This window comes from Sturnus vulgaris, chromosome 4 (assembly GCF_052056855.1).
Source record: "Sturnus vulgaris isolate bStuVul1 chromosome 4, bStuVul1.hap1, whole genome shotgun sequence".
Lineage (NCBI taxonomy): Eukaryota > Metazoa > Chordata > Aves > Passeriformes > Sturnidae > Sturnus > Sturnus vulgaris.
The window spans coordinates 14,816,999-14,961,177 of NC_142246.1; the positions used below are offsets into that span (position 1 = coordinate 14,816,999).

The window sequence follows — 144,179 nt, forward strand, 5'->3', positions numbered from 1 at the left end:
TATAGCTTTCTCATACAGATTGAGGGTCAGATATTAGGTTCTCTCTCCAAGCCTTCAGGCTGAGCAAAACCCATTCCCTTGGCCTTTTCTCACAGGAGGGTGCTCCATTCCTGACCATCTTGATAGCTCTCCATTAGATTCGCTCCAGTCTATTTTTGGATCCTAACTATGTGTGTCAAATACCCATCCTTGCATACACAGGTTCTCCAAATGCTTCATTTTGCTTTTTTTGGATGCTTCCACTATCAAAGTAGCAAGTACTTGTGATGCTTCTATGGAAACATAAACATGAGGATTCTGAGGCAGGTGGACATCTCATACTGCACTAAATTATCAGCAGAAGTAGCAGGCCCAGGTATCAGTAGTCTCCCTGTCTGCAGGAATCCAGACAAATTTTTTTATCTGCTGTTCCTCTGTCAGGAAAATAAAGACAAATTCCACCTCCACTTGGAGGGATTTCCTGAAGTACTTACATATACAGGACTAACTAGTTCATCTAAAAGGAATGAAACAGCAGGTTTCATTCATTCATGAGGTACCCAAAGATTGCCCTAAACTCACCACAAACAGTTCTTAAGTCATCCTTTCATTAATGAATAGTACTTTCATACTCGGAAGGAAACTGAAATGTCACGGCTGTACATTTCTGGTGCTAAACACAATTAAATGATAATGCAGCCAATACAGTCACAGCGCTGTTAACTGAAGCGAGGTATTTCAGTTAACATCCAATTTTTAAACATTTTGAAAGCAAGACGATTATATTTTACTGACTTGCTGAGGGTGCATAGCATTGCCTAATGAAATGCAATCCATGGTGTGCATCACCTTCACCTCTTTCCAAAATGTGGTGCTTAACCATGGTCCTGAGTATGTTACAAAAAGCACTTCGTTAAAGGGGGGCCTTTAGTGCAAGGCTTTGATTTCTGCTCTTCACAGTGAAACTTCAGGTGGTCATTCCAGGCAGCACAGTACAGGGAGCCCTTTGCAGCAGAGCCCTGCTCTATTGAAATGAGACGCAAGCTCCCTGGGAAACAGCGTGCTGGTGTGTGTGACATTTGTCCTCTGCTGAGCAGAATTTGTGATGGCCACAAATTTTAGACTGTATCAAGAGTTCTACAAAGCGACAGACAACTCTGCTGCCTCCTGAGCTCACAGTGTAGACAAAGAGAAGACAGCATAAAGGGGGAAATGTTCTTTTGATGAACTGATTAAACCTCCTCTTTTCTCCCACTAACAGTACGGTGGGTGACCGATTGTCCCAGACTTCTCCCAGTGCAAGTCACTGTCTCATTTTTGAGGACATTACTGTCGTGGATACTACTGCAAAATACTCACTCTGCAGAGTGGATTTTGCATCATATGTAAACAGGAGTTTTAAAATATTTAAAAGCACACCTCAAGAAAACTTTCAACCTTCCTCCCTTAACATTGCAAACAGTTCCCTAATGCCACTTTGATGCACTGTGCACGTTTGCAAATCAGACAATTATATTAATTTCTATGACAGAATTAGGTGAGTAGGTGTACCACTACATTTTTTACTCACAGCACAAGAGCCTGGCAATGGTAATTGAGACTACAAGTGAAAATTAACCACATTGGATTCATAGCAGAAAAAAATACAGCTTACACATTTTATCCACATTCAAATTGTATTTCTGCCTTGTACACACAACCTTTTGCTCTGATCCTGTGGTCATGACTTGCTATTCTTTTCCCCATGTATCAAGAGGTCAGGATAAAGAAAGTTATGTCGAGTGTTTTGGTACAAGGCATAAACTTTAATGACTGGACAATCAGAATCTGGAATTGTGCAGTGAGAATTACAAATCTGTGAGTAAAGCTGGAGAAGTACTTCAGTGAACAATACCTTACAGAAACTTTGCAAGACAAACACAGAGCACTATTAAATTCTACAGTATTAACTATTTCCAGTTACATTCCTGCTGTGAAACTCACCTGGGAATAAAAGGGATAATTGTTTAAAAATAATCAACAGGCCATTAGGTCTTGTTTTGTGTTCTGAGATTTAGGCAACTGCCCAAGTTGCCAAATAAGTTACTTTTCAGAGTATCTCCTGAAACCAAACATGAAGAGTATCGCTAACAGGTCCTGGTAACACTGAACTCAGCAGATGCATCACTGCTGAACATTTTTCATCTGCTATGTTCAGAAATGTATTATTACATTACTCTCTTATTTCTACAATTTATTTTTCCTGCTGGCTGAAACTCATTATTGTAATATAAACCTCATAACATTGAAAATATTAATATTCATGCAAACTTGTTCACAGTGGGAAAGCAATGACTCAGACCTGTAATTTCTCTTACACATTCTACCAACAATCTCTTAACAAGTGTCAAATACTGTGACTTTATACAAACAGCACCAGTTAAAATTTCAAGAAAGTACACCAAGTACTTTTTCAAAAATCTCATTTTTATTGTTTGCACTAACTATATCATCAACAGCTTTCATCTCTAACAAACTGAAGCAAGTCAGTACACACAATAACCTATGCAAGGTCAAGCAGATCCTTGCTTACATCAATGCAGTACACCTTGGTGTGTAACAAGACTAGGGACAGTAAGTTCATCCTAACACTTTAAGCACAGTCACTCTAGTTTTGTGAATTTTTCAGAGCTGTTAAAAAGTTTCATTTTTTTCTTTAAAAAGGCAGCAGCTAAAAGATTTATAGAAATTACTGATTTTTAACCAAATTTCTTATGTCTAAATTATTGCAATGCAGCAAGGACCCTTCTTCAGCTGTAATATCACTGCTCTGCAAAACAAAACAAAACAAAACAAACAAACAAACAAACAAAAAAACCAAAAAAAAAAAAAAAAAGAGAGAGAAAAAGAATTAGCCACTTTGCTCTTTTAGGCATAAATTATCATTAGCAGCCTAAACGCTTGCCAGCTCACACTATATTTATTCCCATTTCTTTCAAGTTTGCCAGGTCCACTCACCAGATCCTGGATTTCTCTCTGGGCTGGAACAAAAGTGGATATCAAACCAATCATTTCTGCAATAAGGGGCTTTGCCTTTTTAAATACTAACTAAAAACCTGAGACTTACCAAACACGTGCCTGTATGTGATCCCCTACAGTAACAGACAGGCAAACCAAGACAGTCCACTTAGGTTTACTCATTTCCTGCAAGGGGTTTATGAACTCATTTTTTAGATTAAAATATTTCATTATTAATCAGCAGTTTTGATGAATAAGCTTTATTCCCTCACTCTCTGAATGTAGTTTGTTCAAACTGATGCATTTGGCTGGATCTGATGCATTTGTTATTTATCTTACTCTCCTGCCATAAATCCAGAAGTCAGTACAAGAGGAAAGGACTAACAAAGCAAAAATTAGCCCAATTCAAACAGTTACAACTGAAATACCATAGGATTAACAACAGATAGGGTAAACATCTCAATACATACTGAAGACCTCACAGAAGGCTGTACAGGAGTCCTGAAGCAATACACATCTCTGGGAATTTAAGCTGCCCAGCCTCTCAAAAGCCACAAAACAGGCCTTGTAAAGTTAGATTTTAGCAAGCGAGCTTAGCACCTCCCTGTCCACATCCCTGAGACCCCCAAAATAAAAAGTACAGTAGAATTACTCTTAGGTATATTCTACTGTGCTTCCAGATTAGTTTTACCTGAAGCAAATCCTTAACCCCTAAGGATGCCAATGATGTAGGAGCAGACACCATGCAGAGATTCCCAGCAATGTTCCCGTGCCAGTTTCATTGCTTCTGTTTCGTTTTCAGACCCTTGACCACGTCGGGCTGGGCCAGAGTTTTGCCCCACTTCTCTCATAGGAATGGAAGCTTTCTGGACTGATTTTTTCTGGTTTGCTAGATCTTCTGGCTCCACACCAGCAGCTATTTTCCTCATGAGAGCTTCTGGGGGAGCCTTTTGGCACATGGTGGTCTTCAATACTTCCATGGATTCGCAAGCGTGAGGGATCTTTCTAAGTTCTGCAGCAATCTGATTCCAGTAAATCTTTGGGTTATTTCTAAAAGCACGACAGACTGATGGCTTGCCAGTGAATTCACACCAGTAGGACATGCCTTGGCTTTTACATTCAATTCTAAGTTTCATCTCCTCGTCATCACCACTCATGGTGATTGTGCAAAGATCTTTGGTTTTAGTCCGAAACTTGATTTCTTCACCATTGCTTCTCTTCTTTGGCTTCAGCTTCTGTCCCAATCCTCCCATGCCACAGATCACCACTAGGAAAAGGAGAGTAAAACTCTTCATGGTGAGAGGAGTGAACTGAGATCCTTGAAAAACACAATCCAAAGAAGTGAAAGCAGTAAGCAAGCAGAAAGCAGTAAGGAGTAGGCTGATCACAATTTAAAGTCTTGGTGCACAATGAAGCCTCTTTCCAGCAAAACACGGGATGTAAGGGTTGGGCATTTTTATAAAAATAATCACACTTCAGTAGGCAAATGCCCATAATTTATAGCCTGAGGGAGTGTCAAATAACTTTGGGAGCGTGAACTCCCAAGAAGATAACAAGACAAGTCTTGCATATGCAGTTAAATACAGAACAATAGTTGTATAACTGAAAAGCACATTCCTATCCAGGATGAACATGTCGTATTTGATTTTTAACAGATATTTTCCATTCTCCAGCTGCTTTATAGCTATCTTCATGCTAAAGCTTGCAAGAACATCTCAAAGTAAAAGACAGAAGTGCCAAAGCAATGTCTGCATCTGAATTATTTTAAGCGTCCTGGTAGTGTAAGTGTCCTGGTAAAAAAGTTGATTTGTGGAATGGGCTTTCTGTGGATTTTCACAGTAAGGATGCACCTTTAGCTCTTCTTTTTGTCCACATATGACATGGAGTGGGGATGCATGGAAGGATCAACTGCACATTCTTTGAGGCACGGAAGCAACATGTACGCAAGAAAAGAAATAAAGATTGAGCAAAATAAGGTATTATAGGTCTAAAAAAACCCAAACATTTCTAAGTTTTATCATCATTTTCACATCACAATTCACTTTTAGCCAACAGAGCAAGACAGAACTATCTTATCACAGTTCTCAGCAGCAAGGAACAGACTACAGAGCATGTCAGATATTTGTGCTTCATCACTTTTAAAATAGGTATTTTCCTGTTTATAACAAATGAGCTGTAAAAATGCTGTAAAACCAAGGAAAGCAGGAGAACAGAAATATTGTCGTGCAGAATCTTGTCCTAGCAGCTTCTGCTGCAGTAACTAAAAACAGAGCTAAGGAAAAGTCATTTAGCATTCAGAAGGTCATGAGGAAAAATCCTTCCCCTGCTGTGGCAATCAACAGTACTTTTCTGGCTAGTAAGACCCCCCACTAGGCAATTTTTCCAAAGTCATATATGCTACAGCCAGCCTGACCTGACCAGCTCCTGGGAAGAGCTATTGGATTGTTTAGGTATGCTTCAATAACTGTGGGGTGTTAGAAACTCAGGGTTTAAAACTGGCCATACACAATGAATCAGAGCAGCATTTTATGTATTTAGTCACTCACTAGGTAGTACTAAACAAAATACCAAGGCAAAACCATTTCTTTTAACACAGATGGCAAAGCAGAACAACATCAACAACAAAAGCTTCACTAAGAGAAGAGGGTCAAGAGTACTTTGCTGCTGTGGTAGCCCAGAAAATCTCAAAGCTCTCTGCTTGAAAATGCAGCCACCTGAACAGCCATTCTGCGTATCCTAACCTTTTCTTCCAGTCAATATTCCATCAAGTTCCCATGACTAAATACCATTTAACAGAGAGAACAACCTTGTTTTCTTTCTGTCCCCTCTCCATGGCTATTGTAATAACATTTTTAGCAGAGACCTCATCTCCAGCTTCTTGCCATTAGCTCCTCCTCTCTCTTTCAAGGCACAGTGGTGTGGCTCCAGCCAAGTCCTATGACAACAATGGCATAAGCCTACTTAAGACTTACCATTCACTCTTCCACTGTTTTCTGGGGAGTCTTCTCACCCTTCAGCCAGTCAGACAGAAGAATTTTGTTACCCACCTCACACTCAATTCCAAAGATTTCAAATCCCTACTGCAAGCACTTGAATACCTCCAAATATTTGACAAACAAATGTATTATTTACACTTTGTTAAGCACAACGACACTGAGAATTTTTAGATTTGCTGAAGAGTCCAAAATAATTCAAAAGTTAATTTATACCAGTTTCAGATCTCTTGTTCTCAAAGTGTTTCATGTGTAATCATGAGAAGAAATAAACTACAAGGATAAGGAGAAGTATCAAAGCTTGGACTCAAATATATTTGTGTGTTACAGCTACTATGTTCCCATCAAGTGTTTGTCTCATTCTAATCTGACTTTTCAGTCCTGTCTGCCTGTGCTTCAGATTAAACAGTTTGTAGTCTCTCATATCAGTAGAAAACAATTGTCCTTTTACAAGGTAAGCTAGGATGCCAGCAGCAAAACATGGGAGCTGAAGAACTAGCAAATGTTTAATTCTGCTGTCAGTGCCATACAGAAACAGGTTATACGGATATCCTGCACAGCTCATTAGCTTGAACCCTATCAACTTTGCATAATTCATATTCTTGGTGGAAATTGGAAGCTCCCTCATCCAGAATCAAAGTTCTTTCAGTCCTTCCTGCTGCAAAAGTAAAAGTCAAATATAGCAAAAATTTTTAATCAGGGTAAAGAAATTCACTCTCATTATATTTTAACTGTGCAACTCAGTTCTAAGAGACATTTGTAAAACAAAACAAGGGACAACCAAACATAAGGTAGTTAAGCAAGATCTTTTTTATTTAAATGACCTGGGAACATTTTCTCAAATTAAAAATAGAAACTTTTAAAAATCTGAAGTTCTGAACATTACATATACACATATGCTACATACTGTCAATTAGAAATGTTTCCATTTATGACATAAAACTGAAAAATTTAAGGTTATTCCGGATTAAAGACTGGTATCACTTTTCAACATTTCTTTAAAATTATAATAATGATGTACAGGATTATCTCTACCTCAAGACAATAAACCCTGTTTGAAACAAAGTTAACAATACTGATAGATGAAGAGATACTATTTTAGATCAATATATTTACCTACTTCACTTGCCAGAAGGTTTTACATAGTAAAATATAGTAACATAGTTTTGGCCTTGTCAATAACATCTGCTGTTAACTAATTCATCAGTTCAACCATATGCCTAAATTCAAGGAAATAACTCTAACAGTAGAAACGTTAACTCCAACTGCTAAACAGATCTGAATTTCAATATTGTAAGTCACAGTTTAATATTATTTAGCAAAAATACTATCACTGCCTCCAACAGAGCAACAGTGATACTATTAAGGACATTACAGAAGTTGGTCTCAAAGAAGAAAAGGAAGACAGAGAAAGTAAAGCATTCTAAAAATCACCAACATAGGACATCCCTCATGCTCTTTTTGAGTACTACTGAACTCTAGATAGCTTAGCTTTTTCACTATATTATGCATCCCGCATATTCCTGACCCTCCCACCCAAAGTTTAAAAACAAACTTCTCCAAAAATCCCTTTCAGGTCTATACAGCAAAACCCACTAAATATTAAATAATTAAGAAAAGGAAAAAAAATAAATGAGGGAGACAACAAATCTGCAACTGAGCTTCCCAGACACACAGAGATACTATGGACCCCATTACAATCCAAATTTAGTCCAATGTAGTCATTCAAGAGCACCAAATAGCAACACTGATCATGCTGGTAAATTCATTTGTGAAGAGTATTATACAATATTAAAATCTTAACTAAACACTTAGAAGTTTTAAGAAAAATGTATATACAAAAGTCTCTGTATACAAAATGTATTTTTATGTAAACGTGTATGTACTGTATTTAACACAAATCAACAATTTAAGATAAGAACTTCAACAATTTTAAGAGAATTACTAGGCAAAGGCTGTTAATCTAATTAATTTATATACTGTGATGTAAGGTAGAAAGCCCAGTGTAAAAAAGTAAAAAACCAAAAGAACATTTTAATTCAAGCCTTGAACAGTGGTATTTGAGAGGCAGTGCCCTGATCACAAAATATTCTGTACAGTAGTTTATGGCAGAACATTCAATAGTACATTTGGGATTTACAGTACAGCTGACATAAAACAAGTGGCTCAGGATCTGTCAGATGAATGGAAAAGCCAATACACTTGCAAGAATAATGATGTACTCCCACACAAGAGTCTTGAGCCTCATTTATATAGCCTGGAAATAATAACAAAAAACAATTCAGGAAAAAATTTATAAAGACTGAATTTTAATGTAATCTAAACAGAACAAAGGGATATATATTATAATATATTTTAATATTAACATCAATATGACTGAATAACTTTTTTTGGTTTTAGACCTTACAGCCTACTCATGTTGCAGCAATCAGAGCAGGCCTTCCTAAAATTGTAAAGTAGTAATACATCTAGAATTGATTTAAGCTTGTTACTTACCCCTTAACATTTCCAGTATGTGTTACCACTGTTCCACAGAGCTATGTAAGAAAAAAAAAAACAACAACATAAAACAAACACATAATTTTCTTTTGCCCACAAATGGAACTGTGTCTACACAGAAATCCTGTGGCTAACTTAGGTGAGACAAGCTAAATTGGCCTAAGACATTCTCAATGTTTTACTCTTTAGTCAAGCATTTTTCAAACAAGAGGAAATGGATTAATGGTTTTCTCCACCAATCTTTCATGATAGAAATAAATACTTGGACTGCCTATTCAACACCCCTCTTTTGGTAATTTAATCCAGCCTCACGTTTTGCTCTCAAAAAAATGGTGGCTGCATTTGAGGTTATTTGTGTCTTTGACATGTGTATAAAAACACCCGTGTGAGACATATACCTCATGCAGCTCTTTCTTGTACTTACATATCTCAGTGTTACAAAAATATTTGCATCTCTTTTCAGCAAAATTATCCAGCTGATTTTGAAGGATAAAAAAACCCCAACCCTATGGGATTCTTTAAACCTGCAGAAGTATAGGTGTACAGAGACCTATTCAAAGTCATATCTCTCAAAGTATCTCCTAAAGTAATTTGTAGGAAATGAGAAAAATCAAGGATAGCATAAAAGCAAAGAGTATACTGAAATGAAAATTAAAATCAAGATTTTATTCATATGGGAATGGCATACTGAGAAATTCAAAGCATGTATGCCATAATTAGCAGTTTTTTCAAATTACCTCCATTAGCACATCAGAAGACATCACCGCATCAAACTGAATCTTTAGATTTTATCATTTTATCAAAATAAGTCAGGACTGGACTAGTGGATCTTGTGTAAAAGATTGTTTTATGCTACTAATTTTTAGGCTTTTCAGCAATGCTGAATTGAACTATTTATGAGTGACTGAAATATCGTAAGAAAACATGCTATGAACCTCAAGAATATTAACAGTCATAAAGATTCAAAGACCAGAAAAGGAATTCCAATGCCTGAGAAATTATTAGTTTTCTCTAACGTAAAATACTGGAAGTCCTTAAAACTGAGAGTCCTTAAGATATGCCAGTGGAGAGTTTTCTTGACTTAAACTCCTTGTCAGTTAATTTGGGGAGTAAGCACTCTTAAGTTGCAGAACAGACCACAACAATTGTGATCATAAATATCACTAAAAATATTGTTATATAAAGACTTCCTTCAGAAGGAGATATGGAATGAAGATTTGGTCAGTAATTAATTATTGTAAAATACAGTTCTAAATAATAATAACCATCCCCATCATCAGATGTAACCACGAACTCTGGCAAGACCCAAATTTTGAGCTCTCTCTATTCACCTGTTATTTAAAGCATAGTGGTATCTTCTCTATAAATACTCAACCTACACATTCATTCATGAAGTTGCAAAGTAAGGCACAGTGAGTTACAGATTTCAATCATAAATTTAGCCCTTTCTTAAGCAACTTGCAAATTTTGCAAAACCAAACAATAAGGTTGTGGGATACTGAATATTATCCCCCTGGAAACTGAGTCTTACAACTAGATAATGTTTTACAGCACAAAAGCTGTAGAGGCAGAAAATAACCCCAATGTCCTCCTTTTTTTAAACATAACTTGAGCTTCTTGCTTTGTGATGCTACATTCTAGTCCTACCCCCCATTTTCTATGGTCATGCTTTCTGACTATCTGGATCACTTGCCATTTACACAGGAGATCTCTTCTCACCACTTAAAAACTACTTAGGAGTACAAATGCATCTCCATCCTATCATTTTCATCTGCTATCAGAGCATTTCATTAGGTCTATCAATTTAGGACTATTCACTGTGCTGACTAAATACCTGATTACATGGATTTTAAGATCAAATTTACCAATTACTCTAAGTTGCAGGAAGTTACTTCTATATCTGCTGTTATGTAAAGAATATTTGAGAAATATGCATCATACAGCACTTGCTACAGTGAATAATCATGCAAAAAAAATCCTAGAGAATTAAGAGATCCACTTAAAAGCATGAAAAAAATTGGAAATGTGATTAAAAGAGAAGCTGAAGTAAGGACACATGAAGGCATGCAGTTTCAGACTTGGTTTACCTTGTAAAAACAGGATTGTGCATACCATATAAATTCTCTTTATGATAACCATTATTACCATTTTCCGTACTGTAATAAAATAAATACACCGAGAAAGACCATGTTAACTATAAGATGCACTATGTACAATATGGCTTCTAAGACATGTACATGGATGATGGTATTATATTCAAAATTAAGCTATGTCTGTACAATAGAATATAACTTTTCCTTTGTAACATTCAAGAGTTATGGCATAATTATAATTTTACATTTTATAGTATTTTTATATTCGCCAAAAATCAATAAATTATTTGTCTATTCTTGTTGAGTTGGAGACTCTAAAATAATTTATCAAGTCTGGAGAAACAGAACATGTTACCTCTTTTGAAGTAACAAGTTACATTAAAAATATAAACCCTCCCACATTAATAAAATAATTTAATAGGTATCAGCAAAAATGTCTTACGTTTTCAAGGGTATATTTTCAAAACTAAAAAACACAGAAAAGGAGAAGTAATTAACTAGACACTAATAAGTGAGTAATTTCAGCTGTACATGCCTGTTTCCGCTCTACTGACTTGTGAATGTGCAATGAAAAACAACCACTGTGGAATGGGAGAAATGCAGTGCACAGGCTAATTGAACAATGAGCAAAACAAGGAGCAGAAAAGGAAACAGTAAAAAAAACTGATAGGAAAATATGTAAGAATAGTTATCATAAAGTAAAATGCCAAGTCCCTGAGACAGAGGAACTGCAATTGAAAAAGGAAAGACTGGTTAGGAATAACTAAGAATAGCAAGAAAGCAAATAATTAATTTCAAGGAGACTACAAATCAGGCACAATTCACTTTAACAGATTACTTAGCAAAGCTAATAACTAGCACATTTGGAACTTATTTATATACATGCTGCTCACAAAGCTCTGAAGACCTCCTTTTGACACAAGATTCTCAAAGTCAGAGCCAGCACCATCTGCATTCATTTCAAGTCAAGGCTAGCAAAGGCCACCTGCATGAAGCACTCTGCAGACACTGACCTAAACCTGCAGCATTACACATGAACATGCAGTTCTAATCTGGCAGGACAGGTTTAAGAATTAGAGAGCCTTCACTAAAATAGTAGAAAAAACATTTTAATCCATTTGCCATTTAGCTTATTTTGGAATATATACTTACTCATCATAAACATCCTCTGTATCCATCCTACGATAGTATTTAGAGAGTTTTACAGCAAAAATTATGGCAGGAATTAGAAACATTGAAGAGCCTCCCAAACCAAACCAGAAGGTATTCTGAAACAAAAGCAATAGAAAAAAGGTAATTGAGAAAACTAATTAGTAAAGTACTGAACCCTTGCTTGATATTCTAAACATAGTTACCAGAAGAACACAGCATAAATTAGTTCTTGCAGTTCTTGTCAAAACATGAGTTTCCAGCACTTTCTCAAGGCACTTTATAACTTGCAAACTGCATCCCTATTTGTGTAACTAATTTCATTATTATACAGCTGAACTGAGTTATCACCTGGTGTTAAAATGATTTTTCAAATTTGATTTGTATTGGCTGGAGGCATTTTGATTTCCAAGTGACTCAGCTAAGTTCTATCATCCGGAAAATCATGGTCCACCTCTCTACAGATGGGTAATGGCTTCACAAAGGAGAACAGAAGCTCTGAAATGTATGAGCTAATCAATGAGTACAACATAGATTAGGAGGTTTTCATGGTTAAGCATTACCAAGATTAAACATTTCATGGTTAAGCATTATCAAGGCCAGAGTGTTTTGGTTTTGACTGATTACATGTATTACATGTAGTAGTGTGATTAGGTAGTGTGATTAGGATCTGACTGAGAGTGCCACAAAGCTAAGTAAGTTAAGAGGCACTTTAGGTACTTTTCGGGCACATGGTGTCTTACTTTACTTTTAATGCATGCTGTCCTCTTTCCAAGTTCTTTTGGCAAGATAAAAAGCCAATATTGCCCTTTTATCCTGCTACGAGTCATGCTCAATGTCTCCAACATACAAATTAATCAAGATCTGCCTGCTACAAGTCTAGTGATAAAAACTCATTCAGGTTTTCTAGATTTCAGGAAAGATGCTGGAAAACATTTTTCCTTCATATTTTCCACTCGCTTCCTGCCCACATCTCACCCCTTTAAGTTAAGCAAGAGTTACAGATGAAGCTTCAGATCTTTATGCTTTTCCATTTTCTGTTTCAAGGTGGTTCAGTATCAGTCAATTTTACAGAATTCTTGCTAATAGAAGCTTAAGTTTACTGAAAATCTAGAAAGTCCAGCACTGTTTTGTCTTTGGATTTCATCCAGATCAGAACGTTTTCCTTGCATAACTTTGTATGTGGTACTTTATTGTCTTACTTCAGAATAGTCTAGCCAGAATAATTAAACACAGACGTATGTTGAAAGAATTTTCTCCTTGATGCCCCAATTCTGAGTAGCAAAATGTTTCTTACCACAGAATCAGCTATATAGCTGCATAAAAAAATATCTACTGCTGTATCTATCACATTGGCAATAGGCTTGCACGCTGCTACTTCCATGGAAATCTGAAAAAAAAAAGATTAAAAAATTACAGTTTTAAGTATCTAACAGAATAAGAATCTCTAAACTTGCTTACCATTATAATTTACTAAATGGTTATGTCTTACCCTATCCAAATTCAAAATAAATAACAGTAGGATACGCTGTCAACTGAAAGTCTTTTAAACATCACCTTACATTCTCAAAGTCTGTTACTGAAGAAAGAAAAATAAAACAAGATGCTAATGACATCAATTTGAACTATGAAGGGTCAGGTTCGGTGCAGTACTAACAAAAATCGTAGATTTCAGGCTAGCCATGAAAATAATACTGCTAAATTTGCACTGCATTCCAACCAACATAATTCATAATTTCCATTTCGCAAACACAACAAAACTATAGGAAACTGATCTGCCCACTCACAGTAAGTACAAATGTATTAAAACCTGAAACTATAAAACATACTATCAAAGTAACATTATTATTATTATTGCTTTTATTACTGTTTAGATTTCTTATTTTTAAACACAGCTTCTCTCAATAAAGCAAATGCACCTTACCGACTCCTTGACCCACTCCGTGTACTGCTCAAAGTAGCCAATTATGGTGTCCATGTACTTTTTTGTCTCCTAGGACCAGATCAAAGAGAACAAAAGCAAGTTAACCTCTATCTCCATAACATCATAAATTAATGTACTTTGATCAAATAGAGCTTACCTGGACAATAACTTGAGAAGCATTGTTATTTATGAGATTCTGGGCAGCATTAACAGCACTAATGACGTTTTTCACCTTAACCTGGACAGGAAGAGATGCTGTTTAATATAAACAAATCCCCTTCAGGGTGTTGCAATGGCTCTAGGGCCACTGCCAGGTATCTATTCTCTTGATAAACCAGTGTCACTGTCTTCTCAAAACCTGACAAAAAATGCAGTTCCAGATAGAGCATGAGCTGCCAAAGGATTCATGATCATCTCAATATTGTCTCATTCTGAAAGGATGCGTCAGTGGTTATGGCATGGTATCTTTTCCTGGAACCTACATAACTAATTTATATACTAGGTTAAGTTGTATCTTCCACTCTCCTTAAATCAATGTCTGTATATACACTACAGACACACAAAGTGCTCAGGAAGAAAACAGTGGGCCATGTACCATTGCAACAACTCTTGATGACTGAAGTAGGATTCTGTACAGCCAGAATATGCCCCAATCAATTATCTGAAGGACTGAAATGTTTTGTTCAATATATGCACAGCCCCATAAATTCTCTCACAGAACACACACAAAGGACAGTGTACACAGAGCCTGAAAATGGAGAGATGTTTAAATATACTTTAGAGTCAAACATCACCCCTTTCTTATCAACACCTTACATCATGGCTTTCAACATCACCCAGTTTCAAATCACAGATTCTAACAGATACCTTGCTGGTCTGCTGCTGTGGATGGGTGAAAACTGTAATGAGAAGCACTAAGATAGGTAAGGCCCATAAAGCTGTTGAGACTATGACAACACCACTAGTGTGGCTGGATTCTTGTTACCAGAGCCAAGACAGGCTGGTGGCTGAAAGCTTTACTTCCAGGAAAGCAATCACCCTATTGCTCACTCTCTAGCAGACTGAAGCCAGCTGGTCTCACTGTGGTGCAGGCACTACTTAGAGGGGAAACGTGGGCTGCCCTGGAAAAGCCTCTATGCAGACCCAGGATCCCAGAGCAAGGCTGATGGTGCAGAAGCAGGAGGGTAATGAGTACAACCTAAAGAAACAGACCTCAGTGGGAGCTGGGCATGGAACAAAAGATGGTTAAGGATGTGAATCACAAGGCTCTCTTCTGTCAGTTTTACTTTTGCCTTGTGTTTTGTGGTTGTTCCCCCCAGGTTTTGCTTCCAAGGAGTCTAGAAAACAACTCCCTACATTCTAAGGAAAATGAGTAACACACTATATAGACTGGTACTGAAGCCTATTTTATCACCTGACAGTCCAGTTTACAATTCATACTCTCAAAACCAGCCCAAATGTTCTTTTTTTTAATTTTTCTTTTTACGCAGAAGAGAGATCTAAATCCTGATTACTTCCTCAATGTATTACAATCTCTTGCAATAGTGGAACAGCTAGAAATAGAAGAAAACTGTACTTCGGCTCTGCATATGCGGCCGAAGGATTTAAAATACAAAAATGTTCCTGTTGCCAGAAAGAAAAGCTTACCATAAGTTCAGATGAAGTCCTCTTCAGTAATCTAATGCTCTGATTTAAAGTGCTCTGTTGGAAAGGAGGGGAGAAAAAAGCTTCAAGTCATTACTACAGGTAAGAGCGCACCTGTTTTAAGCTTATATTCATGCTTTGATCTTCTATACATTATTTTGTTATTAATACTACATATCACATTGTATACAACAGCAAAAACAACTGCGTTAAAATTAATACATTGTGGGTTTCATAACTGAATCAGTACTCCACCAACAGCACTGATTTAACTAAAGTTAGATTCAATAAATTAAGTAAGATTGGAGGGAAGATGGAACAGTTAAATTTAGACCCCAATGTTCAGAGAATTCTATATTGTGCAATTTCTGAAGGGAAAAAGCACTTACCCTAGCTTTAACATATTTCTTGACAGTCAGTTTTATAAAAGAAAAAAGAGATGAGAATAATTAGGAGTTAATTAGGAAAGAACAGCATAGAATCAGAGTGGACCAGAAGACCTAGTATTTTTCTGTAAGTGGTACAGATACACAATATCAGATGATAGGATAAACTAGAAGTCTTCATGTTATGTAGAGGAAAAAGCAACACCTAACATGCAGGAGATTCACAGCTTGATACAAGTCCGTGTCAAAATCACGCAAAAGCAGCTCTTTTGCATCTTTCACAGCATCAATAAAAAAAACTTTGGCTCTACATACTACTCTAAGGAGCTTCCAATTCCAATACTGTTAGCTGGCTGCTAACTCCAAGAAATAAAGTGTCAAAGTGATAATGGCTTTTATTACTGAAGACCACAGACAAGCAAAAAAAGAAAATGAGTGATTTAGGGGGTTTCAGGGTTAAGAGTTTTGTAAAGTTCTCCCCTGCTGCTTCTTCTATTCATATATAATCACAAACAGCTATAGAAAAAATGGGGAAGAAAAAGGCAATTATTTTAGACAGCATTATAAAACAGCAACATTTTAAGTAAGAAAACTATTTAATGAACACATACTTTAGCTAGATTGCTCTTCATTGGCACAATCTGTGCTTATAGAAGTCCAGCTTTCTAACCTCTTTAAGAGATTCAGAGATTTGTGTTTTCTACAAGAATGTTTCAGTATTGCTTTAATGTTTTACCATAGCTTGCTCCAGTGGAACTACTTGCTGGTTATGAATCATTCGAATGTTGTTTGCATGTCCTTTTAAGGCATTTTCCAGTGCTCCTTTTGGCTGCAAAAAATGCAATCATGCAGTATTGTTCAGTAACCTCAAAGCTTTCCAACAAAGCAAAAAACAATGAAAGTTACACATCCACTCCAGAACAGCTCATGCTACAAATGGGGTATGGTAAAATGAAATTTCTTGACACAAGGAGGGGGAAAAAAACCCAAATCACTGCATTAATAATTCAAACCTCAGCAACCAAACCAGATACACTACCTTGCTTTTCTGGCTGTAACATAACGACAGACTTAACTGAAGAGAATTTTCACATAATGCACTAAGTCATTTTAAATACAGAAGAGTGAGCACGTCTCCCTCACACTCGCCACAAACCAAACTTGACTGCAAGAACCCTGCAGCACTGCACCCCAGCTGGGACAAGCATCTCCCAGTCATGGCTACTTGCTTTTGTCTTGGAAATGTGGACATCACCCTGAGGCACCCTCTTCTTTCTGAAGGGCATAGAATTTTAAGTATTTTCAGCTAGTCACTTGGAAAGGCATCTGTGAAGAGTATTTCCCTCACAACTCTTCCTGTTACGTTGCAGTGTGCACTGCAGTGCAGGAATCTGTCTTGGGCCAGCATCCAAACCAGGACCCTCATTCTGAAAAGTGACGATGACCTGACCTGGACATGTATAACAAACATACCAACTGAACAGTCACTGTCTGTTAAAGCAGATCTGTGCCACTTGCAGATTCATTTGTGGGCAATGTTGTAGCAATAACCCTCTGACCATTGTGGTGCATTCAAAAAGCCCTTCAGAGAAGACAGGTTTTTTTGTACATTCTCCCTCCAAAATGGACCTTTAGTTCTCATTACAGTCCTTAAAGCTGCCACAGTATTAATTTTGTTTCTAATTTAAAAAATCTCCTGCTCACTAACTGAAAAAAAATTAATTAAAACACTTTTTTCCATCCTGATCTAACCAATTTTTCTTCCAACTGGAACCCTAAGATGTAAAGACCATAACAGGAAATACTGAAATGGACCATTCTCCTCACTGCACAAGCAAAGAGTGGAATTCAAGAACATACACTTTCAAAGCAGAAAATGTACAAGAGTATACAAAAGTCAATAATTAGCAACATTTAAAATACAGCTCATATACAACACTTTTCTTCAATGCTTTTCCTTACCTGCACCATGTATGTAAATGCCTGATGTACAAAAATTTTCCTATATGTCTACGTTGTTATGTTTTTATACTTATATATGGTATATAAATGATATATTTTATCTACTATTATATTGCTGAATTGAACTTACCAGCTGGTCTGCTCTTGCTTCTAAATCATTAGCAAACGAGAGAAGATCAACCTTCGTAACACTTTTATTAATCTGAAATAAGATGTGAGCAGTAAGAAAAGGAATATCTTATTTTATTTACAGACAGTTTGCACTTTACTATAATGCCTACTCTGTCTACTCTTTATTTTATCTATTAACTTCTTAAGTGCTTTTTTCCCAACTTGTATGAACCTCCAAAACATGGTGTTTCACACAAAAGCAGATTTTGATGTTTTGTTTGTTGGTAAACAAGCATTTTATGTTTTGCCCCAGTCATGTCTGTAGTTGACTACAGCCTCACCTCTGTCAAATACGCTGAAAAGTCTATCCCATCTATTCCTGAAGAGCTGAAATTCAGAAGATTCTCCTTCCCAGTTTCATCCAGCAGAATGATTTTGCTAAGGTTTATCTGAATGTGTTCAATTTTAAGTGCTACATCTTCTGTATACTGAGAGAGAAATAAAAGAAAGTACAAAAGTAGCTTGCAACCAGCACATACTCTGCTATTGCCCCTGCCCAAAGCATCCTGCTTTTGCTGACTCCTCATTTCCATGAAGAAGCACACATTTTTTGCTTACATTAGTTTAATTCAATTAAGTTGAACAGAACCAACCAGGCCATGTTCTAACGTGCCTTTTTCTGTTTCATACCAATGGATTACTTGCCTTCCATTCTGTTTAACTAACACCCCTCCAGGAAATGTTATCCTTTAAGAATGTTAAGTTCTACCCCTGTAAGTAAGCTCCAAGTAAGGAAACCTAGAAAAGTCAGTATCTCAGCTGTGGTCAAGACTGACACTCTTTGCCACAGGACTGGATGAGACTCTTCTAAATACCTTTAGTAGTGACTAAAGGTGATTGATTATTGTTACCTGAACCTTTCTGCACTGCATCCAAACCATGTTACTGCAGGGGCTGCAGAGCTTTCTATAGTTGAGGAATCTCAAAACCTGATTTCCCTTACAGCCTCTTCCATTAGTCATTGTGAAACTCAAAATAACTTTCCCTTTTAGTCAATCTGCCTAGTTCATTTTCACTGTCTCTTATCTGGGGCAGGGACTGTATCTATTAGGTGGGTACAGTGCCTGGCAGAATGGAACATGTATCCCCAAGGGGTTGCTGTAATGAAGATAGGTATTACAGGCAACCCCAAAATTAGCAGAGTCTTGTAATGACAATGCAGTCATATATCATTGCAGCTTAACTGAAAATACTATTTTACCCAACTACTTCCAACCAAAAACATGATAGTTCTTAGAACAAGGTATATCATATCCTGGATCAACACAAATCTGACTGGAATGAGAGAACACACCCGGACAGGTGTTTATATAAAAAGAAAATTGTCACTGAACACCATAAGCACTCTTTGGAAGATAGATTTCAACCTTCCACACAAGTTTTGAAGTTAAAACAAACATTATCAGCACATTAAATAAAGCACATCAGAAAATCTTCCCTGGCCCACTGAGACTGGTAAAAAATACCTTATTTGTAAATCAAATTATTTCTTTCAGATTGGGCAGCTAGCTGGGCAGCTCTTGCCTCCTGTAGAGTATTCTGTGTATAAAAACTGAAATCCCATAAAACTCAGACATGCTATATGGTGTTTCAAGAGCCAACATCCTTCAGAATCATGCACTTACTCATAGTTTCTTTACTTACCATACTAATATTTAAAAGCTCATTGATATTAAACAGATGTTCTAGGTGAAGGGAAGTATAAATTCCTTTGTTTTCCTTGCAATCACTGAAAGAATACAAATACACAGATCAGCCTAAAAACCACCTTGAGGACCAATTATTGACAGAATGATTAAAAATATTTTCTTATTCTAAGAAAACGAGTCCTTTAGAAAACAAAATACTGATTATATTTTTGAAGTTGAGTCAATAAGAGAAGTGATTAACAGTTTTTGAAAGATGAAAAGTGTTTTATCAATTAACTTGACTAGTACTATCATACAGTAGTATGCTGACTATCACTAACAACGCATATATAGGAAAAAGTTAGTTTTGCTTGTGAATCACTATAATCAGAATGTCTTCTGGAACATATGCAGTTTCTGGATGTACCCGAAATATAGAGCATAGAAGATACCACAAAATCAGTATGTATAAATTGAATGAAATAAAAAAAGAGTTAAATATGAACTGAATTAAATCTTAATCATAACTCTAATACCTGTACACCTTTTCAAAAGTCAAGTTAACATTCGGATTTTTAAAGATGATGCCAGCAAGATAGTTTTTCCAGTGCTTATTTAGTAAGTAAGGTGTATCCAAAATCTAGAAGACAAAATTCAGTAATGTTACTATAATTCCAAGCTTCTTAATTATTTATTCATATGTGGTCTTTTGACACATAACCACACCTAAGCTTATCACCCACTAACAAAAATACAAGCAAAACAGCAAATTCAAACTCTCTGGTGCAGAAAGTGAGTTTTTAAGTTCCCCATTACCAAGGAACAACTGAATCAGAAAAGCCTGTCTCCAAAGGAAGACAGGCATGCAGTATTAATACTGCAAAGCAAATTAAACCAAGAAAGGATGAATGTCTCTATTTGGTTTGTAAGGAGGAAGTAAAACCAGATCCAAATTCACCTGAAGTGTCCTATAAAAATGATATCCCATACAGAGCAGACAAGACCATTGGGACTCATGCAGATTCTATTATTTGATTAATAATGTGAATAACCTCACCTTGAATAAATTTTTATCTTCAAAGGGTTCACAGACCAATTTTTCTACATTTCCACCTGTGACAAAAGTGAGCACCACTACGACCATCAGCACCCAGGAGAAAAGAAAACTGAATCCAACACCACTGAAAAAGAAGTTGAGTAAGTTTTTGCTTTATAAGAACACATTGTGTATACATATATATATATATATATACACACATACTTGGGGAAACAGTGAAGCCAACAGTTAGAGGTATAACAGAAATATGAAAACTGATGATTGAAGTAGTTCTGTTTTCCAAATATGTTCTTGCTCTCTGAAATATCTTAAATGTTTCAGCCCTGTAAAGTCTTCAGCTAAAATGCATTTGAAACCTCACATTAGCATAAAGCATGCAAACTGTTTTAAAAATTACATTTAAGGGACACAAAACCATACAATTTTCTTTTTAAAATTCAGCTCCCTAGTCTTGTGCTCTCAAAAAAGTTATAGACTTTCAGATGCAATCTTCTCCTGCACCCAGCAGAAGTGACATTAAACCACTCCTAGGAACTTTTCAAGCCCAAACATCCAGAAACACTCTCAGAAGGGCAAGTGTTTCTTGTCTCCTTGCACGGCTTTTTTTGAAACTTTGAACAAATGTTCCAAGTCTACTAGAAAACTATGAATTTCCCCTAATATATTCTATTATCTGTCCCCAGTTTTTGCCGTTTCCAAAGGGACTTGCACAGAAATTCATTAGCCACAGCACTCGCCTTCTAATGGTAAATTCAGAGGTTTTATCCTTCAGCTGTGATCCTCAATGAAAGAACAACCTCAAATCCCCAAGTCCCTCAATGTAGGTGTGTAAAATCAATATTTCTATTTCTTCTCAGCAGATATACCTAGGTAACAAACCAAATTCTTTTCCTATCTATGTCCTTCAAAAACTCAACCAAACCAACCTTCTACCTTTATTTTCTTTTTCCCTGGTAAGTGAAACTTACGCCATAAGAAAGTTTCCTCCAGTGTTGGAAATACAGCCTCTGGTTGTTGGAGAAGCATGTTTATCATACCCACAGGTGCCACATAGCAATCCAAGGTAGTAAAAGACCAGAATCAGGACCAACATGCAGCACAGAATTAGACAACCTAGCCACCTAAGGAATAAAAGATAAAGTACCTCGTTATTTTCACACAAAGAACACACAGGAGACCTTCAGGAGACATCATGCAATACTATATTTCCAAATGTCATACTTGTGGCTATGTTTGAGCAATCAGTGTCAGCAAAGATAAACATATTTGCTTACACTAACATGTATTTTGGGCCAGCACACAATCACTGCTGGATTGCAGTCAGCTGATACTGAAGGACTGGGGAACAGACACCACAGGAACAAGGTGTGTTCCCCAGTTAACACAGGTGAACTGTGCTGAAGCCTCAAAGTGCTCCAAGTGGAGCAATTACTTAGAGGAAGCAGATGTCCAAACAGCAATTTATTCAAGAATAAATGGAGAAATTTATGAATGTAAACTGGCCATTGGTCATGAAGTACATGGTTGCTCTTACTGTGAGGCTTATTAGCACTTTGGTCACTGTGTTAGGCTTGTAATTGTAAATAACTGTACCTAAGGCTGTAAAAACCTAGGCTTTATGTGTCCGTGCTGGACTGTTTTCAACATATGGAACAGTTAATGGAACTTGATTAGGAGAAAAATCTTGGATAAGAAATGAACTTTCATTTTTCATTGATTACATCACGTAACAGTTCTATCTGTCCAGGTATTTGGAGCATGTCCATTTATTCACACATTACATATCTATCCTTTCCTCCTCTCCCAATGCCCTCTGCACTTCTTTTTCCCTTCTGTTGTCACTTCTACAGCTTTTATTTTTTAAGTTCCCTTTTCTCCTCCCTGTACTTTTGTAGAGAAAAATCTGTAAAAGAAATACTGCAATGAATATGCACAGCCAATAAAAAGAAAAACATGAATTTTGACAGGTATATTTATAAAAGGATACTTATTAAGAACTATAAATAATGCACCTGTAATTAAGAAAGGAATAGACAGAAAGTAATTTGGACAACTACAGGTTTATTGGTTTCATTTGTACTTGAAGTACAGTTAGGCTAGGTTTGACAAAACCAGGTATTTAAATGCCATATAGATGAGATATATTCTCCTGTAGCAGAATAAAACAATATATTTATTTGATTAAATACAGTATGAGCGTCAATGAAAATATCAATAAATTTGTCAAATTAGGCTCACTAAAGAAACTGTCAGATAAGAAATGGGCTAAAGGTAAGATTCTAAGCAAGGTTCTAAAAGTTCAGTTTTCTGTTCACTTTTATTTATCACTGCATTAAAGCCAGCAATACACATACTATAGCAGAGAGACTGATTATCACACAAACACAGAAGCAAATATTGATTATAAAGTCAACTAAAGTATCAAACAAAATGTAGGGAGAATTTGATGGGCTTGTGGACTGAAATTACTAAATCTCAACAAAGATAGATGGTATTGAAATGAAAAGCTTTATACGTCAACATATGAGGTTACTCAACAGTAAGAGACACAAAAGTCTCAAAAAGTGAGTTTTTCTCAAGGTACAATCAACCACAAAGACCAGTACTACACCAGTAGGGCCAAGCACACATGCACAAAGATTTACAACATGTGAAACAGAATCCCTGCTACTCCTGCTCTGCAGTGCAAAAGGTGTAGTCACAATGGATTGGCTTCAAGGCCTCGCTGGTCCTCTGCCCTCATAATTTATCAGCAACTCAATGGAAACAAGACCTAGATAAAAAGTCACCCTGGCATTATGAAATAATCAGCTTCTTTGGGTGTTGTCTTTGACATCTACCTGCATCTATCTTTCCTGAAATAAACCTGAAGTTCTACAGAATAGAAACTAGCTCTTGCTCTGTGGTGAAACAGCAGTCAGTTATTGATTAGCTGCATTTTTTGCTTTTACCAAAATACCAGTACAGAATAACTGCTTTATACATCTTTCTTTCACTGTGTTTATCATTAACAGTTTAATTGCCTTTACAGAACATTAAAATATTACAAATTATTAACAACAAGGAGTGCTTCAGTCCTGCCTTATTTCTTGTACATACCTGTAGAAATCGTACTGCTCCACTACTGGAAAATAATCTTGAACATATGCCTCAGTCTGTGTAAGATGCACCATCAAATCTGCCAAAATATTCTGAACAGGGAGCGCTCTTGTGAAAGCAGTAATATTTGAACCAATGGATTCCAGCACACTTTTGATATCTAAAAGAACAAACATATTTCACTGTTATAGATCCATGGAGAAAATTTACAGTCCATGTATGCATTATAAAATGCTATTAAGCCATTTGCCACATGTAACAAGCAGGCCATGAAGACAAGTGTGAGGAAGACACAAGCAGGCAACAAAAGCATCAAGATTCAAAGTAGCACAACAGCATTTCAAAATGCACACTTTGTTGTTAGCATTCAGCTTAATGATTCAAGATGCAGACGTTAAGCCAAAGTTCTTCCTCTTTCCTCTCATTAAAATGAAAGTGTCAGTTTTTATCTAGCCACCCTAAATCTTGCTTTTCATGCAATATTGCAAATGGCAACACTGAGCAAGACAATTAGCCACCAAGTTTACAAAGGAGAAGAACAAAATCTATTTAAACTCCACGTCTTGGGAATACAATACTGTGAAAGAAATTTGACTGCCTATATTGAGAACGTATACTAGTTATTTTCAATCTTATTAAAAGAGATCACTTAAATTAACTCATTCCAATTAGTTAGCAATACTCCTGAGGTAACAATCCATTAAGCCATTTTCCCCTCAGATTATGACCAAACGTGCTACCCTCTATTTACAGGTTACAGAGACACTCTTTAGATATACAAAGACGTGATTAATTCATTCATTATACATGTCGTGCATGTGCAAAATGCAGTTTCTCTACACTCTTCCCTTCCTTCAACTGAAAACATACTTGAAAAAGCAGGATGTGTAACTACAGGTTGAAATTCTGTGGTAGGCAATACTTTCTTCTTTCTCAAAACACAACTGGATAAGCCTTCATTTTTTTTGATAACTATTCCTCAAATCCAACCAGGTAACAAATCACAGTTGTTTTATGAGTTTACAGATAAGTGCAATTTTTTCCTAGAAAACCTACTTATTTTGCTTTTGTAACTCAAACTCGGTTTTTATGCAAACAAGCACAAACAATTTATAAATAGATAAATTAGGATGTTTTGTCTGTGTTTACACATCTCAGATATGGAAAATGAATAAATCTGCTCTAGATTTCCTAATGAAAGGCGTTATGTCAGTTTTAGAAAACTGGCTTATTACAGGCAAGTTCACACAGTACACTCTGCTTATATCTATACTGTGCTTTATTTTGCCTAGGAGAGGAAGGAAAAAAAAAAACGAACCAGAAAAACTTACAAGGAACAGCTGCTTATATATAATGCAGAACAGGTCCACAATGCAAGAACAAAAATTGAAACAGATTAGTATACATATGCTATACTGCCATACAGGTACAGTCAAAGAGCAAAAGTGTAAAGCCCAAGTAATAAAACAACTGAGAAAGCCATTTAAGTTATCCTTAAGGCATATATTGACTTTCACTTCGCCATCCACCACATTTTAATACAGCAGCAGGTGGGGTCAGTTTTTAACATCATGCTCCTAAGTAAATCACAAACACATTGGTCAAGGAAAATTAGTTTTTCAACCAAATAAAGCATCAGTGTGAAGTGAGGGTCACAAGATTTCTCATTACTTGAGCAGTAAAAAGCCTAACAGATAAAACTCCTCCATAAAATACCACATGGTCTATTTTTAGATTTAATTTAGAGTCCTCATCAAGAACACAGTTGCTTTCTACGTTTTTTCCCTCTGGCACCAAATTTTAAAAAAACAATTAAGTTTCACATTTCTATTTTTAATGATATTTAGCCAAGAAAATATATTACCAATAAAAGGAAACAAAAACATTAAACGAAGTGAAAAGATAGTTTGTCCTCACCTGATAAAATGTTCCTAGTTTGATTCACCACCAAGTCTGGCGTATCATTAAATGCTGCATAGCCCTAAGAAAAAAAAGTGAAAAAATATGGCATATTTCTCATTGTCAAATTGTTTGCAGCTTTTTTCCTTCTATTCAAAGATCAAAACTACACACATACTAAAAAATATAGATGGTAATACTAAGAAAAATACGGTTTTATAACTGCATATTAGAAAAGGCAAAAACAAAATAGGAACTCTAAGTATATTTCAGATTTAGTTTGGTTTCCAGAACATTCCTTGGGAGAAAACAAAAAAATCTGTATTTAAATACATATGAATCAGTCACAGACATTTCTAACTTTGCTGTCTGTCAGATCCAGCTCATCTAAAAGCCAGAATCACACATAGGAAGACTCACTAAGTGAAAGGAGTTACTCTGTAGCAGTCTAACACCTCGTTTCCAAATTTATGCCTTCCAAACATGAAATGCATATTATAAACATTGAAATCCAGTTGCCTCTAAAGGCATTGCAATACCTTCTTCAGTGAGAAGGGGAAAGAAGGGGTCCACACTCTGGGGACCAAGCTCAGCAGCTCATTTGGACAGAAAGGAGAAACCATTGCAGTGGTTACTTGCAGCCTTACTCCATGCAAGCCTGATCACTTCAGAAGCAGGAAGGGATCTCAACCCCTTTCTCAGTTTGAACCAAAAAGCAGAGAGCATGCTACTGGATCCATGTTTCTGTCTTTTCATTTTTAAGGACTGTTCATTGAAGCAGACAACTTGCAAAACATTTTAGGTTTTTATTATCCTGGAGATACAAAGCACTACATTCCTATTTTCAAGTGTTAAATTTTGGCCAAACAATGAGAGATATCCAACCGTGATGCAGGTTGAAGTGACAACAAAGGAATTCTGCTTGAGAAACAAAGGGGAAACAAGGGATACACATATCCCAGTTTATTCATTAACAGTTTAAAAATCTGTCAAGAAACATACCTTTTGAACCAGACTAGAAAGGTCTATTTTAAGGACATCATTGACCTTTGCAAGCTGTGAGCTCACGCCTGGCAACTGGGAAGAAAAAAAACATGCCTGAGATACATCGAAGTAGCAGTTTTGCTATTTAGTAAACATTTCAAAGTTAGGAGAGAGGGTAAAGAAACTAAAGTGATCTTCAGGAGAATCTTTCTAAACACTCGTGAAAACTCTGCTGTACAAATAGCAAAACTTAACCCTCAGCATTTTTGAGAGGGCAGATTATTTCACTACCCACAGCACACAACAAGCCACTTAGTTGCAAAAATACTACTGGGTTTATTCAAGGCAATCACACTTTGAGAGTCTGAAAAACATTACTGAAAGATCTTACCCCACTAAAATTGGCATTGATGTTCAGTTGTCCTAATGAATTCCTGATGATATTGCAAGTTGAGGCAGCCTGAGCTGCATTGCATGCGGAGTCATTGAGGGTGTTGCTTAGGTGCATTTTAACATCTGTCAAATTTGCATGAAGTCTCTCTGTTCCCTCCTGCAAAACCTCTACAGAGACACTCACATTTTCCAGTGCTTCCTTCGTTTCTCTGATGGCTGCAAAGACGGGAATTATTTTTAAAAACATTTTTATTAGAAAGCAGCTTACAGATACAGACATGAAGAGAAAGTGTGACATGCATAAATCATATGATCTTCTTAACGATACTGATTTAATTACTGCCTCCTTCCCACAAAAACCCTCTAGCACAGAACATGTACTTATTGCATATAAAAATATACCACTTATGCTTTCCTACAAAGTAATTGATGTGCTCAGGTAACTTTTATTGACATTTCATCCACTTGCACTTTTCTAGCCTTTCCCTACCTCTCCTTCCTCGGTGATTTCAGTAAAGAACTTTAACCCTTGGTCATTAGAAACTAAAAGCCCATATCCACCAAATTGTATTTTCCTTATAATCTTCAAGATGAAAAGTAAGGAGATCATGTTGCATCAGCCAAGCATTGAGTGTTCCACACTGTCTGGCTTTAGATTCCATCCCAATCACACCAAACACAAGAAAATGAAAAGAACCTCAAACACTGAACACGTGTTTAGTACACAAAGAACCACACAGACACAACTAAGAATAACACAATACACGTGGTTTTTACCTTTGATAGCCCTTTCCACTTTGACTTCAAGACAAATAAGAGAAATAAAGCAAAAAAAAGGAGAACGATGACAAATAAATGAGAAAGAATTCATGGATTAAAAAAAACCCAAAACCAAAGTGACTCAAGTTCATGGATGCCTCCCCTTTGCTCTGTAAGCTGTATTTGATTCCTGAAAAAAGAAGCCTTAAATGGAAAAATAATAAAGGAGTATTTTCTCTAAGGGGAGAGAGAACTAAGAATGAGCAATGCCAAACTCTAAGATATAATGAATGCTGGTTAACACTCTCATAATAACCTTGGCAGTGTATAGGAAAAAATCCTTGACCTGTTAAAGACTAATCTGCAAATAGTTATGACTATAATAATTATGCAACTCTAAAAGGACAGTTTTCCTAGTCTCCCTTACATTCAACAGAAAGGGACAGCAACCTGAAGCAGTAAATTCAGATTTCATCTCTATTCAATGACTGCCAAAACTAAGTGTCAACAATAGCACATACATTTTGATTTAGCTTCTAAATGTATTTATAAATCTTCAGATGTCTGAAATCTTCCGTTTGTAAGAAATATTCAGGCATGTAGAAAAATGGTAAGTTGACTCATGGTATTGCACAAAGCTATTCCATGCTGTGCCTGTTTTACCATGGCAACAGGACATTATACAACAACATGTACATCTTTACCTCCTGCCATTGTCAGAGCTGCATCGAGTGCAGGACGCACTTCTTTTCCCAGCTGTTCTTGAACTCTGGTTCCAAGCACAGGTCCAACATCTGTAGTATAGAGAGATTAAAAAACTCAACAAATTATACACCAGCTCAATTTAAATTGTCTCTTAAGAGACTGTCAGACTCTTAACAAATACATGTATTATGTATATACATATAGGTATGCTTATATATATATATATATACATATAATATACAATTTCATTTATACGTACATATACATATGAATAAATATATGTATATTACTGAAATTTTTCCAAGGTCTGACAGAACTTAAGTGACAGAAGATAATGCAGGGACACATCTATAGGCCTATAAATGAAAGAAGTAAATCAAAATATGGTGAAAAATATTAATTAACACTTGACTACATGGGTAAAGACACACAAGAGTTTCAACAGACCCCACAATATGTATTTCGCTGCATTTACTACTATTTTGGGAACAGGATTTTCTCCACGATTTATCTTAAACAGGTCCAGCATCTAGACAGGAATTCTGTGACATACTCTTTCACTACACACTGTGTTTTCATAGTGCAAGAGAAACTAAGAAGTGGATTATTTTCCTTTCTCCTGCTCCTCCTGTATCCAGCAACATCGAGGTGACTCACAAGTCAGAGCTGGCAGTCAGCTCTGAAATCCCTTAGGTGCATTAAGCTCCTGTGCCCCCATGCAGTACATCCAGCACGGACACCCACAGCCCCAGCTACCCCCACTTCCAAACCCTCCAGTCTCACTGCCCACAAACAGAAATGAACCTTGATTCAGCAAAGTGACAGAGGAACACTGAGCAGAGTTGGGTGAAGCATTTTAATGTGACCCGTCCTTTAGGTAATCACCAGGTCCTGTCCATTTGCAGATCACAATAAACTGATTTTTCAGTTGCTTTCCTTTAGATGAGATGGGAATACTGCATGGTACAGAAGCATCCCTTACGGTCAGCACTATCAGTTCTGTCTTGGGATGAGAATTTCTAGCAAGTAGAAAACACTTTTCAGTATTTCCTTAGGCTGGGCAAACTGAACTCATCTACAGTTCTCTAGAGATTTCTTCTACTGTTGATTGCCTTAGGAAGAAAAATCCTCCTGTACGCAGGTGCCACACACTTAATCCTGGTATTTCAAGAAAATAAAGGCTATCTTTATTTGATGATTGCTCTCATCACAGACCCCATAGGTTCTGTTAACTAACGTTATAAATTTGCCTTGAGAACAAAGAAGCACTTAATTTGAAACTTCAGTTTGGAGTGGCTGGGAAGCTTCAAGATAATACTCAAAATACAAACATCAGTTTTTTATTATTACTTTCATTATTATAGATTTAAAGATTACACCTATTTTTCAGACCAGAGTGTTCCTGCTGAGAATTAAGTAGGTAGGAAGATCACTTAACTGCTGCTACTACTACTTTCACAGGCATATTGAATGTGCAATAAAGCTTCACACAGACAAGACACGTTAACCTCAGGGTATGCCAAGCTGACTGAACTGAAAACTACTTTTAATATACATTTTAAACCTACACAGAAGCAGAGATTCTAGGCATGAGAATCAATTTATTTTAAGTCACACAATGCCACAGCTGCACAGTTTGATCCCAGCAACAATCCCTCAATCCAAACCTGTATGCAGTTATTAACACCTGGTAACAATGTACCTTGAATCATTATGTGCACTGATTATGGTCAGTCGTTTCTATTGGGAATTTTGGAAAGTGAATCTTAAATTACAAAAAAAAAAAAAAAAAAGGTCAGTTTTCTGATTGTTTTTGTTTACTGAGAGCTTTAAATGTGATGCCTCATACTGTAACTGTGCTGAAGGGAAAGTGCAGCATTTCTACTTCAAGTTTTATCTCCTGCTCTTCAACTGCTTGTTCTGAAATGGCAAATACATTAAGCAGCTTTAGAAAGAAGATAAGCTTATACCTCTAGCTAAATAGAGGACAAAGGTAGAACAAGAAAAATAAACAGAGATCTCTCATTGGAACTGCCACAACTGCTAGTAGCTCTGTTCCTTGATATTTGGCTGAAATTTAAAAACTGAGTACAAATATTCCAGAAACGAAAACGAAAATAAAATATTAGCCTGACTTACTGGATAATAATTCAATAAAATATCTTTATTTCGGGAAATACTATGCATTATACCAGCTCTGAGACATTTTACGTGAAAAGGATTTTAGTCTCAGTTTACCACTGAGAACAGCACTTCTCTTTGAAAACCATATTCTCATAAATGAAATTTCACTTTGAACTATGACCAAATTACATTATACATTGCTAACCCCTTTAAATAACAGTACTTACTATTTAGGTCAGAGAGTGCTTTATCCTTAGTTGTGTTGTACTGGCTCACCAAGTAATCAATTTGCTGAGAAGAAAATTATTTTAAAAATTATTAAAATAAGTGGAAAAAAGCAACACTTTTGAATGTATGAAATAGTCACTTTGAAACAATCAAAGTATTTGTGCAACCTCTCCAAACACTGGCCTTCTACTGTTTTCAACTATTTTATTTGCTTAATACAACTGCACATGTTAAGTGTTTAATTAGAACATCTACTTAATTGGAACATCTCTGCGGTCAATGATTCAGCTCAAAAATATTAAGCAGTAGGAACGGTGACTTTAGAGAGGCTTCAAGTCAGTCAGGCCAATAAGGTTCACCATGTCTTCAACTTTGTCACTTCATTTTCTGGTGGCACTAGTTCCTCCTTCATGGAAAAGCATAGCATTGATGTGGTGGCAATTTTGAAACAATTCACCAACCAAACAGATTTGTATTTGGGCAGCCTCTCAGAGCTTCTCTTGTGGAAAGGAATTGGCTGCTTTGTCTTAATATAAATAGTTTTCCTTACCCTCTAGTGGATTTGGCCCAATCTCAACTTGAGCTCTACCAGGGCACCGTAACAATATTAAACCAGCAACTCGGTTACCACCAAATCCTGGCTTTGGAAAAAAGGCTAATAAAGAACCAGCCCAAGTGGAAAACTTACACTAATTTTTAAAAGACGTTAATTGATTCTGCATGTTTAAAATAATGCACTATGAATTCTACCCCAACTGAGCTAAAGTGGTGTAAAGGTTAACACGCTTGACAAAGGATTTCCAATTTTAAGCATGACTCAAATGTGTACCAAAGTGTATCTGGCTTGCAGTCTCAAACCTTCTGTGAAAATAAAGAAGACAAAAAAATCCACCCACAACCTATTGATCAGTGAATCTAATTAAATTATAAAGTAGCAAGTGGACCTCCTTTTTCTAAAACAGGAGGAAAAAAACTGAGAGTTTCTTACTAAGAAGGCTGTAGGTATATTTTTGCTTATTTATTGTTTTGTCTACCTAGGTTAACCAAAGGACTAAAATTTTGCAGGGCTACAGGTTTTGCATTGTCTCCAGCAATGTCCCAGACAAAAGGTGATTCTGTATAACTAATAGTGTTATTGCTCAATACTCACAGACTGCAAATCTCCTGTGACATGAACTCTTAACACAGGACTTCTTTTTCAAATCCTCTTATATGCTGTACACACCTCATACTGATGAGTCAAGGACATCAGCTCGAATTTCAGAGCTTTATAGACAATTAGCTGGATACTAGAACTTTTTGAAAAAAAAACAACTGTACTCTTCTCCTTTCCTCAAGGAATTCTTACAAATGTGTGTGCATACATGATACTCATGCACCTTGTCTGACAAAATTACTCAGGAGATACAGCTGATGACTGCATTAACACAAAGTCTAAAAAACAAAAGGTAATAATCCCACACTGAAACTAAAAAACTACTGAGACTTTGACTAACCTCTGGCAGAAGTGTTCCAAGTCCTGACACTTTTAATAGTAAAGTGCTTTTATTAACATTTTAGCTAGTGTCTATTTTTTTCCTCTATGAAGGTAGTTACTTCTACGTAACAGATTTTCTCCTCTGAAGTTCCTGATTGTGGGAACCCAGCACACTGTCAAGGGGACTCTGGTGGTTTCTCATGTGACTGGATTGATCTTTCTGTGCCCAGCAACAACTCCAGACTGACCAAAAGCACTCTGTTTCAAGAGGGATTATTGGCATGACCTCCACTTCTTGCCATTTACCTCCACCATCCATTTGCCACAACACCACACACAAACAAGTTTGGGGAACAACTCCTGATAGGAAAACATTTGAGGCATTCACCAAGATGTCTCCTGTTCTCACACAGCCCTGGTCAGCAGAAGAGCACCCCAGAATTACTCTGACCGGGATGCTACCGCACTTCTGGATTCCACATAACTGCATGAATTCCACCTATTTCTAATTTATCAGTCACATGAAAGTAAAACAGATTAATAAAATTGAATTAAAATAATTAAAACTAATGAAAGCCAACGTAGTAGAAGTGTCAGACTTTTTTCACCCCTACAAATTCACAAAGAATTTAAATCACACATTGTCTACAAGTCTTCCTAACAAGCTTTTTTTTTTTTTTCAACACAAAACAAGATATGCAGAGGGTTGCTTATGAAACTCCATGAAAATTTTGAAAGAAAAGAATCTTTCCTGTTCAGTATAGTACAGTGTGACTCTGGTTTACAGAAAACCAAAATATTCCTGGAAAAGATGTTATTGTGGCTTTGTCCCAGAGCCTAAAGAAGTATGTCCAAAATACAAGGAAACAGGAAAGAGGAACAAGGAATCCAAGTTTTCATGTCATATATTTTTTATAACGTTTTCCTTCTAAAACCGTTTTTTTTCCAAATTATTTATCTTCTGCTTGTGGCCTACAAGCATCACAGCAGTATACTCCCGAAGTGCAGCTCACAAGTTGTTCAAGGAACGCTGATCCATCAGGATAACTCCCAAGCACTTACTGCTATGTGAAAATATCTTACCTTGCACCATTTATTCTACTTAGTGAGACTCACATACAAAGAATAAACAAAATACTGCAGGTGCACAGAAAGAAAAAAATATTTTCTGCAATATTTCTTACTTATGCCTCTTCCCTCCCACCCTCATTCCCCATAAAATAAAAGTTTTTTACCGCTGGAGTGTCGTTAAGGAAAATTTTCAGATCTTTAAAATTACTGTTAACCAGTTTCTTTGCTCCTCGGACTTGGTTAGTTAAATGCTGGTTGGCAGCATATGCACACAGCACTCCAACACTACAAAAAATATAGATAACAAGTATTTGTTAATGCAAGTGTACATTCTAACATAAGACAGAATCAAAAAATTATAGCCAAACAAAGGTCAATATTATCAAAAGAAAGAAAGGTCTCCATAAATTACTACAGGTTCTCACAAACACCATGAGGCAGACTATAAGACTGAGCCAAAAGGGCCAATACTGTACTATTAATTTAAAAAAAAAAGAAAGGAAAAGAAATGTTATTCCAAAGTCTTCTAAAGTTATTGAAGTACAACTACTAATCCATTTTCATGGGTACTGTCATAAAATGTGTATAATCTAAGCAAATTGTATGAGACTTAGAAACTTTAGTTTCTTTTACAAGTATCATTAACCTTGACACAGCTACAAGCAAATGTTTGGCAGTTAACCGTGAAAAGCAGTATTATTCATCTGATAAGTTCAGCAAGATTTATTCATAACACAATTTATTTACATAATTACGTGGATCATTCAAAAGCACACAAATAGTCCCTATTAATGCTAAAATAATATCTATTTCCTGATACCAAAACAAAAGGTGGAAAGTGAGCTAGACTTCTTGTCAGCACTGCTGATAATTATTTTATATTTGATCGTTTCTCACTGTAAAGTTCTCATTATGGCATGGCAGATCTACACAAACAGTATGTAAAAAGGCAATTAAAGGTCCCAGAGGCTTCAAAGATCTCTTATTATACATGAACCTTAGGTTTTTGTTTAGCTGAGGTGTAAAAGAGACTTAAAGAGAAGGATGACTTAAACATCTCACATTTATCCCAAAGGGCAGACACTGCCTTGAGGCTGCAGTCAGGCACTTTACAGGCAACTCCTGGTTGGCACATTTGTTAAGTCTCTTACTTTGTATTGCAATTCAACAGCTCAGTACTAGAGGCAGTACCCTGAAAGTCCATTATGGACCTCCAAACTCAGGAGAAGAGAATCACTAACACAAATGGTACTGTATTCCTGCCTGAATGTCAACCTTCTAAACTGAGTGTCAAGAGGACTTTTTCAGTATTTTTAAATAAGACTTACAGAAAACCTAATCCAGGTTCTCTATAGGGAAAAAGATACATGGTACGTATAACTCTTGCTCCGAAGAATATGCATTCAAAGGAAGCCATAATATAGCTACATAAATGAAATGATGGAGAGCTAACAGATACCTAAAATAACATGACCTGTGTATCCTGGCAAGACAGGAAGAAACATCCTGATTTATGATGCTCATCTCCTTCTGTGAATCAATACCAAACATTCATCTTTATTTTGCTTTTCCAAACAATGTAAAGGCTTGTTCTTCTTATAAAACTGATAACATGTGCAAGAATTTGTTACTCCGAAAAATACTCTGAAGGAAAATTCTAATTTCAAAGCAGGTCACAGGGAGAAATGGCAGGACTATTTGTTACAGGTCAGATCTATTAAGATTCATTTACTAACATTTTTCTCGATAGCCAAAAATATTAATGACAGGATGACAGAGATGGACATAAAGAGGTTGCTTCTCTACCCAAAATTTCACAGCTATGTCCTTAAAACTGGCTGTTAATTAACCTCCCAGAAGTCACTAAGGAACAAAGGGACAGACATTTATCCATTTAACCTGCAGCAAATGGCATAGTCTTATTGCCACTATGACCAACACTCAAGCAGACACCATTATCAGCTACCACCCAAGGAATGAGAACTCAGAATGCCTAAATATCAAGGAACTGAGCAACTTTCAATTCAAACCATTCAATAATTCTATGACAAGCATAGTAACAGTTTAGTTTTGGATATAGGCAATATATTATTTCTTTTCACTCTACTGTGATGGCAACTGCTATACAAATATTTTTAGCTTTTCTTTGTTAATCTGAAGACAAACTATCTCAAGCTATCGGGAAAAGCAAACGTGTATATTGCTCTGAGGTTCAGAGTTTATAACCACATCCTCACTCTTCAGACAGACAACATTTTCAGTTCTATGCTCAGAGATCTGAAAGGTCAACTGGAAGCTAACAAAGCAGTACTTTGTAAGATCTCAGCACAACCATCTTTCTCTTCAGCTTCCTAAATGGAAGGAGAGGGAGGAAACAAGATAGTGGAGATACTTCAAATAGCCAAGGTACTCAGAACAATTGTGACTATACTCTGAATGTAACTAAACAAACACACAACATGAGAGGAAAAATCTATTCATTATGTAACTGAGCCTTGAGTCAACATTCAATAAGCAGCTATGAGGAGAAAGTCATAAAGCAGGAATAAAAAAAGACATATCACTTCTGTAACAGGTTAAGAAAATTGCTTTGACAATTCTTCAGGAGTCCAATATTCCACACTCAAGTTTCTTGTCAGGTTTCACAGATGCATATAAATGTTACTATACCAGCTGCAGGGGGAAACCCAAGGTTTTCCTTTAAGTGAGCTTGCAAAAAATTTCAAGTGACAAAATAGAAAACATGAGCTCATTTACATTTTGGAAGAATAGCCCCTTCCTTGCTACAAGATAATGAATTTAAGAAAACAATGGGATAGAGATTTCTGTATCAACTTTTCCACCAATTCTTGCAGATACTATTGATTTCCAGGTTCTGAACATGTATTACCAATCCTACAAAGACAAGAGGAGAAATGTGAAGCCTGATGAGGTACTTGCCAAGATGCCAAACACCATTTACTTCTTCCAGAGTTGGTTTCCCTAACATTCATTACTCCAAAAAAGAGGTTATAGCACAAGCTCTCTTGGAGGCACAGAAAACTGACTATGTGGTTTTCTGTGCAATCATCAGGAAATCTTCTATCACCAGCAAATTTGCTATTGCAATATATGCTTTCTTAAAACACAAACGTTCCTCCCTTGCCTTTATTATGTACAAAAACTAATGTAATTACATTTCTTTCCCAGAGAAAACATGTTTGCCTAAGCTTGCAGGGACCAGTGAGTAAGATATAATAGCATGTCTCTGTCCCTAAACTTTCAGTTAACATTTGAAGAAAAGCATGGAATTGTTTTCATGGTAAGTCTGGAATATCAAATCTACTTAGCTATGTATTTGATAGATTATGTCTACATCCTCTGCTCTTTAGCAACAGAATCCTACTTCGTAGGGTAACAATCATGGTATAAAAGCTGTTACCTACCAAAAACACTGCATGTATTTTTGACTCAATCTATAAAGAAATATTTCAAACAGAAAGTGCATGTACTGAAAAATTACACCCTGAAGGCCTATTAAGACAAACAATTGCATATATAATCACAGGTTTTCTGACTTCTTTCTTATACTCCTCCTCGAGGAAAGTGTACTTCTCACTTTAAGCCACACCTGCAGAAAGCAGATCTAGTTGGAGCCTTATTTTTAAACTGAAAGAAAAAACCCCAAACTTACATTTCCTTTACACATCATTCTAGTAAGTTGAGTCTAAACCAGAGCACTACATCAGTGGAAAAGTGAGAAGAAATGTTCATCCTAATTAAAATCTACTGGCTGAAATATTCTAAAATCTGCATTAACAGCATATATGTCAGTGTGAACTTGCATCCTGGCACACAACAAAACCCATCCCCATGTTACTAGAGTTTGCTAGAGCTGTTGCCTACATACACAGTCCATTGCAAGCTCCACAGCGTCTCTGCACTACCAATACTCTCCACTGTGCATTTAACCTGTCTTTCCCAGCCAAGGAAAGACAGTTTGAAACCATTTTTCCATATCAAGGACTGGAAAAAAAACCAAGAAAAAGGAAAAAAATGGCTCAATGAGGGAATCCCAGAGTGTCTGGCACTGCAAGAGAGAGGGAAAAGATGGAGAACATACACTTAGATGGTAATCCTGAAGAAGTCCACCCCTTAGAAATCCTTCCCAGGCCCTCCACCAGCTGTCTACTTGTACGTTCTACAGGAGTGCCTTTAAAGCAAAGCTCCACTGGCAAAGATGTGGGTTCAGGGTACTTTGAGGGATGCCAGCCTTACTAAAGGCATCTTCTGAAGCAGCACAGCTCAGCGTGAAGAGTCTATGGCATTCCAGTCACTTGGCACATCTTCGGGGTTTCTACTCCCAAAGAAGGCTTCCCGTGCTGCATGAACTTGAAATTATACCCAAGCAATGGCAAGACCTGCCTTAGTAATTTCATTGCACATCTTGATTTAATCATGTATTGATGGAGATCATTCAAGGTTTCACTCTTTTACTTCCGTCTTCAAGTAGCCATAAGCATTTTACTTCCACAGAACTAAACTCTTTTGGTTATTGTCACAGCTTACATATTCAGCTCTGGCACAGTCCTTGAGAAGTGTGATTTTTGGGAAGAATTACAGGTAAACCTTCTATCTAAGCTGAAATTGCATAGGAACTTTGGGGAAAAGCAGATAATAAAGTTTCCACAAATCAGTCACCACAAGGATACTTTCTGAGTACATTACAAGACATGTAGAAACAGTTTTAAGTAAACCTCAGGCTTCCTCCAGAATTTTTTGTTGGGGCAATGGCTATCAGTAAGACAGTCTTTTTGTGTTACAGCACAGCAGTAAGCAACCTGACATGAGCTTAAATAGATTCAGGCATGGCAACTTCTTGTCCCTTGTTAAAGATTCAAAGAAGGGCAGGAGAATCTCTCTTTGTACAGAGGCATACTGGAGACTCGAGCCCAGAGTCAGTCTGGGATCAGTAATATTCAACTTGTAAAGTTCTGTCTTGCCTTGCACATAACTCACAGCATTAGAGACTTAACCAGGGAGTCCTCACAGGAGATTACCTCCACTCAACCCGTAGATCGATTTCAGGTAACACCCCCCACTTAGGGTAAGCATCTGATACATCATGATGTCTCAGAAAAAGGTGGGGGGAGGATAAATTAAAGAGGCAATTTCCTTAGTTCTGGAAAGCATATTACTAGGGATCACTGATCTGCCAGTCATGACCTGGGAAGAAGTATTTGCCTGTGCTGTGTATGCTTAATCCCACAAGGACAGCTGGTAGCAAATGCACAATCTAAAGAGGTGGACAATCTTAATTTCTCTACTAACAGGCAACATTCTCCAGCCATTATAGCCAGAAAGCAGCATCCTGCAACACAGCATCCTGCAATGTGGTGGAAAGACAGCTGGCAAACTCTGTGACTACCTCCAGTTTTGACATGCTGAGAGATAATTTAATAACTTACTGTCTTCAAGGCACACTTGAACCATAAAGAACTTTTTTCCTGCCATCATGGCAGGGATGCACCTATCACCCTACACCATTTGGTTTCCGAGTCCTCAAATTCTGGGTCATGTTTTTTAGAGATGTCTGGGAGAAAAGAGCATGTTTCCATGTCTGATATCAGCCTGTCCTCTATTTGAGCATAAACAAGGTCACCATTTGTCATGACAACAGGAAAAAAAATCATTTAGATTACAGTGAAGTGAGAGAGTACATCCCACATCAATCACACTGTATAGATCAAAACACTTTTTTCTTCTTTAATAGAATCACAAAATAAGGATAGTAGGCAGGTGAAAACATAAAGTTTAAGGAAAATAGAAAGCCTGAAAGTAAATAATGTATTTTGAAAGTAGGAAGAAGTCTTGATTGTAGTTCCTCATCACCCATTACACACTCCAAACAGGAGTATATTCCTAGCACCAACAGTGCAAAAATATCTCCAAACTCCAGGATTTACAGGGAGCACATGCACGGTTTAAACAACACAAGACCCAGAAGAAAACCCATTGGTTTTAACTAGTATAAATATCTGGAGTACAGCGGATACTGAAGGAAGGCACTTACTTGCTTTTTTTCATCACTGCAACACTACCAAGAACAAAGCAGTATGAGATATCTCAGGTTCTCTATGAGATAGGAACTGAACACAGGACATGGTCTCTGGTGTTCACAAGTGTAATGTAACATTTTGCAACTGCTGTTTTGAGCCTGGCAAAAATGTCATTTGCCCAATACAAAAAATTTTTTTGTTTGTTTCACACCTACATTCTGCTTAAGTACATAATGACCTGTGTATAGCAACAGTGGCAGCATTTTTTATAATGCAGTTACATTTCCTTTAATAAGCAATAATAGTACTTAGTCTAATAAAATAATTTCTGCACCTGTAGGCTAATACAGTAATATTAATTGTCATATGACACTGTAAAGTAAGTGCTATACCAAGGTTCATATTGTTCTCTTTATCACACTTGCCTTATTATTAAAGACGCAACAAAAAGAAATGTTGCAAAACAGCTCCTCTGACAGTCAGCATTTTTCTTCTGTCTTTGATGCATTTCCCCACCACAGTTGTCACAGCAACGACACATACAGAAGCAAAGTCCCACAAGAGGCAGTAACAAAATAAATAGCAATCCCAAGGCTGCGGAGACTATAAAACCGATTTCATAGTAGATGGCCTGTAATTCAGACAAAAATAATGGTAATAGAAGATATCACACAATAACTGAAATCAATATAGAGCAAATAATCAAAAATAAAACTACATACTAAAGCATCTACTAAGTTACTGAGATTATTGAGTTGGTATATTTTGTCAATAATTGACAACTTTTCTAACAGAAAGATACATAACATTGTAGATACTGATAGCCAATAATTATTGCACTAGAGTATCAGCTAGGCAAACTACAAGAGTGAGTGCTAAGAGAGAAGTATGCTCACAAGAAATAAATGTGAAGTAATGCAATGAAAATAGGTTAAAAATGAACACATCTAAATTCCCAGACCACGAATTTACTGTTTCTCACATCTGTTTCCAAAAAGCCTCCATAAATGTCAGCAAGGCTAACTAGAAGAACACCTCATCAAAAGAAGGCTTCACTTTTTCTCCTTTTTATTCAGTTAAGAGTAGAAAAATTCATCTGAACCCCAAAGGGAAGTATTTCACTGGATGATCGATTACAATGGCTGAGGTTACTCCAAAGTGCTGAATTTAAAACTGCTTAGGGACTGGAAAACATGAAGAAGCAGACAGATTTTAAGATCTTTCAGGTAAAGACATTTATTCTGCTGCCAAACAGCAAAGCAGCAGCAACTAAAAGGATGCTGGCAGGAGTGAAAGGGAAGGATGCAATGCAATACCCTGACTTGCTTTCACACTGCAAGAGCCCTGGGACCAAGAAGCTGGGCCAGGCAGCCCTGGTAGGGCCCTACACGAGGCAATGTGGCTCCCAGGGGACACTGTGAGCTGGCCATGCAGTTTCTCTCTGCTGAAAACACAACCCAGCCGAAACCGGAGCAGGGACGTGTCTGTGCACAAAGACAGCACACCGGGGGCACACCCCAGGAGTCCTTCTTCCCTGATAAATCTCTTTTCTCCTTTCCTTTCACAATCTTAGGAGAACTAATTCTCACACTGGTTCTTTGAGCCCTTTTCTGTTTTACAGATCCATCAGCACGAGGGCAGCTTGGCAGCAAAAGGATGAAATTGAGGCTGCATAACTGTCCTGTAAAATAAGTTACAATTTCTCACAAGACATCAATCATGCTCTAGTTCAGCCTTGCTGATGTCCTTCCCCACAATCCCTAATTACCAACTGAGCCAAATACAGCAACTACCACCATTAGCAGAGTTGCAAATTTCTGCCCTAATTACCAATTCTAGGATGAAAATACTCTTTTAATTATTATTGCTTGTTAAAACCTGCGCTTCCTTCTGAAAAATATGAACTACATGCTTAAAAGACAAATTTGGTTGGATTTTGCAAAAGAATCACTGTTTTCTACATAGCTGAACACTCCAAAAATTATATGACAGCGTATATTAAGATAGGTTAGATAGAAAAACAGTATTTAAAGTAACATTAAAAATGGTTCTGGATATTTTAACAGGAGCAGTGCAGACATGGTTAGTTTCTTTTCAAAGGTGTACATCTACCATAAGACATTACCTGAAGAGTCAGGACAACATTTTCTGGCTGTGGAAGTCAAAACAAATGGAGAATGTGTATAGTACACAGGCAGCATGCACAGAAAACAAATCCCGTGAATAATGAATTATTAACCATGACTAGACCATAACAATTAACAACATAGAAACAATAACAACAACAAACATTAAAGTAAAATAATGCACAGAAGCACCATCCAATAATTATGGAAAAATATTTACACTAAAATACATAGCACCTATTTTCTGGTTTCCTTTGTGAATGAAAGCAATCTAGGATTTGTCCAACAAATACTTCCATCTTAAAACAATGACAGACCAGTTACTTCCACACTGAGCATCTATTTCATGCAATTCCCAATATATCTCACAGAAGGCCAGAGATTGCATTATTTTGCGGTTTGGTGATTTCTTCATGAATTCCACCTGTCATAACTGATACGATATTCTTGACTACCTTTTTCTTCTCAGTGCATATTTTATTTTAGTAGCTGCAGTAGCAGTTTTGGGATATTAACACATTACACACAAAATTCACCCTCACTTTTAATTAACCATGTAGAGGTTCAATTTAAATTATTCAAAAGAAAAAAGAAAAGGCATTCAAGAGAGACTGAAGAAATATATTTAACAGTGCTTACCTATCTTCTAATCTGTAAAACCAGAAAAACACTGAAAACTAAATATTCAATGACCGTATTTCAGAAGAACCCAATATCCCCTTTGTTTCCACAATGGAAAATTAATTTCTTGTATTTTCCTCTTCATCTCTGCTTGCCAAATTCAAGTTGACAGTGCTTTCCCCTTTCTCCTAAGTGGAAGTAAAGCAGACAAGCCAAAGATGGCAAGACCCCTCAGCCCAAAGTCCGATGTGTGAGAATCAGAAATGTTCGAGTTTTTAGCGATTTATCAGCATCACACAGATCCCTGTGAAACTTCTACTGTGCAGTACTACTTAAAAAGTTCAAAACCATATTTTGAACGTATTGACATAGTTTCTCCTGTATCAATGGAAGGATTAAAGCTTCCCCTCCCTTATGAATCTGGTACCAAGTATGATTTTGAACATTTCAAGCACACAGCCTCCCAGCAGAAGCAAAGCAATGGCAGCAGCAGTGAGCTGGCTCCCCTGAGCAGGCACGGCTCAGCTGCTGGGCTGACCTGGCAGACTGCTGCTCTGGCAGAGCACAGGGAGATAGATGTTCATGGTTAGAGTCCAACTGGGAACACTAGGACACACAGCACAGAAGTGGGAAGGGCCTCCTGGGTCACTAACACATTCTATAAATAGGTTAAAAAAATGATACAAAGGAACAACAGCAGAAATTTAACAGGATAAACAGGAGAAGTAAATTTCCCGCTCCTGCTACTGAAGGGCTGTTCTCAGTTCTTGGTGAGGAAGTCTTCTCACACGTCCATTTCAGCCCCCATACTTCTGTGCTAGCACTGTATTTTGCCCAAGAAACAGAACCTTCTTCCTAGTGCTTCCTCTCCCCTATATATTTTAACCACAACCCTTATCAACTCTTTTCCTAAGCTAAGCAAACTGTTCCAGGTTCATCTGAAGATCAACAGGTTTCCCAGATCACCCTAATGGACACTTCCTGAGCTCATTCCAGTTTGAATTCATTCTCCCTGAATTTGAGTGATCAGAACCACAGGCAAGCATTTCTAATTACTTAGTCACACCTTTCAGCAACACTTACACTTCCCTGCCTCCATTGGAAATTCTTCCAGGGGCACATCTACAGCAATGCTGGCAGCTTCACAGATGACTCTCACTGATGCTTCTGTCTTCTGAACCACACTCTACTTGTCCTGATGTATTTTCATTTTCCAAATTTGTTTCAAGGTTTTGCACTGTATACAGGTCAGAACTTGGACTGATAAATGCCTTGTATCTGTTCTGCTTCTTAAGCATCCTAATATTTTAACTGCCACCCTATAATCACATTCCCTACACAGGACTAGTCTCAGATTTCTTGTGACTTACATACTAGTTACTAAACACTCTGCTTGTGGTCAGGGATACCATCTAAGGTCTAACAGTTTTGTCCCAGGACTCTCATCCAAGCCCTACTCCTACATCCTTCCCTGGCTATGCAGGAACAATCTGTGATGCACCACTCTCTAGAGTCCCACCAAGCAAGCAGATGGGATCAGCAAGAGTCACTTGATGCGGTGTAACAACAAAACCCACACATCAGGATGTTGTGCAGAGCTTATCAAGCTACTGGAGAAATAGGCTTGTTGTTGGGAAGACACAGAAACACCAGTAAGGCCATCCTGGTCATAGCAATAGCTCAGTGTCTGTGTGCAAGCACCACACTCATCCTCCTGATGGGTGCACTACACTGTGGGGACCAGAAGCAAGTAGCTCATATGAAATAACTTGTCCATTGCCTGGGCACAGTTCAATTCATACTGCAGAAACTCAACTCCTGATTTGAATGTGGAACACTGTGCTCCAGAAGAGCCTAAAACTCAGATGGATATTCCATTCCATCTTCTTGTTAATACATAAATAGTATATTTTTAATATAAATTCAGCTTTTTGAAAATAACTGAAGCTTACAGGTAAGCATTAATGGTTCTCCTTAAGTTTTTTGAAATAAAAACAGTATTTTTCAATACAAAGAGCCATCAATCTTTGTGCAATAATCCCATTACAGTCGGAATTTGTAAGTCATCCTTAACTACGAGTAGTTTCTTTACAGTGGTTTGTGGAATGTTCCTTATAATTGGTCTCACACTTTTCATGAAAACATCATACATATTATTTTAAAAATTCGTATTTGTATTCTGTTCATATAGTTTTAAAATACTAATTACTGGTTTAGAAAAAAACCTGGATTTCAAAGTCATAATTTTCATTATTTTATGCAGATACACATAGATAATTTACCTTTTGATAATCGCCCTGTGTATTTCCAAACTGCTGCTGTGCTAGTTTTCTGATGAGATCTGAAAATAAGCAAGAATATTCCACAGTTTTAAACAACATAATTGATAAAAGCAGAGGAAAGACAATAGCATGAATTCTAGTGTTAGGTTGGCAAGATGAAATTAAGAACAGCAATCAACAGCACAGGAAGAATATAAGTGTCCCCATAAATCTGTCTAGAAATAACATTTCTAATCAACTGTGTGTTTTATGAGCTCACAGGAATGTAGCCAGGTTGTCTATCAGTTAACCAGTTGCTACTGAAATACAGTGAAGGTTTTTCCAAGGTCTTCCTCTGTAGCATAAAATCATTGAAAGTTCATCACATATGTATCAATTACTTGGACAATGTTTTGGGTATCAGCTTTGCTTCATGTTTATGCCAAGTACATGCATGCACAAATATATATACATATGCACACACAGCATTAGATAGATAACGTGCAGAACAAGCATGCTTATGATGACTTTTTGACTGAAGGGTACAAAGAAGACCCTTATCTTGCCACATTATCCCAATCCTTTTCCCTCTTTGTATTTTTGTATTTTCTTTTTTGATCTCTGGATCAACAGTGAGTATGAAACACCACCAAAACAAATCAGAAAGTCTAACATGTTACTATTTACTGTGCATCGATCCAACACTCACTCTAATTTATTCACAATATAAAAAAATACAGAAATCACAAAAAAACAGGTAGGAATTTAACACCACTAATACCACGTTCAAAAAACACTGGCAGCTGCAACAAATGGATCCCCTTTTTAGGCTCTCACTGGCCTACCACTATCGAGGTTTGACAACCCTATGGAAACTAAGTTGGGAACTGTTTCTCCCAATCACTTGTGTGACATCCTGCACTGGAAGGAGAGGGGCACTGCCAGCTCTGCAGCCCCTCTGCCTCAGGGAAGCACCAGTGGCCCTGGGCGTGCTCCGTGCTAGGCAGCGTAAAAACAACAGTGCTTGGATGTTCCGGAGAAATAATTGACCAAACTCCTGGTCTCCTCTGATGAGGAGGAAGCACGTTAGAAAGGAGCACTCTACACCTCAAACAGCTCAAGGAATAACTCTACCCCCTATGTTCATCCTACTATTGCCTCCTTTTCAGTATCCCCATGTGCAAATTAATATAGTTAATAAACAACCTCCAGTTGGAGGATAAAAACTTCCAGTAAGTTACCTAACCTGTCCACAAGGAACCTGAAGGTGTAAAACTGACTTTTCACCTCCCAAAAATACAAGGCCCCTCAGAATTTATTGTAGCACTTATGAAGTATGTTCAGGGAGTTCACAGGGGCTGATCTCACTCCTCTCTCACCCCACACATGGCTCAGGAAAACAAATTCCTAAGCAAGCAGTGTTCTCCTTCCTCAACACCCAGAAGTGGGAACATGGACTCGACTGATTGAAGACACCCTAAAGACTTCCTCACAGGAAACTGCAGAAGGAAAGAAAACACTACAGCAAAGCACCAACTGCTGGTTTAAGGCAGGAAGTCCCTGGCAAGGGAGCTGCAGCCAGCAAGACTGCCAATTAAAAAATAAAGATCTGTTAATGCATCAGTGAAGTGCCAAGCCAAAAAGCATTCCTTGCATGGGGAGTACATTCCAAAACACGCAGAGAGTGCTGGTGGTATGCAAGTGGTATGTTGCCTCTATTCTGAAGCAATCTCATTTTGGAAAGACCATACATAAGTACAAGATAAGGCTTAGTCCCACAATAAGAGAAATAAAACCAAGCCATACACAGAATAAGCACCTGGGAAGCACAAAAGAGTTATAATCCCTGCAATTCCTTTCAGGCTGCATCTTGGGAGTCATGAGACTGCTGAAATAAAGGGCACACACCACTGCATAGGCAACCAACTGATCCACTGCTGCAACTCTGAAACACCTCACACACTGGGACCAGCAGAGTCCTCCCTGCATTGAGACCATCTCAGGCAGCATCTATGTTTCTCTGAAAGTTTCAGTAACAAGGAGATACAAATCTAAGTGAGGCAAAATGCACAAATCCCAAAGATCTAATTCACACTGGTTGTTGGGCAATTTTTTCTTCTCCAACAGAAGTACCATTTCTTTCTTCCTGCTGATTTCTATGCCATGTAAATAAATTTTAAAAATATGTCTGCATGAAACTATAAATGCAAAAATTTTTTTAGATGGCTTTCAGCATACAGGAAAAGAGGTAAAACAACTTTCTTGTTTACATATTGATTCAACTATTTAGCACTGTTTGACAGCCACTGATGAGAAACTGACCAGCTTCAATTAGAATGTGATAGGAAGGAATAAAAAGTAAAAAACTTTTGGGATCCTCAGTACATGAAGCAGCACAGACTGTGTGCAGGTGATCGGATGCAGGAGCCAACTGCCCAAGATTCTTTGGCATTACTCTTCTTGATGCTGCTCAGAAGAGCCCCTAGAAACCTGCTCTCATTTCTAGGCTTCTCCTAACTTCAAAACTCATCTTGCTTTGGAAGACAGTTGGACTTGATGTCTGAAGATCCCTTCCAATGTGAATTATTCCAGTTATCCTGCAATCATAATGACTATTATAAATTATTTAGCACAGTAGTAAAAACACTACCAGTAAGCATGTGAGAAAGCAAGATTTTATTATTGACAAAAATGTCCTTTGATACATTTCCTATTATTGAGAATTGGTACAAGAAAATCTTAGAAGCGTTAGCTTTTCCTGTTAATTAAAAATTGAAGGCATTTACCCATTCTTCTAGTTGAGTGTCTGTCCCCATAGTAAGTTAGAGTGTCTGTCTCCATAATATGTTAAACATTAAAAAAAACCCCAAACTCTCAAACATGTTATATTAAGAGTTACATACTTGTAGAAACACACACCCACACCGATTTATGGACCTCTGTAGGCATGCATTATGCATATGAAAGTAACTACTCAAGAGAAACTGAATAGTTGAGATCAGAAGGGACCCCTCAAGATCATCCAGTCCAAACCCCCAGCTCAGGCCAGAGTGACTCCCCACAGGTTACCAGGGCCATGTCCGGTCAGGTTTTCAGTATCTCCAAGTAGAAAAGATAATATTTTTAAAAAATCAAACCCAAACAACCCAAAACTTGCTCTGATTTCTTGTGATATGTCTAAATTGTTCAGAATGTCCCTGATTCACAGTTTTATTAATACTGTTTCTGTATTTTATAGCCTGTGAGTAAAATAATGACAGAAGTCAACCTGACTACACTATGACACACTTACGCAGAAAATAGCACTTCACACCTTGTTTTGAAATTTAGACTCTAAAGCTTGTTCATCAGAAAGTAAAACATCTTTAGGTTTAATAATAAAAAAGAAAGCCTGAAAATCGGTACAAAAGGTTCCCACATGGATTGAGTAAATTTAATAGTAAGAACAATACAGGTTTCATGCACACACAAAGGGTTGCTACACAGCCCAGTGTTTCTGCTTAATTTTACAAAATGTGAGACTGCCCTGCTGAATAAAGATTCGCTACTTAGATTACTTTCAATGATTTTTCAGAAGTAACACAATGCTCCAGGGTGTTTTTCTAACCAGGCAGCACACAGTGATTGACCAGTCTTTACCATGAATTTATTATTTCAATAGCTTTCAATATCAACATGGTTAGACTTATCTCCAGTTGATTGATTTCAAATTAAATGTGGAAGTTGTATATATTCCCATTAAAAATACTTTTAGCTAGAACTGATTGTGAGATTACCTGCAGTTACTCATGTATCTGTAGGCACAAACAGGCCTTGGTGAATTCGCAGCACCCAAATCCTCCCTGCTCAGATGATCTTTAAAGGTCCCTTGCAACCTAAACCACTGTGATTCTACAGATTTTACTGCACCTTGATAATCACAGCTACTACTGCAGAGCTTAAGGGTTAAATGGGGGAACACCCTGTGCCAGGTACTGTGTAAACAGGAGCTACGCTGCTCAGTGTAGCACAATGAAAAGACAGCTCAGCTCACATTTTATTCAGCCTGGGTCTTTGGTCTGCTTTTATGAAGCATCTTTCCTCCCTAGCTAGAACATCTCACCTCTGGCATTCAAATAAGCTTTTATTTACAACTGAATTCAGGTAACTCCACACAACTCTCTCTTGTATTCTTGCCAAGTACCATCTTGAGGCAAATTTCTGTTTCAAACATAAAAGTGTTAGGAAAGTGTAATAAAAAGTGATGTCCTTTATTTTCAAATTAACTGGATTATTCCTGAAATCCTGGCTTGACTAGCTGCACACATTGTTTCACAGGACCAGTAATCCACAGCTTTAGCACAAAACACATTTTATCATTGGGGTTAAAGAGATTTACCTTGTGAGGCTCATTTACACAGCTAATTACATTATTGCTTTGCTGAATCCTTCCTGCTCTCATCACACATGCGAAATGCCATCTGCCCTAGTAAATCTAACTAGCCAGATGAACTCTTAATTTACCAATGCAATTTGTGAAGAAATATTAAGTACCTCTGAGGGGCTTCAGTTAAGAAAACATAATCACTAACTCCTGCATTGCAAGAGTACTGTGTACATACACTCAATATCTCATTACTCTGGCAGGAAAATGAGGTTACCACTAAGTGTGCTTCTTAGAACTGCTCTACAGAAAAGGATAGCAAAAATAACAGAGATTTTAAAATAAACTGTCTGGCTATTAAGTACTAACATAAATTAATTACAAATTCTTCTGCCAAGGAAGCTTTTCATATCTAGGTGACAGGAAAATAGCTGGAGGAAAACCTTTGGGAATGCTATGCTTCCACCTCACTCAAAAATTTCCATTGAGCCAGTTCAGCTGTAGTGCAACTCCAGCCTTATTCAAATTATGCCAGAAATTAATGTCTTTTTATACATAAATATAATATATTAGGGAATTATGCAGAATATAACATATTATGCTTCTATTCTGAAAGATCTTCAAACAAGCCAATAAGAACCATGACTGAAGCATTCATTGCACTAAAAGATTTTTTCCGAACAACAGGAGAGAATTACATAGATAAGACAAATGATCAGTTAATAACTACTTTATTGCTACCTCATTCTCATGTATAAAACAATATTTCAGTCCATTCCTGTTCATCTATAATACAGTCAATACACACTGAAGAATTCTTCTCTGAACATAGGTCAATTAGTCTGACATTAATGAATTAAACTTACTTCAAACTTGTCTTTCATTTCCCCCCTAATTATAAGTCACATTAATGAATATCTCCTGCAAAGCCAGGAAAAATCAGGAAAGCCTTTCAGACTTACCAAAGACAAAAACCTTCCAGGCATCTTAAAGCAAGTTTTACAGCAAGTTCAATTTACTGACATTCTAAAATACTTGTTTTGACTTGAGTGGGGCTTTGGTTGTTTCCCCAAAGCCTCAAGCCAGTAGCCTCTACCATGGTCAGATTCTGCTCCCACTGAGGAGGTCTCCTTCTTCAGGTACCCCAAGGTTACCTTTGGTCCCCTTTACTGTCCCTGCCTCCACGAGGGCTCTGCTCACTCTTGCTGCCCCTAATCCCACAGCATCATTTCCCTCTGGTTCTAGTGCAGAGCAAGGTGAGAGCCCAGGAACGCTGACGGCTGTGAAGAATCCATCATGCACAGCTGGTGACTGCAGAGAGGGAGGGCCCTGACACACTCACACTGCTCACCCCGTGCTGCAGAGCAGGAAGAAAATTCATTCTGTAGGACAAGTGAGAAGCCTCATAGACAGGAGATCTTCCCAATTCCCACACAGTAAGAGATCACTTTGGTGCACAGATAAGGAATTTAATCCAGGCATTCACTCATTTAGTATAGACTATTCCTTTCCAACTTCAGATTGAAAAGCTTCACTCCCCCCTTTCACACTATTTTCCTCAGAGAGACCTGGGACATAGCCCTTGTCCTTAACTAGGAAAATAACCCCAGCATCCCTAGATAATTTCTCCCCCCTCTTTTTAGGCAAAGTCTCTCTCTCTATACAATTAACTTTTTTTCCCCACCATACTAAATGTATTAACCTCTCATCTGTTATGGCAATCTGTCTTGTCACCCTCTTCTGCCTTAAGCACAGTTTCCTCTCATCAACATGATCACTGCCCATTCTTGTTCTTTGACTCTGCTTTCTTTAATTTCATATTGTTATCTTACAGCACTCTGGCTGTCACAAAATTCATCAATACACAATAAGACACAAGCAGAAATACAATAAATACATTTTTAAAGTCTTGGCAGATTTGTAAAGTATATGCTTCTTTATCCACAACAGAAAGACAAGGTACCAAACCACCTAGAAATGCACCTTAGCTTATACTGCATGCAGTGCAGGGCAACATGAGAGACAGCAGGGAACAGAGATGCAATATGGAGTAGGTAATGAGGAAATGAACAGCTATGAGCAGGGCTGAAACTGTAGGAGTGGCCTAACAGGGAGAGATTTAGCCAGAGCACAGGTAGGACTAAGCATGGGGGAACTGCTGAAGATAAGGAATTGCATGGCAGCAACAGATTCCAAGGTAACTGGAATGTGAAATTAAGGACACTTCCTTTACATCCCTCCTACCAGAAAATAACACTGGTCTACTGAAGAAATAAATTATACAGCAGTGGATCAGATAAAATTAACAGTCAGTGAACTTAATTCACACACACAAAAAAGTTCCCCATTTCCCAAAAACTGAAGTTAATAGTCAGGAAGACCAAACAGGTAATTTAAGTCTTCCACTGGAAGTCCTCACACCATACAGCTGCTGCCCCAAACTTCAGGTTATTAACTTGAGGTTACTCTTTAGAACAGCCACATTTTCTTTTAGGCACTTCCTGCTTTCCACTGACATGCACAGACAACATTAAAGAGCCTGGCCAAGGAAAAGGTTTGAAGAAAAAAGAAATAGCTACAATATCAACCGTTATGGGACACATGGAATGAAAGATTTCTCCTTTGAAAATAACCTTTGCAGGGCCTTTCTAGCTGTTCCTTGCTACAAAGAAAGTTCTGTTCTTGCTGAAGTTTTGGAAGAAGAAAAAAGACAGAGCAGTCTTTAGAAAAATCCTTCCTTAGGAGGCTGCAATGAATTTGCATGCATCACGCAGACACAAAATGAAGTTGAAAGCTTTGAAGAAGTATTCCACACAGAAACTACAGTCTCTTTTTCTGAAGGCAACAAAACTTCTGCAGCATACTGTTTGTGCCACGACAGCTATTTCTTGCCACTTGCTTTGTTAGCAGTAGCTACCTCAAGTTCTCCCTAGGCCACCATCTGGTAAGGATTTACAACAGATTACAGGCAAAGATTTAACTTGGAGCACTGTATGTTTGTCTGGTTTAGCAGGATGAGCAACTTCTCCATAGGCTGGGTTGTGTAGACATACTGGACTTGTAACATTGATCAAAGTAGTAAATATTTGGACTGTATGGACAACATTTTTTCTCCTCCTTTATCTCCTCAGGAATTGCTGTAAACTGAGGAAAGCACAGAAAATCCTTTCTTTCGTAACTTGGGTTATTGGTAATATGAACAGAGATAATTGAGAATGACATGCTGGAACCCTGCTGACCAGATTACCTCAGTGACTGGCATTGTGGCAGCTTCCCTTGGGCTCCTTAGAATTCCCTTTCTCTGCCTCCCCGTTTTTGCAAGAGCCACAACTTTCAATGTATGTTTGATAACTGGGGATACATATTGGTTCAAAGTACTACAGAGATCACTACTTCACTCAAAAATCAAAGCAAAAGTAAAGACTGCTGCTCTGCAGAGAGTAAATTAGGCTTGGATTTATTTGGTACAGGTACAGGCTTCTTTCAAAAGAGTTAAACAGCCAAAGCATACTTAATAGCAGTAGCAATATTCACATTCATAACTGTAATCACATTTTAAAGTTCAACAAAATAATTTTGCATACTTTCTGTCAAAAGACAGATCCTGACTATACTATGATGTAATACAAGTCATAATTTAATCAGACAAGTGTTTTTAGGTAAGAAATTTATGTGTTTATTGAAAAAAGTGTCAAAGTAGGTTTGTGGGGCTTTGTTATAACTGGCAGGCTTACACTAAAATGTATATACTGATAGATTAGTCAGCTTAAACTACACTGACTGACATTTGTGGCACCTGGTTGCTCTTCTAACAACAGGTTAACTCACTTTTGGAAGAAGGAAGAGGTATACGCAAAAGCCTTAATGCATATATGGAAAATTTTAATACTGTTAAAAGGATTACAAAACCCACTATAATTAACATTTACACATTTATTTTGCTCCAGCAACTTTTGAATATTGCATATGCACTTGGAAAAGGCACCACTTTGGTTAAGATCTGAAAGTTAGACCATCTTGAGAAGCAAAAACAATAGTGAGAAAAAGGGAGAGGAAAAAATACTAATTGTCATTTTCAATGTAATGAAACATTGATTAACAGGACTGTGCAAAGATTGGTTGCAAAGTTCTATCAAGCTGCCCTTACTTCAGCTGATATCATTCAAGGAAAAGCCATCACTGAACAAGACTTAGGAGTTTATTGTTCTGTGAACAACCACCTAAGCAAATTACCAGACAAATATAATAGGGCTAGGCTGTGCTATCTTATTATGATGGTCTGTAACAAAGAAAAGAGAGGCTCAAATGACTGCTTTTCTAATAACAGGCAGTCTCTGTGCAGTATTTCACATGATTAACTCAAAATGCTTCATAACAGCCAAGATGATGAAAGAACTGAGAAGTCTCTTAGAAGCTTGTGCAAACATAATTCCAGTAAGTTCAGTGATATTCCCCCCTCCTCTCTCCTCATCGGTTCCAGAGCTACAAGCTAGAAATGAGAATGAGGTTCAGTACTATGTAGGCAAATGTAAAAATTAAATGAAGGGGCAGGATGGGCAGCACAGTAGTAGCCACTGCTAAGCTGGGAAAACTATGGTGCCTCAGTAGAATTTCCTGAAAACCCAAAAGATGTCTGCAATTGCTGGTAATTTTCAAAGAGGTTCATCCACGGTGTCAGACAGTGCGGCTGATCCAAAACCTGTGGTGTCCCACTTCTCACTATAGGGGACGCTGCAGATATGATCTGCAAGTCTCAAACAATGAGACTTGTTTTCATCATGCTTTTAGTGGTACTAAAAGTACAAAAGTGCTAATTATCTAAATATATGCATTTCTAGAACATGGTAATTTTGCTTTTTTTCTTTAAAAATATGCAAACCCCACCAATGAAGACTCTACTTAGTATGACAAACAAGCAGGCCATGTTCACTCACAATACCATCCTGTACTCACACCCTTCCCTTCCTTGTAGTCAGCACCCCTGGATTTAGTTGCATCCAGACCTTATACCCTGTGCACTGAAGCAGGGAATGCTGCTGATGAGCTCTCTGGCTATACCTTGTGTCTCCCACTAGCATCCACAGGCAAACAGAACAAGGTCAGGACAGTTTTAAGGACTTTCCATGGTGCAACTCTCAGCAGGTTTCCTGAGTTCCTCAGTACTCCACCCAGAACATGCCCAGAAAGGATGTAGCTGTCCCATTTGGAATGGGGAGAAGGCAGTTTAGATTGGGGAAATATGAGTTGTCTGAATACTGCACAACTGTAAGCCTCTTTAATTTATGATTATTATTAAACTCCAAGAGGCATATCTGTTTGAGGTACCCTGCAGGAATTACCACAGCCATCTGTGCTAATGTTACTTTCAAGAACCCTTCCCATAGAAAGTAACCCAATGCCCTGAATCTCTACCTGAAGTTTGTTTTCTTTTGTTTCTCCCTTTTGTCCTAAGTGTTGAAATTTTAAAGTTGAACTGATGTTTTCCAATTGCTGTCAAAGCATGTTTTTTCTCCTAGGCACAGCTGGCAGGCAGGATTATACCAGATCAGGGCAGGCACTGAGGATACTGTAGAGAAAGGATTCCAGTTGGGCATAAAGAACAAGAATTTCAGATTATCAACTATGCTATACTGATTAAAAAATTACTTCCATATTTTCCATAAAATGCCTGTCTGCAAAAGAGATTCCTTGTTTACATAATCCAAAAGAAGCAGGTGGGAAGACATCAGAGAAGCCTTAACTTTTCAACGGTAGTTTTCTGTGGTAACCTCCAGTAGATTATCTATATAAGCCTCCCCTCCCTAAAATCCATCTCCTCCCTGCCCACAGAAAGTCCTTTTGACAAGCAATCTGTTGGTCTGCCGTTTTGAATAAATCAGGGGAAAAAGAATTACTCTTCTGATGCCTAAGAAAACTAAAAAGCCAGCCCTAAATCTGCTTCAGAAATGTTCTCAGAATGCTTCTCGTTTATATGGGCATGTCACCAAGCAGAGCAGCTCCTAACCTCCCAACACCAAATGAGCAGTGATTTTTTTTTTTGACACTGTTTCCTTAAATGTATACGAGTGGGCAGAGAGGAGGCTAAATTATCTCGTATCTTCCTGCTGCTCCATCTTCCCCAGTATTTCCAACATTATGTACAGGAAATTTCTTTCAATGTAAATACTGTATCTCCAAATAAAGGAGCACTGTTATCCCAGTTTCCCACCACCGCTGCATACAACACCTGTCACTGCATTTTGCAGTGCACGTGTCACACCTGCATTTTTGATATACACACTTAAGCCACTATTCTAAATTCACACTACAGTCACAGCTGTGGAAAAACACCACAGGGATGGAGTGAAGGCACCAACTGTCTCTTGACAACAGAACTGAGCCAACCTAAGAAGCCAAACTAACAGCAAAGTTACTAATGGGCAGATTGTTCTTCCCCTCTTCTCAGTTCTTGCACCAGTTCCAGGGCTGTGCTCCCAGCTCCAGGATGCAAGCTTTGAGAAAACTAACCCACATGCACAGGTGGGTAGCTATCAAACACCAGCTCAAAAAAGTAGTATTAACACATCCAAACTAAAACTGAAACTTCACCACACAACTGGAAAAAAGGATATCCCAAATTATGTTTTTATGAAACATCATAATGGCTACAGGTATCTGTGTAAAATTTTATGATGCTGGACTGTAGCACTTGCACAGCCAGAGCACAATCCTTCCACCTGGGGCAGACATGCCCAACATTCTTGGGAAAAATCTTAAGTTCAAAAATAAAAGGGCACTACCAATTAAACATAACTGAGCTTAGCTCCAACATCCAGATAGATGCTTTTTTTCTTGTAGGGGAGCTGTGGAAGACTTATTACTAACAGGAAGCAAAATTGAAGTAAAAATGAGCTCTGAAGAATTAGCTACAAAAGACAAAGAAGCTAGTTGCACACACAAAATAATTCTGCCTTACTAAGTTTAAGTGAGGGGGTGATGAAGTGTTTTGATTACTTGCTTTACAGCCTCAACACAGCCAATAGATTTAAAAAGTCAGTATCCTAGGAGCTCATCAAACCTACCCAAAACAATAGGGTTTTGCATATGCATTTTCTGTTACATCTATACTAGCTACAGATACAGTTTATTTTCACATCAAGTTACAAGTTTCTTCTTTACAATATCAGGAAATAATTTAATTACTGAATACACTCATGATTTATTATTGAGATAACAAGACTAACCTGCTGAACTTCACAATATGCAGCTGCTTTAAAGGCTGACTAGATGAGGAGAAAAGGACAAAAGGGGTCAGACACAGGACCTGACATTAAAATATTCACATTCTGATCCTCAGTCTGATTAAACTGTTTAGCAAGCAATATTCCACAGTCAGTAAGAACTGAGAGGTGTAGTCCTGGTCTAAAAATCTTGGTTTTGTTCCCCACAGCAAATAGTACATTTAACTCTTCATACTACCCTTTGCCCAGAAAGTACCTGCATTCAACAGCTGACTTTTATGTTAGCTGTATTCCCGCTTCAGCACAAATGCTTATCTAGAGTAAAAGTCAGAAGCTGGAGAAAAGCAGCTGTAACTTAACTGGTAGAATTGTTCTGCAGCATGTTCACCTACAGTACAGTAAGGCAAACAGGCTTGCAAGTTTCTTACTTATTTCACCTAAAAATAGGAGCAGGAGCTTTATTCCCATCTTCTTTCCTTTGTGAAGGCTTCATATTTTTATTACAAGACACAAGTTGTGAAGCCAAAGATTTGTTGGGCACATCCTGCTGGCAAGTGGAATCTCAGATTAACATTCTCTTGTTGCAACTAACACCTGTTTCCATGGGAACAAAAACAAAACTATGATAATTCATAGCAGCCACACCATCATACTGACCATGCCCTGCCCATACCAAGTTCATATCTGAAGGTTTCCAACACAACAGATGGCATGCACCATCTCACAACCATGAAGTACCACTTTATCAATAAATCAATGCTACAGGATATGAAAATTTTTAAGTAAGAAAAACTGATTGTTTTGTTAGACATCCTCTTTCTTAGCTAAGTGCTAGAAGCAACTTGTAATTTTCCTATTATCATCTCTTTATTTTAAGTGCTGTTATTAACAAGAAGGAAAATGATGCCTCTATTCTAAATAGTCCTCAAGGAGTAGCAGCACAATCATGACCATGGAGGAACAAAGGCACGCTGAGATTTAAGCGACCTACTGAGCCTCAGGTAGCAAAGCAGTGAGAGTCCTTTCCAGTCCAGTGTATCATTAACTCGAAGTGGAAGCTGCTTCCCTGAATAACAGTTTACACTTAAGTAAACACACTCCCATTTACAGCAGTACATCATCTGCTAATGAGTATAAAAAATATTTGACTGGTGGAGTTGAAAGCAGAATCTATTTAGACTCACTGAAGCACTGCAATCAGATATCCTAATTCACTTTTGAGCTAGTTTCTTGCCATATGCAAAGAGCACAGTGCTGGTCTTAAAGATTCAGCAATTTAAAAAATCTTAAAAGGCGTTACAGTTCCTTGCCCTGGTTCTGTTACTGTACTTTACATGAGAACTATATTTAATCTGATTAATAACTTACTTATTAAATCTAAACTTAGATTAAAGTTGTACTTCCACAAACTTGACTGGATGAACAAATTCAGAAGGGAATAAATAATTACTTATCTAGATGTAACTTAAAAGAAAACCATCTCACAAAATATTTCTTGACTAATTTTTTCTTTAAGCGATCCCTTTCAACTGTTGAGTCTTAGCACCATGCAATTAAGAATAACATTTCCCAATGACTCATGTACTTCAGATCTTGTTTTATCACAGGAGTATATAGCATAAAGACATATAGCATATTATATATATAGTATATATTTATACAGTATAAAGCATAAAATATAAAGGCATACTTTGGACTCAAGGAGTATGAATGTTATCCTGTAAAATATTCAGCCCCTTTAGAGCACTATTAGATGATTTGCAAAGGCAGGAGTATCTGCATACAATTAGATACTCCTATCACTTCTTTTCCTCCCAGGTAAGAGTACTAATAGATAGAAAACTGAACATTGAGTACTCCCAAGTATTAGGAAAAAATACAAGACTGCTAAGATCAAAGGTCTAAGTGATTGCTGTCAAGGCTTACACACAAATTATACTTCTCTGTGTTGTGGTTATATGCAATACATTGGGGCATCAACCTGGAGCTAACTGTTCTGAAGCACCAGCTTCATCAGAATGATGAAGTCTGAAATAGAAACATCAAAATGCTTGATTTCTCTGCCCATTTGTCATCACGTTTATTTTCATCTCTGAATCAGAATTAACTCTATTTCAAGCCAGAATTTAACAAACTCAAACAAAATAAAACAAAACCATTTAAAATATGTAACTGCATCATTAATACACTGAATGTGAAAATAGAACAGCATATGGCAAAAGAGATTATGGGGATTAGCCAATTAAATGGTATGACTCAAACCGACATGATCTGTCAAATCTGTGTTTTGCAGTGAAGTATGTGGGGCCATGGGAACATGACTCCACTTAATGCAATAACAAAGGCAAAGTTCTGAAAATAACTGATTTGGCAAAAAGTATCTTCAAGAAAATAAGGAGAAGTATGAGATGTCCAAAGCTTACAAACTAAGAACAAATACTTTACTTCTTTAATGCTGGAGTTCACAATATCAACTTGATGCAGAACTTATTACAAGCAGTCCCGCCAGACAATAACCTTGACCATAAAGTCTATACTCATTAATTATTCACATGCTTAGGACACAGGGTATTAATTTTCACATACAAGTCCACAGATCAAATTCTTGGTAATATAAAAACACAGTAAACGTCTCAGTGAAATCAAGTTTCTACAATCGTAAGAGAACAAAATATTCAAGCAGGGTTTTAGGCAGAGTGGAGGCCTGTTTCTAGGAGCTGAATGCAGATGGCACTCCTCACCATCAGGTCTCACAGAGACACAAGTAGTTCACCTGCATATTTAACAGAAGGAAAGAGGCAGAAGAAGCAGAGGTATCTGGAAACAGTGCCTCCCAAAGGTGAGATTACTGTCACCTTCATGCAACTGCCCTCATTACACCTTGAGTAAGATCTGTTCAAAAGACACATCCTTCAGGAAAACAGGCCAGGGTATTATTCTGTTGGTTAACCCCTGGGACTCTGAGCACTTGCTCAAATTTAATTTATTCGTTCAAGTTCAGCTGAGCTCATTCTTCTACAGTTATGTCAGAGATGCATGAAGAAATGTCAAAAATTCAAGCAAACATTAGTTCACAGATATCATACATGTATGTGACCAATGAGACTAAAGAATTTATGGCTTTATATTACTAAAAGTTTAAATGTATAAATTGAAATCTGTATTACAAAATAATATAAACACCTTTTATACACAGTTGGAGCTAACTACTGAAAGGAATCCGCTACAAACCAATGCCATTCTTAGACTTAATTAAAGCTTCACCTTGACATAATTTTAAATGCCAGTATTATACACATTATCACTTTTAAGAGCAAAATTAAACAAAAAGCATGTTGAAAAGTTAAGTTGATAAAACTACCACACCCACAAAAATACAATTTTCAAAAGCACTTTTTAATCAATGCAACCTCAATAAGGCTGCACACACCTCTCCAACATCCTAAGTTTTTCTTTAGAAGGGACAGTTTAGTAGGAAACGACTGGAAAAAAAGTCTCATTAAAACAAGTGCAGTTTTTACCTGGCAGCTTTCAAAGGAACAAGAAGCTACACATAACTATGTAATGGAGCTGCTCTTACATAAAACTTGACCATGGATGCACATATATAGAAACAAATAAAATTTATTTCAAGTTTCCAGGGCTAAATCTTATAACCACCTGACTGTTTATCACAATAGACAAAATTCAGCTCTTATGGATTTAATGTTAAATACAAAGCAGCTTATCCTCTACTTCTATCTCATGCTGTTTGTTAAGAAAACAAGCCTCAAATCTATCAGTGACAGCTCTGAGATATGTAAACAAAGCTCTGTGAAATGTCACCAACATTTTATTTTCATTAACAATCTCCTCCCCACTGTACTTAGCAGAAAAATATTCTTTTATACAGAACTGTACAGATTTCCAAATCATAACATATGCTACTTAAAAAGCCCCTCATTATGGCGTTTGTATCTACAATAACGTGAACACATCTATAACAAATCTGTATTTTAAACAAAAGTAGTTTATCTGCTTACCTTGAGGAAAAGTATTTGGCTGTACTAAGTACAGGAACGCATGTACTATTTTAAACAAAATTCCTATTGCCCCAGGTTCATGGTATGCACCTGTATCATACGTCTTGGCTGGTACAAATCCAAAATCCAAAGTTCCAGGAGGTGGTTTGTATATAGGCTGTACCTCTGAAATAGTACTTCCACAAAACAGCAGCAGCAGCAAACAGAGTTCCACAGCCATGGTGAGCAGTATTCATAAAACTGGAGGTAGAGGTATTTGTCCGACCCAGCCTAGAAATCTTCAGTACATTCACTTGAAGGGTGGCTTTCTAGGCAAGAGAATGCTGGTGCACTCTTGCACCTTCAATTCTTTAATGTATTTTTACTTCAGAGTGGTACAGCAGCATCACTTGAAAATGACTCAACGCACCATCTCTGTCAAAAAGAAGAAACAGCTCATTAAGGTGTGTGCAAGCAAATAGGAAAGTGCAAGACAACCTGCAATCTTTTGTGGAAACTGAACATATCAACAGTTGCAAAAGTGACCCTGATAGGACAAGGAAGAAAAAAACATTGAGGTTTGTGAATAATATGTTATACTCCATACATTGTACTTGAAAGAGGTGGAAAAAGAATTATGCACAGTTCCAGGTCAGTGAGTTTTCAAAAACAAAGCAGAATGTTGGTACAGTTCCAAGGGAAACAAAATTGAAGGAACACTGTATGAATTGTGCTTCTAACTCAGTATGTCATGTCACAACTATTACACAATGCATTTAATTACCACCTGATGGTTCTGTAGTTGATGACACTACAAGTCATACCCCATATTTCTTTAATTTACACCTTTTAGCAAAACCTTCAATCCTAGATATTCTTAACTGTCTTCCAAGATTGAGGAAAAAAATTACATACCACTTAAAAGTAACAAAAAAAAAAAAAAATCAACAACAACAACAAAAAACCCAACAAAAAACCAACAAAACATCACCCTCTTGACAGATGACACTGGGTGTCAGCAATTACTTTCTATTAATTCAAGCTACCTTTAGGCTCTCCTTAGGAATTGGAGAAGTCAGCAATTTTTATTTACACCTTGCTGAGTGTCATTAAGATGACTTTGGAGAGTTATACATGTTTAAGAGCATTCTGAATCAACAAAATCCCAGCAGCTTTATCTACTGCTACTTAAGAAATGTAAACAGAAACACCCCTGGGTTTCCAACAAAGCAAGTGACCATGTCTTGACTACAAGAAGCCAGGCAAGACTCCTTCACTTCAGCGTTCAACAGCAGTCTCTGAGGAAACAAACCAAAACCAACCAGATAAAAGGCAAGAGAGAAAGTGCTGCTCTTCTCTGATTCTGGAAGCTGCACATACTGGATGAGTGTGCCAGTGAGCACCACGCTGACTTTCCCACTCACCAGGCCGGCTTCTCTTTGAGATGCCTTTGTTGATCCCTCAGAAGGCCGCTGGCAGGGCCATGTGGGAGCAAACTGCTCATGACAAAACATCACTTCCAACCCAGCACCATCTGCCTTCCCCAAGCACAGCTGGGCCTCTGCTGCCCTTTTCAGCAGCACTACCCAGGAAAAATGCTTTCAGTCTCCACCTTGGGATTCAGACCATCCACCAGCAGGAACGACAGCAAAATAACACAAACACCTGGCAGCTTAAGGCAGCCCAATGCTACACCAACACCTTGACTTCCAAGGTACTGCCAGGTCAAAGAGATGCTGAAGACAGAAGACTTAAAACCTGTAGCAAGGTGAGACTTAATCTCTCCCATGCTTTACAGTCTCTGGTAAAGCACCAGATACCTTTCTGAAAGCAAGTACTTTGCAAGAAGTCAAAAACACATTGCAAGCTTGTTTAGTAGTCTGTGCTGCACTCAAAGGATACATCAAGAAAAACATGGAACAAAGGAAGACAAGATCAGATCAAAGAGCGAGAGACAGTTTTGTTTTTCCACTGTTTGAATGAGTTAAGAGGGAACACTCAAACTTATCTTTCCTCCTCATGGCTTATGAAAACCAAGAAGAATGAACAGTGATAATGCTAGGACTAACACCACTACACAAGCCTTATTCAAAGAGATGATGTTAGCAACCACTCTGAAGTATGCTCAACACAAGCACACAGTAATTTAGAACAAATAATACCATGAGGATTTTCCTACCTGGAAAAGAATGTTCTGTTAAAGAATAATGAAAGAAAAAAAAGAAGTTCAAATCCAAAAATTCATTTTCCTCTAATTTTTTTACTGAGACTAGTTTTCTTCAGCCTAGAAGATACTTTTTAGTGAAGTTTTATCATATGCACATCTTGCTATAAGGCTGAACATAGAAATGGTCAAAAAGTGAGAACTGCTTAGGCTGCAGTTTATTATCAAAATATCACAAGACCACAACTAGGTGAAAAAAAAATCATTTTGCCTTTATGGCAGAACAATGAAAAATGTGCAGGTTTGATGCACTACTGCTCTGATGCCAAAATTACCTTTGCTTTTATATATATTCTTCATATATATTCATAGCTCTGGGGACTATCATTGTATAGCTATACAGTTTCCTAACTAACTCCAGTACTTCTCCTATTAGACAAATTCCTGAAAGTCTGTTCTGATCTTGCTGCTTCTGGGAATCGAGGCCAAGCCACCTTCTCAAGACACTTTCTCATGTTTTAGACATAAACAAAGCAGAGCTAGCAGGAAGGATGAAGAGGCTTCAGAGGGGGTCAAACCAAGAGGGGAATTACTTCATTAACTGTACTTCTATTTGGCGATTCTTGTCAATTATGCTAATTTGCTAAATTTATAAAAGTGTAAAAGCCCCATATCATGTGTACATTTTCAAGGCAATTTCAGCACGCAGTGTGTTGTGCAGCTGGGAGGACCTTACCACTTTTTATCACCTTAAACTTATTTGGCTCTTGATTTTAGGGGCTCAAAGGCAACAGTTCAATCTCTTTTCCTTAAGAATTTTCAACAATTTTTCTGAGTCAGGTTTAGTTTTCTAGAGATTTCTGAAGTGCAGTTGCAACACTTCAGTGAGTCAAGAGAAAAAGCACACACATGGTAACTGAGCCTTGATCCAAAATTTAAGGAAACAGGTGCAAAAGCACCCATTTCAGTGAAATGTTAGGTGTGGCAGAGAAAGATGAGAGAACAACTTCTCTAACTGGTGTCTTAAGGTAAAACTCGCTGTAGTGTACTCTGTTATATTAGAGAGAGAGGGCAGAAGAAGATAAAGTACACACACACACACAACTTTTTTTGTAAGATTTTAGATTAAAGGCAATTTAAAGTCTATCTAATTGCACAAACAGGCAAATAAGACAGTTCAAATTTCTCCAAATACAGGAAAATAATTACTACACCTTCTAGAAGTAAGTAGTCATGTATTAAACAAGATAAAGCAGGCAGTTTTAAGACAAGGACAATACTGAAATTGCAAGGACACTCCCTGTACTGCAAAAACTAACAATATTCTGCTAAGTGGAAAAATGTAAGTCTCCAATTCTATACAGTTTTCCGTCAAGCTTTTATAACATTCAGGTGAGTTTCCTGCAAATCAAGAAATGTGCAGAATTACGGCCATACTCTTTTCCTCTCCCTTTGCTGGCAAATGTAGCACAGTAAACATGGTATATACAGTCTATACTGAGCAATTCCTCCAGACTAACACCACCTTCTCTGTACTACATAAAACACTAATATTTTCAAGGTTACATTAATAATAATAATAATCAGGAACTTGCAGAAACACTGTTAAACCTATAATTTAAGATGCCTCTGAGCATCTAATATGTATTCAACCTACCTAAAAATAACTCAGATGTAAAAAGCTCCCAGAAGTTTTCCTTTTCTTGATATCTAAAAGAAACTTAGCTGGGAGCTTATTAGTAGTTAAATATGCTAGACAAACAGCATTGAAGAGGAAAAATCTATCCCTGAAATCTGCAATTCTGAGAACTTCAAAAATTATACACGCAGGAGTGACACAAATAAAGAGAACTAAATAGCAGTTTATGTTAATCTTCACTGCAGCACGTGGGCATCTCATTTCCTCACACACAGTGTGGCATCACTCAGTCAATGAGTTACAGAAACTGCCAGTACAACTCTCTCCAAGTTCAAGCAAACAGTGAATGAAAAGAAGCTGTGTGAAACTTAGAAATCCTTACAGGAATTATCAAATGAGCTACCAATTTCATTACTACACACCCTGTGAAGTACTTAACAAGTTAAGATAAATTAAATATTTTCATTATTATGTGTGGTTTGCAAATGTCCATTTGGAAAAGACTCAAGCTTTTTTGCATTTCACTCTGCGGTTGACACTAATATTCTATACGTACAACTCACTAAGCATAACTCCTGGGGTTTGAAACACTACCTGTGGAGAACAGCATCACTCAAATATGCAGTAGCATTATCATCTCAGATATATCCTATCCTATCTGTAACTAAAAATATTTTCCAAACCAACCTCTGCTTTAAGTTTAAAAAGGGAAGAGGAGACAGAGCTAGATGCTTTAGTTCAGCAACTTCCAGGACACATCAACTCTGAATAACAGAGCTCAGAGGCAGCATGCCATCCAGCCCTTTGTTCCAATGGGACCGGCCTCCTTCTGTTTAACACTGCAATCCATGCAAATACAACACTGCAGTGCAGTGATGCAACCATGATTAACCCCGTGAACTGAAATTCAATCAACTAGGGGCTAGACTGCTGAAGTTCAATGGGGGTGCTGCCTGCTGGCAGCAGACCAGGATGGGCTGGGATGGTGGTAGATTAATTGTCCATAGGAAGCCCACACAAGGGTTCTGAGTACATTTGTTCCATTTTTTTAAATTACACATTTGAAAATCCAAGTCCATAATCCCCGTGCACCACGCCAGCAACCACCAGAAGTGAAATTAAAACAGCCACAAAACACAGTTACATAGGCAGACTGAAACTTCTAAGCATGCTTAAAAAAAACAAAAACAAAAACAAAACCAACAAAAAACCACCACCTTCCCGTTCAAGAGATCCAATACACCAAGCCAAGTTAGATACTGGCAGGCTAAAACGGTACAGCTTTCTGTTACAAAATCTGCCTAGGCCTACCAACAATTACAACCTGTTGCCATAGGAGGATTAAGAAGCAGATAAACCTAATAAACACTAGGGACTGCAGAACAGAGCTTGGCAGCACCAAGAAAACCCAAACAAACAGCATCTTGCACACAAGGCAGCCTTGGTACCCATCTGACTCCCCTGCTATATGTTCAAATCAGGTAAGTGCTCAGGTCAGGCAAAACTGAATATTCAGAATCCAGTCTGCTTTCAGCAGCCTCTCACTAATTTCAAAACTAATAAATAAAAAAAGCAACATAAACACAGTCTTCTGTTTTACAAGTCACAGCCATTTGCAAGCAGAAGCACACCTGTAAAAATTCCAGATGAGACACCTTCCTCGAAATATAAGCAGGTCTAATTTTCAGCTGATTGCCTAAATATTTAAAGTATATTTTCACTAACCAAACAAAATAATTTATTTAACTTCATTCTAAGTGGTGCATTTACCCCAGTATTTATAGGGCATTCTTTGTTAAATTACTTCTCAGCATCAGCAGAAAATTGTAAAACACAGTAACTCCAGCCTATAAACAGGCAGTTTTTGGCAAGTGTGAACTGATAAGCGCCGTGTACACGTCCCGACACCAAGGTACCGCAACACGACGCGCGTCTCCCACTGGCAGCTGAGACTGAGCCTTTCCTTCACCTTCTTTCCAATCGCTTAAACTGTAGAGACCTCTTCCTCCAACAGGCCGCCTAGTCCTTATCTGCAAACTGCAGAGGAGCGCGGCTACCGCAGCTCTGCCTCTGCTGCAATACCGACCCATGTGGCGGTAGTTTCTTCACCGGCTCCTCCGCATCTGTGTGCAGAAGACACAGCCCGTGTTTACTACCACAACTGCCCCTTCTCCCCAGCTCTCGGATGAGGTTCCTGGCTCCCTGCAGAGCTCACCTCTGCTGAGGAAAACGTCTGGCCAGCCGGGGCGGGCTGGCGCGATCTGCCCAGGTGCTCAGCGAGCAGCCAGCGGCAGCACCGCCTCAGGGAACTCCTCCGAGGCGGGCGGCATCCGCCGCAGCGCTGCCGTGCCGAGCGCGGAGCCCGCAGGAGCGCACGGGCCCTGTCCCCGCTCACATCCTCCGCAGAGCCCAGCCTGGGGGTCTCCTCCCTGCCTCCTCCTCCCCTCCCCTGACAAGCCGATTTCAAGGACAGCACAGCCCCGTCCGCCTCACCGAGACGGCTCAGACGAGCCCCACCGCCCGCCTCCCCCCTCCTCGCCCCGGGCAGGTGCCCTCAGCGGCCGCCCTCCTCCTCCTCCTTTCCCGTGGAGCGGCTTCCCGTCTACCCGGAGATCTGCGGGGTTCTCCCCGCCCTGCTCGCACCGCTCCTCTCTGTTCATCTGCCGGTGGCTCACAGCTGTTCCCGACCTCTCCCCAGCCGCCACCACCATACACGACACCCGGGGAGGGAACGCGCACCCCGTGCCCGCCGCCCCGCTCTGCTCGGCGAGAGGACCCGCCCTGGTTCCCCGCGGACCGGCCGCATCCCCCCGCCGTGCCGCAGCCCGTCTCTCCCGCCATCCCGCTCTCCAGCCCCCGCAGCACTGCCCTGCCCGCCGGCCGCCCCTCTGCCCCCGCCTCACCCCGCGCTCTCCTCTCAGGGCGCCTCCATCCCGCCGCTCCCACAGGTCGCTCTCCCAGCCGAGCCCCCTGGGATCCCTTCCCGCGGGGAGCCCCATTCCCGCGGGGAGCCGCCTCCCTCGACGGCCATCCGCCCGCCCTCACCGGGCTTCCCACGGAGCTCTCCCGCTCGCCGACGCTCTCCTCCCGCGAAGGGGCCGCGCTCTCCCGGCCAGGACCTCCCGCCCGCAGCGAGAGAAGGCGGAGGAGCCTCATCCCCGCCTGCTGCCTCTCACGGCCCCGCCGGAGCTGCCCGGGACCCCTCCTCACGTACCCCCTGCCCGCAGCACTCACCGGTCGAGCGGGGACAGCGAGCCGGAGGCGGCGGGGCACGGCCCGCACAGCACAACCCGCTCCGCTCCGCCTCAGAGCGCCGCAGCAGCCGTGGCGGTGCCGCCCGCGCACAGATTATGGAGGGCGGGCTCTGCCCCGGGCCGGGGCTGCAGGACCACCCCGACAGGCCGGGATGGTGGGGGGAGGAAGAGGAGGAGCGTCAGGGGTTTAACCCCGGCGGGCTGTGCTGGGCGAGCGGAGCTGGAGATAGGCTGGGAGCCACGGCCCGTCTAACGCAGCAGAGCGGGTCAGGCAGAACCCGCACCCCTCTCAGCGCGCAGCCATCGGTGACCTGTTGCATCCCGGGCCGGCTCCCGCCCTGTTCCCGGCCGGCACGGTGCTCCGCCACGCACATCGCGCCCCGACCACGGCCGTGCCATCTTCCCCTCGGCGATTGCCTCTGCGGGTTGGTTCGAGGTCAGGCGGGTTTGCTTTAACCATCAAGATGACTTTCCCTATTAGCTTTTGAAAAAAAAAAAAAATCTTGTTTTACTCCTCTCGAGAGGTGTCCTTATTTCCTGATGGATTTAGCATTTCATTTAGGGCTGTTATCTATGTTCCTAAGTGTTCTCTGTTCCCGAAGGCCAGTGATTTACTGGTAAAATGAGAAGTGTTTTCCTTACAGGTTGCAGTACAGTAATAAACGCTTTTAAAGGGTGTTGCGCTTTCCTTCTGCCCTGTGCAGATTTTTTTGTGCTTTTGATTTTAATTTGCAACTTTGGTGTATTAATGTGGTTTCTCTATTGCAGTAGTAAAATATGAACATGATTCTTGCCTCTGTTACTACACCTTCTGTTATTCAGCATCACAAATGCATTGCAAGACAAAGCAAGAATTTTTGCTGGACATCCAAGCTTATGCTGATTCCTTGGAAATCAGTAAAAAAAATGGAGAAGACAGTTAGTCTCCTTTTTGCAAGCAGAAACAAATCAAGGCTACAGCTATGGCACCACTCTGCATTGCTAATTTAAGCCTGGCCAAACATCGAACAGTTTTCCCACAGGCGGTGTTCAGTGTTGCTGAAATCTACCTGTATTTCAGCTCAGGGCATTTGCCAGCAATGTACATCAAAGAACAAGTTGCTACACTGGCTGCACACAGAACAGTTATCCTGACCAGAGCTAATCTTAGCTTCTTCAGCAGGAGGATATGTAAAGGTACAACCCAAAATGTAGTGGTGCAGAGCACAGAGAAAGGCTCTTGTCCGAGTTCTTGTTATAGTTGTCACAGGCACGCTAAGCCAGGTATCAGAGGAACAACAGAGTAGCCTTGGAGAAAACAGAACACCTTGACAGATGGACAAAAGTGTTAAATTAGTCGGATAGTCTGAAAAAGAGAATTACAGTTCCTGGCTTAAGCTTTGGATGAAACTTGTTCTAAATACAAGAGAATAGTCCTTCCAGATAATGGGTTGTGGGTACCCCACACTGTTATTGAGACAATATGGTGAGTTTGATTCCCTTGCTTCCATTCAGAGTTAAACCAGAAAGGCCAAGCCCTACTGACCTCAGTGACGCACTGACTGATTTTAAAATGCAGAGTGAAGACACGTGGCTATAGTGCTAGATATCTGCAAGCATGGAATAGTCTACAGGAACTCAAAGAGAACATGAGAATGCAGAGGACAAGAGCGTGGAATGAAGCTGCAGAAAATCTTGACTTGCTGGAGCCAAAGACATTTAGATTTTTCTCTTGGGTTACTAATTTATACAAGTTACAGGTTTTCTACCATTTATGGAAGGATACCACAGTACTTCTGGATGAGAAATGTCTGTAGTTTAAATAAACAAGGACATGAACCTAGAGTAATAGGAAAAAGATACTAGCTTTCAGACAAAAATTGAATCTGAATCAAAGTCAACACTACTAATTGAGGCATTTCTTCAGCAGACTAAGCCAACATCTATTTTATGATTAGTATTATCCATGTATGACAGATGTCCTGTTTATTTTTATGGATGTTGCTATCGATATAAGAAAGCTTTCCAGTCATGTCTGAATTTCTCTGTACAATTTGGATCTAGCCTGAAATAAAGGACTTGCCTAAGGTGTCTGGAAGTGACTGAGTTAAGATAATTTATAACATACTGGGTACTGAAAATGTACCTAGTTAAGATGTCAGAGCTTGTCACCGTGAGATGGTAAATGGAAGCATGACCGCTTCAGCTGCCTCCCGTTACACTGCTGGCAACCCCGGGCATGTGTGTGACCTGAAACTGCTCTGAGCAGCTGGTGACCTTTCCTTGATGTTTCTTCTCTGCTAACTGCACGTCAGGTAGAGGCAGACAACTGTACAGTGGGAAATACTGCGCCAGTTTGCAACCCTTTCCCTCTTATGTCCCTGCCATCTAAATCACAGCCGTGCCTGGGCTTGCTTAGCTGCACACTCCCATGAGCACAGTGAAGGATGTGCTGGTCCATGGTTTGCCTGCATGTGGAAAACAGTCACATTAGAGAGGCACAATGTGTAAAAACAGGGTGGAGTCTTAGCAAGCCCAGAGACGTCAAGAAAAGCCATCCTTGAGGAAATGCATCATCTACTATCTGTGGTCCTTTGTGCCTTATTAGGGCAATTGGGCTAAATTTAATCAGGATGCCTACTAGCTGTGTTCTTTATGGCCAAAAATTTTAAATGATGTCAGCACTCAGAGCTGTGGTCAGGTTCCCGAGGCAGCTGAACCCTAATTGCTTACATAAATGAGGAAGCAGTCTTCCAAGCCACAGCACAGTAGGTGATAAGGCATCTGAAAACCTGCTGTATAAGCATCCAAAACAGTAACAGCTGGATGAAAAAACCTGACCCATACTCTGTGGTGAGCATTTGAAAATCTGGCTGCATATCAATCATCTCTGTTATCTCAGAGGAAAATCCTCAGATAACAGGAAGATACGTGAGATTTAGAGCTTAACTATAATGGTTGTATCATGTAATTGATGTTTAAGTAGAGCTTGTGATTAAAGGTGTATTAGATAAATAGCCTTTTTCATTAGTTGGAGTCAAGCTAGGTATAGTATTCCCTGAAGAGACTTAAAATCGTAACTCCAAACTTTCCACATCCCAAAAAGAAAAAGGACAAGGCAGAAAACCTCTTATGCTGTGTTTAGTCTTCCTCTGGATCTTTGTTTAGGGAGAAAAGGGTGCATGGAAGTGTGGGAGAGGAGCAGCATGCCTTCCCTGCACCAGGGCTGTGGAGAAAAGTGATTTATGTACACACTTTGCCAAGAACATATCAGAGTGACAGCATCCAGCATTCTGCCAGCATCCCAAAATCAAACTAGTCTACTTAGCCCTCTTTCCAGCTCTACTCTTTAGCCTGATGCCTGCCCACTTTGCTCTGCTTTCTGCAGGTTACAACCCCTGAGTCCTTCTTTGTCCTCTGCCACTGTGCACCTTGCCTAGCTCTGCTCTTCCTCCTGCCACTCAATACCACCCTTCCTTTTAGGCCTGGCTTAGCCCTTTGGATTCTGCCAGCCCTCCCAATTAGCAAATTCTTCCCAGCAGCACTCACCAGCTACCTGCATAGCCCATGCCCTCCTTCTGCTCAGCTCTGCATCATCGCCCTTTCTCCCCTCTCTGACATCCACAGCTGCAGCCTTCCTCATCCTTAATTCTTCTGTGGGATGCAAGGCTTAAAGGATTACAGGCTGTATGAGTTCACAACCCGAACTCCAAGCTGTGAACTCTCCGAGGCTGGAGCCTGGCTAACCCAGGCTCTGCAGGCTCTGTGAGAGTAGAGAACTGGAGTTAGAGCAAGCAGGAGGAACATGTTGCTCTATTAGACACTAAACATGCAAAATTTGAAAGAATCCGTAGAAATGGTGGGAAACAGTAAAACTGCTGTGTGCTATTCTCCGACATGTATTTGCTTGATTTCTTACTCCCAAGGAAAAATAAAAAAATGAAATTGACAATGCTACTCACATTCATTCTCAAGCTTAGAAAACAATGTGACATTGCATTGTAGACCTTATATTCATGCCTCTTTAAGATATGATTTCAGTAAGGATTGCCTTCATTTGAATGGAAGATTTATATCACTTTGGGATGCCTTCAGAGTTGATGTTTTGTCAGCTATATGTCTTGCCATTATACTCTGTTATGCCCCTTTCTTGTGACTGATAAATCTCCATGTCAACTTGTCAGGGAACTTAAAAATTATATTCATTGTTTTTCATCTGAGGAAACAAACCAGTAATAGTTGCTATAACAGATTTCACAGCTAAACAAAGATACAAAATGACAGGGATTACAAGATGCATATACTAGGAGCTTGTATCTTCTTTTATGAGCTTCTCCCCCTACCCCCAACTCACTCTGTGTTTCCATCATTTCTGTGTCTTATTTCTGCTTACAAGCTTTGACTCCTGGCATACTGATAAACTACAAAGTCAGGAATGCTTGAAACAAAAATGGGAAAGGCACATGTCTTTTTGACACTAGAACAAAATTAGTAACCCAAAAGAAAATCAAAATATCTTTGGCTCTAGCAAGTCAAGATTTTCTGCAGCTTTATTCCATGCTCTTCTCACCCACATTTTCATATTTTTTTCAAGTTTTTGACTTAGTTCTGATACTGTTTGGTAACAGGTTGGGCTACAATGGCCAACTACCACTCCAGATTTTGGTTCCAGCTCCAGCACCTTACACTCCTCAAGTGACAAAAAGGTCCTGGTCAGCATCTCCAAGGTTCTTTCTGTGGGAACTGGATGTAATGAGTTGACTGATAGAGAACATGGCCATATCAGCAAGGCCATTTCAGTTTGTGAGAAAGAAAATTATGGCTTTGAATGAACACTTTCAGATGAAGTCCTGAAAACCTCCTGCACACGTGTAATTTCATCTGATAGAGAAAGAGATTTTAAATAAGGAAGCTCCTGTTTACCAAACTTGAACACAGTTTTGTGTCTTTCCCTTCAGAAATCAGGGTACTGCCATGGGACACAGGACTGTCTGTTCTCAATGCTGGTAATTCCTTGCTTGTGACCAGTTAAGCACTGGCTACCAGTACAGCTCCTTCTTGTGATATACTGATTTCCTGTGGGGGATATACAGGCTTCGGCTGGGCTGGGTCCCACAGGCACAATCACAAAGTTCATGGCTAATGAATTCATATACACAGATGATGCAAGTGGCCAGCAGCTGCATGGGGGACACACACCACGAGCCTAGACAGTGGCCTCATCTCAGGCTACTCTCATGGATACCTGGAGATTGGATCTGATAGATTCTTCTTCTCTCTTGTGGCTTACTTATTTTAGGTTTTTTTTAATGAATGCATTTATAAATTTCTTCTGAAAGCTGGGACCTGAGATGGACTGCTTGGGCAGAGGAAAGAGAGGCTGTAATACATGGTTTGCACAAACTATGAATCTGATGAAAGTATGTCTATGCCAGTAAGAACAGAACACTACAAAAATATTTAGTCAGCCAAATTGAGTAGATATGTGAATACTGTCGCAGAAGCAGAGTCATTGATCTGGATAGTCACTTTTCAGGAAAAAGAAGATTGGTTTTCATCTCTATTTGTGACTCTGACAAGCAGAAGCCCTCTCAGCACAGGGTGACTATCCCATGCTTTCCACAAAATGTAATCCTACCTCAGGAGCTTAGCTGCTGCAGTGACCTTCTTTGGTCTGCTTGCTCTATAGCAAACGCCGTCTGACATGAGTAAAGAAGATTGGAAGAAGGTTATTTTTAATATCACTATTAAATAATCTGTAGCACAACAAAACACAAGAAAGGAAGGCATCCGTTTATTTTGTTTTCAGGGAGAATGACACCACCACCTACAACATCTTGTAGGAATCTCATAACACACATTGCAGGATTAACCTGACAGGGCCCCTTCGCTCCAGTTTCTATTATTAACTTTACACCTAGTGCAAGTCTCCTCAAATGAACTATATGAGGCATAACAATTTATCTAATACAGACTATAGCTCAGCTCTAAATTTATTAGCAAGATAGTAAAGGCCTGGGTTTTATAAGCCCTTCACAGGGTTGTGCTGAGCACCTGGTCCCTAAGGTTCTTATAATGTGAGTAGAGAGCAATTTTTAACATTGTCCAGGTTTTATGGTTTAGGTGATGAACTTTTCCCTCCCTGTCCTCGTGTTCAGCTCCACATTTAAAAATTCCCCTGACATTTCTGTCCCCATCTCAAGCTCCCAATTTCCACTGAATGGTTGGGATAGCAGCCTACTACCCACAAGCTGTTATCACACAAAATAGGAGTGAAACCTCTCCCCTTTGCCACCTCACAGCTCCAGCTCCCTCCTTGGTCTTCTTAAGTTTGATGCAAAACCATTCATTATGGCTGAGCAAAAGGCTGCAGCCCTCATGATAACGTGATCCAAGCAAAATGACATTTCTTTTCCTATAATGTAATAATTTTTTTTTCCAAGGAAGGTATTTCCAGAATTTTGTGAAGATTGACTCTTTCTTTCCCTAATGTTCTCATTAATTTATTATTTCCTATATTTTACCTTCCTGTTGCTAGGTTGTAAGAGACCAAGAAATTGTGAAGTATTTCTACTGTTGAAGTATGTAAGATATGAAAAAGAAAAGCTGGCATTTAGCCCTGATTCTTTGTCTTTTTGCATGCCCGAATATCAAATGATTTTCATTTTATAAGTATTTCATAGCAACATTAAGTCTTGGAGAACAGAGAACATATACATTGGAGGACAACTGAGGTTTGTTGCTTTAATCTTAAAATCTTAAGAAATCTTAAAATAATCTTAAAGTAATCTTAAGTAATCTTAAAATGTAGCCTGAGTTGAGGTAGCACACAGATGTATTTGTGCAGGCAGCAGAGCAAGAACCAGCCTCATGCTCCAAGGGCCACAGAGTGCCTCTTGGTTCTGCCCTGCTGCAGAACCAAACTTCCCTCCCTCTCTGCTGGAGTTCACAGAGCTGATGAGTACAGCAGGATGCATCCCCCTTGTTATGCTAGTTGGATCTTTGCTCAGGTGTCCAGTCTCTGGCTCCATAAGTCCACATGAGTCAAAACAAAGATTAACTTTCATCAAGTTTGCTCATCACCTACTTTCATAAAAGGAACTGTGACAAGTCCTGCATTCTTCAGTGTGTACTGCATCCTGTGAAGAAAGGAATGGTCAGGTGTTGTTTCATAACAATCATTCCTTGATTTAGATTTTTTTTTTTTTTAGCCAGAGAGGACTGTTCTGATTACCTTTCCTGTGATTCATATGCACAACATACACAAATCCAGGAAGAGTTATACTAATTTCAATATTAAGCTAGTAGGTATGGCAGACTCTTGGGAAGAGGTACCTGGGTGTCAGATGAGAGTAGACTTTGGTGTACTGTGAAATGTCTGAATGGACATCTTCTGTCATCATTAAAGACTAAAATTTTAGCCTTCACCTCAGCAGTCTAGTTAAATTTCCAGTTTCTTTTTCACACTTCTGAACAGCCTCACCATAGTGATGACCAGTGTAGTGGGTCCACAGTGCCAAGCAATACCAAAGAATTAGGTGTGGTACCACGCAGTGGTGATAGTAAGTCTTCAAGTCTGACCTCTGCATCTTTACCCAACACTGTTTGATACCATTTGACCTTTATGAGATTATTTTTTTATTTTATTTCCTTTGACAAATTGAAGATATGATAGTGTAGCACCACTCTTGAATCTTGCCAGGTAGAACTTCTACACCTTTCTCTTTTGTTTCTTAATAATATATTAGGAAAAAAATGTTAAATAATGAAGCAAGTTTTAAAAAAGAGGATCTGTTCTTGGAACAGGCAGTGGTCCAAAGTGGACATGACAGATAAAAGATTGGGATTTTGGTGCCAATTCCAACTAGAAAGTAGCAATATTCCCTTCAGCATATGAAGCCTGCAAATCCTCCAAGGTAGAAAAGGCCTTTTGACAAAACTGGAAGCCATTATTTATTATTCTAATGCTTTATCTATAAATCTGAGCCTCACTCATATTGTGGCAATCTTTCTGCTCCTTAATTCCCTGGACATTGAATTACAGATATTTGAAGATCTGAGGTCTAATAGCTTAGAGCTTAGATTGCAAACTCCTGTTCCCATTTGTCTTGCTAAATGGACACTTCATTAAATTCCTCTGCATTTCATTCTGCCCATTTGATGAGCAGACACAGAAAGGCCTTACAAGGGAATTAGAGGCATAGTCCAAATAATAGTAATTTTCACCATGTTTTGACTAAGCTTTCTCTGTTTCTGTGCAGCTTGCTCATCCTAGCATTTGCCTCTGTACAGGCTTAAATATTTGCTTTTTCAGATTTGTAGTTGTTACCCTCTGCTATTTGTAGTATGGAAATAAATAAATTCCCAATTTGTGCTGTAGTTGTAGAAGCAATCATCCTATAAAAAGTAATCCAGAATTCACTGCAGTAAAATGTATTAGTTTATATATTCTGTATGAGCTGAGAGTTGGTACAGTAAAGGCATATAATTAAAAAGTGCATGAGATGTATTTTGAGCTTTCCTTAGCAGCTGTTTCATATTATGAAACATGCACAGTGCAGTGGTTTTGTAATTGGATTTGAGTAGATTGCAGAATATCTCAATACACAGAGCAAACCCAGAAAAAATATTATAAAAAGTGTGCATAGTAATTCTGCCCAAGGGTTGCCAAAGAAAAAGCAGAGAGATCACATCAAAAATATTTCCTGCCTATGTGAATCTATGAAAATTCCCAGAAATACTAGGAAATATTCCCTTGGATGGGAATGAATACAGTTTACACTGCACTCAACAAGAGGAGATAAGTATGTGTTTAGCTGTTGGCCAAATTTGAATTCTGGTATGCATCAAATGTTATTAGTTTGTACTTAGTGACACAGAATACCACATACACTTGAAAAAATTCTTCCAGTTAAATTTCCAGCCTTAGTTTATATTATAGCCATTTTGATATTTATTTTTTGTAAGTATCTTGTCTTTTGATTTTTACTGAGAAGCTCAATTTCTTTTTTAATATTGAGGTTCTTCCATGATGGAGGAGGAGAGATAGTATTTTATAGCTGGAAGCTTAAATCACAGAATCCTAGAATACCAGATTGGAAGGAACCTCAAGGATCATCTGGTCTAAAGTTCTTGGCAGAGGCACTTAAAGATTTAAAGTATATTATTTCGTTTCTTTCAAAGTATATTATTTTCTCTCTTTCCTTAAGAGGGGAAAAAAAAATCTATGATATTTTTGCTGCTGAAGCAGGATTTGCAATACTACCAGGGACTGCTGTTCTATTTGTGAGCTAAGATTACTCTCAGTGAAATGGCTCAGCTCCCTGAGGTTCTCAAAATTCCTCCTATGCCTTTGCCAGATTCACAATAGTCTCGCATTTGTTATTTCACTAAAAAGAAAAAAAAAAAAGAAAAGAGAAAATTAAGTGTTTGGCTAAAATAAAAAGGAGAAATGTGAGTGGCTAAAAGGCTTCAAAAGCAACTCCACAGAGCACCTGTGTGCTGAAAAGCACTGAGGATTATTTACTGCTTAACCAGGAGCTGTCCATCCCAGGGCTTGAACAACAGACATGGGGATGGACACTGAGAATCTAAAGCCTCTCACTAGGAATCTGTCCTTTCCTTCTCACCTTGAGGAAAATACTGCACTTGCTGCAGTTCACTTTACTGACTGACAGAACAGTTAAAATAAAACTTGTCTTTTTTCACAGCTTTCTGCCAACATATATTTCAGCAGTGCTTCTGGAGCCCTGTTTGAAGAGCAATATATGGTACAGTACAGTGTCTTGAGAAATCAGACAGATAAATGCCATGTTTAGAAATGATTTTTCTGTTAAATGAGGTCATAATTGGTTAAATTGCTGGGTAGTTAAGGAATTTTTGCTCTTCTTGTTAGATAAACAGACTTTTACTGCAAACAATTCTTGTCTTTCTAAATCAGCTCCAAGAAACCCTATAATGTCAGTCACTATTAGCATTTGGAATAGCATTAAGAGCTTTATACAAGCTCATATTAATCTGTCTAGGTTAACCTTTGTATCTAGGCTGCCTCAGTTGCTGTATTTCAAATCTGCAGAGTGTCAGTTCTTCTTGGTGGTCAGGAAGAGGTTTAGCACAGATTTAGTAGTGCTTTGATCATAGTATGAAGTCATTTTGAACTTATTTGTGACCAAAATAATTTCTCTGGAGCGCTTTTATTCAGTCTTATCAACTGTGTTGTTTAATCAGTTGGAGCAAACTTGTAGCCTCTCTCTTTGCTCCAGAAGCTGCTATGAAGGCCAGATGACTATTAAGACAGATAGTAGTCTCAAGAATATTACATTCCATTAGGTCAGTGGATCTCATAACGGGTGATATACCACATGTGTAGAGAAACAGAAGGGGAAGTGTCCCTAGTTCCCCCTCCCAGCTGCAAAGTCTTCCCAGAACATCCAGAGGCACTTGTCCAACTTGTGCTCTAGCACCTCCCTTGAAGGCAGTGCCTCAGACCATGTCCCTCAAGCAGTCTGGTCCAACACTTAATTATGCTCATATTAAGAAAATTTTCATAATATTTAACCTAAATATTCTTTATATTAAACCTGAAAACGAGGTTAATTTCTGCTCATCCTTCCCTCAGTGGACATGGGGAATAATTGATTGTCGTTTCTGTAGCAGTGTTTGGAATATTGAAACATGCACTGGAACATGTTATCCTGTCCTTTCCCTGGTCTTCTGGTTTCTGGAACAAAGCCGAGTCCTTCAAAGCTATCTTAAGAGTCATGTTGTCATTTCTGTCTTATGACCTCTCTCCAGTTTGCATGTGTCCTTTAAAACATATAGATCCCGGGTGTAAACATGCTACTCCAGCTGAGTGCTCCTTTCCTAAGAGCCAGCAACATCCCACATCATAAAAAGCCTCTTCTTCATGCACTGATGAGTCTGCCTTCTTGGTAGGCACCTACTCAGTGTGTGTATTGGTTCCTGCAATATACAGAATCTCTTATGCAATACTGCTGGTAAGGCATGTATTTTCAGGGTTGGGGGTTTTTGGCTATGTGTTTGACTATTTTCCTCCTTTTCACTTTGCTTTATTTGATTTTATACATTGGATTTAGAATTTTCCCGGTTTCTAAAGATTATTTTGAATAATTCTGTTTCCAAAATGCTTGCTGTTGTCTTTCAAATTGGCATCAGTTGCATATTTTATAAGGACACCCTCCACTCCTTTATGTCTGTGATTAAGAAAGTTTTGGAAAGAATTGGGCACCAAAAAACTCTACCTGAAACAACTTAAAATGTTGCCATTGAACCATTGATACTAAGCATCCTATTGTGTACAATGAAAAGAATAATGAACCATCAGTATTCTTGGTTGCACATGGAGCAGGGTTAAACATGGCTTTGTGGAAATAGCACAAAACTAGGAGTCAGGGAGGTTTGATTTTGTTGGTTCATTTGTCCTCAACTTTTAATACAAACGGCAGAAAGTTATTATAACATCTTTTTTCACTAATTTCCGTGTCTGTAAAAGGGGAAGTAAAGATGACTGTGAAGAGCACAGCTCCTCAGGGGAAGATGCTATTGCAGCACAGGATGTCCATGGCTGTGCTCTGGCCCTGTCATCACTCATGCAATTGAAACAAATCGTGCTGAGCCCAGAGAGCCTGTGACACGTCCAGTGTTGGTGTCAGAACCCAGGTCTGCACCATGCCCTGGTCTGCTCAGGACCCTTTGCTTCCATTTCTCCTTCTAGCACCCAGCAGTGGAATGCATGTTTGTGCTTGGCTGGCACTGGTGCTGTGTGGAACATGGCTGGAAGCAAATTCTAATTGCAATTCCTTGTGTGCACCTGGCACAAACTTCAGCACTGCTAAAATGTAACAGTCACCAGTAAAATGGGGTGGGATGAGATTGTGTTCACGGTTGTTGCTATGATTTTGTAATTTGTATTAAAATAGTTCTCTTCTTTCCGTCCTGCTTTTAAGCTTCCTGATAGAGATGCAAAAAGGTTTTTAAAGCTTATTTGAAAAAGGTTGTGATAATACAACAGCTTGAAGCTGGAGTGAGATTTGGAATCTTGGGGGTAAACAAAACTTGTTCTGAATAAAAATGTGCTGAAATGCCTGCCTGGTGCCCCACACAGCACCGGGTAACCTTGCAGGAGGCTGAGCACAGCTGCAGCCCTGCAGCCCCAGGCAGGGATTGCTCTGCTGTGCCAGGGACTGGGGCTCAGCCCCACGGGGCTCTGCTCCCACACCTCTGGCACAGCCTGCCAACCCTGCCCAGCTTCTCCCTGCTCCATGGCACTGGGCTGACTGTGATGCTGAGCCTTGGAGGGGCAGAGAAGAAATGTAGATGATCCTGCAGGAATGATAAAAAAAAGTTTATGTTTATGACTGGCTGCCTGCTTGCTATTTAAACGTGCAGGGAGACATTTGATAAATATTTAAGTAGCACCAATTTATCTAGTGCTGTACATGTTTAACAAGATGAATACTAAAGAGGATAAATAGATTAAGATTTCCAAAACGATTGTGCCAAATGTGTCTTTTTACTTTGGGCCTCTATGTAGCAAGGATGTTTGCACCAGTGTAACTGTCTCTTAATATATTAATAAACCATGTGCTTTGAAACCCCAACAATCATATCCTGCTCCAAGGTAGTAATGCTGAACTAAGCAGTATTTTGTGGCACTGCAATACTTACATGATGTATCAACAAAACATGTTCAGGTCAGACCAGGCTGGGGATTTTGTGCCTCTGCTCTGGCTGTCACCGAGAACATATTTATTCTCACCTTGAAAAGCTTTGCTTTGAAATGAAGATGGGTTTAATGTTTAATATTTCTCTTGCACACATGCACATGTCTTAGCAAACTCACATGTAAATACATGAAATGTGTGACCTCTGTGTGTTTTTCTCTCAGTCACATGTAGTGAGGAGTAAGTTTGAGTGTTGAAGATTAACTTGAGTACTTTGTATGACACATAAAGCCTCTGTGAATCTCTCTTGATTAGTTCTCCTATCCTGACCCTAATACCGAGGTAAAAATATTTAATGGCCTGTGCTAAATTAAGTAACACAAGACTGTGACTCAAGTATGCATGACTAAATCTAGTTTAGTGATTTTTTTACTGGAAGTGTGTCATCAAGCTACCCCCAGAAGACAATGGCTTAGGTAAATACACTATGGGATCAGCTTGCAAAGGAAGAATCACATCTGAATATTTGTTTATATTAGTCAAAACCATTCAAGAGCCCTCTGGCAGTGCTGGGCTTTTGCTTCAGATAGTAAAATACCCATTAGACATGAAATTACAGTGCCAACATTGATAACTGTTCCCTTTTGTTGTGTTTTGATTGAGAAAAAGGCTGCCTTCAGCATGGCAGCCGTGCAGCTATCATGGCCACTGACACCAGGGCAGAAGATTCCAAATACATTTTAGCCCCTTTTTCATGCTTTTATTTGCTTCCCCCACCACACCAGAGAAACTCAGCTGAGATCAGAGTGTCCTGTTATAAACACAGACTCATCTTCCACAGAGGTTCAATGTTACATGGGTGAGGGCAGGACAAGACTGGAGCAAGTCTTCTTGACAGAGCAAAAAGAGCTGAACTTCTGTTTTCTCACAGTGAACATCTCCTGATACAGCTCCCACTGAAGGATGGGGCAGAGCCCCCCACCAGAGCAGCCCTGCCCCACACAGCCAAACCCTCACCACCAGCAGCAATTACTCTTCTTGTAGGCAAAGGAGGCAGTGATGCTTCTTGTGGGGTTTTTGCTGTCCCTATCAGGCTTCTGCCTTCAGCAGCTGCTTTGTTTGCTCATGCATTAAACCACTTAAAAGAAGAGGAGAGTTTCCACGTGGTCTGGTGTATTCTCTTTTGGGAAGAACTGGAGCTATAGAAACATAGCCTATATGTCTATATATAAACAAGGATTTCATATTAAATGCATTTATCGTCATTCTGTCACCCATGGAAAGGTATTTTCACCATTAAAATTATGCATGAAAACTTGTTTATCCATTCTGAATGCTCTAGACAGGAGTTAGTTTTCCATATTCAGAGACAAACATGCATCACCTTCAAGCAGAAATATTACAAATATTTAACATGTTTCCTGAAATATTTTCTTCCCTTATTGATTTTTTTAGACAGTATGTCAGACAGGGACAAAGCTCTGAGTTCTGTACTGTGGAAAGATCTTCCTTTGGTCTTATGAACAAACAGAAAGAGAGAGGCTGTTGAAGCTCCCTCTCCAAGCAAGAAGGAACATTTCACCAGTGAGGCAATAAAAAGTCTAGTGGGAAGCTACCAAAGCCACAGCATTATTTTATTTTGGAGTGACTTGCCAGGACAGCAGGAGTCCTGGTGCCTCAGAGGCCAAGGGCTGAAGTAAAAACCAAAACACTGCTGCCAACTGGAGAAAGACCCAGGCCTTCAACTTAGTGCCCCCAGTTAGTCTGTAGAAAGAGAAGGTGAAAAGGTTTTCTTGTCCTCTATAATTGGAAAAAAAATATGTAGAGGATTTATGTTCTTCAGATTTCAAAAGATCTGGTTACTTACCAAAACAAGAAGGTCTGAAGGAGGACTCCCCAGCACCTGGCTCCTCTTGGAGACAACACCATTTTTCATGCTCCTGCTAGGCAGAATTACCTGGGGGTCCCTCCACTGCCAACACCGTGGCAATTACCAGAGCAGAGAGGTAGTAGATAAAATGTCAGGATATAGAAAACACTAGTTGCTTACTGGTTTCTGTATTTACAATTGTTTTGCTCCAAAATACAAACACTGTGGTCTATTGCAAAGAGCGGCTTAGGAGTGTGGAAGCAGAGGAAGAGCTCAGGGTAAATTTGTGCTGCTTTTGAGTGAAGTTTCAATAGTGTATAAACACTGGCAATGCTCAGCCTCTTGCTGTGAGTATCTTTTTTTTTCCCCTAGTCCTGGGGTGAACTGCAGTATGAGATACAGCCTTTAGAAAAACATTAATTAGTATTTCAATCCACAGCATCTAGCTTGAGCCAGCTGTTCTTTTAGATTCATCTATAGCAGCACATGCCCGTTTCTGAGATTTATAAATAAATTAGACTGTGCATATACTTGTTTTCAGTTGCACAGAGAGGACACACGTTTTAGGTGATTTTTCCCTCCAGCAACTGAAAAGTTCAGTATTTGAGCACCCTGCAATGGAAGCCCTCATCCACAGAGCTGCAAAGAACCCTTTGTGGTGAGTGAGGGCAGAAGAGGTGAAGGAATCATCCAAATACCATTTCCAAATTGTCATACTGCCTTTTTAATGGCTGCTGGGAGCTGTACATGTTCATGCTTATTTTGAGCATCATTGTCAGGCTCTTCCTGCCACATTCTCCTCTGTTTCATAAGTAACAGGTCAGGGTTACTAAGTGATTGTGCATTATTTACACATCAGTGCTGTGCAATTTCCATCATCCACCTACAGACACTATCCAAATTCAACAGCACGCTTACCTATTCATTATGCATAACTTCCCAAGTCTCAGATACAGACTTCAGGCCATGCTTTCCTATATTTTTTTTTCCTATTTACTAATTTACACCTCCTTTGCCATACAAATATATGTAATTCATTCTGAATACTTTATGCAAAATGTAATACTAAGGGGATTTGAGTCTTGCTGATAAGGTTCTCTAACTGGTATTCATACAAAACTCAGTCTCTAGGTTTCAAAATAGATGTGATCCACAGTGCAAAGCTGCTTAAAGACACAGAAATAACAATGCTTAAAAGAGAAAAAAAAAAAAAAGAGAGAGAGAGAATAAGTGTCACTCATGCAATTCCTCAAGATTTCTTCCTGAGCAGGAAGAACTACTTCTTCCCCAAGAAAATAACAATGCTGAAACCTCTCCCATTATCTGTTTGGAGAAAGACTGAAAAAGGGAAAAGTCCATCCTCAAGCTGACAGCTGGTTCATGCTGCAATAGTCTTGTTTTTCATTGTTCATCTGCTCACTGTTGGGGCAGCCAGCTTAAAGGCAGACACTCTCTCTCCTCTGTTTTGGAGTGTCAGGCACTCTGAAGTAATTAAAAAAAAAACCCCAAACCCACCAAACAGTTCTTTCCATTTCCAGCTGCAAAAAAACAGAGATATTTTTGTTCAACCTGGAGTATTTTCTGGGTGAAGTCAGTTATACTTACGCCATGACAAAAAAAAAAAAAGGCTATTTGGTGTTTCATCTTCTATGGCCACTACTTTCTCACCACCTGCACTTTGGCTGACTGGGGAATTTGAGTTTTATGTGTACTCGTGATATTTCCACTCAATGTCATAGTCCATATCACTGTGCCCTCATCACTCAGCATCCCTCTATTACCCCTGCTGGGTGAATATTGCCTCCCTTGGGGCATTTATTGATCAGGGAGATCTCCTCCATGCTCTCAAAATCAAACCAACCATTTCTATTTACACAATTGTGTTCTACATAATGTTTTTATTTTGTACAATGGGACAAGAACTCCAAATCTACTGATGCTAATAGCCCAAGGGAAAGTATGGACACCTCTAAAAAAGAAAGAAGCAAAGGGCTGCCCTTTATTTGCCAGCACATATCATAAAGAAGATCCACAGAAGAAGGGATGTCTGATATCCAAAAATTGCAAGCCAAATGCTCCACCTGTACCTTTGTCAAGCATCTAAGACAGCCAGAACTAGTTCTGCCTTCACTTGTGTAGGACTACAGTCTCTGTTACATGAAGGAATCTAAGACTCTAATTCAGACGCTTGGGCTGTGCAGAGTTACACTGAAATCACCTGTACTGAAATCACCTGTACTGCAGCTTGAAAACAGACAAGTTACCTGCCAGAAAATTATATACCCCAGATGCAAAGACTCAAATATTTCAGGACAGAATACTTACATAAACATTGGGAATTGACTGGGCTTCTTGTCAAAATAATATACAAGATTTTAAATTTGTTTTCTAAGTAGCTTGCCTTATTCTATTTTTTTTTTTAATAGAAACATCAGAGGAAATAATGATCCTACTACAAGTATTTTTCAGATATTCATCAAAAGAATTTCTGGTAACAATGGTGTTTTTTATTTCTGAGTTGGGCATCAAACAACTACTGCACAGAGCAGCACATAAACCTGGGAAATTTCTCACTGGAGTCTTTTACAGATATCAGATTCCAGCTCAATCTCTCAATTGTTGACAATCCGTGGGGATTATAGGAAATACTCTTGCTTGTGTTTGTGCAAGTGTCTTCCCTGCTCATTGGAGCTTTCAGGACTGCTATTGAATGTGGGAAACAGACAGCTGCAAGTGCAGCAGGATGGGTCCAGAGGAACCTCCCCTGGCAGAACTCCAGCAGCTCCACTCAAACACTGCAACAGCTTGTGCAGCACTGAGTCTGCCTTCAGAGCTCAGGCTTCCAACATATGGTGGCCATAAAGGGGCACAAACAACTTGCATTAATTGTGCAAGACATAGTAGTAAAGCAGTAAAAAAATTTGGAAGATCAAAGATGGAGAGCTGATTAGTATCAATGCCAGATGTTCTGGAAAAAGTGATCCTGACTTTTGAAATGAGAAATTGTTGAAAAACCAGTTTGTGCACTAATTCACAGTTGCAGTGATCCCCATCTCTTCATTCCTGCTAGTGAACCAGGGTGTTCTTTGGGAAAGCAGCTGCTTTGGTGTGCCAGGGCACTGTTCTCGACCTCACTCTTTCACATGGGTTCTCCTGTTAACCCACAGTGGGAGCCACCAGGTTAAATAGGACACTGCTGGGTTAAATGAGATCATTCCGGTGTAAGAAGGGCCTTGTAGGAGGAAATAAACAAACTGGGAGGAGGGCTGGATGTCAAAAAGAGGGTCACAGTTTAGGGAGGAGGATGTGTGTGAAGCCCACAGCAAGGGTTGCAGTCCAATTCAAACTCATTTCTTCCCATCAGCTGCCAGGAGGTTCCGCAATGAAACCGTGCCCGGCAAGAGGAGAGGACTGCTGTGGTACAGTGCATGTGTGTCCCCGTTTCGGCCAGGGCAGGGTTAAGTTTTACACCTCACATCACTGAAAGGAGTAAGGGACGAACTCACTCCTTCAGGGCAGGGGAAAATGGTGGGGTGGGGAAGAGCTGGTTGATACTTCGCCGTGTTTTTTCTGTGTAAATAGTTTATTTGTCTTATATCTTTTGTTATTAATCCTGTTGCTGTTACTTTCGTTTTCTTATCTCATTGTCCTTGCCGGTAAATTGTTCTTATCCCGCCCTGTAATCTCTGCCTTCTGTCTGGATGAGGGGGAAGGGCGGCACCATCTGGCTTGGGAGACTCTCCGTGGAAAGGGAGGTCACTAACCCAGGGAATGCCGCTCCTAACCCTCCACTTGGTGTTTTCAGGGGTGGTACCGAGCTCAAGAGGAAAGCTTTGGATCGTATAAAGGACAAGGCTTAGCCACAAAGCTCACTGGGGTACTGCTCAAGTAGGTGCAGGTATGAGCACAAGAGAAGAAAGGAGATCTCGGAGGGGGCCAGTGGGGACTGCCGTGGGTACAGCTGCAAAAGAACACACAGCAGGACCCTAAAATAAAGTCTTTAAAGACAGGACTCTGGGTACTGACTGCAAGGCTGATGAGATGTTGCTTGGTCTTTTTCAGGCTTTGCTAAACAATGCCAGTCTTTGCCATCATCCCCTTAAAGACGCATCCATCTTCCATCCTCCTGCAGTTAAAACAGCCTGAAACACATTTCTGATCTTCACTGTCTTGGTTCACTTGTGCAGCAATCCAGAGTGAAACCTATGAAGATGTTAAGAAATTCCCAGAGTTACAAATGCAATCTGCACAACAATCTGCGTTGCTTTAGAGCTTGTCCTTGCTTTATCATGAACGAGAAAACGAAGATCAGCATTACATTTCTTTCCAACTCTTGTAAGGAAGCCTCCTAATAAAGCTCTCTGAAATTAAGGGAATGTTTAGTGATTGCACGGAGGAATATGTGAAAACCAGCATTTGTTTCAGTGTTAGTACATTTTTGATCAGTTCTATAAGCTAGAGATGTATTATGTTTGGATTTTGAGACAGAAGCATTTGATTTGCATTTTGTGATTTTCTTGAAAAATAAATTTGAACTACAACTTACTCAGGATTTATTGAAGAGAATTGTTCTATCAAAATGCCTGAGCAGACAAACACTGCCTTCTTTAGCACAAGAGAATTGCTGTGCTGTTATATTTTCATGCTCCCATTCAACTTCTGCAGGTGAATACTGCTAGAAGCAAATGGTACTCACCCAAGTCAAGTTTTAGTATCATCAGTTACTGTCCTCAAGTGTTCACACAGCTGTGGTCATTCCCAAGAGCAGCTTCCCTGAAACTGTAGCACTGTAGTGGCTGGCCTGGACTCAGAACAGTTGTAGTCACCAGATATCAAATGCTCCTGCTGGAGAGGAAATGCCTTCAGTACTCATCCACAAGCATGTGACCAGGGCTGAATTTCAGTTCACAGGATGGCACAGACATACACATTGATTTATTTTGGAGAATGTTGCTCAAATGAAATGAAAATAGAGGAAAAGATGCTCTTCTAGTAGTTACTCAACCTAAATTTTAGTGTTTGCTTTCTACTATAGCCAGTGACACCTAGAAGATGAACAGAGGAGTTGCAGTAGAGCTCGGCTGCCAGTCAGAACTTGACTGGTAGGTATGATTAATGTGTATATGATTAATGTGTATTTTACCTCACCAAAGTGGTACAATCATTTTAATATTACCATACTAAATTTGGTCTAATTGTACATCAGACCTGGAGCAGATCTAACTTCTCACTTCTAATTGTACAATTCAAAGACACAGGGAAATCATAAGCTCAGGACAGATGAAGATTATTCTTTGAACTTAGATTTCTGAATTCTCAGATGTGCATTAAAGAAGGAAAGAGAAAAGATGTTCTCTGTGTTATCAGATTATTATTAGCTCTAGAGAATTGCATGTGACTATAAACTCAACAACTTGTGACAGCAGTTCAGTCAAAGTAAATTGTTCTGCAAGCTGCATGTCAGCTCACCCTGCTACAGTCGGGTCTGCTCTAATTGCTGCCTTGAAAGAAAGCTGTGCACAGCCGAGGCAACTTGTAACATGCTCATTACACACATGGGAATTCAGAGTTGTTCAGCTCTTGCCATGATTGCTCTTAATAAGCCCATATAATTATATGATAATATGATGCAAAATTTCTTCTGTGGGTTCTCTGCACTAAAGGAGCATTTCACTCAGGGAGAAAATGTTTAGTTAAGGTGGCAAGCACAGTTTTTGCACTGCAGTCTCACACTTGTGCTTGCTGTATTTCTTAAGGCTGCAACATCTGGGGTCATCTGATTGTACAACAACCTGCAATTTATGTATTTATTTTCGAGGAAAAGTCTCCAGTTCTTAGGGTTAGAGTCAAAAGCCTTCAAGCAATTACCACGAAGAAAAAAGATGTCCTGGAGGTCCAAGAAAAGAAAGTGGCATTCAAAGCCTTTTGTTACTCAAATCTCACAGTGTGTATCAATCGTGGTGCTTCAGACAGGAGTGGACCTGCCCTGAATTTTATCTAGAGAGAATGGATAACCCTGAAACTGGGTCTTGAAATTGCCTTGCACATTCCCTTGGTGAAGCCTAATGAGTAAATCTAAAGTAAATCAAAGAGTTTCTTTGCTTCAGGCAAGTGCTGTTCTTTAGGATGGACCAGCACTATAGGTCCTTCTGGCCTTGTTCCTTACTCTGAGACAGATTTTGGGTCAATGAGATAGGTTCCCTGTTCTTCATTTCATGGATTTCTTAAGCAGAAATAGTCTTCTATGTCCCACTGTGAGAGAACGTGCTGCTGTGAGGCTTAATTGAGATTTGTTGATTTTGAGATTATTCACTGAAATGTGAAACATGATGTTACATTTGCACAGAGATTTATTGCACATTTCAAAAAGCAGAAAAGACTGTAGTTTAGGTGAAAGTTATTATAAAATTTGAGGTGTAGGTTTTCATAAGTGTATCACTTTCAAGCAGACACAAACTTTTAAGTAGTGCCAGTTGTTTGCTAGAGGAGTGTCCCAGGACGATCTATAGTTATTTCCTAATTAATTACTTCAGATTGAAGGTATATTTAAATGTTATTGCATCGAAGGGAATGCTATAGTGGTGCTTTCCACTTACAACCTAGAAATTACTAATTGAATTTGTTTTAATTAGGAAAAGTCAGCTAAAATTGAGGAGCTGCCCCACATAATTTTGAAGATTTTTGTAAGTTGCAGTGCCCTGGAAATTGCTACCATTTGCCTGATAGCAATAGTGTTGGGTGGGTTTTGTGAGGTTTTGGGTTTGTTTTGGCTTTTTCTCTTTGTGGGGTTTTGTTTGCTTGTTTGTTTTAATTTCCTTGTTTTTTGTTTTTGTGGAATTTGTTTCTATTTTTTAACAAGTATTTGTCTTTACGTTTTTTTCATTAGATTTTATAGACAGGATTGGGGTCTTTAAATTAGCACTGTATAAAAATACATTAATTGCACAGAAAACGTATCAGGGTGAAGTATGTCTCTGACTTTTTGTGGTCTGCTGGTATTGCGCTGAGAATTCAGGCTCAAGGACTTAACTTGCCTGAAGTATTTTATTTCAATTCTCATCCAAAAATATAACATCCAAATCTTTGACACCTCGCTGGAAGCGCAAATGTAAAGATTATTGAAGTGCAAAGGAAATTGGGCAAAGTTTGCAGCTTTCATCTCCCCTTCACAGCACTGCATCGAGGATTTCATGTCAAGATAGTGACATTCTAAGTGGAGCTGATACTGCATCTCAATTTCCTGCTTCAGGTCTTGAAATAAAGTGATGTTTGATTATCTGTAATCAAGGTGTCAGGGTCCCAAAGCCAAACAATTAATCAATATTTGTGGCTATTACACCTTAATAATGAGAAGTGCCAATCTCAACAGAATATGCAAGAGATCAGTTTCATAAAATTTCACAGGTGCTTAAATAAAATTAATTAAAATCTAAATATTTTTAAAGCCCAGCCCAGACTTGGTGCAATTTGGCCAAGCTGCTCCATGAGAAACATCCAAATTTATGCTGACAGAGAACTTAATGATAGATTTGCTTTATCAACTATAAAGGTACTTCAATAGGAACATAACACGGAAAGGAAGAATCACACTGTTGGTTTTGTTCCAACAGAAGGTTTTTAGGAAACCATGACAGGAGAATGACCTCCAATCTTGGGACCAATGGAGACAAATTAGGGAGAGTCTAGAAGAAAGAACCTTAAGCTACTTTAGCCTAGGAAAAGAGGTGATCAAGAAGAGTTATGATAACAGTCTTCCACTAAACATATATTTAGGAGGAAAGTGATTTGTTGCTCACTCTACTGGCTAGGGTAAGGAGAAAGGAAATGAATGTATCACAGGCTTCCTCTGCTTCTGCTCTTGGCAGGTAGCACCAGAATAAAGATGGTTTATTATGCTGCTCCAATGTCCTGCCAGCAAGTAAGGATTCATTCTTTGTTGTAGAAAAGAACAAATGTCTTGCCAAAAAAGCAAATTACAGTCATCACTGCAATGAAAAAATAGCAAGGACTGGTGGAACTTTCAGATGGGTGTGATGGAAGGGCTCCTGCCCAGGAGATGTGTTCTCTGCACACAAGCAGCACAAAGAAAGCCAAGAGCCACACAGAAAGGGACCATGGCCAACCAACCGTGGCACTTAGATCAGGAGAGAAAATAGTAGGGATGCTGCTCTAGACTTGTGAATCCTAAGCCTTCTGCTCTAAGTCAGGTGAAGCCAAAAGCTTCCTGGAGGGAAGCACACAGGTGATGTTTCCAAGATGGCTTTGTCACCCTCAGCCATGGGATAGTGTTGCATGAGCTGTTGAGGAAGATGGGAACCCTCTTGACAAGGGAAGCTTCTTTGTCAGCTTTCAAGGATGGGGAGGCTTTAAGTCAAATTTGGGAGGAAAAGGATAACAAAAAAAGGAGCCCATTGGTAAGCAGTAACAGTTCTCAATCTCAACTAAAGCCTAAGAACCAGAAAAAAACCATGTAGTTACTGTAAATCCAAGGGCAGGGCAGTAGGAATATGCATGCACTGAACATTTCAGATGCTTGTGGATACTGCCTGAGCTGCACACCACTCCATCTCCCTGAAACAGCAGAGGACCAGGACAGAGAGCCACAGCTGGCTCTCATGGTGGCTGACTTTGACAGGACTTTGCTTTCTTGTTTTCTCATCACTGGGCACTTAGGACATCACAAAATGCTTCAGAGATTTATCTTGTATCTTCTCTATTCCTGCTGAAGGACCTTTGCTAAACATCAATTCTGGTGACAGCTTAGCACTTTTCTCCTTTTACCCCTAGAGGTGATCAAAGGCACATTAGTAGGGCTTTGCATATTGTGAGAGCTTCTTACTTTATTCATATCACCCTTCTTTGTAGAAACACCACACTAAGAAAAAACACAGCAGTATAAACCCACCACGCTCCCTGCTAAATATACCACCAGCAATCTCATGGGAACTCATGGAGATCTTGACACATCAGTATGGAAGTATGTGAGATTTTTCACTCAGCCTGGGTCTCATCCTTGGCACCAAAACAGAAAACTCTGAAAAGTGGCTAACAGAGTTGTTAGCAGATTTCTTGTGATTTAAAAGAGCAGTCTTTGGAAAAGGGAAAAAAAGAAATGATAAATCGAACCAATTGCAGTCTTCCACAGCTTTTCTGGGCACATAATCAGATCTGAGTTTTGTTCTGTTCAGCATTTGAAGAGTAATGTGATGAATGAAATGATGAATGAAAGCCAGCATACATTTGTCAGATCATTTCAAACCAGTGCATTTCCTTTCAACAACGCAGCACACCATAAGGTGAGAAGCAGCAGATAATCACATATGTTGAATTTATGAGGCTTTTGTTACTCTTTCATGTGATATTCACAAACTAAGGCAACGTAGTAGAGATTAAAATTACTTGGAGCAGTTGATAAAGCTTCTTGGGAAATCCTGCTTGGGGAATATTTATCACTATTTCATCCTCACAGAGCAGTAAGATTTTGCAGGGGTCTCTTCATGGTCCATTGCCATTAGTGTTTTTAATCAGTAATGTTGGGCAGATGCCAGAGAAAGGTGAAGTGCAGGCTGTGGATGCACTACACAACAGGAGTTCAAAACAAACTTGACTAACCACAGAAACAGATGGTAAAAAAATTGAGGCAAAGCAGCTCTAATACAGTATTTTACATTTTGGCAGCAGTATACTACAGCACAAGTACAGGCTTGGGAATAATCAGGCAGTTCCATAGGAAGAATATAGTTCCTGCAGCACATTTGAACTCTCTTGGGTCAGAAGTGGCATCCTGTTTTTAAGAGGTAAATTCCATACCAGGATATGGCAACTAAAAGCTGGCTGATGTAATCCTCAGGTTCAGCTCAGCTGGGATGGAAGGTATCAGCTGGAGTTCTGTGCTCAGAACGAGCATGGGACACACTCTCCACACAAACAGAAGCTGAACTCATTGTGGGGGTTTAGCAGGAGCCTGAAGGGAAATCCAGAAGTCTCAGCTGCCAAGGATGTAAGAAGAAAAGAGAGAGAAGCGAAATCTATTCTCCATGACATAGATGGACGAAAAGTAGAGAGGATTAAATTTCAGTCAGGAAGACTTAAAACAGATAGAAGGAAGGTAATAACACCATTTGCAGTGCACATATTTACTGTTCAAGAAGATTGTGGAATCTGTCATTTGAGACTGAGAAAGATGTTAATATCAGGATTGGAAACTGCATTGGACAGGACCTGAGCTAGAATCAGTAGCTCTATCCAGCTTCTGATACTGTGAAACAGGCTTGATTAACAAGATTTAAAAAAATAGGTGAGTGCAGCAGCGAGCACTGGAACAAAACAAGCAGACACCAGCTGAACAGTGCAGAGGACAAAGCTCAGGTCTGGCACCAAGCTGCTCTCGTGGCAGGGAACCCAGCCACAGGTGCTGGACTATGTGACAAACACCAACACACAGCAACAAGGGAGGAACAGCAGCAGAATAGGACCAAAAAGATCCAAATTTTGACATTAGCTTTCCAGAACACTCCAGTTGCTCTAGCCACTGGACTGTCTTCCCTGATTCTTTACAGCTGTGACTGGCCCAAACTTTGAAAAGCCCAGTAGTGGACAGGAGCTGATGTAGGATGACTCCAATGCCTCCTTTGCCTTCTACAAGGCAGGTAAACCAATTCCACAAAATTACTCTGATGCCATTAGCAGAACATCTATGCAAAGAATCATTACTGGGGTTTTGGTCCTTGCTTTTGAGAAATGAGGGTCTAGCACAGAAACTGGAGAATTTATTCTTTCCCACATGGAAGACAAATAGCTTATGGTCAGTCAGTGAATGGCAGAACAGGCACCATAAAGCATTACCTCAGATGCAGCAGAATTGGCTCTGCTCCAATGTCAAAGTAATTTTAAGTGACTAAAGACACTCAGATTTATTGATCAGCCCAACAGGTGGGTTCTCTGCTATTGCATTAGGGACATTGTCTCCCATCAGTGGTTAGTGCTGAGCTTCAACACAAGGTTCATTTTCATTGCACCTACACCTTGAGAGTCCAAAGGGCAGAAAGCATCAACTTGAAAACAATGTCCCACAGCTTCCAGGTTAGATACACGCCATACTTCAGGAAGTGATCCCAGAAGAAACTCACTTATCACAGCTCCTGCTGCCTTGGCTATAATACTGTACTGGCTGTATTGCTGCCTTTAACAGGAGTGTCAAGTTCAAATCAAAACTGCAGGAAAATTTTAGTCTGACAGTCAGAGCTGTCACAGGATTGTACCTGGTAGCATCAACTCACACACTTTCTTGTGTTGATTTAGTGTATCAATCCTAAGAATATGCTGTCCAATGCAGGATTTTAAGTTTCATTTCACACTTCTCAGTATATCAAATGCATCACTTCCTAAGAATCTGCAATTCCACTTATTTTAAACTGTCAGCATCAAACAAGTGATTACAGAGCTACCTTGATACTCAATGTATTTTCAGGGACAGCAGGCAGGGAGCCTACAAGATAGAGAAACTTTTTACAAGGGCATATAGTGATGGACAAGGGGGAATGGCTTCAAATCGGGAGTGGGTTTAGATTAGACATTAGGAAGAAATTCTTTACTGTGAGGCTGGTGGGACACTGGCACAGGTTGTCCAGAGAAGCTGTGGATGCCCCATCCCTGGCAGTGTTCAAGGCCAGGCTGGATGTGGCTCTGAGAAACGTGGGCTAGTGAAAGGCATCCCTGCCCATGGCAGTGGGGTTGGAATTAGATGATATTTAAGGTTCCTTCCAACCCATTCAATGACTCTATGATCTAAGCACCTGTCAGGACTGGACATCACAGGAACATACTCCTGATATTGAAGACAATCAGTGAAGTTATTATTGCTCTTGTCCAACAAACTGAGCATGGATGGAAAGAACAACCAACACAAAACCTGAGACTTCCCTGAACACCAAAAATGGCTCTATTAAAAATATACAGCCTTGAAACATAGCTCTTATACCACCAATCCAAGATTAGTAACTTGTGATTTATAGTAAAAATGTGGAAGCAGTAAACACAACATATAATGCATGCAGCATGTTTGCCTATACAATACAGCATTTATCTAGCAAAGCTTGTAATAGAACTGCACAAGTCAGCCTAAAAAAATTAGAATCCAAGGGAGTGCTGCTGCAACCCACATCTTCACACACACAAAAATTGGCTCCTCTCTCCCCCTCTCCCCCCAAGGCTCAGTACTTCCTTGCAGTTCATCTGTCAAACGGAACTGCCTCCAACTGAGAATGAACCTCAGCTCTGGTTGATAGCATCACTCTCCGAGGCAGTGGTGATGAATGGAAGCAATGACAGCCTACACAGCCTAAAGCTGCAGCTGTGAGACACAGGTGGACAGCAGAGTTACAACAAGGGCACATTTTAAAATATGAGTTTATTTAATCACAAATATGATAAGTGTTTTGGTCAAAATTGAGAATTTTTTTTAAACCTATTGCAATTTTGGATTTTTCTGTTATTATAACTGTGAGCTTACTAATAAATATTCTTTGATGTTATATATTTATGATCTTTTACAATTCTGCTGGCAGTGTTTTTCTAAATCAGGATATACTGAAGTCCTGAAAAAGGCGTAACTAGACTCAGGTTTGGTAGGTATGGCTGATGAAAGCTACTATGAGAAAGACTTACAGAAATGATACATTAAGTGTTTTCTGGCAGCCTTCACAGTCTAAATATTTTATACCATTATATACAGAAAAACTTCCTTGAGATAAAGGTGCGCCCAAGTGCAGCTCCCTGACAGCTGCTCAGTATTTACACAAAGCTATTTGCTTCCCTGCAGTCAGCAAAATAAGACAGTCCAAATTTCTAAGAAAGAGCACTTACTCTGAAGAAGTTTTAAAAGCAAATTTTGTTTAGCATTTGTGAAGAGCATTCTGAAGCTATGACTCCCCAAGGCTGAATTGGTACAGCTCCGAGTTTACTCACGATGGAGGAGCCCAGTCGGTAAGACTAAATGTTGCAGTGTTTCAGGAGCTTCACAGAGTCTGATTACATTTGTGCTATAATTAAGTCATATCCATCCTTGCTCACCACCACCAAGAAGATTCACATCTCCAGCCCAACAGCTGAGCTGGCCCAGCAGCCACAAGTGGGCAAATACTGGCTTTAACAACACTGAGCTCATCAATTATGCTGAGTCACAAAAACAAACTTATTAGACTACACAAAATTTTGCACCACAAAAAATTAAGACAAAGTTAAAATGTTTCCACAAACTCACTTTAAATTAAGAGGAGAGTAAATTAACAGCATGCTTATGATTGTAAAACTACTATGCTTGAGGGGTAATTCTGCTTGGCTGATGAACGTCTGAAAGGCTTCAAAAGATTAATTAAATAATCCTGTCAAAACCAGTTGTTTCTTAATGCTCCCATAATGAATAATACTAATTATGAATATACACTGCACTCAATGTGTGCTTTTGGAATTAATTTGGCAACTGTGACTTTAGCTGAAATATCACTGCTTGCCTAGATTTTATTTTTGGAGGGATTTACCAATTCAATAACTTAATTTATTCACTATTTAACCTCTGATGCTCTTACATGTATCACTGTTAAGACTGGAGCTTTTCAAGAAAACCCAGATGAACAGCTTTATCTACCAATTAGAAGTTTGGTGTTGCTGTTTTTTCTTGTTTGGTGGTTTGTTTCCCCTCAGCTACCTCTAGAGTTCTGAGAGGACCACCCAGGGCCAGAGAAGCAGCTGTGGCTTTTCCTTAAAGATACACTGCTAGATGCCCAAGGAATCCCTATAAATCATGAACGAAAAGATGAGAACAATCAGAGATCTTGCAGCAAAGGAATGAATGCCCAGCTGGGCCCCTACCAGACTTGGGGAGTTTAAGGGCAAGTGCTGTGTTTGCCATGCCCTCTGCAGCAGTGCCTCGAGTACACCTGGCAGTATGGTGATCCCAGGGCCATGAAGTCACACCTCCACAGCAGGCAGGGATGTACCAGCCCTGCCCGAGGCCCAGCTGGACTGCTTTACACCCAGGCACCACAACTCAAGTGTCAGAACAAAGCCCCGGGAGGATTCAAGCCAGGACTCGTGAGCCATTACCCTTGCACTGCCACCACGGTGAGCTCAGCAAGGGCTTTGCCTGTGCTGATCCTGCATTCACACTTGCCTTGGCTGTCTAGGTGTAAATCCAATTGACTGTGGAAATTACAACTCCCCTGAGACACAGTTTTTTTTTTCATTCCCATGGTGTGTGCCCTTAGAAACCAAATTAATAATAGGTTGGCATCCATATCTTCTTTCTACAAGTGGCAAGAACCAACTGCTACAGAAATAGATCTGAAGCCATTGATAATCCAGTTCTTATGCTCGTTTGTGTCCCACATTTGCAACAATCCTACTTTATGGAAATCGGAATTTAATATATTAAATACTTTGCAAGATCACCAACTCTCAATACTAAAAAAGAAATGTCGACGCTGTACTTTTCCTTTTTTAAACAAATATTACAAAATTGAATTTTATTGAGTTTCACACAAGATGCACTTATAAAATTGATACAGAATGTCATTCAACAGAAAAAAAATGAATGCAATTTCAAGCTTTCTTTAGCAACTGCTAAATAATTATAAAATAAGATACACCAAATTGACAGATAATCTTAATTTCAATGTGTGAACATCTCCAATTAGTATAAAATACAACAAAAATTAAAGATTTTCCAATTTTTCCACAGCACAAGTCCTCTTCTTTTTACTTTCATCCCTGAATATAACCACAGATTTTGGCCATTACTCCCACTACTCTTATGGGAGAGGAGAGGCTGAAAGACTGTAGCAAGGAGCCCCCACCACAGCAGACAACCCTAAACTGTACAGCAAAGTTCTCTCATTACCAAGCCTGCTCAGACATGTAACTCTGTCCAACTGCCTCCATCTGCTTTATTACTGTAGTCCTGCAAGTTTCAGGGATTAGCAGATACATTAAACTTTCCCATGTTCATAAAGCAAATAAACTTTGGATTTTCCATTCTCACAAATGATGAAATTAGCAAAGAGCAAATTGTCTTCATTTGTTCAGCACTGAAGTACTTTTATAATACCTTCCCTTGGAAAGTAAGATTGGTGCTTACTTGAATGTCTGAAAGGCATTTTGGAAGCGAATGCTGTATTTTAACAACATATGAAGAATTTATCATTAACTAAGGGGTCTCTTCTGATAAAACTCTCCAGCCTATGTTGTGACTCAAATTTAATCCATTCTTGGTCTGAGGATTCCAAAACTTCTTTTGTCAACCCTCACAACTCTGCATCTCACATCAGAAATTAAGATGCATTGTAATGCTTAAACGCTCTTTATAGATCTAGTCCATCTACCTAAGTTTGACTAAAACCAATCAATTACATTAAATGGATAATTATGATTTGATTGTCAGTGTGAGCTTTTATAGGCATGTTCTCAGGCAAGTTAATACACAGACGTCATTCTTCTAAGAGTTAAATGCAAAATGCAGTGCAATGTTCTTTACTGCTGTGTTAATGCCATACATACAGTTCCAACACAACACTTGTTTGCTGCAATTAACACTGCCGTTCCTTCACATTAGAAGTGCCCCTTTAATGTTTTTTTTTTCCTACAGCAACAAAAAATCCTCAGCTTTTAAAAAAAATTCTAAATAATTTGCCTTGCAGGACACACAACACATGAAATGAATATGCTTCATATTTTCCCAGTTAAGCAGAACCTTCATTACTGTGATCTTTCCTCGGTGTTTAGTATTCAGATAAAATACTAAGCAGTAAGTCTTTCACTTAAAGGCAAAATTTTATTCTGATTACAAGATTTCCAAGATACATCTTGAAAAGATTTTTGTTGACAAGAATAACTATCTTGACTTACTGTTTAATGTACCAATGCTTTATGTGTTTGTTGATATAAGCACAAGTTTTGAATTCTGCTTGCAGACGTTTAATAAAACACGGTAACTGGATAGGCAAGCTTCCGGTCAAGTCGCCATACATTTCCAGGAATATCCTTACACTGGAGGAACCTTCATGAAAAATAGTGTTCTGGAAGCATGGTTTCATAATGCAGAACAGGGCTATGCTTTTTTCCAGTCTGTTTTCCAGAAAAGTGATAACTGCAGCTCTGCCACCAGGCTAGAGACTCACGATCCACCACATTTTCCAAGAGGCAAGTTAAAGATCACTTACTTGACCTGACCAGATACCAAGCCAAGTTACTTGTAGAAAGAAATTAATAATTTTTTTTGCCATTAATAATTTAAGTTTTTAAATAAATATTTATGTGCCTTTTGGCAACTGTCCATTCTGGTAGCATCTGCTGTCCCAACAGCTCAGTATCCTTAGCACATTGATTTAAAAAAAAATAAATTCTTAGTCAATTCTGTTTCCACAAATAGTAAACCTGTCTATCTCCAACAAGTCTTTCTTTGCAGACCTGTGTTTTAATTCTGAACTGTCTTGAATTAGATCTTTTTCTTCTCCATCGGGAGTTGTCAGAAATTGATCAGAATTGCTTGTTATAAGTAAAGATGGCATATTCTCCTTCTGATGCACTGGTTGGTTGGTAACTGATGTAGAACCGTTTTCATCTGTGGAAATTCCTGTTGGAACAGAAGACAATTACAAAAATAATAATGAATTTAACACAGACATATTGATACAATGTGCAACATCCAGATTCATCCAAAGCTATCCTGAAAAAGTGTGCTGCATCAAGCCAGCAGAAGCAACAGAAAAATGCTTTCCTGGAAGCCACTACCTCTTCTTAGCTTTACTGTAAGAGACTGCTTTTTCTGATTTAGAAAACATCTAGAAAATAAATAGACAGAAAAAACCCAAATTCTACAGAAGTTTAAATAATCAGCAAGAGCATAAGCAGCAGAAGTTAGGACATAAATACTTATTTTTGTTGGCTTCAGCAAAAAGATTTCTGATGGTCCTTGTGTGAATCACACTAATGTTTGCTACTAAAATGAACAAAAGCAATCTCTGTGGCAGGAACTAGATGTGCCTAATCCTCTCCATAAGTACAATAAACCTGCCTTCTCCAGGGATAGCTAATAAATGACTCATGCACTGCTATGCACTTTAATAGCACTGGCTCCTAAAGCAGTGCTATTAAAGATATCTATTTTTATTCCTGTCTCTTACTTCAGTGGAACTGAACACTGGCTTCATTAACCTAGGATATTGGTAAGTAATATCCATGTATTTTTTCCATATTTCATTAAAACGTTTAAAAATTAAAATGCACAAGCAAAGGATATAAGGAAAAAAATGAGAAAAAAAATTATCTCCTCCTCAGTAAAGACTGAGTTATTGTATCTAAAGGAATCTGAAAAAATCTGACTGATGTGGAGAATACTGCAGACCAGGCCAAGGAAATGCTACCTGTCAGAATGGCAGCACTATCCAAATCACTACAAAACCTTATTTCTGCAATGCATCTGTCCACATTAAGCCATCTATTATTTGAAGATACATGGGTTACTCTTTACAATGTTAAGCAAGTTCAAGGTACTAAACTTGCATTAAGAAAGGACACAAGTAATTTTAATTCTAGAACTTGGTTACTGTCCTGGTTTAGGGCAAACATAAGTATTCTCTAACCCAGCAGCTTCCAGATGTAGCTGGTCAGCCTCTAAATGATTACCAGTAATTAGAGCTTTCATCCTTCAAGAGCCAGTTTAGAATTTTATTCTTCAAAATTTTAACTGTTTTTGTGGACAAGGTGGAAACTCTTTAGAAAATTAACTGACTTAAATTATAAGCTGGCAGAAAGGAGACCAGACTAATTAATTCCCTTCCCCTCATCCTAATAAGAGATGGGTTGAGAGACTGTATTGTAAAAACCTGATAAGTGGGGCACAGAGATTAACTAATACTGCAGAGCCCAGAAGTAATAATGCAAAAGCTGGGGGAAGGTAAAATCATCCTTTCATGTAATCAAGATTTCTAGTTAATAAAGAGGTGTTAAAAAATATAACCCCCCCAAAAATGTAAAACTGAGATTTTCCCATCATCAGTGGAAGGGAGGAATACCCTGAACAAAATCCACAAAATCTTTTTGGTTGGTTCATTTTTCCTCAAAATCTTTCCATTGGAGAAAATAAGCATCCCTGCTACTTCAGCTCAAAACAATCTTTAGGATTTATATCCTGTAAGTTGAAGGTTCAAAATAAGTAAGTACAACTTACTAAGTCTCACATCCAAATGTAGTAATGGAATGTTTAATTAAAACATTATCATCATTACAGTACTCTAATGAAATGCAAAATTGAACGCAAATTTGAATTCAGAACAATTCATATCACATTCCTTCATCATGCAAGGAATGCAGTTGTATGGATTTAGACATAAACATTTGCACCAAGTTTCTGCCTGATGTGATTTGACACCTATGAGATACAGAGGTTTATGCCAAACACTGACAGATTCTTAACTCTGCCCTTGCTGGCGAGACACTCTGACGACTAACGAGCACCTTGCATTTCAAGCTGTTCAAGTTGTTGGCAAGCCATGGAGTGAACACAATAAAAGCCCCACTGTTAAGTTCTCTAAGGCTCTCATTGAGCTTTTCCCACAGGAAGATGCAATCCAATTCAGTTGACAGGAACAATGAAGGTTTCTGTTTCCTTCTATAATGTGTCACACAAATACAATAATGCCATATTCCCATTATAAATTAACCACTGATGCTGAGGTCCTGTAAGAGGAAATTGTGTGAATAGACTGGAAATGGGGTAGAGACCCATTGAAATTCCTATTATGTGTTCATGACAACTACAATTAATTATACCTATGCATAAACCTACCATGTTTTACTTTGATTTCACGAGTAATACAAATTGCTTCCCTACCAGACTTAAGCACTGTCACAGATGATGTGTAAATATTCACTTATTTGTGCAGTGACGTGGCAGAGGTCTTTAGACCTTTAGAGATGGTCTTTAAAGGTTTCTTCCAAACTAACCCAAACCATTCTATGATTACAATTTTAAATCAAAAGCATGCTTCTATTCCATTGTTTCTATCACCTCCACATATCACAGTGAGATCTTAACAGAGATATGAGAATTTATTACCAAAAGAAGATGCATGAACTAAAAGCAATAAATTCTATTCTATTTACATTATAGTCTATTATATATTCGTGTTCACAGCTGTACTATGGCACAATTAAGGTCCAGTAACAGGGTTTGTGCAGCAAACATTGTCATGCATCTGGTTTAATACCAAATTTAGTCTGAAAAATTTTCACTGAAAACAAATCAAGGCAGTTAGCCTTACCTTGGGTAGATTTAAATGTGCCCTGCTGTTTGCCAGCTGGCTTCCCTGGGGTGGCGGTTGGGACAGGATTGAATAATTTCTCCTCCATTTTTGCTTCCTTTACATATTGACATGATTTCCCCAGCAATACAATGCTGTTAAGGACTTTGAGAGATATTAACCTGGGAAAAAAATTGTTTACATCTTTATATTAACATATTAAAATAATTGCATATTATTCATACTGCAATTATTCATACGAAAATAATTTCATACGATAAGTGCTGTCTTAGAAGGATTAGCTAACAAATTAAATCCTTTCAATATCAAGATCAAAAGGTAAATTCCTTTTACTAACAATTTGTTTCAGATTCAATGCTTAATTTTCTTTTTCCTCCAGAAAGCATCTAGAGAAAAACATCAAGTTTTATTATTTAACTAAAGGACTACAAGGGCAGTTTAGCAGCCATTTAAGACATCAAATATTTAAACACAGAATTAAAAAGTGCCCTCAACACTGCAAGTCCAAAATAAATGCACCCAAATTAAGTGTGCCCAGCCAAGGATCTCTAGTGGACTTGGAACCACAAGACAACAAATACAGAACCACGGAATCATTAAGATTGGAAAAGACTTCCAAGATCACTGAGTCCAACCATTAACCCAGCACTGCCAAGTCAAATATCTAGCTTTTACAAACTACAGGCTAATCATAGTAAGTCCTTTTTCACATCACAGAAGACAGTCCATAAAACTCAACAAATCCAAAGAGACAGCACAGCATTACCATCATAGCACAGTCCAGATGATGGCAGATCCTTTTCTACTATGACAAAATTGCAGCATAAACTTCAGCAAATCACTGAATCCCTTTCACACCTATCTTCTCGTTTAAAGAAAAGGAAGGCCTCATCTACCATCAAGTGCTTTTCTATCATTCAACTGAGATTAGATTTTTTGCAAAATCTAATTTTCATTACTAGTAACACATGACCATTGAGCAATGTCCACTCCAGGACACGAAGGCTCATTCCAGAATGACAAGGAGAAAGTGATGTGTTCTCTACAGGACAAATGAAATAATCTCTATGCAAATCAAGCTATGTAACAAGAATGAACCAAATGCAGACTCTGAACTCATTCTCCACTCTCTGAAAAGTGTGTTTATCATGTACATCATTAACGGACTAAAAAGACAATTTGAAATGAACATTCACAGATCCATGAAGAAGACCCAAACATACTCCAGCAGCAGCTCCCCTATCTCTCTCTGTGCAAATGTAATCAGGACTTGTCAAACAGAAAAACAAACTACACTGCACTTTTAAGGGAAAAAATAAGTTTTGCTTATTCTGTTTCAATAGAGAAATGGAAGAATGAGCAGACCACACCACTTTCAGTACTCAGAAGAAATCGACATTTTAGTATCCCAGCAACCACAAAGAAGATACCATTTTATACAGGTTGAAAGCTGTGCTTCTCTTCAATATTATTTTATTATTGGGACAGATTTTATTTCAGAGTTGAGCTCTCCTTCATTTTTAATGTTGTAGAGGTGTTTTTCTTATGCTTCTTATGTAACATGTTTTTGTTTTGAGAGTAGGTTTCTACAGCATAGTTTGACTCTGATCTAATGAGATCAGAAGTTGAAAAGGCCATAAATCACCACTTCCCTGTATCAATTCCCGCTTCTCATGGAAAATTATGCTAGCATTTCTAGCAATTCTCCTTTATTTTTTTCTGCCAGCCTACCCCAGGCTCAAATTTCTAACAACAATGTAAGTTTGCAGTTGTTAAAAATTCTAGAAAAAGAAAACTCAAGGTTTTTTTTTTTTTGCAAGATTCTTTAACTACAGTTAAAGCTTAACTAGAATTGTTAATAAACAATACAAAATTAATTAATCCATAGTATAGGCTCAATTCTTTGCCTAGTTAACTGCTTCAGATTTTATCATGTAATTTCTCACATATCTATGCTATTATTTTTGTATTCTATATATATTCTCACATCTGATGGAAAGCTGAAATTTATGTTCAGAAGAAAAATTACTTGGAAGATGCAAGAGGTGAGATAGATCCAAGTCTGAGATCACAGCAAAAGTAAAAAACTGTTCTCCCTTTTCAATATGGACAAAATAGACTAAAATGTATTTACTTTTGTGACCTATGTCTTTAAAGAACAGCATTTAGCACTTCATGTTAATCACATTACTTCTTTCTGCCCTCCATTCTCCAAGCCACAGAGACAGTGAAAAATCCTGGGCTGCAGCAGTGGAATGATAGAGGTAGAAAAATATTGCATTGGGAAAAAGGAAAAACCACTGAGAAGGATGAAAGTGCTGACCTTGGTATACCACAGTTGAATGTGATGACGAGGGCACAGTGCTTTGAATTTTAGAAAGCTAGCTTCAGCGAGAACATGGGCACAGCATGTAGTATGCTGGGGAAAAAATTTAAAGTATGGTGCAGAGGAATGTGGCTAAAATTTTACAATTTGGCCTATGTGCAATATCTCAGTCTTAGTTATCTGACACTAAACAGGTGTGTCCCTACACTGATGTAAACAAAATGCATCTGATCAAGCTCTATTTTTTGCAGATCAGGGTCAGATTAGAGATAAGTGTCTACCTATTAAAAAAGAATGTGTAGTAATCCTATTCTTTTCACAAGCTATTGTAGAACAGTAGTTCTCCTCTCTTCCACCATGCTCTCCTGTCTTCCTGCTGAACCACTGCCTCAGCCTTAGAAGTCTTACACTTCTCAAACCTAAAGCTAAGTTGTGTTTCACTCAAAACACAACTTGGTAGGACACTGGAAGAAGTACTCCCACAATACCGCAGGCAGGTTCTTCTTCCATCAGCAACTTGAAACACTTAATCGCTTATGATCAATTTTGAGAGACAACAGACAGTGACAGTGCAGTATACAGCTTTCCTAGAAAGTGTCACCCACAGATAGTACACAGCAAGTGTCTCAAGACAGGCAAATTAAATTGGATGTAAAGTACAGTTATGCAGTCTCAGAAGTACCTATCAACTGGTGAGAAGTTAAAGGTAAGGCAAGTATAAACTGACTTGGCAGTGAAGGGGTGGTGAAGGGATAACTGCACATCATTGCCCATGGAATACAAATTGCCATAGAATATTATATTTCTTAACTAAGATTACTTACTGACCCCACCATTCCCAGGAAAGGTATCCTTGCATTTATTTTTTTAACAGCATTTTCCCAAACCAAAGTAAACCCTGCATTTAACTACCTGAGAGAAAAAAATCATTATCTGCTCAGAGCAGTTGAAGTGCTTATTTTTGGTGGCTTATTGAATCTTTTGGTCTTTTTACAGAAAACTTAATTCCTTGGAATTCAATTTCCTTTTTTACACAGAAGTATGGTGCTTGTCTCTCAGATTCTCTCAGTCTTTTTGCAATGAGTTATTTCCATTACTGACGTTATTTATTGAGGGATATAATCCCCCAGTGTAGTCACTTAGAGTACTTAGAGACAAATCTGCACTCTCAATTTCAAATTATTAGCGTAAGGGTTTTACATTTATGTTCTACTGAATATAAACTGTGTTTATCCTTATATCCAGAAGGATCAACAGAAACTTCTTTCACATATGGAATCAAATAATGCTGAATACTTTCCAATTGTGTGGATTTACTTACCCACAGTAGAACAGCACAACACAAACATAAGCTAAGACTCCTTGTACTTTTATTGAACTTGTTACGACTCTGATGAGCTGTTTTAAGAATAAAAGTTAAAACTTAGCACACAGCTATTAAAAGAACATTGTAATAGACATTTCTTATTTAGTAAATTCAAGAAAAAGTAGAAACACTTACATTAATAGAAATTTAGTCTAATGTTCCCCTTGGCAGTACTAACTACTCCAGATTTTGATTCGAATAAGTATTATACTAGCACTTAGTTGCAACTTTGCCAAAACCAGAGTCTGACAATGTTTCCTTAACACTGACTTTCATGTAAGATAAGAAGTGGAAAAAACCTCTGAAACTCAAGGGCTAGAAGGAGAGTTTGCAAATTTTGAAGAAAATGTCAAGAGATACAACGCAAAACAGAATCAGTGTTACATATTATGTAACCTTATGATTACAAAATTGCTTTGTGGACAAGGCATGACTCCCAAGTTTGACTAACAATTGGATTCTGAAATTTCAGTTTTATTTCTGTAGCTTAAGCAAATCCCATGAATAGTATTTTCCCCCATCTCTATCGGAGAACTTACATTTAAATTAATTCATACTGATATTCTTCCAGAAAAATTATGAATTAGCATATTTGCTGACAAAGCATGTACAGATCCCCAGCATTATGATAACTACTGCTTGTCTACATGTGTGTATGGGGAAAGTCAGAGTAGCTATTTAGAGAAAACATTCTGCAATAGTTAATTCAGGACAGCATGTGGACACGTTCCATTAATGAAGTCATTAATTTTATAGCAACATGTATGTGTAACAAAGTCAACTATTTCAGAGTGATGTACTCATCAACAGCTCAGGAGCTCAGTGCCCCATATAAAAGAACATTGAGTCATTAGGCTTGCCATTGCAGGGACAGCTACAAGGACTCCTATGAAAATCCTAAATAAACTGCTGCACTACTGCTAACCTTCTGGCAATGAGCTGCTTTGACTATTCCAAATGAATGAATAGGATAGCTGCCAAAAGGAATATATGTTTAGTAAACGCAGATGTAGTTTAATTCCACTGGTACAATTCAAGTTCTTAAAAATTCTACAAAATTAATATATATTCCATATTCTATGAAAGGGTGAGAAACAATAATGCATTTGTGAAGCCACAAGTAGTATGAGGTATAGGTTATACTGAGTGTTAACTCAACCTTTCAGTATCATTTCAGTTACTTTAGATGATAATTTCATCCTCAAAACATCCAGCCAGCTATCTCAGTGGGACAGATTCTCAAAGTGAGATCTTATTGACAGAAAACTGATAGGAATGATACAACTTACTAAAACAGCCAATGGAAGAGGAATGAAACCCATTCTTCTGGAAACTGAATCACTATAATCTGTATATGCCTAGGAAAAGAAGAAGAATAATAATGAACTACTTATGCAAAGGAATGAGCTTATTTTAGCTTGACACACCCTCCAGATATGAATAAAGCTCTGTTAACAAACACTATACTGGTATAAAGTGTACCTATTCACATTTTGGAATTCAAATGGAGATAGCTGCACTCTCAGACAAAAATGTAATACTACCATGACCAGTAAGATTAGCTTCAGTGCTCTAAATCAAGAGCAACTGGAGTATAATACAAATCTCTAAATCGAGAGCAATTAGGACACTCAGTCCAAAGGCACTATGATATTTCATCTGTATGTTATTACCAGCTTAGAGATCTTTTTGTACTAATTTAAGTGATCCTCAAATACTGTACAAAAAAACTGTTATAGGGATAAAAGAACAATTATCCACCACACTAGCAATTTCAAATCATTCTACAAACATCTATAATTAGTCTTTATATAACTGTGTTAAAATTATTTTGAAAATGTTTTTACATTTGAACTCAAAACACAAATACTTTGAATGACAACTTGCCTGCAGTACTGAACATCACACCAACGTTAGTATCTAAATGACGCTATTTTATTTCCCACAGAGGAACCTTAAGAAAAGTAATGGAGTATTCAAAACTAATAAACTGGTGGGCTTTTTATTAATAAATTATTATTAACTATTTGTAGCTGACAGGGTCCAGCTTCTTTATGAGGTTTAACTACTGCATTTTTCACAGCAGCCCAAGAAACAAGCCCAAGAAAACTACAGAAACCATAGTAATGAAGTTCATTTAATAGTTAGAGCACACATCTAAAGCACTGATGACTGGCATGCTAACAAGTGAACCCTAAGGAGTTCTCATCCATGAAAGGTGTGCAGTAAACAGCTTTCCAAAAAATGGTACTAATTAAAAACAAGTGGTCTGTGTGTTCTATAAATACCCATGCCATGACAATAATATGCATAGTGCAAACATCTCTCAACATCTGTGCACTCTGTCTGTAAAGAAACAGAAATTCCTAATGAATTCTGTGTTTTAACTCAATACAGTTAAAATACCATGAAAAGAACAATAATCTAAAATTACCTTGTTAAGTTTACTTACTTCCTATGTATGTCAAAAATGTAAAGTTGTTGCAACTGTCCCCTTACTCTAAGTGTATTTGGAAGAGACTACTCAGCAGTATATTAAATAAAGCTCAAACTGACCTAAACAACTGGATAAAATCATAAAGAAATATTCCTATTGTCTGTAATTAAAGAAAGCAAAGCAGAGTTTCAGCGCTGCAGGACTGTAACAGTCCTGTATGTATTTAAATGCTTGTTCCAATATCCCCCCTGTAACAACTGTCAGGAAAGTGCATTTTATTTTCAGGCTTACATTTTTCTGTCGACTGCTAACAAGGTCAAATGCAAGACTGGCTCTGTATTCACTGTAGACCTGGAAAAAATCCAGCACATCACATGTGTGTGATTAATTTATCGCACTTTATAAAAGCAACACAGATATTAATAAGTATTTCCACAAAGTATTATGAACTTATGCTTTTGCTGAAAGAGTCAAAGCCGGTTTTTCTGAGGTCTAACTGCACTTTTTAGGAGATGAGCCTCTATTTCTGCAGCAAAGTAATTTGCATATATATATCTATACAACAAACAAACAACACTACACTATGCTTTAGGAAGTGAATGAGACTTCATGAAGTTACTGAATTTCAGGATCATGAGAAACAAAATAACAGAAATCACAATAATCACATTTAATTTTTTCCACCCACAGCTCATAACTGCTTGTAAGCTACAGGAAAGCTAGGTCTAGGATCAAATTAAACAAATGAGAGCACTTTCTTGTACACTAAGCATATGATCCTATGAAAATGAAAGCAAATTGCATCTGAAGATAAATTAAGTTTTTCCCTCTCTTTAAAACAGTTCAGCATATTAAGAAAGAAAAGCATCTCTTTTAAGGTTAAGTGGCAGGACAAGTTGCACTGCAGGTGTTAATAGTTCTGGAAAAATTCTGACCTAGCAATCATAAATCTTTAGAACTTCATACATAAACTCCACAAAGTTATTAAATAAACCTTGCAAAATTGCCAGTGACTACCTCCATCCTCCAGCTGTTTGAGCACTCTGAACTATGCTACATTTTTGGCTACCATGACTTCATTACTGCTCTTTTCCCCACTCTCTATACAAATGTAGGGCAAACATAAATGCCTCTGGCATAAGGGAGCTTATTAAGTGCATCTATTACACTTATTTCTACACCCCACAATGGAGTTACTTTAGAGATGCTGAAAAAGAAAGCACAAGTTCTGATCTCATTTCCTGAGAAGTGGTTTTAATAGTGAAAAGACACTAATCTTCACAAATTTATCAAGCATGTTTGAATTTACACAGTGTGGAACACAAATAGCCCGTGTATCATGCTGCAACACACAAGAAGCAGCTTCACCCACTGCTTTAAAAGGACTAGATAATATATGCAGCCTAAGAAGTTTCAGGAACGAGAAACTAACATAACCTACTTCATATTAGTGCTCCAGAGACAGTGGGAAAAAAAAATCTCTGATTTCAGATTCCACTTTTAACACACATGCAAAGTAGAGTTAAAGCTGCCTAACAAGATCTGTTTTTTCAAAAGCCTGAATTTTAAGCTACAATCAATTTTGTTAGGAAAGGCTACAAACTCTGTCTAGACTGCAGAACAAGTAACCTTCTTCCAATTTAACTAACCATCACTTCACAAAATGATCTGCCAGTAACATGAATTGTAACTATTATGTGAGCTGTTATACAACACTTGCAATAATTTATGGATCTGGAACTACCAATTTAAAATTAGAGGTGTTAGTTACATATTAAAAAGATCCTCAAAAGTATATCATATCAGGAAATTAGCAAGCTTTCCCAATTGATATTGAATATATGAAAATAATAGTTTTTACATTTTCTGTACTGGAAAGATAATTTAGTATTTAAAAAAATATTAGCAAAATTAAATCCATTTTAAAATAGCACCCAGCATTCCAAACAGGATACCTACATCTGCTGTGATGTCATTGAATTTTGTTATAAAGGCATGTTTCACAATATCCACTGCAATCTCTGAAGCAACCACCATGCAAACATCCGGGAATAACACCCAAAAGTGATCTGAAGGTTGTGAAGAAACAAGTTAGGCCATTTAATTTAATACCAGCATACAAAAATAATTATAACGATTTTATTCAACAATGAAAAATCCTCATGAGTCTGAAGAAACTGTAAGTTTACATCATCAGTGAGCATGCAGTATGCAAATTCTTGCTTATTCCACTGCTCTCCTAAAAACTTAACAGTACTGTACAATCAACACCACAGTTATGATCAGGCTCTAAACTCTTCACTTTGTAAACCTTTACCTCTAGTAGGAAGACAACCTTTGTAAGTATTAGATACTACATGTTCAGTATGTGTAAGATATAGACAAAGCATCTGCAGTTTTAGATATTTAAGGTAAAATTTAGGTAGACTGGTAAGATTCAGGCAAAATATATCACACATATCAGGGGTCAAAATTATGAAAACAATGTTTTCATAAAATCGGTATTTTACACAATATTAATTAAATATGTCATTAAAATCTAAAGTATAATCAATATTAGATTAAGAATTGTATTTTTAATCTTTTTCACATTTCAATCTCACTAGCCACTTCCCAGGGGATCCTTCATTCACAGTGACTCCAAGGAAAGGAAAGGGCTGGGACGAAATTATTCCAGATACTGCTTGAAAGATAACTATACATGTTTATAGCATAACAATATATATTCCTAGCAGAAAGAACACAGTCATTTTTAAAAGAATACCAGAAATAGAAAAACAAGAATCTAAGGTATTTTATGAAATTAAGATTTGTTTAAATGTGTTGATTACCCTTATCTTTCAGATTGAGAGAAGAAACAAGAGATACAGCTCTTGATAGCAAGGAATTTTTCTTCTAGTTTACTCACCTGGATTCCATGAGAACTGTTCCATATTTCTTAGACATACAATTAGTAGCAGCACGTAATTGGTGAACCTCTCCTTTATATCTGGATTAAAAAACCAAAACCTGTCAGCTCCGAAGAAACATTTATTTGCATACAAAGATATCTACTCATTCAGAGGTTCTATCATTTATTAATTCTTGGATCAGAAAACTTTTTCCACAAGTTATTTAACTGGATTTAAGGGGTGGGAGAAATACTGGGAACCACACTATGGACAGAATTTCTGCAGTAGGTTGTGACGTGGTTTGTCTGATGCTGCCTCAATTTGGGGTTCCCAGCAGCAGAAGGGACTTGGGACTTACTATCACCTCCTCTAACACATTAATAAAATAATAATTCTCCTTGATAAAGTCTGTGAATTCCTTCTCCGATTCAAAAAGAACCAGCACTTCCTTTTACTAAAATGAAGAGAATATACCTATCTGTCCTTTCAAGTTTTAGCAAGGTACATTCCATTTGCTACAGATCATAGGTATCCAAATTGCTGTATACTGGGTTCAGTAGAAGGAAGAAAAAATGTTTGAAGACAACTGTTACACCTTAGCTAGAAGGCTCCTACCAGTCTTTCACAGTGCCATCTTAAAAGGGAACAGTAGGATGTTACTGGCACAAATTATCAAAACCATAAGCACTGTACCACAAAACCAAGCTAATTAGGGACAAAGTCCTATGACTTGTCTTTAGACAAGGCTTTTTTTTCTGCTTTGGTGTTCTGTTTCCAGAGATGACATACACAGCTTGCTTCAGGAAGCATCACATTTTTAGTTTATTAAAAAAACCTTCCTGAAACTGTATTATTGAAAAGGATAAAACCTAAAACATAATGTCATCACAATTTAGGAAGTCAAAAGAAGTCTTTCTAGAAGATAAAACTACTAAGAAAATCTGTGAAGACACTATTATTGCTTGCTACATCTGTCAATAACCACAAAACCAATTTCTTTGTGGGCCCTCCAAATCCAAAGGGTTCATTTTCTTAAGCACCTGCACTATTGTGTGGGGTTCTACCTACTGATTTTGGGAAACAAGAAATAGAAATGTTTGGAAGAACACAGAAGGATTAAGCTGGACAAAAAAATATTTGACTTTGTGTCAACAGTTTCCATCATCTCTAACTGACTACAGACTGACAGCAATGCTCATGGCTGCAGTTACTATAGTATAATAATATCTCTCATTTTAGAATAGAAGTTTGGAACTACTGGCAAGTCTGAAAAAATGGAGCAAAAAGAAAACGAGAAATCCTCCAGGAGAAGGAAAGAAAAAGCACACAGAATTCAAGAAGAATGAGATTTCATGCACAATATAAAAAAGGCACATCTTGGGGTACATAAATTCACCTGTCAGTATGGGCTGAGGAAGTGACAGGGGAAGCACAAGCTTTCAAAATAGAATGAATGGCATATATGGGGGGGGAAGGAAATATTTTAGTACAATAAATCTAGAGCAGAAAAAAGGACATAGGTAAAACCTAACCATGATTTCTTGACTTCCTGCCAATAACACTCCAACAAGTGAAGTACATTCTTCTATGCTTCTGAATTCACAAAATACTGCTCAAATGACCAGAACACAGTATTGTTTGAAAAACCTAATGACAAGATACTGCTTAACACTGTCACAAATGGATGAAAATGCAGTCAAGCAGTCATTGATTGACATTCTCTACCAGGCCGCCCTTGGAAATAAACACTAAGTTTTCAGACTTTTGCACAGAATTTCAAAATGATTTTATCTTCTATTTCCCACATCACATGCTTCCACACTGCCATGACACATCATTGGTCAGCAATGCATAACACACACATATCTCATCTTCAGTTTTTCAAGTCCAAGGGAGGACAGCACAGAGAGATAGTCTCAAGTGTGAAGCAAGGACCTTAATTCAGGCCTAACATTAAAGCATTTCTCAAGCTAATCCTCCAGACATTTATTACCTGCTTGGTATATATTAGCTCACCAGTCAACAGTGTTAAATTGAGAAGGGACATTTTGAGCTTTAAATTTCCTCTTATAATTCTGTAATAATACAAATTTTTCTTCTACTAATTTCTGAGACTGGGTGACAGGCTGATATCTATTTTTTCCCTCTGCTTATTTTGCCTCTTCTCAGTGGCCTCTCTTCTAATCTGTTATCTGTTCTGCCACAGCTGTTCAAGGCTGTTAGGAGAGAGAGGAATAACTGTGGCTGCAGCTCTTCATGCTCATCTCTCTCATCAATTGTCAGAGCTGCAAGCAAGGCAGACAAGGCACTTAACAGCAGCTTCAACAATAAACTCAAACAATTCAAAAATTAATTTCATTTCTCACCCTCATGGACAAGGACAAAAAAGGCTTCAGGATATCCACAACAATCACTGGTACTCAGTCCTAAATACCAATTAAAATTTCAGAATACAAAATATGTACAGTAATGTTTCATCATTTATTATTAACTTATTTGATGTTGTAGATGTACATTTGTTTTTTTTTAAACCAGTGAGGAGAGTTTCCTGTACCATGTATTGTCACTTCCTGGATGATGTAGTGAACTACAGAACAAGTGAAGCTACATCCCTGGCAAAGTATAACACTGTATCTGTGAATTTGGCAAAAGAGTGACAAACCACCAGTGTTAGTGATCAGTTACAGACAGCACAGGTACTAGCAAGAGGAAATCATACTATTCTGCTTCAGCTTAACGAAGAGTAAAATAGAAAGAAAAAGTGAACTCTTTTTGTTCTCCATTGTGACAATGCTTAGCAACATTGATATAAGCCATCTCAACTCAGTTTTGCATGTATTCCACTAAGTATATATGATAAGCGTATCACATAATGGTTTTTCTGTTAGGATATAATATATAGCTTCAATAACCCTTGCCATTATAAGACAGGGTTAAATGAGAGCCAAAATGACAGACCAATGACATTTTAAATGGTCTTCAGCTACCTCCACAAGGGCAGGATTAAGAAGCTTACTTTCTCAGTATGATCCTAAGTGATCATAAAACCTGACGTGTAGCACTAATTCAGATATATTTATCCCCTTGACCAATCTCTTGTCAGTACATACCACACATAGTGCTGATGACATATTGTGTACGAAATCTGGATGGATATCAGTGACAGGTGCTGTCCCTCAGAGTTCCATATTGGGACCACTGTTATTTAATATCTTCATTAACAACATACACGTAGGAATTGAGTGCACCCTCGGCAAATTTGCACATGACTGAGTGCTGAGGCTGCCACACCAGAAGGGTGGGATGTCATCCAGAAGGACCTTCACAAACTCAAGAAGAAGACCCATGGGAGTCTCAAGAGATGGAATAAGACCAAGTGCAAGGTGCTGCATCTGGGTTGGGGCAATCCCAGGTATCAGCACAGGCTGGGGATGAACAGATCAAAACCTGTTGAGAAAGACTTGGGGATTCTGAGGGATGAGAGGCTGGGCACGAGCTGGCAACGTGTGCTCACAGCCCAGAGAGCCAAACATGTCCTGGGCTGCATCCCAAGCGCTGAGAGCACCAGGGTGAGGGAGGAGATTCTGCCCCTCTGCTCCAGTGAGACCCCAGCTGCAGGGCTGCTTCCAGCTCTGGGGTCCCAGCACAGGAAGGACATGGACCTGCTGGGGTGAGTCCAGAGGAGGCCACCAAGATAATCACAAGAATGGAACACCTCTCCTATGAGGAAAGGCTGAGAGAACTGGGATTGTTCAGAAAAGACAAAGCTTCAGGGTGACCTAATTGTGGACTTCCAGTACCTGAAGGGAGCCAACAGAAAAGATGGAGAGGGGCTTTTTACAAGGGCCCATAGTGACAGGACAAGGGGGAATGGCTTCAAAATTAAAGAGAGTAGCTTTAGATTAGTTAAAAATTCTTTACTGTGAGGGTGGTGAGGCCCTGGCAGAGGTTGCCAAAGAAGTTGTGGATGCTCCATCCCAAGGCCAGGCTGGATAGAGCTCTGAGCTCTGGTCTAGTGAAAGGTCACTTCTGGACATGGCAGAAATATTGGAACTGTAGATGATTTTTCAGGTCCCTTCCAACTCAGGCCATTCTATGACTGATAGGCCATATTCTAATGCCATGCTGAAGTTGTACACTTACCAGGGTACTTACACTTACCCTGCAGCCTGACACACATCATACTACATACTGCCCAGACACACTCCAGATTATTTGGAAGATGACACTGTATTTGCCTGTGCTTCTATGCGTCCTCTAGTGGTGAGAGTGATATGCTTAAATCTTTTCAACTGCCTTTAAAGTACGTATTTCAGTATTTTGAAAAGGGAAAGGAAGAGCCAGACATTCCAAGACTTAGTACATCAGAACTTAGTCCCATGTCAAAAATTAACCACAATACACCCTTTTCCATTAAGGTAAGTCATGTGTGCCTATAAGGGTTGTCATATGACTAGAGGTGGTAAACATTTATTTCAAAGACATGTAATGCACATACTGCCATAAATACAATAAAGGGGAAAAAAGCAAGTAGTTTTTTTTTTCCTCTTGGTTGTACAAAACCCAAAAAAGGATTGCACATAGCCAAATCAGATTTTAAATACTTTTGCCCCACTTACATGAACTCTGCCATTCCAATTTTAATAGAATTCTATCCCCTTATTAATAACACATTCTGCCCTTCCATAAATTCTCCTGAAAAATAGCAACACATACCCAGCAATTAATTTCCAGTGTGCCAGAAGATACAATTGCTTTTAGAAAGCATGCAAAAAGACATGAAACAAATGTTACTGGAAATAAAGATTCCTGGCACGGCACTGCATCTAGTATGGACTAATTTAATTAATTTGCCAATATCTCAAACAACCAACTACTGAACCCCAAAGATCTTAGGTACTTTGCAGTGGTAACTAAAAGAGACAGTGAGATCCTAGAAACAGAGATCCTGAAGTGGGGTAAATAGTCTTCAAAACATATAGCTATTTTCTTCCAGATTCCCTGACATATTATGCAGGAATCCCAAATCAGAAAGAAAAAAGTATAATCACGTTAATCCCACTGTTTGTATGTTTAGATCAAAAGCTAGTTATAAATTGTAGCATGTAAGAAGTGAAACAAGATCTTCTGGTTTATATCTTAGAAACTCCTAAATAGTTGTAGTGCCAACTACTTCTTAACAAGTGACCAGAGCACAAGAAAGGATCAAACACTGAACAAGGAATCATCAAGGACACATCAATCTTAAACAGTCCTGCTCCCAAATCCCTCATTCTTAAAATGAACAACTTCATTAGAAGAATGGTATTAAAAAAACCTAAAGCCACATGAGAAAGCAGTTTGAATTTCAAAGACCAAAGGTAAAAATAAAGGCTCTTCAACCTTGTGATCGAAGTCAAAGAGACTGATAAACTGGGAACAAAGAAGAGAGAAGAAAATGTACAGAATTAGAGAGAAGAAAAATGAAGCTTTAAAACTTCAGAATAAATATGTTAAATTTTTGAGACAAGAGATTTAAAAAACAAGGAAGAGTCAGGCCTAACAACCAACCAAAGGAAATAATCTAATGCACTACATCTAATGCCCTTCTTTGTATGAGGTATAATTGAGTTTTGTGGAAAAAAAAATAGTTTAAAACACAGCTTGAAATTAAAATAAGACATTTAAAAGCATAAATGAAAGCAGCATGCTGGGCTTTCAACAATGATGAAAGAAGTTCACTTTATAATTTGGTCTCCTTGTTCTCTAATACTGACGCTACAAAATTAGTTTACAGATAACTATTTCAAAAAGAGAATATGCTATTTACATTTAGGGAGCAATTTCTTCCTGATACAACAAGTAAAAGGTTTTCGGTATAGAAGTGTTTTACAATGGCCACAGTGTCTAGATTGCCTGGGTGTTACATAAATTTCCTTGTAAAAGTCAGGGTGACAATGCAAAAGTAGTTTTGCTGCAGCTGACAAATCAAAGCTGTGGGACAGCATGACTGAAGTCCCAGATTCTGTAGCTGCAGTCTCTCTTGAAGTTTTAGTCAATTAGCTGTTAGAGTAGAATTTTAAATGGCTATACAAAGATGAGAAGGACTACTGACTCCACAAAGTCCAGAAAGGTAAATACTGGAAAAAATAATACACCCACACATCAGCTTGCTATCCACCAACTGGTGCTAAGCACGATGCCAAGTGAAAATGATTTCACAATTTTCAGATCTAAACTGGTAGCTTGGTGGCACTTCCTATCCTGATGCCTGACTACACTGAAGCTTGAGCCAGGCAGGGCTCTCCAAGGTATTTCAATGTGTGATACAGAGCATGTTTTACAAAGCATAGCTTGCACAGTTCATTTCTGCATTCATAAGACAACCTGCTTTTGAATTCTAGTTGTAGTAACTTCTCTTGAACATAGTACCTACTCTTGTGGTCATTGCTTATCTTTTCTGCTACTACATATTTTAATTTTGATTAATACGTTAAATAGGAAGAGATTTCACCTACTCCTGAGAAATTCCTCAGATGCCCCTGTGAAATTCCTATTATTCCCCACAAGAATGACTATATTTAGCTACTGTCTACTAATCAGTACCTTGACACTGAATTGAAAACATATGTTTGACAACAGCATATTTTGAGCCGAGTCCCAGAAAAGGTGGGGCAAGGGGAATCCATTCAGTGTGTCCAAGCTTAATCAACTACTGCTGCCATCATTACCCCAGAGATGACTGCAGACCTCAGAAAACTACTGGAAGAGGCAGAGAAAGGTGGGAAATATATGGAAGTGTCAAGATTTAGTGTTTTTTATCAGTTCAGTCCAGCCCAGCCATGCAGTTTAAGCACAACGTGTTCTAGGACACACAAGAGACTCCAAAGGCTAACTGGAAGCTCAACTGACAGGACCAGACTAGCATCAGTTCCAGGCTAGGATAAAGTATTGGCATAACATGCCAACACAAGATGCACCATCATTTCAGCTGCATGAAATAAAACATTTAAAGGATACTAAAGTGATCAGAATACAATATTGAATTGAAAAAATACTGTTCCATCCTTATTGAAGCTGTGATGCAGCACATCTTCTCAAGTTCAAAAGAGGTGAAAAGCTCTACTAAAAATCTGTTATTTATCTCTGAGAAGAAAAACGCTGCTATTTATAACCATACTGAAAGGTGTTCCAGGAAAAGTTATCTGTCTGAAAGGAATAAATTAGCTTGTTTTGTGCACTCTTCTATGTATGTACTCACTGCTTCCATCCCCACAGTGTCTAATGAATGGCAATACTTCTTCCATCAACTGATAAAGGACGATCTGGTTTTGCTATTATGGGCCTTCAATAATAATGTCCAGCAATAAAATATTGATATTCTTTTCTTTTTATGGAGGAAATTACTAGCAATTTCTAATAGCAGTTCCTTGCTTATTTTAACAAGAAAGAGGCTTCACCTTTATGTAGGAGAGCTAGATGCATAGTTGTAACTATTTTCTGCATTAATAAGAAACCTTATCTAGGTTTACTGTCAATAGTTTCATAAATTTCATTTTTAGCATTCTCACTGTAAAGTTAAATACCTCTGATTTTAAAGATATAAGTCGTTAAATATTGGAACCAAAAATAATACTATTATCAGAGAACAGATTATCAACATAGAAGATCTTTTTGGGGAAGTTTAAGAGCAACTATGTGGTAGCTTAAAATTTAATGTTAATTTTCTGTTACATAATTTTCTGTGATATATTTAAAGTTTTATGTAAATAGTCTTTCATCCAAAGAATTAAAAAACATTTGCATGCAATACTGCAGTTTGCAGATGAATTAGACAAAGTTCATATCAATAGTCAGAGCTCACAACCTGATGTAAGTCTGTTGAAAATTTAACTTGTGATACAAAAATATGTATCATCTGTTTTTAAATAAGTACCTTTTTTTTAACCTATTACACATTTGAGTTATCTGGTTTAAGAACTATGAGCTGGAATAAAAAGAATATATTCTATTTTCTTTGCTTATCTGTATAAATGAAAGTGGGGAAATTCAAATCAGACATAATGAAGAAATTCTTTACTGTGAGGGTGGTGAGGCACTGGCACAGGTTGCCCCAAAAAAATCTGTGGAACCCCCATCCCTGGAATGTTCAAGACCAGGGTGGATGGGGCTTTGAGCAACCTGGTCTAATAGAAGGTGACCCTGCCCATGGCAGGGGGCTGGAACAAGACAATCTTTGAGGTTCCTTCCAGTTCAGGGCAATCTGAGATTCTACAAAACTAGTGGAAGCAAAGAAGCTCTAGCACAACCTTAAAGTGCAATCACTCCTACTGCTTTTATATCAAGAATTCAACACATTTTTCAAATGGCTGATACCAGTATTAGGAAGAATCTCCATCAAAGGATACCTGAACAGCTTTTCCTCATGAGACACACTGAGTATGAGTTAGCAAAATTCATCCCAAGCATCAACACAGTTAAAAAGTGCCAGAAGCATGTTTCCTAAGTACCCTCTACCTATTATCTTGAGAGCATATAAAAAATTAGAGCAGTCTCTGGTATTTCCCTCATATGTCAGCTACTTCGTTACATTGGGTTTTTGTTTGTTTGGGGTTTTTTGTTTGTTTTAGGGTTAGGGGGGAGGTATTTCAAGATCCACCCTCACAGACACTCAATAACATGCATTCTGAGATCACTGTGCCAATACAGCATATTATAAAGTCAATTTTTTGAAAACAGAAGACTTGATCACTTGGAAACACAGGCATTTCAGCACAAAGCCAGTAGGCTGTTTTAGCACCTCAAATAAAAATTTACCATAAAAGGATCAAGTGTTCTTTGAAGTGGATCTCAGTTTCATCCTACTGAACCAAAGAGTAAAAGGGGTGATGAGGAATGCAAGTTAGAACACTCAAATTCACCAAGGTAAAATGTTTATAGTAAGAATAATATTAAATACATTAGTGAATTAAATAATCAGCCCCTCTCTTCACACTTTCTCCTGATCAGCACTGCTATACATACCACTATTTGACATTTGAAAAAGATTGTTCTTCTCAAACTTCTTGAAAACACTTCCTTTTATTTCGACAAACTGCAAATTTTAGAAACAGTTAGTTAGTTTTTACTCATAAAAGACTGACACAAACAAATAATACTATCAAAAAAAGATGTTATTTTAAAATATTAATATTTAAGATATATGATACACAAAGTCAAAGGATTATGTAACAAATTAGGGTATCTATATGATAAAGCTACATACTTACATTATTGGACATCATAATGGTAAGCAGTGATTTATTGTGGGAGTTGAAGGCCACATTAAGGGTTGTTGCTTGAACCATTATAAGAATAGCATGCAGGACTGCATAGCAGGGTTAAGGAAGAATATTTGAAATAGGTTTTCTTCACAACAGTATTGAAGAGCAGTGAAATACGGATTCCCTATTTTGCTTTCAAAGTTTAACAGGAAAGTTTCCATATTCCTGTAAGCCAGACTTACAGCAAGACAATACTTACATATATGTAATACATGCACACTGCTTTGTAGTGTGCAATAATGATGCTAATTTTTCTTGTTCTGAAAGAACCCAATGACATTAGTCGTGAGAAACATCAATACAATCTGAAGAAAAGAACCTGAGGTAAAGATTCAGAATTAGCCTAAAGATTTCAGAGAAAATACAGAAAAATTGCAAGAATTCAAAATTCATTACCAAATTCATTACTGTCTTTAGATTCATCAAATCATTTTAAGATTATTTCACACTAAGAACATTTGCATCTTGAATATGCATGAGTGCATCCCTTCACTTCAAGAAAATATATTCAAGTGAGATGCATTTAACATTCCACTAAATAACAAAACCCCACTGTCTTAAAGGCCTTGTGAGCCAAAATACTCTAATACAAATCAGAAATAAAATTTTCCATGAACTATCCAATTATGATTTTTCATTTTCTTATAGTTACCATCATGAAGAGAGTCTTTTTTAAAACAGGTGGTACTGGCAATCTTACTTTTCAAGTAAAGGATCACTGATTTAGGAATACTATCAATTTTTCAAGTGTACTAAAATAAAATAATGCAGAGCAATTACTCTGTAATTTAACTTGGACATATTTGCAGTTTATCAAAGAAAAAGGATACAGACATACAGCACTGCCATGATGAAGTGAGGAATCACACCTATGTGAGCTCTTTTTCTTTCTTTAGGTTCTGTAGCTGTCCAATAAAGAGCATCCAAAATATCTTGTCCAAATGAAGAAATCAGACGATCAGCCACCTAAACAAGAACAACTTTACTGCCTTTTACTGCCTACCTTTCTCTCCAGCACTTGAGTATGCCCACTTCAAGAACAGTTCAAAATACAGTATAGTTCAATCTTAAAGTTTCACATCACTTTTGATGTCTTACTTGTTCCATTTTCTCTCTGGATTTTGCAGCAATACTGTTCCTTTTGTATATTAAGCAGTTTACACTCCCCTTCGCAACAGTATTTGGAATAAATAATCATCTATTGTTATCTTAGATAACTTCTTGAAAGATACTCAAGTACAGTTCAAACTTCAGCCTTTGATAAAGCAGTATGTATGTTGTATCAAACCATTTAAAATGTTTTTCCCCATCCCTCTGGGTTAGGGAAAAAACTCCAACAATAAAAAGTGAATTCCAGATGACACGGAACACTAGCTTACAGGTACAAAAAACCCTGAAATTAGACTTGGCTCTACTGCTTTCTATATACTTATGTATATACTTAATGCAAATATCTGCATAAAGCAGAATTCAAAATTAAAAGTACTATAACACAAAAACAAGCAATTAAGAGGGACTTGAAAGTCTGCCAAAAATGGAAAATATGTTGAAAAAACAACAAACACCTGGAATAATCTAAAGAATATATACACAAATAGGAAAAAAACCCTCTAGCAGTAATTCTAAAGATAGAAAACATATGGACAGCATTTTGAACGTGTAATTTAATACCACAGCAAGAAAGGTCACAGGGAGTTCCACCAGTTCCCAACATTTCATCAGCAGCAAAAGTATAAAACTGAAAATCATTACAAGGAAGAACATTATTTCTGCCTATACACTGCAGTTCAGTAATTTTAAAACCAGGCTGCACAGGGCAACAAAACCAGAACCTCAAAAATAAAACTTGGCATATGTCTGGCTAAAAAAACAGAGCTATCTCTCGTTGCTTACTAATTCAAGCAAATGGAAAAGTTAAAGATGACACAACTGATTATCTCTACTTAAGAAAGACAAGGAATATTTTTTTCTTAGTGTCTCTCTGTAAAACCACAATTTTGGACATGTTAAATCAACATGTAGCAACACAGAAACCAGGTGCACAATGTACCTGCAAATATTGATCCTAATAAATAGAAAATAAGCTCTTGGGACAACAGAAACCTAGACTTCAGATAATTTCCTGACTTTTAAAATTAAATAGTTCTCAAGGTAAAGATACTGAAGTGAGGAAAGCCATACTTATTTCTGATACTATTAGTGAATGAAGTTTCCTAAAATATGAAAAATGAATTAAAACAAAATTTTACGGGATGCCTCAAGTAAATGTACAATGTGCTGCGCTCTAACAATCACCTATGAAATAAAATTAACAAAGCCATGAGCTGATGAATTATCTCAAATCTGAAGCTCCCAACCCCATCAGTCTGAGAGATATTTACAGTGGCATTGTTTTCGGCTTTTAGATTTTATAAATTGAGATTGTCTGCATTATTTGGTTCCTGCTCATTGTGATGACCCATTGAGTAATTTACATCTGGCGTAGTAACACCAGCTACAGAATGCTTAAGAGTTTGGTAAGTTTTTGTTCACAATATTGTGAGGGTTTTAATAGATAAAATGGTGGCTTTGCTTTCCTTTCTATTTAAGAAGTCCTTGGTTCTTTGCTGAAAGGATAGAAAATATTAAAACCCACCACACAATATTGTTGCTTGCTTTTCCGAATATGACTTACCTAAACCCTACATGCCGGCTCCAGGCTCCAGCAGAATTCCATGGTGAGTGCTGTCACCAGCATAACGCACACTGGGGCTTCACAAGGAGCAGGAGCCGGTGGGTCTGAATCTAAAAAAGAAAAGTGTCATTTAAGCCAAATGTGCTGAATGCTCCCCTTAGCCTGTCAGTTGGGAGCATTCAGCACATAATTTGAAGATTTTGCATTCCTCATATCTGTCCAGGACAATACTCCCTGGACTTGCCAATAGCCGAAAACATTAGAACATTGTAAACATCTCTGTTGCTCAGTGACTAGACTAAAAGGATCTTCTTTATTTTGAAAACTTGTGAAAAAATGTAAAGCGCATTGCTTAAAAAAGAACGTATTATGAATTCCTTAAAAGGAATTGCTTGCAACAGTAGCAAAGACTTTTAATAAAAATCACCAAAGTAGTCTAAGCAAGCCAATATTCAAACTGTTGAAAGCTAACTATCAACCAAGTCTTTCAGTGAGACACCATGAACATTTTCTGCCAATATTGCTGCAACCTCTCATGCTAAAAAAGCCCCTTAAAAACACGCACTCTGCTTGGCATGCTGGGTTTCATGAGACACCATGGAAGCTAGATATTGTTTCCAATTTCAAAGTCTAATGTAGTTTTTCTAATAACCATAGTAGTAACAGACTTCCCCCTTTCCTAAAAGAAACAAAGTCATGCAGCACTTCTCTTAGTCAAAACACACAATTTTGGTTCTGCCAAACACAGCAAAGTAATTCAATTCCGCATTCCAAACAGAATGGCACATGGCTTCCAATTCACAGCAAACACTGCAGTATCACTTCAAATTATGTGGTAAGCAGATAAAGTGGAGAAAGTACAGCATTTAGTGATTCAAGTAGTCTTGAAATAAAGAAAAATTACTATTTTAAGCACATGGATTTATTTAGTAAGTGATATCTCATCAATTATGGAGCTATATATGGATGAGTATCTCCCCAGACAACTAAAATCCAGATAGTAACTCAGTGCCAATTTAATATTTGTACAGCAAATGTAAAATCAAAGGCAAGAAAAACCCGAATAAACAACTGAGATGGCTTATATGATATTTATTTCACTTAGGAAAATATTGCATAAGGTGCACACTTTGTTACACTATCTTATTAGGAAAGAACAAATGCCTTCAGACAAATTATTTGGATTTTGCAGAATGTAACCCTGTTTCAGCAGTCTTCAAACAAAAGTACAACAGATGTTCAAACAAGGATTAATGCATCATTCAGGAATCTCATAACTCTAGCAGAATAAGTTTTGTGCACAAAACTCTGATTAAGTCCGCTTAAGAGGCTGTATTCCTACTATGTCCTATATTTGTAGGATGGAGATAAGATTGTGCCTATGAGAATATTATTTACCTTGTGAACCATTGATCATGGAAGCACAATTAAAAATCTTATACTTTACATTAATAGCAAAACAGAAACTGTTATTATCAACAGAATTTCTCTTTAGCTTACCTCCCAAAACAGAATTTCCTTTATTTGTGTCACTACATTCATTCACCTTATAGGCTTGTGTCTGCTAGCCAGGACTGAGGTAAAGCTGTAACATATGTCCTTGCATACAATGAAAGCTGTATTTCCATAATGATGAATTAAACCCCAAATTCCATGTTTTCTATTATCCTCCTTCTCTGCTCTCTCTTGGGATCTTATTATTATTTCAAATCAACAGTTTCTACTTTTCTTGGCAAGTTTAAAATCTCATTCATTACCTGGCATTTCATAAGACATTTCTTTCATTTCCATTTCTCAAGTTTCTTGCTATGAGTTGATGAATAAGCTCCATAAATTAGGCATTATGAAACAGTATCTAAAACTCATTGTTCATAAACCTGTCTCTTTCACTGCATCTATGCTTATTATCTTAGGCATGTGCAGATTTGTGAGAACACTAGATGTGCCACATTCTACGTACAAATACTGGAAAACAACTATTTTAGATAGTCTGACAAAAGCATGCTTCATCTTCTGATGCCAACATTCTTACCTCAAGCATGTTATAGATGATGTAGAGCTTTATGACAGATTGTCCCCTTATCAGATGATACATCATAGAGTAGTCAACATAGTGCATCATGAAGTAGCAGATGACCAATATAACTCCTTTGAGCATGTCACAGACCTGAGCAGGTTGTAGCAAACGTCTGTCACTGAAGTACAAAGGGCAAAAAATTCCATTAAATGCCATATATCCACAAAATACAGATGTTACTAAGTCAATATGAATTTACAGAAGCTGTTCATCATGGATATATTTTAATGTAGTTTATTATGTCCCTTCCTCTGCCCTTCACTCCAACACCACGACTACGATATACATTTATAGATCACACTCATGAACAGCATCACCGTCTCTTATTAGCCACATCCCTGTAATTAAAATACTGTATTTGTTGAGAGCTCCCACTTTTTAATAACCTTCTGCATGCATACCCTTTGGTTTCAAATTTACCTTCCTCTTCCACACAATTCTATGATTTTGACTTCCTCAGGTACAGAAATTGTATTCACTACGATCAAAAAGAAATGCATGCATCTTCAATTTCAGTATAACGAACCAGATGCTGAGGAACAGGTTGTAAATTCTTTATCTTCATTTAGCTCTAAGCTCTGCAGCAGTAAATGCAAACAATTTGACATCAGAGCTAGAGGTTGATCGTGAACCAAATGCAGAGTTTTCCATGAGTAACTCAGGACATTAAAGGAATTGTTACACAATTTCTTCCTAGTAAAACTACAGGAAGAAAAGAGCTTTATCTCAATTGCCACGACAGTATTCATAAGCATAATGAAATTGCAAGGCTGTATTCACTAGTCTATTTATTTAGTTTAGTATTAATAGGATGCAAAGCAGTTAAAAAGCCTTTGAATTACATCAAAAGGTTGAGAATTAAATATAAAAAAGGAGGAAATAATTTCTATTAAACATATTTGTTTTTTAAATACACTGAAATGCTTTTACAGAAGTTAAAGTTTCAAAGACGTTGCAAACAATTAGCAGAATTCAAGTTATTAAAGAATTTTCAGCTTCTGTGTTCTTAAATCAGTATGCCATCTACTGATGAGGCAATGTTCCCATGAACTGATAACACATTTAGAAAAAAAATTATGAGTTATCTTGTAAAAATATACACCATTTGTAAAAAATATCCAAACAGTTAGTTATGACCTCTGGAGTAGTTCTACAGACCCTGCAGAGAAGTCAAAAATCCCTGCTACCTCACTCATTCTATTTAAACCACAGCTGGACTGTTATACTTTGTGTTTCTTTGTTGTCTTCTATTCAAAAGAAAAATGCCCTGAAAACAACATTCATGCATTGTATCACTCCTGGAACCACACAGCGACATTCCACAATGGACAAATAGGTCGTGCTCCTGCCGGGAGTATAAGCAAGAAAGTTTCCAGAACTCTCAGGTTTACAGTATTGCACTTTGAACAGACAGCAACTCTCCTTTTATTATATACTTTTTTACTGCATAAACGGCATCACAATCAATTACATTCTGAATAAAAGAATTTTACTTTGTCCAGCATACCAGAACTGCTTACAGGGACTTTCTCTCCCTAAGAGACATTTTCTTGCTTTCAGAAGTCCTCCAGTAACAAACAATATTCACACCATATCTTATTTCAGCCTAAGTCCTTGACAAAATGCCTCAGTGAATTTCCCTCAAACTGAGTTTTAACTGCAAGCACCAACAGAAAAATTTAAACTGAATGTGTACCTTTTGCCCACTGCTTAAAAAGCCAGTCTTTGCATGACACACAAAAAAAATGCACCCTCCCCAACCTGCAAAATCACGCTTTGAAAATTTACTGCCTTACTTAATTACATCTGACTTAAAGGATTATAGTTATTAAAATATAATAGTATATATTGAAATATTTACAAGACTTAAACAAGCCCGTGATTATAATTACTGTTTATATGCTGAGTAACAGCATATTCCTTTTTCTCCAATCTACTTCCATTTTGGAAGTGTGTTCAGTAATTTCTGTACAGGTTTCCCAGTCAATATTCAAACTCTGAAACACAGATTGGGATACAGTGGCAAAGGTATTATTACGCCACAACAGAAATGCTGGGCCTTAGCACGTGAAAAAGAGAATCAGATTTTATTACTCAGAAAATCAGCATATATATTCATTCTTCCAGGCAACAACTACCTTATCACTAGAGAACTAGCGAGTACCTGGTAGAGAAAATCTGATGAACAAAAGAGATATGAAAATCTTGAAAATCTCATTCAGTCTTTTGGAAGTTTGTTAAGGTACCAATTTTAATGATAGGATGGTCTCTTACTGAAATGCACTAGTGAGCAGAATCTGTTTATGAAGCTTCTGAAGCAGTCCAGAAGGATTCTCACAGGAAAATGCTTTGATGTCCACAAATCAATACAGACTGAAAATATCACATCAAAGGTTTTCTTGCTTACAAGTAACATCCAAGAAGCTCAACCACCAGTCACAAGCTGCACATGTTCTCTACTGATAACTCTCTCACTCTTTTGCTTGTGTTGATTTTCATCTGTATGACTACACTTAAGTAAAACCAGCTCAGAAGAAGCCAGTGTAAATGCACACTGCAATCATCACAAAGGACTACAAATTCTGAGAAGACACTACATAAAACCACGAGCACAACTGCTTTTCTAAAGGTGGTCTCAACTCTGAAAACTATCTCAGGAGACTAACTCTGTATGGTTGCATACAACTGGAAAGATGAAAATATTTTGAGGATCTGCTGTGTACAGAACAGACTTGATTAGCACTGAGATTCAATACAAAAGCTGCCCTAAAGAGTCAGATCAACTACTCTTGATTGCTGTGCTTTACAGGAATTAAACTTTTGTAGAACAGATCCCATTCAAATAATGTTTTTAGATAATTTTAGAATCATTTAGGTTGGAAAAGACCTTTCAGATAATCGAGTTTACCTGGGAACTTATCACTGCCAAGTCCACCATTAACCACAGTATAGGCATCTTTTAAGTACCTCCAGGGATGGTGATTCCACCACCCCCCTGAGCAGCAGCCTGTTCCATTGCTTTACAATCATTTTGGTGAAGAAATCTTTCCTAATATCCAATCTAAACCTCTCCTAGCACAACTTGAATCCCCCTTGTCCTACCTCTCACGGTGACTTGGATTTAGTTTCTCAGTCATCTGTCTGTATGTCTAAGAAAAAAACTGCAATAAACAATATTTTTTCTATCATTTTAATTAAAAATACAATCTATTAATGTTCTACTCAAAGTTCTACATAACTTCTTGTGCTTCTCATCCTCATGAGAAGCAGAACCAGCAGTAATGCTGTGACAACTTCAGAACAAGCATCCCGGTTTGGGCTGGGACAGAGTGCTTTTATTTTTAGTAGCTGTTTTTTTGGATTTAGTGCAAGAATGCTGGTAACACACTGAATGTTTTGGTGGCTGCTAAGAAGTGTTTACCCTGAGTCAAGGATTTTTCAGTGTTTGTTGCTCTACTAGTGAGGAGCTGCACAGAAAGCTGCCACAAAGCGTAGCCAGGACAGGATGTCCCACACTGGCCAAAGGGATATTCCACACCACAGAGCATCACACCCAGTATATAAACGGGGGGAGTTACCCAGAATGAGGTCTATCACTGCCCAGGGACTGGCTGGGTACCAGGCAGTGGCTGGTGGACAACTCGTCACTTGTTTCTCTTAGTGTTCTGTTCGGCCCTCTCCTTCTCATTACTAATATTATAATATTTAGTATTATCATTAGCACATTTTATTTCAATTATTAAATTGTTCTTATCTCAACCCATGAGCTTTACCTTAACTTTCCAATTCACTTCCCCACAGGTGTGGGAAGGAGTGAGTGGCTGCATGGTACTTAGTTGACAGCTGGGACTAAACCACAACATCTTAGTCACAAAAATATCCTCATAGTTTCAATTTCCTCAGTTTGATGACAGAAGAGCTGCCAGCATATCAACCCTCTACTCAGTAAAAGGGATTACTGCAAAGATTGACTACAGAAAACTGCTTTTTAGAAAGTAAGAAAAGTAAGAAGATCCTGGTATTTAAAACAGATTCCAGTGTTCTTTCATTGTACACTAGGAAAGACCCTTTCATATTGACTAAACAAGTAATATACAGTGTACCACTAACATGTTCCCAATTGAGAGAGATTAAACATGTCTACTCCATAAATGCATACGAGCTTTTTTACTGTAGCAGAGTCATCTTCCACTCTGGTTAATAACATTTAAAAAAGGATTTTGAGGCGTGGTTCTGAATATAACATAGAAAAGGGACAATTATTTCCTACAAAGACAAGGAAATAAGTAAACGGATTAATCTAATGATTTGTCACTTTTTGGTGAATATACAGAACTGACTGCAAAGCCTGCAGGAATGAAATGATGTTGTCATTGTTCAGTGAGAGCTGACCATTGCAGTTTTAGTATACAATCACACAAAGGAGTTCAATCTGTATTTGTCACAAATCATTCCTATCCTTTGCATTAAGCTGTTTAATACATATAAACACACATAGGCTGATGAAGTTTCATGCCTGTCATAGCATCCCAGCATTCTGCATTCATTTTTCTCAATGTATGTTTTTACTTATTGTCTCCAGTACCTACTCTACACCAACACTGAAAAGTACTTTCAGGACACCTTAAGCACTAACTAATCAGACCTCGTGATTAATATTACATACAAACTCATACTGCCGTAGTCATGCACATCATGAGCACCACAGAATCTCAAAGAAACAAAATTTAGAAGATCACATTGGCCAAGCTATGGCAACTACATAAAGACCAAAAAACAAACAAGAAAAACATAGCATAGTACTGGTAATTTCAAAACCTCACTTGAAAGTAGGGACCCAAGTTTTAAGAATTAGACATAACTGAGCTGATGTGATAACTCAGAATGTGATATTGTACTTTAGAAATCATTGAATAGAGATATGAGAAGCTGAAACAGCTTAGCTCACTTCCAAACACTTCACATTTTTACAGTTGTGCATGAGGCATGACAGAATTCAGAGAGGAAGATTTCATATGAAAATTACATATGGGTCTTTTTTCTCATGAGTGACAAAATGAGAACAATAATTAAAGAGCACTAAAATGACACAACCTCAATCATTCTGGTAGCAATATAACAAAACAGTGGGCAGTAGAATTTTTCTGAAGAAAGTAGTTAGTCTTTTCCTTCAAAGCTATCCCAGGCATACAGTGATGCAACACAACCAAGTTAAATATTAACACTTGCCTGGCTTCAATGAACTCTGCTCTTGAAAGACAGTATCATGAGAGCCTTTGTCCATAATGTAGTTCCACTAATAATACTACCAGATTCCAGAAATAATGTTACATGGTTTCAATTCAGCTGCATATAATTTACCTCACAATTTTCACATCCCAAACAGTAAATAAAAGGATCCAGGGCATCTGGACTGTCCTTCAAATGTGCCTTATTACAATACATGATTTATATCTTTTCACCTAATTATTTTATGCCATTATTAGAGCTGGTTTAGTGGAAGGTGTGCCTGCTCATGGCAGAAGGGCTGAAACTGATGATATTTAAGGTCACTTCCAACCCAAACCATTCAATGATTCTACGATTATTCCATTACTACTTCAAATATTTTTTGCTTTAAGTCACACTTGCTGAGATACTCTTTACAGAATTTTATAAGTGGTTTCATTATGCTAAGTCTCAAGTTCCCACATCAGTTGTATAGACTAGACCATCAAGGAATCAAATTTTAAAACTTCTTCAAACAACCAAGTACCTTAATACTAAAGAGTAAGACTTATCCATTCTTTCTATAATCCACTATGTAAAATCTCATATTGCTTTACTATTACTAGCACTGAGTACAGCAAAATGTTTAAACATGAGATCCTCCTATCTGCATGAATTCAGTGAAAATCCAAACATTCCTCTCCAGAGAAACTCTCTCGCACTGTAACGTTAACCAGCAAATTATGACAATACAAAAAAAAACCACAGCGATTTCACCATTCTACAGCAAGTACTTAACAAGATGCTCAAACTCCTTAGCCTTTGGGTATATTTATCATTATATCTACTAATTGTCAGAAAATCACTGAAAAATGCCTTACTTCTCAAAATACCATAAACACAGAAATCAATACTCAAGGGGATATACAAGCTCATTATTAATTTTAACAAAGTGATGTGCAAGCCATACTACTATATCTCCCTATTCCACCACAGCATGCTTCTGTTTCAGCACAGTCAATTGTTAAAAAAGCAGAAGCATGCCATGCTCAATGCATATCCCATAGTATTTAACACAGTTGAAAATCAGACTATGGCAAAATTTCCACAACGCACTGACTAACATCAATCAGGAACTGAGCAAATCAGTCTGTTACAGAAAAAAACGACTTTTTACAACACAATAAAAATCAAGGTTTAATACTCCTGCTTCAAACCTTCCAATTTATGGTCTGTCCACCATGAGACAAATTTAGCAAGTGTAAATCCAAGTCTTTCCTCTGTTTAGGAAACAATTGGATCTGTCTATGTCCTCTCTCTTTGGAAAGCTGAAAGCAAGCAAATTGTCTTATAAATAATTAGCAAGAATTACTTTCCTATTCCATAAAATTAAATTAAAATACTATCAAATTAGACTGTCATCAAATCTTGGCTACCCACAAACTTGAATAAATTTTAGGGAAAACAACATATTTTTTTTAAGATAACTTGTGACACTTATAAAAAAATCCCCTCTGTTACAAAATTAAGTCAAACTTAAATCACAATCTACATAAAATACCTACCCAATGAAGAAATATCTAGTGAGAAAACCAGTGCTCATCATAAGCAAACTCCTTAAATAAGTGAAAGTTTAAGGAATTAGTTACCTGCCTGTAATTTTCAAGGCATTTCTATTTAACACCATACTCAAAATGCCATGATCCACATTTTAAACAGTAGTAAGAGTTCTGTCTCCACCTACTGGTTGAAAAGCACCTTAATGTCTGTTACTGAACAGCAGGATGGATTTCAGAGTACTTTCTCTTTTAATTTACTAAAGAAGCAAACCAGCTCAAGGTTTTCAAAGTATTGATAACTACCCCACCAAACTCATTTTTATTCCAACAGCTGTACAACTGAAGTAACTCAGCATCAAGCAAAGCATTATTAAAAATAAATCACAGTTTACCAATATTTGTCCTTAATGTGTTCAAAATCACAAGTAGGTAATGCACAAGATTGCTTAAGCAAGTGATTTCCAAGAAAACCAAGACTGTATTTTAGGTATTTCAATAAGCCTTGCTTATTGAATTTAAAGTAGTTAAACCATTAGAACATGAAATGCAACCTGGGCAAAGAGAAATTTCTTCTTGCTATATAAAACGTCTCAAAAAAGTCTCAGTACAGCTGTTTTTGGTATGCTTTTTAGCAACTGACACTACAAAATGAACAATGCTTTCACTACATTGTGTAATCTGCAGACAAGTACACTTGTCTGAGTACTTGGTTACTTTGGCATCCAACCCATATGCACTCTGAATATATTACTTTAAACTTAACTGCAGACTGTCACATCATGTCATATGAATTCTTTATTTTTGTCTTCCAGGCCTCCTGGTGCTCCTAATTTTTTCACTAGTCTGATTACATATGGTTTTCCAATCATCTTTTAGGGTTTTGATTGTCTTGTTAGATTTCTTTTTTAAATCAACAGGCATTTGAGATTTTTTCTTGTTTATTGATACAATTCACTGCATTTTAATTGGTTCCTTTAGACTATTTAGTTTCATCCAAATAATTCAGATTACTCTTAACAATTACTCCTATGAAGTCAACATACACAAAATTTTCAATACTGATGTCATATATACAGTAAATTAAAGATATGAATATACTGTCACTGCAAAAATGCTTTAGACGAATATTTTCATCTAAAAAACATACAGATATCTATTTTAAATCTTTTGTAAGAGTAATGTTTCTATAACACTATTGACACTTAAAAACCCTTTTTATTTGAGTTTATTGTTCAGTTAATGCACTGAAGAAGTCTTTCAGCATGTTACAAGTTTAAGCATATATTTCACAGTAAATTTCTTTCAACTGTATTATTTATTCAATGCTAACATTTTCAAACAGTTCGTTAACCACTGAGGTTTAGAATAATGTATTTCAGTTATTGATATAGTGCTCTAGTTAAAGTTTTGCTTAGGTATCTTTTCTTTCTCCGTTTTACATAAGATACTTGCATGGAAACTGAACAATGGGGTTTTGTTTTACATGTAGTCTTTACCAAACTCAATTCTTCAATATAGCCTTCATTAATGAACTGTGGTGTTGTAAATTTCTAATTTTACACGAAGCACTAACAAAAATTGTTACATAAACACATAAGGGGATATTTTCCTGTTACCATAAGTAAAGATGTCAGGGAGAATAAAATCCAAGCAAGGTTGTCTGAAGGGTATATTGCCCACATAACTACAAAACAAATTATTTTTAAAATGGACTATATGATTATTGGAAATATTTTCCTACAATTATGCTCAAGTTTGGCTTCAGGAAAAGAAACTATTTTGAGCAAATCTAATTTCCAGTATAATATTTTAAGAAGAGGTACACCTTACAGTATGCAGGATTTCACTGATGAAATTGTGATTATACAGACTGATAAGAAAAATATGTCCCAAATGAAGAATTCTAAGAAACTGAGAGCCGAGCTTGCCAAAATTAGGTGGCATCGCACTTCTCAAACAATAAAAAGCCTCCTCATGCACACAATAAAGCACGAGACCATGCTAAGAATGAAACGAAACCAACCTTGCTGTTAGGCCCCGATGAGAGCTGTCTCAAAAAATAAAAAAAACAACAAAACGAGGTTTCAAATAAGTGACAACTAGAACAAGCTTTCATTAAGCTTTTATTTTTAAAATAACAGAATGAAATATAACTGAAGACAGTAAACAAACATATGCTAAAGTGCTGTATTTTATTATGCACAGAATTATCTGTAAGTCTAATACTAAGATACCTGGCAATGAACTTTCTGAACTCCCTAAGATTGAAGTTAAACATTAAAAAAAACCCCTGCTCTAAGTACACAGAAAAATACAGCTATGAACCTGACTGAAGCAGTACTTAGAAGAAACCTCAAAAAACTTAAGGCACAATAAACTGAAGTACAGCAGGGGCTATAGTTTTTCCAAGATATCCTTTTTTTAAACTGGGCCAAATTGGTCCACCAGCACTCTGTGTGAAAAACGCTTTAAGTCTAAGATAACTTATTCCCACAATGATGTAAAGTTACATAAGAAAATACCTACCACAAATAGCACTGAATCAATTTCATGTGCTTGTTATTAAAACTAAGTGTTTGTTTCTCCTTTGAGGCATGTTGGTTAATTTACCTATACTATTCATTTGTAACCAGCCTTTTTACTGATTACATGTAAATGTGTCAATTTGGCTGACAGCACAGAAGGAAAAAGGAAATGAGGATTTACTCACCAAGGAGGAATCCCTGTGACACCACATTCCATCCTATAAAGGAAGTGAAAGTGCTCTTCCTTTCGGTCTGATTTACAAGAAAGAAAGAAAGAGAAGGTTGTAATGTTGCTACACTATGCACTGTTATGGAAAGGAGAAAGGAGTACTTGATCTGAGAGTATACTACAGAAAATAATGAATGCATCTTCCTTTTTTTAGTTGGTAAAAAGCTACACATTTTGGTGGGCAGATGCATAACTTTCTCAATGAACTTCAGGTGACAATAGGAAGTTTATGGATTTCACATCTTAAATTCCTCAGGAAAAAAATAGGTTTGGGAATAAATGTGCAACAGAGGTTCAAATTTATTTAATAGCCTGATAATATGAACAAATAAATAATGTCTATAAGAAGAATGTCAGTGTATTTGCTTGTTTTATTCTTCCAGATATGCTTTCTCTCTACAGTTTCTTTCTTAGAATAATACTATTCTATTTATTTCCTGCTGAAAAACATAGACTGTTTCCTTTCAGAAATCTATAAAACGAAATATTACAACATGTGGAAGAGGCTATAAACCACTTCCCCTATATTTAAGCACTTTGCATAATATACCATGAACAGGAATTAGCCCATTTGTATAGAATGCAGTTTTATTGTTTTAAAAAAATAATGGGTAATATAATCTTTCTTTAATATGAAAAGAGAAGAGAGAATTATGAGGATATAAATAAGCTGAAGAGCAAACGGGAAGGGAGACAGAACATTCACTGGTCAATTACTTCACAGAGATGTTGAGAAAAAAAGTCAAGATGAAGGGAGGAGCACTTTTATTTACTACACAGAATGGAATATGATGTGGCAGGTTCAAGTAACAACTAGTCAACATTTATTTGATATTTGCAAGGAAGAGCAAGCTACAAGATAAACAGCCACCTGCTTTGTAAGTACCTTTTGTAATTACAAGTGTAATTACTATTCAACTCTATTTTGTTATAAATACATAAAAATATATTGCTGAACTGGAAGAAAATTACAAATATTTTTTGCCGTAACAAATAAAATCAGCAGAACTACAAAAACCAAGAAAACCCCCCAAAATTTAAAGTCCAGGCTCTGAATAGAAACAAGAATCATTACATCCGAAGAAGTTCCATTACATACTACAGACATGAGTCCTAAAACTTTCAGTAAAAAGCCACCAATTTTAGAACATAAATGAGTTAGACAAAGCCTCAGGTACTGAACAAGTAGAGATTCTAGTGAACTTAATTCCAAACACATTGGAGGAAATTGTGATGAATGAAATTGCTTCAGGAGTCATTACAATAACAAAGATCTCTTCACTCAAGATAATCTCACTTTCACAGCATCTTACTTGATACCACTTTAGCACAGTCAAGTTCAATAGATTAAACCTGCTACTGTTATGCCTTATACACAAAATACTCTCAAGGAAGTAGACTAAATATGCGCATTGCAGGTGCATGTATGCAGATATACACACATTACATACAAGTGAGTGCATATGGTGCTTCAAATGTCACTTTTGTCAGTATATTGAACAATAACCTAAACCAGCAACTACTCTTTGAAATCTTTAATTGTAATTTCAGAAGAGCAGAAGAATTTCTTTGCCAAAAGCAAAGCTGAGTTTATAAATGAGGAAGAACATTTTAAAGAAAGTAAGATTCAAATGATATGTTGAACTCCATTACATTTACCTGAATTTAGTAATAGTGTCCATGTAGATATCTACAAATAGGCACATCATTTGCCTTGTCATCAGGCTAAAACCAAATAACTGTCATTTTTACACAGTTAAGACAACTCTCTTGACCTAATTAAGGCTGAGGTTCAGTTTAAAACTAATACCGCAATAAAACAGAAGAGACTGCCATCTAGTGCCGATGTTTAACATCACCAAATACAAACATTTCAATTTTAGACTATATTTTAAAACATTATTTTTTGCAACTAGACTAGCATTTGCTGTAATCAGAACATACATTTCTAAACTATGCATCTAGAAGACCTTCACAAACGAAACACAATACTGATAATGCAAATACAATTTACAAATACAATGATTTTAAAAAATTAAAAAAAAAATCAGTAACCATAAATCAAGTTTTGGAAAACTCAATAAAAGTCCAGAAGTCTTATTTATTCAAGCAAAAAAGATAACATCAATACAAGTGCTCCTTTTATTTTAGGCTACACTTAAGGCTTATAGAACCAGCTTTACAATGAAGTAGCAGACTTTATGAAGGAAATGAATTCTGTCCAATTTTTGATGCCTATGCCAGAAGGGCAAACTAAAAACGGTATGTATTAGCAACTTCCTAGTATTGATACGAACAGAAAATTAAGACATGAAGATCTAAAATTTCTTCATATTCTGATTGGTTTTCTTATACATGTTTCACTCCCTAGGATTCCTCAGAGAAAATAAAAGAACACATTTTATTCAGGGATCTTTTCAGCAAAGTTTTCCAAACAACTTCTGTTTTAATATCAAAGAGCCTAGCAAAAAGACATGAGCCAACTCTAAGAAATTTTTAAAAAATGTTCAAATAGATGTTAGATAAACGAACAAAACTATAAGGTAAGGTTCCATCTCTCTCCTTTACTAACCTGAATATGCCTAAATGGTCCTGTTATCAAACTGCTGTGTCTGAAGAAAGCAATGATGACAGTTAGTGACTGCTGGTAAAGCTTAAACGTCCTTCACGCACCTTTACTTTGGCTAATTTAGACTATTTTACAGTGGAAGAAGTCATTAGTAGTTCAAATGGCACTGAAAGGCCATAAAATGAAGCACACACATAAACAGTGAAATATTATTTAAGGGTATCAACACCTTTGTCTTGAATCAACTTACCGTAAGCCATAGCAAGGCAAAGTGATGAACCGGAACATTGCGAGAAAAACTCTCAAAGGAAGCAGGGTGAACACATACAGAAAAGCATCCAGGCACAAAAAGATTCCAAAAAACATCAACTAAATTACAAAAATAAAACAGAAGTATGTTAGCAGTTTATAAAATTTGTAATAAGTTCATAAAAAAAAAGTTATGAAAAATACATTTACATAAGACTAATTAACCAAATAAGCACAATATTCTCACTTGTTCAGTCAGCTGAACTGTAAAAAAAATTAACATGCTATGCATTTGAAGACTATTCAGCAAAAAATTCTGCACCACAAGGTCCAAGCAGTGAAGGCTTTTGCAGACTTTCACAGCTCACTGAACTTAGTCTTTATTTAATATATAAACTGCAGTTTAATATAACTGTAGCTCATTTTCCAATGGTGATTTTCCCGTAAGGTTATCAAAGTTCATGTTTTCACCTTAGGGAAAAAGCCCATAGAGCTGTGTGTAAATGTGTCCAGCCATTTTCTGCCTACCTCTTTTTTCAACATAATTTCCTCCCTCCAAAAAGTTTTCTATTACCTTGTAAATTTTCTGTTGCACAGCTAATTACAGCGGTGGCAGATCTCCTTCAAAGAATAACCATCGTTTTAATACAAAAATATAAAATACGAAGAGGTAAACTTCCAGTTGCTTCAGTGTACATTTTTTATCCTTAATTTACACAAACATTAAAGACATCATTGTGGCTACAAGTCAAGCAACTCTGTGATAATTAAACTAGACATTAACTCTACAATTCCAAAGCTCCTATATACCAGACTCTCCCCAGATGACACTCCTTTATCTGTCCTTTAAATGATTCTGTGTTCTATCTAAATGGGTCTAGAAATATGCTTTTATGCTTCTGCTGGACCATAGCTAGTATTCTTTCCTGCAAGGATAATCCCATAGAAACCAGCTTAACTGGCTACACAATTAAGACTAGCAACATCTAAGCAGACCTAGATATCCATGTCAGATATGCATCTACACGTGGAAGTTTTATGTACTGCTGACAGGAAAGGAAGATACGGGGGTGGGGGTGTAAACTAAAGTACAAGTAAATGACTTTTCTCTCACAATCCCTTTGTCTTTCAAAGTACCTTCTTTGTTAGCTTGTGCAATGGCCAGTTCCATGTGCAGTCAGAACTCTTACACCTTATACATCCTTGTAACTCCAAAAGCAATCCTACAGACTGCACTCCAGAACAATTGTCCACAAGCCACGGAAGACAACCGACTCAGGCACAGCAGCACTGCCATCATTCCTGAGTTTTTACTTTCCTCTGGAATACTATTTCAACCAATTCTACCGTGGTAGAATACTTCAATACCATCATGATGTTAAGGCCTCTTCCTTGATGTTTACTCATTCACCTCTAGTACCATTTTCAAATATTTCCAGCACTTTGAGTTATTATTCAACGTTATCAGGAGCAGTGGTTACATGAACCGTGGATAAATTTATGCACTGCCTTAATATGCCATTAAGCTATCTATTGATTTTAAAATAACTTTTAAACTAGGTGCTGAATATTCAAGCACTGAAGATGACTGGAACTGAACAGTTAGTATTTTCAAACCCCTTAAACAAAACAGAAAGATAGTCTGACATTTTCTTGTGTTCTTTGAGGACATCTTTATAATCCCAAAAACAACAGTACTTTTAGATTTAGACAGACGTGTTCTCCACCTGAGTGAAATGACAGTTTTTCACATTCTATAAGCTTGCATTAATGTTTGCAATTATTGTTTAATGTCTTCATTTTCCCAATGTTTTTACTGCATAGACTCGATGAAATATAATTGGTGCTGAACATTCGACTCCTTTCTGTAAACATTATTTTTGCTGCTCCATTCCAGATATTAAGGAACTAACAGCAAAGCCTACAGAGCTTTTCTCTCATCATAACTATAATTTAACAAAGGAGCACAAAGTTTAATTTTGAGATCAACTGAAAACTGTACTTTTAAGATGGCAGGAATAAAAGCCATCAGACCACCTTATTTAATATAAGTAACCTACTACAATGAAAAGCTCCCACTGAAACTGCACAAAATGCTTGAGTGGAAGTAGCACTTACATGACTTAAATTATCTAGCTTCTCTAAATAAAAAAGGGGTACTCAGAACAAGAACAAAAATACTACCCTTTGAACATTACACCCCTCTCTAAAACTATGGATGTTAAATAAGTGCCTATTAAGTAATATCCCTGAGATTAGACTTTGGTAAATATACTCCAATTTATTCCCCCTCTACCTGGTCTTAGTTCTCCTTCTTATTCTGTAATTATACTATTAGGTAGTAAACAAAATAAGCCATCAAGAAAATTCTTCTCTTCCTTTACTAGTGTCTCACATGCTTCATTTCAAATAAGCAGATTTTTGTATCACAATGGCAAGTCGTTTCTGCAACAGGTGATGATCTGCACACTATTTAGTTGATTTCTAGGTCTTCAATTTGATATAGTTAGCATGTATACTAACATGGACTAAGCCAATGCAAAGAACCAAAAAATTATTTCATAATCTCACTGTAAAAAGACAACTATAATTTAAAAAATATCTTTATTATTCAGTTTCATAATATTTCATATTCAAAGCACAGACTGAAGTTTGATTTACCATGCAAAACCCATCAATTGCACCACTTACAGGATTAATCTTATTTATAAAAAGACTGCTGGATATTACATGTTCTTACACACTGGAAGTTCTATTGAAAAGCTGTGGTGACAATCCTTCAGAATAATTTCTGTGCCTTGGAGACAGCATGTAATAATCTACATAATTAAAATGGAGATGATGTAGAAATGCTGCATTTTTCAACTGAGTCTCTACCATAAATGGAATATTCAATCATAAACTGGAATGGGTAAATACTGAGGATGTGAAGACACCATCCCTAGAGATGTTCAAAGCCTCCAATCCTGAACAACCTATTGTAGGTTACACACCTTTAAGCAAGGGCATGAACTACTCCACGGGTCCATCCCAATCTCATTCATTCTCTGGTTTTCTGCAGTAACTGACTGGGAATTTAGTTTGGTAAAGCCAGGTCTCATCATGGCTGAAGGATGAATTTAATTATACTGAAGGGGAACATGAGCACTACTGACCAAGGGAATCCTGCCCACCCTTCCTCCCTCCTCTTTCATCTTCAGTTATAAAGTTCCCTTTCTGTCCTTGTTTAGACTCTGGATTCTCAAAAACACTAGTTGAGCAAATCAGCTCACTATTCTAGTACAGAGCAAAGAAAGTGTAACATTCACTGCCAAACTATGAGCAGATTTAACTCCTGCAATGGTCCAACAAGCACCACAGCTCATGCAAAACAGGCAGTATGCAAAAAGTGGGAGACTGAAGTGGGAGGAAAAGCAAAACAAGCTTCTTCCTTCAGTCTAAATTAAAATGATTTAGCCCTATCATCCCTAGAGATTTTGGGAATCTTAGCAGTATTAATTCTAATGTTATCATTACACTGCAGCCTAGCCAAACCTTGATACCAGTGTTGCCTTACTCATCATTCCTGAGCATACTGCTCCTGCCTCCCAAATCAACATGGTTAAGCCAAAACAAAATTGGCTCACTGCAGGGCCAAAATTATATCTAAGCTGACATAAAGGAGGTGGCAAGACTCCCTCAGGAAGGGTCGCAACACTGGGACAGAGAGGGGAGATGTGGCAAGAAGCAAAATAAAAGACTAGAAATATTAAGTCAAAAACCTCAGAAAAATTTATCTGTCACCATATTTTTATAAGACTGAAACCTTCCAATCCTCAGAGAATTTTACCCTGGGAAAAAATCTTGGAAACAATTTTTTTTAATGTAAAACTACATTTTGCTGTAAAAAGTTTTCTTTTGCTTGATTGTTCCTTTAAGGATCAGTAACATCTTTATATTTTAATTAATTTGTCGTCATCTGCACTTGTTTGTCTCTGCTAATAACAAGAGTTGCCAGCAGCAACAAGCAAACAGGCAAAAAAGCCTCGAAACAAAAATGTTTAAGTTAGTAACATTGAAAAATAATCATTATAGAGGTTTACGCCTTGTTTTTGTAGCAAAAGTGTTTTAAAAATAAATAGTTCTTTAAAAAAAATTCTTTCAACAGATTTCATCTCTGAATTGAATCAAACATTAAAGCATACTTCACCTTTTCCAGTTCTTTTGGTATCCGCATGCACGTGTACACTCTCTCTCGCCGCTCTGTGTATTTTGCTTCATTGTGTTCAAGGAAATAACCTCTTGTTAGCTCAGCACTGATGAATCTCAGCAAGGAAAGATCTATTCAGAAACACACATAAGCAGAAGACATTTATGGCATGACCTCTAGAGGGTGAGAAGCTGCAATACTTTTGTTACTTATTACTTGCTACATGTTTCATTTATATGGCCTCTAGCCTGGAAGGTTTCTGCTGATGGTTAAATAACTTCCCATCGAAGAAGGGGGGAGATGCAAGTTCAGTGCTCTCCCATTCATTCCCTTGCTGCCTCCCAACAAACAAGCTACTTTTCCCATGCAATCAGACATCCCATTTCTACAAAACATCGCTCAAAGCCACTACACGCAATGCAACATGCTGAGTGAATCTAATCCTTAATGTATTATCAGTCCGCCTAAATTGACTAAACTATTTTCAACTTCTTAAAATCTATTTTCTCTCTCTGCAACATTAGCAACTTGTTCTTTATTTTAAAGAATAGCTTTCTGCAAAAGCAAAACATCCACAGATATGTGATCCCAAGCGATTCAGCGCACAAAAAATACAAACACACTGAACATTTGGTGATTAGGTCTTTCACAACCAAAAAGTAATCAAGCACGTACAGATCTCCTACTCTTTAATGGATGTGGGTAAATAACCTGAAGGTTGACTGGCCTGTGTTTAAGCAGTTCATATGGCTTCTAAAAAAGACTTTGCACAGAGTAGTCTTACAAAATTAATAACATATGAAATTATAATTATGAAATTCAGGCTGTCAGCACAAGAAGGCTGAACTTAGACCTCGTCAGTGAGTGTTGAAGCTTGACATTACTACCTCCTTGTAAAACTTCAGAAGTGACAGAACACTACAACGTCTCTGGTTATTGGCATTTAAAACCAGAAACTCTCAATGTTCACACAACACTCAGAAGACGAAAATCACTTAGCTATGCAAAGATGAAAAGCTACAGACACACACTACGATATAAGCACATGTTCACAAATAGTAAATTCAAATTTCCGCCAAAGTCTTAGGAATTAGAGGAGGTAGAAGTAACCTTGCATGGTAGAATGCTCCACATTTTTCAGGACAGGAAGAGGCTACAAATACATCGTTAGTAAAACAGTTTAGGTAACAGCTGTTAAGAGGGGAATGCAAGTATTGACACTCTGCATGAAGAATTCACCCAAAACTGTCTGAGGCAATGCCTTCTCAATATTCATCACATTGAAGATGAAGACTTTCACAGTAGCCAGAACATTAAGAAGAGTTTTAAAGCAAAGAAGGAATCAGCTCAAGCAGATGTATAAAAGAAGCAAAAGAGGGTGTGCTTACAGTCTGCATTACCTTGGGTGGGAGGTGTGATTAGAACTTGGGGGAATTACAGACACTTTGGAGTTTGTGGTGGTGCATTAATATTCGCTGTACGTCTGGTATTGTGATTTATCATGTTGCTGATACTGATCACAGCTATAAAACTCACTAACTACCTGATAATTATGTATTGCTAAGAAATCATGATTTCCTTTAAACTATGAGAACTGAACCATTTTCCCATGGATGACCTTGTCACTGGATAGTGATTTTGATGATCTGTGTATTATTGACCCACTTCTACTAAGTAGGCCAAACCCACTTGAGGTCTTAAAGGCCTTTAATTTAAAATAAACAAAACATGTTGCTTAATGGGTAGTAATAAACTAATATTTACGTAGAAAGTTTCAATCAAAGTTCATTAAGTGAAATCACTGCTCAGATCTCTCGTAAACTTGTTTTCTGGAGTCTTTGTAACACTATCACTCGTAACTTTTTTTGGTTATGCCAATTCTTCAATGTTTAAAAACTTGAAAGTAAAAAAAAGATACGTATAAGCATACCAAATAATTACTCTGTTAACTGCCCGGGTGTATTTTCTTCCACCTCAGTTAACCAACCTTCTCTAATTTAAAGATAAAGCAGCTTCAAACAAGAAGTTGCCTGCACAGTAAATACATGTATATGGGCAAGCACCATGGTGCATTTTATGAGTCCCTGCCAACTTCAGATATTCTAAGATTTTAGCTAATGGGCTATTTGTTTCCACCCCTTCTTACCTCACACAAAGTATTTTAGAGGCTATAGCTGAAAACCAAATGTTTTAAAGTTTTCAACGCCTTAGACTTTCATGCCCTAGATATTGAGGGATAATCAATCCTTGTGACTGAGGCTGATCAATACATAAGCTCCAGGGTGTGACTGCAAAATCATCTCTCCAGTGACAGGGCATCCCCAGTGACTGGAGCACGCAGTCACTCAGCCACCTCCCTTCTGAGCACTTACTGCCACCCAGCACCAGCCTCAGCTCTGTGCCAGCTGTGAAACAGATTAGTGGCTGACCCTGTAGGAAAAACACAGTAACCAAAAGAACAGCATGAGACACCAAGACAGAACAAAGTAATAAATCATTTGCAAAACAGCTTAATTCTGCTATCAAAGTATCAAGCAACATTTTCTTTTAAAAGTAAACTCTACCTCCTACTTTAAATTCCTTCCCTACTTCAAATTCCCCTCTTTTGCAGTCAGACAGTTTTAGACGGTGGCCCAAATTTAATATGTTCAGACAGCATACTCCTAATGCTTACAGTGTGTTCATTTATCTCCACACCTCAGTACAGGAAAGCATAAGCATCTTCAAAAAACACAAAAGGACACTAATTCCTTCCAGGTAAGAAGATAATGATTTAACTAAGTTATACTTCAAAGCATAGCTGCACAAAGGATAACCATTAACCAGAAAGGAAAGGAAAAGTTGTGGAAATGTGAAATGCAGTGCACTTCAGTAAGTTTCTATTATATAATCATAAATTTAATCCTAAATACAACAATTCCAGGCACTCACTTCACTCCTCTCAATCCTAAATACACACTTCTTCCATAAGCATGCCAATTAATCAATCAAGAAAATATATATTTAAAAAAGTATTTTCTTCTCCTCTAATCCACTTCTCTTTCCAGTACTCGTCCTGCTTCATCAATGTGAAGAAATCCCTACTTCTACTGTTTAACATATTGCTACCCTTAGATGAGTTAGAATTTTTAGTTGCTCAATCAAGAAGCCTGTTCTTATGTTTTCTCTCCATGAAGCATCAGAGAGCACCAAAGATTTTTAGCTATTTTAGAATTTCAAACCAATTGCCTGAACATAGTTAAGTACTCTCCACCACCTCCAGTAACAATCCCTTTTTATAAAGTTATTTGTTCAGTTGTTTTTCATGCACATTAGTATGTATCTTGAGCATTCTTTTTTTCACTTCAAAGCAATTAATACTACTACAATCAAGCCAAATCCTTTATAACTATGGAAATTATATCACTTTTACATTCTGTAGTGTTCATCAACACCACAGAACCGCAGTCAATGATGCTGCATGTCTGATGATACAACACATTAGAAAGAGACAATACCTATCAAACTCAGAAGGAAAGCATTCAATTGTTGACACATTATTAAAGTTACATCCTAATTCCCATTCTTTCTTTTTTATAACCTGTGTTATCACGTTCAAGCCAAGACTGAGAAAGCCTTGAAAGTTTAACAAGCACTTTCCAGATTTTCAGCAAACCAATCAATTAAGAATACAGTGCTAATATAGTTATTTATAACCTTATCAACATTAAATTAATCCTGACACTGTGACTGACAGTTTTTACAAAAACGGCAGGGTTATCTACAAAAATTTCTTGGTAGATACCTGAAATAACCACTTGAAGTATGAATGTAAATATAGCA

The 144,179-nt window shown here is 37.8% G+C and overlaps 3 protein-coding genes across 12 annotated transcripts in view; all 3 read right to left on the minus strand.

The window, feature by feature from the left end:
• Positions 1–2,424: 2,424 nt before the first annotated feature.
• On the minus strand, positions 2,425–6,604 carry FGFBP2 (fibroblast growth factor binding protein 2). Its single transcript, XM_088163177.1, has 2 exons — positions 3,668–6,604; positions 2,425–2,788 (listed from the first exon to the last, which is right to left on the minus strand). The coding sequence occupies exon 1, from the start codon at positions 4,269–4,271 to the stop codon at positions 3,681–3,683; it is 591 nt and encodes a 196-aa protein (XP_088019303.1). The 5' UTR covers positions 4,272–6,604; the 3' UTR covers positions 2,425–2,788; positions 3,668–3,680.
• Positions 6,605–6,756: 152 nt separating this feature from the next.
• Positions 6,757–67,015, minus strand: PROM1 (prominin 1). Of its 8 annotated transcripts, none has more exons than XR_015803035.1 (28): positions 66,889–67,013; positions 59,873–60,286; positions 44,289–44,347; positions 41,385–41,411; positions 39,685–39,890; positions 33,386–33,506; positions 30,673–30,736; positions 28,321–28,410; positions 26,856–27,073; positions 26,483–26,557; positions 25,499–25,562; positions 23,582–23,741; positions 21,451–21,603; positions 20,483–20,606; positions 19,962–20,065; positions 19,442–19,526; positions 18,079–18,225; positions 17,757–17,828; positions 16,401–16,493; positions 15,668–15,685; positions 15,282–15,335; positions 13,792–13,872; positions 13,635–13,703; positions 13,008–13,100; positions 11,714–11,829; positions 10,556–11,289; positions 8,466–8,506; positions 6,757–8,226 (listed from the first exon to the last, which is right to left on the minus strand). XR_015803035.1 is itself a non-coding variant. In XM_088163170.1 (28 exons), the coding sequence occupies exons 2-27, from the start codon at positions 60,090–60,092 to the stop codon at positions 8,488–8,490; spliced, it is 2,601 nt and encodes an 866-aa protein (XP_088019296.1). In that variant the 5' UTR covers positions 60,093–60,286; positions 66,889–67,013; the 3' UTR covers positions 6,757–8,226; positions 8,466–8,487. The 8 variants fall into 8 exon arrangements, 7 of the variants coding, with proteins under 7 accessions (XP_088019296.1, XP_088019297.1, XP_088019300.1 ...); XM_088163170.1 differs by having other exon boundaries at positions 10,556–10,624; XM_088163171.1 differs by lacking the exon at positions 15,668–15,685 and having other exon boundaries at positions 10,556–10,624; positions 66,889–67,014.
• Positions 67,016–97,246: 30,231 nt separating this feature from the next.
• The window catches only part of TAPT1 (transmembrane anterior posterior transformation 1), a 48,011-nt gene continuing 1,078 nt past the window's right edge, over positions 97,247–144,179 (minus strand). Inside the window, exons 2-18 of one of the 3 annotated variants that reach the window (XM_088163165.1) lie at positions 140,358–140,488; positions 136,170–136,288; positions 135,923–135,962; positions 133,800–133,822; positions 133,307–133,419; positions 132,620–132,647; positions 123,785–123,947; positions 119,909–120,044; positions 119,025–119,122; positions 118,780–118,849; positions 109,794–109,874; positions 108,845–108,954; positions 107,177–107,236; positions 105,738–105,806; positions 104,404–104,480; positions 100,757–100,917; positions 97,247–98,067 (exon numbers count right to left, since the gene is read on the minus strand). In XM_088163165.1, coding sequence (XP_088019291.1) covers positions 97,838–98,067; positions 100,757–100,917; positions 104,404–104,480; positions 105,738–105,806; positions 107,177–107,236; positions 108,845–108,954; positions 109,794–109,874; positions 118,780–118,849; positions 119,025–119,122; positions 119,909–120,044; positions 123,785–123,947; positions 132,620–132,647; positions 133,307–133,419; positions 133,800–133,822; positions 135,923–135,962; positions 136,170–136,288; positions 140,358–140,488 — 1,709 coding nt within the window. In that variant the 3' untranslated portion in view covers positions 97,247–97,837. The remainder of the gene's footprint in view (positions 98,068–100,756; positions 100,918–104,403; positions 104,481–105,737; positions 105,807–107,176; positions 107,237–108,844; positions 108,955–109,793; positions 109,875–118,779; positions 118,850–119,024; positions 119,123–119,908; positions 120,045–123,784; positions 123,948–132,619; positions 132,648–133,306; positions 133,420–133,799; positions 133,823–135,922; positions 135,963–136,169; positions 136,289–140,357; positions 140,489–144,179) is intronic. The other 2 variants (XM_088163163.1, XM_014893682.2) reach the window with 2 other exon arrangements.

Bases quoted from the DNA above. Each gene is read 5' to 3' on its own strand.
- FGFBP2 (XM_088163177.1), bottom strand. From the start codon at position 4,271: ATGAAGAGTTTTACTCTCCTTTTCCTAGTGGTGATCTGTGGCATGGGA.
- PROM1 (XM_088163170.1), bottom strand. From the start codon at position 60,092: ATGGCTGTGGAACTCTGTTTGCTGCTGCTGCTGTTTTGTGGAAGTACT. The intron at 19,527-19,961 runs GTATTAGAGTTA...GTATTCTTTCAG, and splicing joins ACTTTTGAAAAGGTGTACAG to TGATTGCAAGGAAAACAAAG. The intron at 13,873-15,281 runs GTAAGCTTTTCT...CTTCCTGTCCAG, and splicing joins GGACTTCATCTGAACTTATG to GTTAAGGTGAAAAACGTCAT.